The sequence below is a fragment of the Alternaria ventricosa genome (genome assembly GCF_023758065.1).
Source record: "Alternaria ventricosa strain BMP 2768 chromosome Unknown scaffold_8, whole genome shotgun sequence".
NCBI classification, from domain to species: Eukaryota; Fungi; Ascomycota; class Dothideomycetes; order Pleosporales; family Pleosporaceae; genus Alternaria; species Alternaria ventricosa.
In genome coordinates this window covers 1-131,784 of record NW_026055688.1, presented here as the reverse complement: position 1 = coordinate 131,784, position 131,784 = coordinate 1, and the positions used below count along the sequence as shown (strand labels likewise).

Below are 131,784 nucleotides of genomic sequence, written 5' to 3'. Positions count from 1 at the left end.
TTATAGAAGAAAGTTTCTAAAAATAGCAACTTTATATTTTAAGAATTTTAGACTTTAAAGTAGTATATCTTAGCTTAAACTAAAGATTAGAAGCTAAAAGTTTAAATTTAGACTATATAAAGTATAAGTATTAATATTAGTAAGAGATTACGTAATTAAAATAAAGTTTTATATTTAGCTTTTTTTTAAATTTCTTAATAACTATTTAAGTATATTTTCTAAAATTCTATAGAAATTACTAAAAATAGATATAAATATAGAGAATAACTTAAAAAAATAAAATTAGTAGTTTTAAGCTTAGTTAAAAAGATATAGCTAGTTAAAGTAGAGCTTTTTTCTTACCTCTTTTTTAAAGCTAGTTAACTAGCGCTAGAGGCTTACTAAGTATAAACGCTAGTAGGCTTAATTAGAGAGGAACTTTCTAGCTTTCTATATTACTAAAAATCTTAGTTTTAGCTAGTCTAGTTACCTAGATATAAAGCTTTCAAAAAGATAACATTTTTAATGTCTTTTTTTTTTGTTACCCTACTATATAGAAGAAATACTATAATAGATATAATTACTAAATCTAATAATAAAAGAATAAGTAGTGTATATATAAACTTAAGAACTAAAGTACTAACTAGAATATAACTTAGTTATATATATAAAATAAAGAAAATCAAGATAATAAGAATAAATATATTAAAAATCTAAGTAATAGAAGTTCTAATAGGCCTAGTATATAGCTCTATACTAGAAAAGTATCTTTTAAAACTACTAATAATAGCCTCTAGTATAGTATAAATATAGTAGTTTATAATAGCCTCTATAATAGCTTCTAAAATAATAGATTTTAAAAAACAAATAAAATAATATAGTTAAAGAAACAATTCTTAGAATAGTAATAGTAAAGAGCTTAATTAAGCTTTAGTAAAGTAGTGAAGTAATATAACTAGTAAATTTACTTAACTTAAAACTTAATAATATAAAAATAACTTATAAGAAAGGTATAAGTTAGAATATTTTAAGAAGCTTATTTAGTGTATCTATTTTCTAGATTTAGATATAAGGTACTATTTACTTTAATAATACTTTAAGTTTTTTATTTACTATAAGCTATAAAACAAAAATAAAAATAGAGAATTTATATTTTAAAGTATAATTTTACTTACTAAATATTCTAGTATTTTATTACTTTATAATTTATAGCTTTATTAGTTATAAGCTTTTAAGAATAATATATTTATTTCTAATTCTATATACTATAAGTTAATATAAGTATTTATAAAATAGTTACTTTACTACTTTAAGTTTTAAAAGCTTTAACTACTACACTAGAAGTAGTAGTACTAGAAACTTAAGCTCTAGTCTACTAAACGCCTATATTCTTAAATAAAGAATTTTCTATTCTTTAAAAATTCGTTATTTATTATACTAGTAATAGACATTATATTTTCTTAACTAGATCATATTATAAATTATTAGTTTACTAATAAACTTATATAGTGTTATTAAACTATACTATAAGTAGTACTAGAATTTCCTTTTATATAAATTGCTATTTTCACTTTTTAAAGTCTATTAGTTTCTACTAGTTAGAATATATTTTTCTTCTATATTACTTTAGTTATAATATCTATAATTAAAACTTTATTTAATCTCTTTAATTAATATAAAATAGTATTAAAATTATCAATTTTATTATAAAGCTTTTAGCTACATTCTTTAAACTAGTAGTATTAAAATAGTACACCAATCGCTTTTATAGCTCTTAAAATAAATAAGTTAGCTTTATATAAATAAAAATAGTAATAAAAAAATGTATAGCTAATAACTATAGCTAGTAACTATAGCTTATTACTAAAGCTTATAACTAAAGCTTATAACTATAGCGCGTAACTATAGCTATAGCTTAAGCCTTATAAAGCTACTATTAAAAGTATAGTAGTAGAATAGTAAATAAAATATCTTTTTATATATAAACTTTTACCTAACTTATATATAAAACTTTTTATATACACTAGTATATATAAAATAGTTAAATCTTTATTAAAAAGAGAGCTTTTAACCTAGACTCTTTAGTCTAAGTTAAAATAATCTACTTACCTACACCTACTTAATATAGCTCTAGAACTCTTAAGCCTACTATAACTATATAGCGTTTTAGGCGCTTACTACTTTAAGTAGAACTACTTAGCTAGTACTTTTATAATATACTTATACTTATATACTTATTAATATACTTATTTATACTTATATACTTATCTTATACACTATCTTATATACTATATAATACTTAATTATTTATATATACTATATATATTAAGTTCTTAAAGAGACTGCTAAGAATAAAGTCCTTTACACTAAGAATCTTATCTTTAATATAGTGTATAAGCTACTTATAAATATTAAAGCTAGATTTTAGGTAAAGAAAGTAAAGCTTTATCTTCTTTAAGACCTATTTATAGGCTTTAATATCTTTAATATAAGTATTAAGGTTAATCTTTTTTAACTTATATTTTAAGATAACTAATAAAAGTACTATCTTAAAGAGAGAGTAGATAAAGAGGTATATTAGAAGATAGTCTTATATATTAGTATAATTATTATTATTCTTATTATTATTCTTATTATTGTTCTTATTATTATAGGCTAGTATTTTAATAGATATATATAAAAGTAGATCTAGAAAATATAGAAGATATAGAGAATAAAGAAAAGAAGAAAAAAGAAGAAGCTAAACATAGACCTTTTTACTTTTTAACTATAGTTAAGAGTCTAGTATATATATACGTATAAGACTCTTTTATAAGACTTTTCTACCTACTTAAAATACTTATTACGTATTAGATTTAGAGTTATAAACTACTATATATTACTACTTTACTTACTTATAGCTTTATTCTAGAAATAGCTTTAAATACTTTAAGTTCTTAAACGTTTATTACTATTTCTTTATAGTTATAGTCTCTTTTACTTTCTACTTTTATATAAAGCTTTTAGAAAGTATTAAAATATATATACAACTTCTAAATACCATCTTAAAAGTATATAAAACGTAATACTTATATTTTCTCTTTCTTTATAGAATCTTAGCTAAATTCTAGCTTTGTACTTTTATACTTTTATATAAAGGTTAAGAGTATTAAAATTTATAGATCAGTTTTAATTTCTAGAACTTTTAAAAGAATATATACTACTACCTACTCTAAAATAAAGTATGTAGAAAATATACCTATATTATAATTATATACTATGTTACTTTACTACGTTATGTTTATATCTCTGCACTAGTATATTTAATAAAGAAATACTATATATATTATATTATACTATATATATATATACTAATATACTGAATATAGCTTTATATTTAGCTACTTTTCTAGAAATACTCTTACTATTACTACTTACTACTTTACTATATATATATAAATACTTATACTAATATAATACTTATATATTATACGCGATTTATAGGCGCTTATAAAATATATAAGTATAGCTTTAACTTATCCTACGCCTTAATAGCGTTTATTTACATTCTTTACTTACTAGTTTTTTTTTCTTTAGAGCTATACTACTATTTTTTAAATTAAGAGTACTTAGTACTTTTTTTACTCGCTTTTTTAGCTACTCCAGCTACTTACTTATAAAGCTATTATAATATATTACTTTTACTTTGTAAAGAATAGAGAGGTAATAGAAACTATTCTCTAATAATAGAATATAGCTTTGTTAAAACAAAGTAGTTAAATACTATAATAAATAGTATAACTAATAAAGATTGCAATAAAGTAATTGCAAAGTAAATAATAGGTAAAAAGTAATAATATTGTTACTAGGTAAAGAATAACTATAGAGAATTGCTATTTCTTTTATAGAAAATAGCTACTAGAATAATTGCGTAAATATCCGCCTATTTCTGCCTAGAGATAAGGATTTATAATTAAATCTGCTTAATTCCTAGATTTATAATCTAAGTCTGCTAACTTCTTCTTATCTCCTAGATTTATAATCTAGACTAGTACTAATTATATTAGTCTATGCGTTGTACTGCATAGACTAATAATTAGTTTATTACTAGATCTTTTAGCAATTACAGAAAGAGAGATAAGAAAGATAAGAGTTATTATATTACGTAATAACTCTAATAATAGCTAGGCTAAGATAGATAAAGGTATTTTAGAATCTCCTAGTGTAGCAGATTAAAACTAGCTACTAAAATCTTAATTACGTAAGTAATTAGATTTACTAGGAATTTTTCTAATTTGTTAAGAAATAATAATAAGTGCAATCTTAACAAAGCTTAATAATAAAAAGATAATAATAACTAAGTTATTATAATCTTTACATACTTACTATTAGTTTTTATCTATTACTACTTTTTCTTTATATTTATATACTTTATACTTGAAAACTTTTAAGAAACTATCTAAATAACTTTAAAACTTAGATATTAAATAAGTTTTTTACTTTTTTTTTATAATTTCTACTTTTACTTTCTTTTACTTCTTAATAGTTTTTAAATTTAGATTTATAACATTTACTACTTATATAAGTTTATATATAAGTTTTTTTTTACTAGTTTTTTTTTATACTTAATTAATACTTATTTATATATATATATACTTATAATAATTACTACTCTTCTTAGGTAGGCTTACTAGGATTAGCTATATACTTTAGCTTACTTATATATTTCTTACTTCTAATAAAATATATTAAATAAGACTTTATCTTATACTAAATAAACTTATTTTAAAGTACACTTTTTACTACTATACTTTTGTAACTATACTTCTATAACTATACTTTTATAACTATACTTCTATAACTATAGTTTTATAACTATACTCTTATAACTATACTTATATAACTATACTTCTTTTAGCTCTTTTTCTCTTAGCTCTTTAGCTACTATAGTTTAATATAAAACTTAGATTAATTTAGAATACTTACTATATTTTAGCTACTTAACTTATACTTACTTACTATATTTACACTTTTATTCTATCTATAGCTACTATAATTACACGTACTACCTCTTCTTTTTAAAAAGAAACCTTTTTAATTAATACTAATATTTAACTTTTTTAATATCTAAAATAAAGTACTAGCTAATATTATACTAGTCTTTAAGACTAGTATTCTTTATTCTTTACTAAGTATATAAAATACAGCTATATACTAGACTAAATAAGTTATACTACTTTTAAATACTATAGTAAAGTATAAAAAGTAGGCTATATACTATTAAAAAATCTATAAGCTTTTTATTAAGGTTTTTTAAAAAAAAGTATAACTATAGTAATTACTACTATAAAGTTTAGTATTTTTTTCTATTTTTTATAATTAAGTATTATTCTTAGTATAACTATTCTAAAGACTTAAAAAGAAAAGAACTTAAGTTAATAAAGTAGTAGAAAAAAAACTTTTTAGATACTATAAATTCTAAACTTAAAAAATAGCTAAGTAAGCTCTAGAAGTTTATTACTACTTTATAAGAAAACTAGTTGTAGTGTATTTTACTAAGTAATTAGAATTAAATATAGTTAGTATTATAAAACTTTATAACCTACTTATATTACTTAGTTAGCTTATAAACTATAGTAATAGCTTATAATAGCTTATAATATATACTTATAATTAATTTAATACCTAATATAATAGATAATATAATATATAATCTAAGAATAATATTAAACTAATATAGAAATAAGAAGTAATCTAGATATAGCGCGTGTGTACGCGTATAATACTAGAGAGATAAGCTAGATAATACTAGATCTACTAGGCTACTATATAAGTACTATATAAAGTATTACTAAATTATTATAATACTACTACTACTACTATAGGCTATAGAAGTACTATATAAAGTATAGTAGATTTATTATAATATTACTACTACTATATTATTAGAATTAGTAAATAGAAAAAGTAATTAGCTAAAACTTTAAATAATATTTTTACTTTCTAAGTTAACTATATACCTACTTACCTGCGTATTTATAAATGTAAGTATAGTAAAGCGCTATAAGCGCGTAATATATATATATCTATAGTAATAGAGCTATAGTAGATATAGATTACTATATATAAGATAGTAGTACTCTTAAGCTTAATAGAGAGATAATTTTATAGTAAGAAGATATTAAAACTATTAAAAAGTGTAAAAAGACTCTAAGCTAGTCTTTTTTTAGACTACTTAAAAGGTTTTAATATTAGACTAAGATATATTACTATTAGTAATAGAGTTATTACTAGCTTATATTATAAACTAACTCTATATGTATATACTTAACTTTTATTCTACTATAACTAAGAATAACTAAGAATTATATAATATATTGTACTAAGTATACTAAACTTACAATTTTTTTATTTTTTATTTTTTAGAGTCTTAAGCTTTTACTTGTTAGAGTATATTACTATTCTATTATAAATTCTATATTTTAAGTAATAATAAGTACTTTACTCTATACTAATAACCTAGAATAAAGTAATTAAAAAAAATCTAGTTTTTTAGTGTATAGAAGATAGTGTAATTTAAACTTATACTCTTAGAACCTACTAAACTTACTATATTTATTCTTGATTAACTTTAGTTTTATCTCTATTCTTAGCTAGTAATATAGATAGAATAACTACTACTAAATAAATCTTACGCAAGAGAACTATAGTATTTTTATATAGTATTAAGTTAAGTATTAGTACTTAGTAAAAGTAAATATACTATTTAGATACTATCTCTAGTATTCTATTTCTATTCTTTTTTAAACTTTAAACTCTAGTAGAAGTTTTGTATTACTAGTATATAGCCTACTCTAGGTATAAAAATAGTAAAAGCTTTCTAGTTTTAAGCCTTACTATATATATTAAATTTTTTTTCTAATTAGCTTACTAATTTAAAACACTTCTACTTATCTTTTAGAAAAGGTTATATAACTTACTAGTAAGCTTGTTAGAAATTAAAATAGAGACATAAATAAATAAAAGCTTTACTCTAATTAGATAACTTTCTATAATTATAAAAGTATTAAAAAAACTGTTATAGATATTTTTTAAAAACTCTTTATAACGTTAAAATAAGAAATATAATATAATATAAAGTGTAATATTATATCTACTATTTAATTTATATTATTTATTTTTATATTTCTATAATAGCTTTTTAATAGCCTTTTGAATAAACTCTCTTTAAGTAGAAGTAACGTAGCTTAAAAAGCGCTGTAATAGTAATATAGTTATATAAACATAATAAATATAGTAGTAATAAAGTAACTTAGTAACTTCTAAGTAAAGTAATAAAGTAATATTTCTTATAAAAGATTTAATATATTTTAAGATTTCTAAAAGTAACTTAAAAAATAAAAGAAGAGTAATCTTACTAAAAGAAACTCTAGTGTAAATATTCTTACTATAAATATAAAGAAATATATTTTCTAACTAGCTATAAGCTAATAGGCGCGTAGAACTATATATTTATTCTCTTAGAAAGTAGTAAAAGCTTTTTTTAAGAGTACCTTAGTGTTAAAATAGCTTTATAGCTAGCTTAACAAAAAAGCTTTAACTACTTTAAAAGAAGTAGTATTATAAATAAAAGTTTTAGTATACTCTAGACTAAATCTCTAAAAGTAAATTAAATCTTAAATTCTATAGTCTTTACTATACTAGTAATAGATATTACTTTTCTTAAACTAGCTTATAGGCTATAGATGTTTTTTTTTACTTAATTACTACTATTTTAGTAATAAAGTAGGTCTAAAAGCTGTTATGTATAAACCTTACTTTATTATTCTTCTTTTACTCTCTCTAGGCCTTAGAGATAGAGCCTACTACGTTATATCTTATAATATTATACTCTGTTATAGATTATAAATAAATAAACTTCTAAGCTATTAAAACTAAGCCTAAACTTAAACGCCTCTTACTACTTACTTATAGTTCTCTTTCTTATACTTTTATAATAAATAGTAATACTAGATTAACTTTTTATTACTACTAATACTACCTAAAGCCTATAATAACTTAGTAGTTACTACTATACTATATTTAGTCTATTAAGCGCTACTACTACTACCTTTATTATAGTTACTATTACTTAACAGCTTAGAAAGATTCTAGAATTAGTAGTAGTAGTAATATCTCTATAGTGCTTAGTAAAGAGCCTCTAGTTTTAATACGTTATACTAGTCTTAAAGATTTCTATACTTATCTATACTAGTTATATTTTATTATAAGCTTATTAAAAAAGCTAGCGCTATCTATACTACTAAAGTTATTATATTATTTACTACTCTATTATATTATATTATATATATATAGATTACTATTATTTATTATAGATAAGTAATAAAGTTTAAGACTAGTTAGATTTATTTATTAAAGTCTTTATGTATAACTTTATTAATATAGGCTAGCTACTTATAAGAGAAATATATAGTAAACTTACTACTTAAAACTTTAGCTAAATTCTTAAAACGCTTATTCTACTTAAGAGTAATATATTATTTTTTTTTATTTTTTTTAGTACTAGCTAATATATAAATACTACTTAGTATAAAAGCGTCTATTATAAACATATTATTATTATAAAGCTAGTAGATAAGCTTACTCTTAATAAGCTTATTACTAAAGTACAGAGAATAAATATAAGCTTATACTTATAATACGTAGATACTTATATAAATACTTATAAGCTTCTTTAGGTACTACTCTATTTTATTATAAGTATACTAATATATAGCTATATTAGCCTTAACGCTAGTAGATATTAGTAATAACTTATAGTATAGGCGCTTATTTTCCATAATATAGTTAGTAGTAATAAAAAATATATTAAGAATCTTAGAGAGTTAATTATAAAGTTTATAAAATATTAAAAGAAAAGAGTATAAGTATAAGAAAAAGATAAACTATAGAGAATCTTTTTTTTTAAAAAGTTCTATTTATTAATAATACTATAGTTAAAAGTATAGTTCTACTTTAATAGAGGCGTACCTATATTATAAGTATATTTATATTAGGCTAGAACTTTACTTAACTAACTAAGTATAGCTACTAAGTAGATACCTTAGGCTAGGTATCTACCTTAGGCTAGGTATATACCTTAGGTATTAGTTCTTAGAACTTAGTTTTACTAGAGCTTTTAGCTCTCTTTTTAGCTAACGTATTACGTAGTATTATAACTTATTATAGACTAGCCTTAAAGTATAGCTATAATAAGTATTAGTAAAGATATTATATTTCTTAGAGAGAGAGCTTATAGTAAGCCTTACTCTATATACTATACTAAGGCTTAGATAAAGCCTAAGCCTATTATATAATTCTAGTATTAAGCTTCTAGCTACTACTCTTCTAACCTAGATCTACTTCTCTATATACTAGCCTATATACTTTACTACTATTAAGGCTTATAGAACGTATAAGATTAGTACTATTTATTTTTATTTTCTTTTTCTTGCGTAAAGCTATAGAACTTAGAACTTTATAGCTTACTCTTAATAGCTAAAAGATATTAAAAGATATATATACTACTACCTACTATAATTAAAGGTGTTCAAGAAATATACTTATATTGTCATTATATACTATATTACTTAACTACGTTATGCGTGTGTTTAAGTATAAGTACTTTATTAATGTAATTCTTCTTTTACTATATAATTTATAGAACAAAGTAATTTAATTAGTAACTCTTTTAGTATTATTACTACTAAGAATAGCTTTTTCTAGAAATATTATTAAGCTAGTAGTAGTAATAATAATACTATTTAGAGACTTACTATATTTCTTACGTCTACTTTTTTTTTATTTTAATCTATTCTTATAAGATTAATAAAGTAATCTTCTATTATAATATTACTAGCTCTAGATTATGCCTTAGTTTTAATATAACTTTATAATTTAGTTTTAAAGATTAATATTCTATTATTAAGGTTAGAGAGTAGTTATTATTATTTAATTTAAAATACGTAATTACTTAGCTTTAAAGTATATAGCTAGAGATTTTATTTTAACTTCTTTTATAGTATAATAATTATAAAATGCTTAATAATCTCTTTAGCTTTAGTAGTTATAAGCCTAGTTACTTAATTATAGAACTAATTCTTGCTATATATTAAACCTTACTAATAAAGACATTAATGAACTTTACTTTACTTAATTTATTTTTATATTTTATTATAAAAACGTTTACGTAATTACTTAATTACTATCTACTTTTTAGTTATTTTTTGCATCTTTACTTTAATTTTACACTTTAACTTTATAGATATAAGTAATTATTATATAGCTATTATAGCTATAAGTATACTTTTTAAGAAGTAATCTAACTAGTATACTTAGTTTATACTTTTAAAGTAATACTATAATAAGAAAAGTATCTAAACATAAATTAATTTTAATCTTTTGAATATTAAATTAATAAATACTTATAAGCTTAAGTTTCTTAATACTTGTATTTTAGAACTTGTAAAGCTAGTAAATCTTTTAGTAAAACTAATAAAGAAGTAATGTAATAATTATTTAAAAGCTAGATATAAGTATTAAGCTTTTTTATAATATTATAACTATAAGTATAAAAATAGCTTTACTTTTATAGCTTACTAGAACTAGAACTTTATATAGTAGCTAAAAAAGAGTAAAAGAATTAATAATATTAAGAACTAAACTATATATACTCTTATATTTAGGTACTTATAACTTACTACTATAAGTAATAATAAAAGAATAGTCTACTTTTTTCTTAAAGTTTTTTAATACTATACTTATACTTACTAACTAAACTATATAGTATAAAGTTTATATAAAGTATTAGACAAATTATAAAAAAGCTTAGTAAGCTTTTTTTAAGAAGTAGTTTACTAACTAGTTAATACTTTACTAAGAAGTAAGAATTTTTAAGCTCTTAAAAGTTAAAAAGCCTCTTTAAATTACTAACTTTCTTACTATAATAAAATTATTTAATTATAAGTAAGCTTACTAGTAGTAATATAATTAGTTATATACTATAGCTAAAAAGAAAAAAATATTAAGTCTTAGTAATCTTAGTAAAGTATTTAGCGTTATTTTCTGATAAATATTAATTATACTTAAAAAAGTAAAACTAGTATAAATTTTAATATTATTAGAAGTAAATTTTTTAGTTCTACTAAGTTATATAGAAACTAGTAAAGCTAACTACTTAAATTCTACTTTTATAAACTTAATATAAATTATAAGTAAAAGATAATTTTATACTTCTAATTTTAGACTATAACTACTAAATCTAAGCTACTAAGTAGTATATCTACTTAGCTCTTTCTTTGAAATAAATTAAAATTTAAAAGCGCTACTAGAAAAAAAAGAGAGTAGCTTATATAGAAAAGATAAGTTATAAAGCTAAAAAGTAAGTACTTTAGCTACTAAGTATTTTAGTAATATAGGTTTTATAATTATTTACTCTAAAAAGCTAATTACTAAGTTTAAGTCTTCTATTCTTAGTATAAACTTTAAGCTTAATAAACTTTTAGCTAGTAGAATTCTTAATAGTAAAGCTATAGTGTACTTACTTAATAATAAATCTTTAATTAAGCTTAATTTTTTTATAGAAACTTATAAAAAAATTCTAAAAGCTAGTAGTTAAATTCTTTTAGTAATTAGTACTAGTAATTATATATTTTATTTTATTTAAGGTGCTTTAAAAAACCTAAAAAAAACGTATTGTATACTTAATAGTATTAAGATTATTCTTAGATTCTATACTATTATTCTACTAAGAAAGCTTTTTAAAAATAGTAGTATATAGTATATAAGCTATAATTATATAACAAGAATAAGTATAATAAGATTATTCATTACTCTTCTAATATTAAGCACATATTTAGCCTCTTATTTATTATATGTAATATTTTTTTTTAAGATTCTATTATAATAAATACTATTACTTACTTATAAGTTTTATAGTTCTATGCTAGTATTACTAACTTTTTAGTTTAAACATTAAGCTAGTTGTGTAAGTAATATCTTAAAGCTTTCTATAAAGCTACTTAAAAGATAGAAATTACTAGTATCTATTATAGTAAATATAATAATTACGCTACAACCTGCATAAATTAAGTAATGTTTTATTAGCTTTATAGCTTATTTTTATAATCTTTCTTTTTAATATTATAAAATTTATTTAGCTTCTTAATAAGCTATATACTTAATAAATAAGCTTTAATTGGAAAGAAAAACAATTTAAGTAAGCTATATAATTATAACTTAAAAATAAGTTACTAAAGTTTATAATAAAAATTCTAAACAGCTTTATAGTAGTAGTTAAGTACTACTATTAAGAAACAATTGACAGCATTTCTTAAGATAATAATAATATAATACTATATCAAAGAGAGTACTTAAAATAAAGGAAATAAGCTAAAAAGAAAAAAATAATAATTATAATACCTCTACTATATACTTATAAGCTAAATAGCTTAGTAAAAAGAGTTAGCTAAAATCTAATAACTAAGTTAATTCAAATATATATAAGCGCTAATCTTATAATTAAGCTTTTCTTAGTAGAACAATATCTATAAACGTTACTACTATATTCTTATAGTTATCTTTGTATATCTATACTTAGAGATATAAGGTATTAAAAGTTATATTAGTATTAGTAATGCTAACTTTGTAGAAAACTAAGCTTATTAGTAGTACTAAGTAACTATTACCTACGCTAAGTACTAAAGAGTTAGAAGTACTTACCTAAGTAGTAGGTATAAAAAGAAAAGCGTTTAATATCTTTAAGGTAATATTAGTATTAGTATTAAGTTTAATAGTTATACCTAAGTATTTAGCTAGGTATTTAGCTTAGTATTTAGCTAGAGATTTAGTTTTTTTAAAGATATAAGAAGTTCTTTAAGATAGAAAGTTATTAGATAAAATAAAAATGTAAATAAAGTCTTCTCTATATACAAAGTTTATATAACTCTCTTTAGGCTACTATTCTTTATACTATAGTTTACCTATGCAAATATTATTTATATTTTATAGTAGTATAGTACTATAATTTAATATTACTCTAGACCTAGAGTTTACCTACGCTACTTAGATTTCTATCTATCTACTTCTATAGCTAAGAGAAAGACTTCTACTCTTTCTACTAAGATCTCTACTAAGAGCTCTTTCTTAGAAAGCTTCTACGTTAACCTTTAAGAATATTTTAATATTTCTATAGCTCTATAGATTCCTTATTACTACCTCTAAGTCTACTCTTAAGCCTACTTCTAAGTCTACTAGAGAAGCTTCTATAGTATTACTATTACTCTCTATAGGTATATTATTACTATTTATATCTATAGTAAATATTATAAAGAAAGTTTTATTAATTATTATAGCTATATATAGTAAGTATAATATATCTAGAAAATATACCTATATTAAGATTACTATATAGAGTTACTAACTACGTTTTGTAACTCTGCTCTATACTAATACTTTACTATAATATAATTTAGCTTTAGCTAGTAATTATAAATAAAGTATCTTAACTTAATAAATTAAGTTTATAGTAGCTTTATAGTTACTAATTCTTTAATTAAGTATTATAAAAATAGTTCTAGAAGCACTTTTAGTATTTTTAGCTACCTAAGATTAAGTACTAAACTACTAATTTCAACTAAGATTTAAGTAAAATCTAAACTTATAGCTATTATATATATCTACGTAATAGTAATTTTATAGCTAAAAAGTACTGTAAAAACTTTAAAGTTAAGCTTTCTAGCTATATTAAGTATTATTAGCTATTAAGCTTTTAATATATATTATCTATTAGTACTAGTAAGTAATTAAGTAATTATAAACTACAATATTATTTTAAATAAGTAAAGATATTATTTTAATAAGTATTAAAGAAAGCTAACTAAAGATTAAGTAATTTAGTATATTAAAATATATAATAAACGTAAGCTTATTAAATTCTAAACAGAAATCTTGTATTTTATCTATTAATTAAATAGTAAGTATAGTAAAGTAATTAACTACCAAGTAAGATTACTAAAGTAATATAAGCTATAATTAATATAATAAAGTTAGTTTACTTATATATTATAATTTGAGCTTTAATAATTTAATATAGATAGAATATTAAGCTAGTATATTATTAAAAATCTTTAATAATTAGTAGCTTTTTACTAAGCTTACTACTTAAGAACTTATACCTAAGCTAAAAGTTTTAAAAATAGATAATTAAAGTAATTAAAAAGTTTTTAATAGTTAAAAAATAGTATATATACTTAAAAAAGCTAACTTATTAAAGAGTAAATTCAAAGGGCTATTTTTATCTAAATTAAATAATTTAACTTTATTTATAACATTTACTATATAGACTTTAGTTCTATAAAATAAAAGATAAGAAATCGACTTAACTAGAGTAAGCGCTAAGAAAAAAGAAAGAAAAAACTTACTAAATTAGCAGCTTTCTCTTAGATATAACTTTAATATTAGCTAATAGCTAAGTTCTTTAAAAGTTGCTATAGTAAAGAAGTTATAAGTTTAAAGCTTAAGTATACTTTTTCTATATATATCTATTAAATATTTAAATACTTTAAAAGTAAAATTTAATAGCCTACTTAGGTTAGTAATTAGCTAAAGAGTAATAGCGTAGGTTATATAGATATAGTAATTATAAGCTTAGTTTCTAAGTACGCTAAAATTAACCTTTATAAACTTTATTTTCCTAGTTTTTAAAAAAACTAAAATAATTAAGCTATCTATAAAACTATAAATTCTATTATTATAGCTACTACGCTTAGTAAGTATAAGCTAAAAGCTACTTACTAAATCTATTATAATCTTTAGTAGCTGCTTAGAGTATAGAAATAACTAATCTTAAATTTAAGATATACGCTGTTTAAAAATACTTTTAAATAAGAGATTAAACAGCTAAGTAATAAAAAGACTAAAATAGATATCTATAAGTTCTAAGCTTATATTTAAAGAAAAAGTTATTTAAGTAAGATAGTATATATCTATAATATATTAAGCTATAAGGTATCTCCTATTAGTAGTAATTACCTCTATCTACCTTCTACTATTCTAATAAAAGCTGTTGTTTAGCTTTATTTTTATAGCTATATAGTATAGGTTATTTATCTTAGAGTTTTTTAAAAGACTTAGAAAGTTAAATAAACTACGCTTATAGCTAGTAAGGTTTACTAGAGTAGTACGTTTTATTACGCCTTTAAGTAGTAATATCTTAGTATATATAAGAACTAGAGCTTTAATAGTAAGTATAGAAAAGAAGTTTAGTATAGAAAGCTTTTTATATTTAGTAAAGATCTTAGTAAATCTTTTTAAAGTGTACAAAAGTTAAACAAAATATAGAATAAAGAGAAGTATTTATTATATATAAAGTTTAATGTAATTTCTTCTAGGCTACTATTCTTTAAACTATAAAATTAACCTTAATAATAGTATTATAACTATAGTTATTTTCTTAGCTCTTTAGCTAATAGAAAAGCTTCTATTTAATACTATACTACTTTCTAACTTTTAGTTTTTCTACTAATAAAAGCTACTTATTATTACTATTAGTATCTACTTAGCTTTTAAAGCTGATTTAGATATATATTTTTAGAATTTAAATATTTCTATAGCTCTATAGCTTTATAGCGTATTTATTACTACTTTTCAGTTTCTTAAAAAAGCGTGTTTTATAATTACTTTTTATAAGTATATTATAATTATTTTTAAAGTACTATTTTTATAGTAAATATTATAAGAAGAGTTAAATTAATTATTATAGCTCTTTATAGTAAGTATAAAGTATTTAAAAATTATACCTATGTTAAGATTACTATATAGAGTTACTAACTATGTTTTATTACTTTACTTAATATTAACACCTTAGCTTAATAAGTTATAAGCTTGAAATTAGCTACTTTTATTAAAATAAATATAAACTTATAAGTATAATTCAAATAGCTATCTTCTTAAATGTAAAGCTAAAAATATAGTTTATAGTAATTTTTAAAAAAGAAACTTAATTAATCTTACTTATATAGTAATACTTACTCTAAAGTTTTCTTATACTATAGTAGTACTTACTTCTTAAAGTTATATAGTAAATTTATTATTTTAAAATAGAGAAGTATTTTTCTATATAAAAATTATAGTAGAATATTAAGCAGTTTATTATATACTAAATAGCTTCTAAATAATAAAACTATATATATAGCTTAACTATACGCTTAATAAATTTTAGAACTCTTAATTATAATAGTATAAGAAGTTGTTTAAAATACTGAGAGCTATTCGTATAATAGCTTTTTAAGAAAACCTATTTCTCTCTTTTATTAGAAAGTATAAAATTTGTATTCTTTTCTACGTTTAAAATATTTTATTACCTTGTTATAAGAATATAAAGTAATAAGTAATAGCTTTATAAGCTAAGATTTCTAGTAAGTATAAAATCTAGAATTAGAGAAATATAAAGTAGGTTTTTGGTACTTGTATAATTTAAAACGAATATTAAAAGATATATATTTTTATAATTTATATATATAGAAATAAAATACTAAAAAAGATTAAGCTTAAAGATAGATTTTTTAATCTAATACCTCTACTATAAAAGAAGCGAATTAAAATATTCAAAAAGTAATTCAACTTAAAATTAAAAAATACTAAAAAATAGTTAGCTTTATACTTTATATAGTAACTATACTCTAATAAAAAATAATAAATACTACTTTAAAGCTTTTATACTCTTTTATAACCTTCAGTTATAAGTATAACAAAGCTATAAAGTAAGTAATTATTTATCTTTACTATACTTATAATAATATAGTCTAGTATAGTAACTATAATAGGCATTATTTAATAATTACTAAGAATATATTTATTACTAATAATGTAAAAACTTACTAATTATTTTTTAAATATATTACTATCTTTTAAAAGTGTAATTTTATAAAAAGCTATAAAGTAAAGTATAGTTAGTATCTTTACTATAGAAGTAAAGCTACTTATTATTAAATATACTACTAAAAAAGCTATAGTACTAAGATAGTTTCTTAGACAAGCTAGCTATTAATTTTAAAAACTCTAGATAGTTTAGTATAATAACTAGTAGACTTTTAATCTAGTAATTGGAAAATATAAAGTAGATTAATACTTAGCTTTAATAAATTAAAATTTAGAATACATAGCTATATCAAAGATATAATTAAGAATTATTTCAAATAAAGTACTTTAAAACTATAATTATACTCTTAAATAGAGTAACTAGATTACTTACTTAGTAATAATTTTAAAGGTTAAAATAGCTACTTGACTTATAAAATCTATAATATTTTATTTTTAAGAAGTAAATAGAGAAAATAATACTTTATCTAGAATGCTATAATAAATATTAATTATTACTTAGCTGAATTTTAATTACTTTAAATAGCGCTTAGTTATAAAAAAGTAGTTACTAAATTAATACAAGTATAAAAAAACGAGCTAAATTACTAAAATTTTTAACTAGATTGAATCTTTATAGCTATTTAACTTATCTAGCTACTAACTAACTAATTAGAACTATAGTTAAAATCTCTCTAGTTATAAATTTAAAAAGTACCTTTATTAATCTAGCTATTATTATAGTTATTAACTTAAGCTTATAGATAAGTAGTTTTAGTAGTATAAGCGTATATATAAGCTTTAAGTACTAAGCGCTTATACTTAATATATATTAGCCTACTCTTATACTTAGACTTAGATTCTACTATAGTTCATAGCATTAGCTAGCTACTACTTATAATACTAAATATTAAGCTATTAAATTAGTAACTATAAAGCGAAGAATTATAATACTAAAACTAGAAGTTATTTTCTCTAGGCCTTAGAGATAGAGCCTACTGCGTTATATCTTATAACATTATACTATATTACAAATAATAAATAAATAAACTTTTAAGATATTAAAACTAAGTCTAAACTTAAACGCCTTTTACTACTTACTTATACTTCTCTTTTCTATATATTTATAATAAAAACTTATAATCTATATTAACTTATTTATTACTACTAATAATATATAGATAATACCTAGTAGTAGTACTACTATATTGCACGTAGTCTCTCTTAAAAGTAAGTACTACTACTACTTCTATTATAGTTGTAATTACCTAAAGGCTTAAGAAAATTCTAGAATTAGTAGTAATATATCTATAGTGCTACAAAAAAGCTATATATTCTCTATAGCCTAATACGCTACTTAAATACTCTAGAAAGATCTTAAAAACACTAATAGGCTATTAGGCTAGTTATATATTCTACTATAAGCTTATTAATAAGCTATTAGTATTACTTTATTATCTAAATTATCTATCTTGCTTATATTATTAGCTTTATTATAGGTTTATAGTTATTATTATTATTATTAATTACTAGCCTATATAGAAGCTACTATAGATATAGCTTAAAGTATAGTAGTAGGTAGTATAATAGTAGAGAGTGTAAGAGACCTCTTAGCTTTAAATTTAAATAGCTTTTCTACTATAGTTAAAATATATAGTAACTAATTCCTATATTAATAGATAAGTACTTTATAGTTTATAAAGTTCTTTAAATAATTAGTTTATCTAGAACTTCTACTAGTAGTAATAAAGTCTAGCTAGCGTATATACTATACACTAGTATACTTCTTTATAAAACTACTTATTAGTATAATAAAAATAGAGCTTAGGTAGTAGACGTTAACGCTCTTAGATATATTAGATATATAGTATTATACTATATTATCTATATTAAACCTAGAGAATAACTTAGTATAATAGTATACTTTAAGTATTATCTCTTTAAACTAGTAGACCTTTATAAGATTGTTTATAAGGTTAAACTTACTTATTCTATACTTAGTAATAACTATAGTAGTCTTAGTTATAATAGATAAATAATAGCTTATATACGTCTTAGAAATAATAAAAGCTCTTATAGTTAATATTACTATATTAATAAGTAGGTAGAAGATATAAAAGATATAGAAGATATAAAAGCTATAAAGAATAAAGAAGATAAGAGAAAAGAGAAAGAGAAAAGGTAGATATTTTTACTTTTTTATAACTATAGCTAAAGAGTCTAGTGTAATTATATGTATAAGACTCTTCTACTATCTTAAATTAGCTATTACGTAATAAATTTAGAGTTATTCTTAGCAGAATTAAAAGCTATAAACTACTATACTTTACTATCTTTTTACTCTATAGCTTTATTTTAGAAATAGCTTTAAATACTTTAAGTTCTTAGACATTTATTACTATTTCTCTATAGTTATAGCTCTCTTTACCTTCTACTTCTATATAGAGCTTCTAGAGAGTAATAAGATATATATAGAACTTCTAAATATCTTTTTAGAGATATATAGAATATATACTTTATTATACTTTTTTCTTTATAGTTTCTAGGTTACATTCTAGCTCTTTACCTTTATACTTTTATCTAAGGTTTAAGAGTATTAAACTTTATAGCTTAGTTTTAATTTCTAGAACTTTTAAAAGAATATATATTCTACTACTTACTATAAAATAAGGTATTTAGGAAATACACCTATATTATAATTATATAATATGTTACTTAACCGCGTTATACCTGCATTTCTGCACAAGCACACTTAATAAAGTAAAACTAGAAGTTATACTATAAAAGCTAGCAGTTAGGCTACTAGAACTAATAATAACTATAGTAATTACACTACTGATTTTATAACTACTTATTTTTAAACTATAAAGCTTATACCTAAGATACTAGTAGTAGCGACTACTAAAGCTAGCTTAAATAATTTTTCTTAAGTAAAGTATTAATAAATTAAACTTTATATATAGATAACTTTAAGTAAAAGCTATAAGTAGTATTATTATCTAGCTATTTCTTATATAAATTTTTTTTATACTTTTACTTATTATTAAAAGCTTTATATTAGCGCTGTATTAGTTAAGATTATAAAAGTTATAAAGAGAGTAGCTTTTAAGCTTAATTTACTTAAAAGCTTTAAAGCTCTAGCTAATAATTTAGATAGAGTCTTAAAAAAGCTTTTAGCTACTTATTTTTTTTAATCTATAAATATCTTAATAAAGCTTTTTAAGATATTAGTAAGCTTTATTTAAGCTCTAGCTCTATTATTAAGTTAGTAAAAAATTTTAGAAGCTATAAAAAATATTATAAATATATAATAGTACTCTAGTACTACTTTATATTTATAAAACGCTAGTATAATTTAAATTAAGTACTTAGTATTAATAAAAGTAGTAAGATTAGAAGAACTAACCTCTATATAAGCGTCTAAAGTAATTAAATTCTTAAATAAGATTTAAAAGTTAGTAATAAATATAATACCTATAGTAAAAAAATTAAAAAGCTTTATAGTTAAGTGTTACTCTAACTTATTTCTACTTATAACTAGTTTACTTTAAATACTAGTTTTAATAAGCTTAAAGCTTAAAATTCTTAAGTAAGTAACTATAATATACAAAACTATAATATATAGTTTAAGATTTGTACTTTTATTAATTTTAAACGCTTTACTTCTGAATATAATTAAAATACTAGAGGCCTAGACTCTAAGCCTAAAAAGTATTAATATTAAGAAAAATACTAGATTTTAGATTACATTTAATAGATGTATAAATATCTTTATTATTAAAGTTACTAAACTTAAAGCGCTTATAACTTATATAAGAAGCTTAAAAGTCTAATTCTAAGTTCTAATGCTATTTATCTTAATCTTACATAAATTTATAGTATAATCTTTAACAAAGTCTTAAGTTACTAGTATATTAATTCTTTAAGTATTCTATAGAGAGATAAATATATAATTAGCTTTTTTAATTATAACTAAAAAAGTAAATATTTATTAAAAGCCTTAAGAAGATTATTATATAGATAAAGCTAAGCGCTAGTACGCTATACGCTATTATACTAAGTACTATTATTCTAAGTGCTAGTGCGTATATTATAATTTTCACTTTTAAAACTATTATATAAAATACTATTATATTAAAAGCTAAAGCGCTAATACTTGTAGCTATTATTCTAGTAAAAACTTAAGTTCTAAAACTTAACTATAATAGTTAGCTATTAATTTAAATATAAAAGCAAGAACTTTCTTTAGTAATAAGAAGAATAAATTAATAAGTAAAGTAGTATATTAATTAAAGTAGCGACTTAAGTGTAAAGTAAAAAAGTGCTAAAGCTAAAAAGTTAAGAATTTTAAGTAATTAAAAAACTTAAATAAGTAGCTTATTAGCTTTTAAGATTAAGTATTGTAATAATATTAAAAGCATATAATTATAGTAGAGAAAAGACAAATCTAAAGACTTATAATTATTAATAAAGTCTTTTCTTTTAGCCTAAGCGCGTACTTATTTAAGTAGCTAATATAGCGTATTATAGCTATAAATTATACTATAAACGTTACTAAAAAAAGTACTAAAAGACTAAATTTTATAACTAAAGTTTTCTCTTACTAGTTAAGTACTTAGATTTTTATAGCTATTAGCTTAATGCTAGACTACTATAAAGTAATTTTTAATCTAATTAATGTAATTCTTAAGTAACCAGCTATATTTAAATAAGTAAGATCTTACTACTATTAAAACTAAGTATAATTAAACGCCTACTTAAGCTATAATTTACTACTACTCTCTAGATTTAAAGCTTAGGCTTTACTAAAGTATACTAATTATAGTAAATTTAATAAGATTATTTTAGTAAAAGAGATTAGTACTTTCACTACTTTAAAAAGTAGATAAAAGTTAGAAAGTAGTTATAAATACGTAATTACTTAACCTTTAAGTGTATAGCTAAAGGTTTTTTTTTAAACTTTCTTTTATACTATAACAATTCTAATATACTTAATTATCTCTAAATACTAGTTATCTCTCTAGCTCTAATATTTATTAATAATATAGAAAAAAAAATAAGCAGCTACTAAGCTAATAGAAGTTTCTAAATTTAATAGATTAAGTCTACCTAGATAGAATACTAAGTAATACTTATAATTAAAATTCTATAGAATAGAGAAATAAATATTATAAAAAGTATCTATTATGTAGTAATAAATTTAGAGAGGAAAATCTTATTCTAAAAGAAAACTCTAATATATTATTAGTAGTAGTAGACTTTTCCAAAAACATACTAAGTAACTAATAAGTTAGATTTAATAGTATCTTAATTTTTTAAGTTAGTTCTATACTTCTTATAACTAAAGATTCTAGAGTTAAATACAAGCTATAATTACTAGTCTTTACTTAAAAACTAAATATAAAATTTAGGTATTCTAGACTAGAATAAGATATTTATCTAGCTAGGTAAGAATAACTATAAACTAAGCTAGGCTTAGTAAATATAGTTAAATAACTTATACTACTTGTTTATTCTTAATACTCTTTAACAAAAGAACTATTGTCTTAATTCTTAGATAAGTTAACTTCTATAGGTAGAGATATAGATTAAGACTTTTTACATAGATTATTATGTTAATATCTACTATAGCTTTATTACTATAGTTTTAGGTGTATAGAAGTACTAGCATTTACTTATTAAGGTAGAGTGTTAATATAGAGTAGAGTAACAAAACGTAGTTAGTAACTCTATATAGTAATCTTAATATAAGAATATTTTCTAATTACTTTATACTTACTATATATAGCTATAAGTATAAATAAATTTTGTACTCTAATATCTACTATAAATGTAGATAATTATAATATAGTTATAGAGAGTAATAGTAATACTATAAGAGCTTCTATAGTAGACTTGAAAGAAGACTTAAAAGTAGATAAAAAAAGCTAATAAGTAAGCTATAAACTATAAAAATATAAAAATATAAAAATATCTCTAATCTAAGAATTAATAGAAAGCTCTTAGTACTTAAGTAGAGATCTTAGTAAAAAGAGTAGAAGTTAGAGTAGAAGTTAGAGCGTAGTAATAATATAATCTTTCTCTTAGCGATAGAAGTAGATAAGTAGAAGTCTAAGTAGACGTAAGTAAACTCTAGGTCTAGAGTAATGTAAAATTATAGTACTATACTATAAAATACAAATAATATTTATATAAGTAGACTATAGTATAGAGAATAGTAGCTTAGAAAAGAATATAAAAAACTTTATATATAAAGAATACTTCTCTTCTTTTTTTTTACTCTTAATCTATCTTTAAAAACTTTTTATAACGCTAAAAAATTTATATAATAAAGTATTACTCTAAAGAAACTTAATACTAGTACTAATATTACTTTAAAGATATCTATCTACATAATAAATAATATTCTAGATAGTAGTTTTAATAACTTTTCTAAGAAGCGTTTTATTATTAAGAATACAATAGCTTTTACTATACTTATTATAGTAGTAAGTAAATATAAGAATAGATTAAGTACTATTCTAGTAGAGACTATCTTTTTTCTTAAGGATATAATTGCATTTACTATTAAAAATATATAAAAGAAGTTAGGTATTAAGTTTAATCTAGAAGTAAAAGTAATACTAAAAATACTTAATAGTGGCTTTAATAAATTAGTTATTTTTCTTATAATAAATTAGCTATTTATAAAGTAAGAACTAGACTTTTTATATACTAAATAAAAGTATATAAATATATAGTATATATAGCTTTAGTAGGTAGAAAGTAAGCTATTTAAAGTACTATTAGTAGCTTTAATAGTACAAAAATATAACTTTATCAAAAATACATTAAATAGCGTATATAATAAGTAAAAAGTAAAGATCTTTTATTATTTCTATTAACTATATAATTAGTAAGCTAAGGTATAGATGCTATATTCTAAAGAAGACTATAGTAAGTAGATATAGTTTACTATTATAACTAACTTAAGTATTGTTATAAAGTTTAGACTATAGTAACAAAAGCTTAGAAGTTATTAGTATAGACAAAGAATAGGTAGATAAGTAATAGTAAATATAGATAGTAGTTATAGTAGTTATATAATATAGCTACTAATATAGCTAAGCTTATAGGTAATTATGTGTAAAATATAGATTACTAGAAATTATAGAAATATTATATAAGTGTCTTAAGTTATGTTAGAGGCTTTACACTAGTAATAGACTTACTTAGTTTTCTTTTTATATTCTATTATTATATAAAGCTAGTACTAGTACTAATTAATAGTTTAGATAGCTATTAGTAATATATAATAAATATAAAGTAGTTAGCCTATTATAATTATGTACAAAGTAAGTATTCTACTAGTAGTAAAAATAGTATAAGTGTAAGTATTATAAGTTACAAATCTAGACTTATTTTAGAGATTTTTAAGTTTACTATTAGATCTAATATAGTAATACGTTATCGCGTAATAATGTAATTGCGTAATGACTTAATTAAAATAACTTAGCTATAGGCTCTATCTCTTAGGCCTAAGAGAGCTAGTATCTACTTATTACTTAGTACTTAGCACTTAGTATTTTAGATTATAACTTATTATATTATTATGTTATTAATATAACTTTATTAATAATAATTGTAATAATAATAATAATAATAATAATAATAATAATAATAATAATCATAATAATAATAATAATAATAATAATAATAATAATAATAATAATAATAATAATAATAATAATAATAATAATAATAATAATAATAAGAATGAAAATAGTAATAATAACAACAATAATAATAATAAGTATAGTAGAAGTAGTATTATATTAGCTTTGCTACGCTTTACGCACTCCTTAAATATATTTTATAGGCTAGTATATTTTATATTCGTTATATTATTTCTCTAGTATCTTACGCGTATACTTATACTCTATCTAATTTACTTTTGATCTCTATACTATTTTAGTTATAATTCTTATATTTATTATATAATTTTTAATAGTCTATTATAAGCTATTACTATAGCTTTTAAGCTAACTAAGTAATACTAGTAACTTATAAAGTTTCGTTACACTAGCTATATTAGACTCTAAGTCTTTAGTAAAGCTTACTTTTACTAATAATTTTATAAAGTAATTATAAACTTCTAAAGCTTACTTAGCTATTACTTAAGTTTAGAGTCTAGATTACGTAAAATGTTATTTATCTACTACTTTCTAAACTTTAGTTTAATTTCTTTAGTTTTTAAAATAGTTATACTACGTACAAAGCTACTTATTAAGTTATTAACTATTACTTTAAGTATATTCCTAAAAACTAATAAAAATAGAAAAGAATACTAAACTTTATAGTAGTAATAATTATATTTATATAGTTTATAAAAGAATCTTAATCAAAAGCTTATATATTTTAAAGTAGCGTAAAGACCTTTCTTTATACTATACTATAGTATTATAAAGTAATATAACTTATTTAGTTTACAGTATAGCTCTTCTTCTAATACTTAGTAACAATTCTTGAATACTACTTCTAGAGACTAGCGTAATAGTAGCTTGTATTATACTATATATAGTAGAAGAGTTAGATATCTATTAATACTAGTATTTATTAAAAAAAAAAATCGCTAATAAAAGTCTTACTATCTAATAAGTATTAGCGTATATCAAAGAATTAATATAAAAGTTAAAGAAGAATATTTATATATAAAGTAATATTCTATATACTATTTTACTACTATATCTTTTATAGTAGCTTTATATATAAAGCTTAAACTATAACTATAGTTAAATACTATAGTTACAAGCTATACTTACTAGCTATAGCTAGTAGGTACAATTTTTTATTACTATTATTACTTCTATAACGCTAACTTACTAAACTTAAGAGCTATAAAAGTTGTCTATATACTATATTAATACTACTAGTTTAAAGAATTTAGCTATAAGATGTATAATATTAAAGATATAAAATATATAAGTACTACTTTATCCTTAATCCAAGAGATAGAGTAAAGTTTTTATTATAGCTAGAAAGACAGAATTAATATTAAATAAGAATATACTTTTACTATTAAAAGCTAATAAACTTTAAAAAAAAATAAGAAAAAACAAAAAACGTATTAGTTTACTTAAAAGTGCTTATAATGCTTTGTAGCTTCTAAACAAAAAAAAATTATTTTAATTCTTTATAAGTCTTTAAGTTACCTAACTAGTTTTAGACTAAAAGCTAAAAAAAACTAGAACTTAGAAATATTATTAAGTAACTAATAGCTAAAAGTTTTTAATCTTACCTAATAACTAACTAAAGCTAGTTATCCTATTATAAAGACTAAGCGCTACTACGCTAAGCACTAGTAAATATGTTATTATTATTACTACTACTAGAATTAATACTTTTTTTCTAAGCGCTATTATAGTAAAAGTTAAATTACTAATACTTTTAAGTTATAATTAAAGTTAAAAGTAAGTTAATTAAACTAAATAATAATTTTTAGCTATTAACTTAAGTATAAAAGTGAAACTTTACTATAGTCTTAGGAAAAATAACAAAGTAAGTAGAAGTAAAGCTTTAAGTAAACTAAATACTTAGACGTAAAGTAAAAAAGCTTAGTAATAGAAAGTATTAAGTTAAGACATTAAGAATAGATAGATTAAATTATTAGCTTATTAGCTTAAACGCTTAGGTTAGGTATTTTTATAATATATAATATAAAATAATTACTTTAATTAGTATACTAATAATTCTATAGCCTTAAAACTAGTTCTAAAAGTGTAAAGTCTATTACTAGTATACTTAAGAATATATAACTAAGGGTTTTATTTACTCTTAGATGTAAAGTATTTAGTAGACTAAGACTTTAAGTACTACTACTACTATCTTTGAAGTAGTTAAAATTTCTAAATCTAGGCTAGCTATAAAGCTATTCTAATAGTAAATTATTTTATAAGAAGATATAAAATAATAATAGTAATAAGTAGCAAAAATTAGAGAACTTATTATAAGTAGTAAGGTCTTAAGTTCTAGTTTAAGTAGACACTTATCTAAATAGCTAGAGTAGCTTATTAAGCTATTTATTATACTATAAATCTTTCTTAAAAGAAGCTAGCCTCTCTAGACTTAAAAGATAGAGTTTATAGTAAAACCTTTTAAAACTAAGTAATTATAAAATTATACTATTACCTAATAACGCATTACTATATTAAACTTTAAAAGTAAAATTAAAAAATCTCTAATATAAGCTTAGATTTATAACTTATAATATTTATACTTATTCTACTACTACTACTACTACTATTGTAACTAATATAGAAGTTAACATATTTATAATTATAATAAACTAACTACTATATCTTTGTTATATATTAGTAAGAGCTATCTAGACTTTTAACTAGTAGTACTAGTATTAGCTTACTATAATTATATAACACTAAAGAATAACTAGCAATAGTAAGCCTACTACTAGTATAAGATCATACCTAATCTAAGATATCTATATAACGCCTATATAATACCTTTAAAAATACTAGTAACTTATATTTTATAGTTAATTACTTATAATCTTTATAACTCTAACTATTTAATATAACTACTACTTATTATTTACATCTACTATTACTTACTTATATATTCTCTATCTATAATAATAAGTGCTAGCTCTTACTACTACTTTCTATATACTTTACTACTTATCTTTTACTATTTTATACTTTATTATTATAGCTCTATTACTAGAGTTTTAGGTATATAGAAGTAGTAGTATTTACTTATTACCTAATACTTAGTACATAGTATTTAGGTTTATAATTGAATTATACTATTACACTATAGGTATAATTACGTAAATACTAATAATAATAACAACTACTACTTATATTTTTTTTTTTACTAATACTCTTTACTAATCTACTTATCTATATTAAATGCCTTCTATACCTATTTCTTTAGTTAAATATAGTTATCTTCTACTATATATAATTAAAGTATTATAGTATAAGCGCGCGCGTGTAAATTTATATTATTTAGCTATTTTAATCTTAACAAAAAAGGTTTACATAAAAAAGTTCTAGATATTTAAAGAATAATAGCTTTTACTTAAGTATAAAAACTTAGAAAGCTTATAAATAGAGCGCTTTAGTAAGCTATAGTAAACTTAATAAGCTACTTCTACTACTAGTACTTTAGATTAAAGCTATTAGTAAAGCTTTACTTTATAGTATATAATTCTTTTAGCTTTTATAAAAGAAAGCTTTCTTTAGCTCAACTTAATGCTAAGTATTATAAAATCTTAATATACTAAATACTAATAATAATATATACTATAAAATAACGCACTTATTCTAAGTAACTTAAGTTTAGCTAAACTATATTTTAAATGTTTTTATAATAGTAAACGTATTTAAGCTTAAGCGTAAACTAAATAATAGTACTTACTAAAATACTAGTATAAAGTCTATATCTCTAAGCTCTCTTTTGTTAGATGTGTATATTTATTATAGTAGCTATTTTATATATAGTAGCTTTACAGTTTTATTATCTACTAGAAAACACTCTTAGTAGTAATAACTTATCTCTAGAATGTATAGTAGAAAATAAATATCTTTTATAAGAATATTAACTCTTATATATAGAAAAACTCTATATTTAAATTAAGTTACTAATTTCATAACTATAGAAATGTTAAGAGTAATAAACTATAGAAATCTATAAGATATTATTATATTAGCTTATAAAGTTTTCTATAACTATAGTTTTCTTATAGTTGTTTAAGATTTTGTAATTTACTACTTAAGTTAACTACTAATACATATATAAAAAGGTATATCACTACTAAGTAAATAAAATATATATAAAGTCTTATCTAAGTTCTATAAGTTCTCTCTCCTTATATAGCTAATAAAATACGTAAAGTCTCTTATTAGCTAAGAATACTATATAAATATAGTATGTACTACTTAGCTTTTACTTTACTAAGTAAGTATTAAGTTCTAGCTAGTAGAACTTTAGTAAAGTACTAATACTAAAGTAGTAGGTTAAGTAAGTATTTAGCTCTAGTAAGACTCTAGTATTAAAAATATTAAGTTCTAAGAGAATAAGTTTAAACTATACTATCTTCTGTATACTAATAAAAAAAGCATTTTCTTATAACTTTATTATAGATTATAAGTATAAACTAAAGTACTTATTATTAACTAGAAGAATAGAATTTATAATAGAATAGTAATATACTTTAATAAGTAAAAGCTAAAGACTTAATAAAAAGAAAAGATTATATTTATTATAGAGAATATTAGAATTTTCTTACTTCTACTTAGTATAATACGAATTTAGAGTAAGTACTATAAAGTCTACTTTCTTCTAAGTTAGTACTATATTTTTAGCTATATATCTTTTAAGTTTTTTTTTAGCTATCTATACTATTATACTATAAACGTTTATTTTCTTAGTTAATATATCTAACCTTATTATTTAAAATAGCATACTTACTATAAAAATAGTAACTATTAACTTTTCTTTATTATAAAGCTAATCTAATATTATTATTATTTTAGACTTAAAATTAAAACTTAGCTTTATATATATATTCTTAGTAGCATATTATTCTTATTCTCTATCTAGAAGAACTATACTTATAGTAAGTTTATATTTTAGTTCTAGTAATAGTTGTTAATTAACCTACTTTATATAGTGTATTTTTTATTTTATTCTATTGATTAACTTTTAGAGAAAGTGCTACAAGTAGCTATATTAGTAGAAGCTATAGAAGTAGCCTTTATATAAGTAGAAAGGTTAGAGTTAAGAATTGTGTAAAAATATTAGTTTGTATTAAGCTAAGAATTAGTACTTAAGTATTTAGAGTCTAGGAAGATATAAAAAGTTTTTTAGAGATATAAGAAGTTCTTTAAAATACAGAGTTATAAATATTAAGAAAGAAAAAGTATTCTCTACATGTAAAGTTCTAACAGTACTTTTTAAGCTACTATTCTTAATACTATAGTTTACTTATAAAAGGCTTTTTTTACATTTTCTAGTAGTATAGTACTATAATTTAGTACTATTCTAGACTTAAAGTTTACTTACGCTAAGTTACTTAGATATTTACTTATCTACTTTTGTAGCTAAAAGAAAAGCTATATTATACTATACTTTAACTTTTACTTTTACTTTTACTTTCTTTACTAAAATCTTTACTTAGGTGCTAAAAGCTTACTATTTTTAGATCCAAAAAAGTTAAAATTTCTATAGCTTTATAGCTTACTTATTACTACTTCTAAATTTACTTCTAATCTTACTTTGAAGTTTACTAAAAAAGCCTTTATAGTATTATTATTACTTTTTATTAGTATATTATTACTATCTATTTTTATACTAAATATTAGAGAAAAGGTTTTACTAATTCCTATTATTATATATAGTAAGTACAAAAGATTTTAAATATATACCTATCTTAAGATTACTAAATAGAGTTACTAACTATATTTTATTATTCTACTTTATATTAATGCTTTACTATAATAAAAGAAGCTAGAAGCTTAACTTCTACTAGTAAATCTATCTTTTACTAGTTTAATACTTTAAATTCTTATAGCTTCTAGCTATATTCTAGATAATTATATAGTAATTTATAATAAAATTAAAGTAATTTTATACTAATAGACTACGCTTAAATTGATAAGAGCTTAATACTATTAACATAAAGCCTAATTTAATAATAAATTAGTTTACAATATACTACTATAAAGATTAAAATAACTTAGTTATTATTATCTTTTTATTATTAAGCTTTGTTAAGATTGCACTTATTATTATTTCTTAACACATTAGAAAAATTCCTAGTAAATCTAATTGCTTACGTAATTAAGATTGTAGTTACTAGTTTTAATCTACTATACTAGGAGATTCTAAAACACCTCTATTTATCTTAGCCTAACTATTATTAGAGTTATTACGTAAGATAATAACTCTTATCTTTCTTATCTCTCTTTCTACAATTACTAAAAGATCTAGTAATAAACTAATTATTAGTCTATATAATACAACGTATAAACTAATATAATTAGTACTAGTCTAGATTATAAATCTAAAAGATAAAAAGAATTTAGCAGACTTAGATTATAAATCTAGGAATTAAGTAGATTTAATTATAAATTCTTATCTTTAAGCAGAAATAGGCAGATATTTACATAATTATTCTAATAGCTATTTTCTATAAAAGAAATAGTAATCCTCTATAGTTATTCTTTACCTAGCAACAATATTATTACCTATTACCTATTATTTACTTTGCGATTACTTTATTGCAATCTTTATTAGTTATACTATTTATTATAGTATTTAACTACTTTGTTCTAACAAAGCTATATTCTATTATTAGAGAAAAGTTTCTGTTACCTTACTATTTTTTACAACTACTACACTTTAGACTTTAAAACTTAAACTTAACTATAGTATACTAATTATAGTAGATTTTATATAATTACTTATAGTAGAGTAAATTAATACTTTTACTGCTCTAACAAGTAGATTAAAATTAGAAGGTAGTTCTAGTTATTAAACTATAAAAATATAATTACTTAGCTCTTAAGTATATAGCTAGAAATCTTGTTTTAACTCTTTTTGTTAGCACTAATAGAATTTACTTACTTATCTCTTATTATCTATTCTTTCTAATTATCTCTTATCTTCTAAGGTCTAATAATAATACTTTTAATTACTATAGTAATCTTTAACGTATATATATTAATCAATAGCTAATAATTATAATATAGATTTTTAATCTAAATTGTTTCTTTACTAATAACTATATAGATTAGTAATATAGTTCTTACTTAGAATCTTAATATAAAATCTTTAGTCTAAGTTAGTATAACTTACTTATATATATCTACTAAATATAGCTTTTAAGTCTACTAAGACTATATAGCGCCTAGAGAAACTACTATTGTAAGTGTAAAGAATAGAGAGGTAATAGAAACTATTCTCTAATAATAGAATATAGCTTTGTTAGAACAAAGTAGTTAAATACTATAATAAATAGTATAACTAATAAAGATTGCAGTAATTGCAGATAATAGGTAAAAGGTAATAATATTATTGCTAGGTAAAGAATAACTATAGAGAATTACTATTTCTTTTATAGAAAATAGCTATTAGAATAATTATGTAAATATCTGCCTATTTCTGCTTAAAGATAAGAATTTATAATTAAATCTGCTTAATTTCTAGATTTATAATCTAAGTCTGCTAAATTCTTCTTATCTCTTAGATTTATAATCTAGACTAGTACTAATTATATTAGTCTATGCGTTGTACTGCATAGACTAATAATTAGTTTATTACTAGATCTTTTAGTAATTGCAGAAAGAGAGATAAGAAAGATAAGAGTTATTATATTATGTAATAACTCTAATAATAGTTAGGCTAAGATAAATAGAGGTGTTTTAGAATCTTTTAGTATAGTAGATTAAAACTAGTAACTATAATCTTAATTACGTAAGCAATTAGATTTACTAGGAATTTTTCTAATGTGTTAAGAAATAATAATAAGTACAATCTTAACAAAGCTTAATAATAAAAAGATAATAATAACTAAGTTATTATAATCTTTACAAAATCTAATACTAAAAGCTACACTAATATATATATTAAATAAGCTTTTAACTATATTCTCTTTTATAAGTTCTTCTAGTATTAGTAAGTCTAAAGCTAATCTTATTACTAGTTATATTACCTTACTACCTTACTAAAGCTTAATTAAGCCTTCTATTATTACTATATTAATTATTTTTCTCTTAAATATATTACTTTATAAGTTCTTTTAAAATTATTATTTTATAAGCTATTATAAAAGCGATTATAAACTACTATATTTATACTATACTAAAGACTATTAAAAGCGCTCTAAAGAGCTACTTTACTAGTATAAAGCTATATACTAGGCTTATTAATATTTCTATTACTTTTATCTTTAATATTACTATCTTTATTACTTTCATTATCTTTATTATATATATAGTAAGTATAAAACTTTTTATTATTTTCTTTTCTACTTTTACTCTTAAAAAGCTTATTAGTAAGATATATAAGCTTTTTAGTAGTTATAGTTTCTTACTTATTAAAAATAAAAAACTAGAAAAACTATTCTATTAAAAACTATTCTATTAATAATTTTACTAATAAAATAGTACTAGTTATTTACTATATTATTATTTCTAACTAAGTATATAAAGTAAAAAAATGATAAATCTACTTTTTTCTTTAGCTTTATAGAAAGCTATACTTTAGTAAAGAAATATCTTAGCTAAAATACTTTATAAAAGTAATAAAAGCTAAGATAGTAAGAATATAGTATTTATAAGTTACTTTTTATAGTAAGATACTATTTATTAGATAGTAGCTATAATAAACTACTATAACTTTTATTAAAACCTAAACTATAAGCTATAGAATAGTTATTATATTATCGTTATTAGCTAGTTAGAGAATAGATACTATAAAGTATAGTATAGTATTTCTATTACTACTATATTATATAGTTTTTAACTACTATGTAAAGAAAGTATATAAATATATATAGTTATAGTCTATATAAGTATTAGTAGTAATAGTAATATATACTAAATATCTTAAAATCTTAAAATCTTCTAGCTATTCTAAAACAGTAGCTAAGCGTTTTTTAATATCTTTTTACTAAATAGAGTCTATAAAATTAGGTATAAAGTACTAAGCTTTTAAGTATATAGCTAAAGATTATATTTTAACTTTTTTTTATAATAATTATTATATACTTAATTATCCCTAATTGTTAATTGTCTCTAGCTCTAACACAACGCTACGTTATTAGAGTTAGGTTGCGATTGCTTAACCGCGCAAGCGAAGGTGTACTTTCGCGCCTGTAATACCTAGCGTACCTAGGTACTGTTCTGCTTACTACAACTGCGACCTTCGCGAAGCTGCTGTTCGCAGTCTTAACAGCGGTGAGCGATTACTATTCAAAGGACCGATTCCGGGGTTTTGCGTAAGCATCAGCGGCGCTTTTGTTTGTCCGTAATTTCCCATGTACGAAGCTACCAGCGCCATAGATACATGGCCGGTTGATCTCGTTTCTAAGAGCACGCGTCCTGATTTCTTGCTCCTCGCAATCGCGACTATGTTGTCTCTATCGCTCATTTCACTCCTCTGCCCGATCGCACTCGCAGCAAGCTCCGGCTGTGGAACTGGCTTGCCATCTGGGCTCACACCAGGCAAATCCACCAGCAATGTCACACTCTCCTCGAAGTCGGTGATCGGAAACATCACCCAGCGCCAATACATCATACACTTGCCATCCAAGTACAAGGCCTCCAATGATGAAGCGTTGCCTCTTGTGATTGCGTTCCATGGTCAGCAACAGCCTGCAAGAAGCATGGAGACCATTAGCGAGCTGTCCAATCCTGACTTCAACCCAAACACCATCGTGGTGTATCCCGAGGGTATGAATGTCCAGGCTCCTGGCGTAAGTAACTATCAGAGCTAAGATTCGGGGATCTTACAAGACACCAAGGCTGACCAACACGTAGGTGCAATGGCTAGGCGACCCGTTAGCCCCCACATCCTCTGTGATTGATGATCGAATCTTCGTCACCGAACTTCTTGCACATTTGACATCGACTTTATGCATCGATGAGAGCCGCGTGTACGCCGTAGGCCTCTCGAACGGTGGCGGACTGACTGGACTGCTCATGTGTGATGCGCAACTCAACAAGAAGTTCGCTGCATTTGCAACCGTTGCGGGCTCGTTCTATCCGGATTCGAGCTTGACGGAGCCTTTGTTCGAGAAGGACTGCGTTCCGAGCTTACAGGATAGGGTACTCCCTTACATGAATCTGCACGGGCTAAACGATAGTGTGGTCCCCTACGACGGCAGCAGCCCAACACCGCCACCATTCATTCCAGTACTGAGTTGGGTTGAGACCTGGACGAAGCGGGACAATTGTGCGAGCAACCCCTCGACGGAGCAACTGGAAAACGGAAGCGTTTCAGAGAGTCGATGGCAGTGTAACGGTGTTGCTGATGTCGTTGTTCACAGAGCAATTCAGCGGTTTGGTCACGGGTGGCCGAGTCGCAAGAATCAAGGCGAGCCCTTTGAAACACTAAGGAACGGGCCCACATCATGGAATGCCACGCCATACATCTTGGATTGGTTTGCGCGATGGTCTTTGTAATTCTTCAGAGCTACGCTATAGTCCATGATCTCGATCGAGCTCGTATCAATGTCTGACCGTCTTGCTATCAGTTTTCTTGATGCTGTATTACGTTGACTCCTCTTCTTCGTCGTGCACTTTGGATTTCTTGAGCTGCGGGAGTTTAATCGCGAACACAAGTATGTTCACTATGATGAACATGGCGATCGCCGAGATAAAGACTAGTCGCAGACTACGGCTATATGCCTCGATGACTAGGGAAGAGATCAGTCTTGATACTATAAGAGAGCAGCGACTTGGTATCGGGCTTCAAGGCAGGGGAAACGCGTGCCCCGCAGCAAGTAAAACTAACCTTGACTTTTGTGCTCAGCATCAAGGTCGATTATGCTGCGTACCGATTTACGAACGGTTCGAATGATCTGCGGGAAGCTGTTAGCGCTGGTCGATGAGAGCAATGACAGTATAAAGGCAGGCTGTATAGATCCACTACGTCCAAATGACTGCATTTGAAGCAAAGCAGAAGTGAAAGACATGCTGGAGCTGCGTGGCACGGGTGATAAGCTTTCCCTGGTTTTCCATGTCTGCGCCGAAGTCGTTGTGATACCACTGACGGAAACTGAGATGTGACATACCTTCGCCTTATGGTGACCGGTGACCAGTGCTTCGAGATAAGAAGTCAAAGCGTTCTGTAGGATGAGGCTACTCAACGAGACACCCATGACGATACCAAGACTGCGCCATAGAATGAGTGTACTGGTCATGACCGCCTGATCTTTTTGTGTACTTGTCGCAAGTACCGCGAGACTTGTTGCTGGGAAACTTAGCCCTTGGCCGATGCTAGATGGAACCAGGAAGATGGTGGCGAGCCATTTGGGAATACCGTCCCACATCAGGGAAAGGCATGTAGCGCCCAACAGCATCGAAAGTGAGCCAACAACGATAAGCCACTTCATCCGACCAGTGGCAGTCATTATGAAGCCTGCAGATACGCCGCAAATTGTCAAGGCAACGGAAGGGCCGGCAAGGCGGAACCCGGAGACAGAGGCTGTCTCGAGCTCAACCGCTTGGAAGTATAAGGGCGCGTTGAATAGGATGGTGTTCATGCCAACTTGTGCAAAGAAATTGTTGAAGACGAGATTGCCTCGGGGCTTGCTAAACAACATGGGCAGAGGCATGACTGCTCGTGCGGCTCTAGACTCGACATTGACGAGAACGGCGCCTGTCACTAGTGCGATGACCAGTGATGTGATGACAATCCAATGCTTCCATGGGTATATATTGCCTCCAAGATTGAGCCCTAGAATCAGAAACGCGACAGATACCGTCAGCAAGATGGATCCGGTGATGTCAAATCCTTTCAGGCCTTCTCTCAGACCTAGTCCGTAGCGCTTGGCTAAGTTTGGGCCGAGCGAAGAGGGCGTGGTGAAGATGGCGTTTACGAAGAGCATGACGAGGATGGGTATCTGTATGGCAAAGGTCATCCGCCATCCCAGCTTATCGCACAGAAAGCCGCCAAAAGCGGCCCCACAAGCAGATCCGCCTCCGTAGAAGAGGTTGATGTATGCCTGGTAGGTACCTCGTACTTCAATGCTGACTAGGTCATTGGTCATGATGTTACCCATTGATAGAACACCAGCTGCGCCAATACCGCAAAAGGCTCGAGCCGCGATGAAGCTACCAATGGTCTGAGCAAAAGAACACCATGCGGTCGTAGCTGCAAGAACGACGAGACCAGCTAGGTACAGTGGTCGACGACCCAGAGTATCTGAGAGTCGACCCATAAGTGGCTGGAGCGAGGTCGATGTGAGTAAAAAGGCTGTTGATAACCATGAGGCCGAATTTGATGCATGGAAGTACGATGTGATGACTGGATGACTTGATGCCATGAGAGTGGAGTCGAACATTGCAACCTATCGTTACATAATTAGTATGCGCAGCCATGTGTTGGACATATGCAAGTCGACTTACAAGGTAACCAAGTAGAATACCACCAAACACGAACCTAAACTTCCATTCCCCAACACCTTCCAATTTGCCATTCTTTTGAAACTTGGTCAGGCTCTCTGTCTCGTCCGTGATTGGGGGCACACCGCCAGGGTCGACAGATTCGGTAAGTGAGCCGCTTCTCGCTTTCTGCGGTGTTGGAAACTGAGGCGCAGCGCCCTGACCCTGTTGCGCTACTTCTGCGGTGGTGATTGCATCTTCGGTGACGGGGTGGTTTGCCGATATACAGCGAAGTAGCGGTGTTCGCTCGCATGGCGATGACGACATAGTAGCAGAACCGAAACTCCTACAGAACTATGCGCAGCTGTTATTTGAATGTGGAATCCAAAGACGAGTCGGCGTAAGACTGAGTGACGCGAAGATGAAGTTTCCAGGTAGCTGGACCCCTGGAGGCTGATAAGCTTTAGATGCAGGTGGGTACGAGCCGGATTGCGCTAGTGTTTCCGAACTCGCCGTCCCTTTTCCGCTGTCAAAGACGGCGTCATCTTGCACAACTCGCAACATTAACTTCCGGAAAAATGAAGACGCCATTGCGAATAGCTATTCTAGAGTGCGACACTCCACCAGCAGCTATCGTCGATGAGTATGGCCGATACGATCGCATCTTCACTACACTGTTGGAGAGGGCAGCACATGACCTAGGCTTATCGCCAAAGCAAGACTTGGAGTTGAGCGCATTCGATGTGGTCACAGCACAGGAGTATCCGGACTTGCAGAACATAGATGCAGTGTTGATTTCGGGCTCGAGTGAGTGATGGCTTCATTGAACAATATCGCTATTCTGACTCATGGGAAACAGAGCACAACTCATTCGACAATGATCCATGGATCTTGAAGCTTGTCGACTTTACCAAGCAATTGCTAGAGCAAGACCGAATCCGTATTATTGGTGTTTGCTTCGGTCATCAGATTCTGGGTAGGGCGGCCGGCGCCAAAGTCGGACGCAGCGACGATGGGTGGGAAATATCGGTGATGCCTGTACAACTTACCGCAAAGGGAAAGGAAATATTCCAACAAGACACCTTGGTATGTCGCAAGCCGCAATCATCCTGGTATCTCTACTTACATTGACAGGCGATTCATCAAATGCACAAGGATGTAGTCTTCGAGTATCCAGAGGGTGTGGAAAAGCTCGGTGGATCACCGCGTTGTCTAGTACAGGGCATGTACAAGAAGGGAAAGCTCATCTCGGTGCAGGGACATCCTGAGTTCACGGAACCGATTGTGTCGTATCTAGTTAAGATGAGAGCCGAGCAGGGTATCTTTGAAGACGAGCAAGCGAAGGATGCGCTGGAGAGGGTTGGTAAGCACCATGACGGGGTTGTGATTGCCAAGGCGTTCCTGAGGTTTTTGATGGAGGACTGAAGGTGCAGCGGGAAGCACTACTGGTTGAGCGATATAAACTCGCAGCCTGTACTCAAGCACGATAGCGAGATATCGTGGTGTAGGAACCATTCTGCAAAGACTGGCCATTGACCCACTTTCAATATCGACTTGCACTGACTGGTGGGGTTGCATGATGATAACCCCGCAATTGCCCTTTCAATGTGTGAAAATTGGATATGTGAATATATTGACTGAATATTCCCGTTACTTCATCAATAACAAGACCGGCTTCGTGGCGCAATGGTAGCGCGTCAGATTCCAGTTCCTCTGGAGATTCCTGAAGGTTAGGTGTTCAAATCACCTCGAGGTCAATTTTTTGGATGGGAAGGAGCGACCTGGCACCTTCTTTTTTGCCCGACTTTCCATCCCGGGCCTCTTTTTTGCCAAGCCTCACATAGCGGCCCCCTCCGCGACCGTGACAGCTCCAGCGTGCTCCTCAATGCCTTCCGAACACGATACAGGCTCTACACATGCGTAATATTTACTTAATCCTTTTGCTTTGGTCAACCTCATATCTTCGGCGCCGGTATGAGCCTTCCACATCGAGCCACACTGTCGCGATGGCTCCTGCCTTCTGGTCACGAGCACACTCTATCTCCGACACCCAGCTATGGTCCGACATGTTTTGCGTACAGACCCAGCACGAAGGATGGCTCTACGTCATAGTCACCCGCGCGCATGACAGTGCTGATCGCAGTTATTGCCGGCCCCTGCCCGGCGCATCCAAATTGCGCGAGACAACGTTTAGCTGTGAACTTGAAGTAACACCCGGGCGCAGCCAACTAGATCACTGTGCCAGATTGACTCAGCCACCGTCTGCTCGTGGTGCTCGCGGCAGCAGCCACTCCATCACTGACCAAGTGAAAGCAACTGCTGCTTAGAGTGAACAACGATCGCGTGAAGTAATGAAGATGGCGTCATAATGGCCCGTAACTGGTGGCACATTTGTCCCGCCGCGTGAAACGTCGCAGCGGGACGCTGATCCATGCGCCTTCTGGAAGCGGCGCCGACAGCCAGGGTCCAAGTCTCAACCTTTCGCTATCCGCCATCACCACAACTCGTCGCCGCTCCCTACGTCGCTCGTTTCCCTCACATCTCCTATTCGACTCGGCCGCGCCGCTACCCGTCTTCCTACGTACCTCTTGTAATACCCACTGCCGCCATTTGCATGCGCCTTACTCGATAACGCTCTTCGGACCCGGTTACTCCCAATGGGAAAGTGTACGCCATCCCCTCCGCGCAGCCCCATGCCCACCACACAGCTCGGACGCTGACACTGCTTGGCACATAGGGAGATACGGTGTTGTCCTAGATGCTGGGTCCTCTGTAGGTACCCAAGTCCTCGCTGTGTAGCTATCGTAGGGTTGTAGCTGACCATGTTTAGGGGACGCGCGTCCACATCTACCGATGGCTAAACCACGACGCCGCCCGCAAGAAGGCTGGCGATGCGCAACTACACAGTCTGCCGGTAATAGAAACGAAGGAGGACTGGACTAAGAAGATACACCCAGGTATGTGGCCCTGGCACAATTTACTTATCCAGCGGAACTAACACGCGACGGGACAGGCATCTCAACTTTCGGCGAACACCCTCACGATGTCGGCTCCGAACACCTCGACAAGCTCCTCAGCCATGCGCTCAAATACGTACCCCTCGAAGAAGTCCCGAATACACCTCTCTTCCTGCTCGCAACAGCGGGCATGCGCATACTCCCCGAACGCCAACGGAAAGAAGTACTGAAAGAAGTCTGCGAGTTCGCGCGAAGCACCACCCAGTTCCAGCTACCGGATTGCGACGTACATGTTCAGGTCATACCGGGGGAGACAGAAGGCCTCTATGGCTGGATCGCAGCGAACTACCTGCTTGGCGGGTTCGATCGACCCAAAGACCACGACCACGGCAAGGGCCACAACACCTATGGATTTCTGGACATGGGAGGCGCGTCGGCTCAGATCGCCTTTGCACCAAATGCGACCGAAGCGGAGAAGCATGCGAACGACCTGACGCTCATGCGACTGCGCGCGATCGATGGCACACCGCTCGAACACAAGGTGTTTGTGACGACATGGCTGGGATTCGGCGTCAACCAAGCAAGAGAGCGCTACGTCAAGGCATTGCTAGAGTCCAGCGCGGAGAAAGAGCTACCCGATCCTTGCCTACCCGCAGATCTCAAGGTGGAGGTCACAGAAGATGGCAAATTGATCGACTCGGACGACGACGACGATGATGACGACCATCCAAAACCGAAAGCTGCAGCGAAGTTGGTAGGAACAGGACAATTTTCAGAGTGCTTGCATCGGACGTTTCCGCTTTTGGAGAAAGAGAAGGAGTGTACAGACTCGCCATGCCTGATCAACGGACAGCATGTGCCCGCTATCGATTTCAACGTAAACCACTTCGTCGGCGTATCCGAGTACTGGCATACCACGCACGAAATCTTCGAACACGGACACAAGCACAAGGCATACGACCTCAAGACCTATCAGGAGCGCGTGGATGAGTTCTGCAGTCAAGACTGGAAGAGCATAGAAAAGGGCATCAAGAAGAAGAAATGGGGTCACAAAGTAGACGAGGACAAGGCACGCGAGGTGTGTTTCAAGGCGTCTTGGGTCATCAACATGCTGCACGATGGAATCGGCGTTCCCCGAGTTGGCATCGAAGACTTGAACGGCAGCACAAACACCACCAAGGACGTCATCGACAATGCAAAGGCCAAGGGATTCCTCGACCCATTCCAAGCAGTCAACAAGATCAACAAGGTGGAGCTGAGCTGGACACTGGGAAAGATGGTTTTGTACGCTTCCAGCGAGATTCCACCGCCCTCCGAAGAAGCCCTCGCAGTAGGCTTTGGTTCCAACGTACCCGGTATACCAGCAGACTTCCAATATCCCGGAGGCATACCAAGACAGTACGAATCCGACAGTGACTGGCATCGGCTTTTCGTCGAGAACCCGCAGCGCATTCCTGGCTTCTTCATCATGATATTCATCGTCATCTTCATCTTTTGCCTCATTCTTGGAAAGGAGAAAAGGACTGCGGCCAAGCAGTCCATCATCAAGCTCTTCAAGAGCAAACAGGGCAAAGATCCTCTCCACCGCCGCCGAGGGCGCAATTTCCCAGCAAAGCTTTTTGGTCTTGGTGGCTCTTCCTCCAACGCTCAGCAACCCTACGAACGTGTCGACCTGGAAGATGGCGAGGCAGCGAACGAATTCGAACTTGAAGAGACGTATCTAGACTCCTCGGACAACGAACTGTCAGACTCATCCGAGGGTTCCAAGGTCGGAAAGACAAGTGGCTGGGCGACGCCACAAATCAAGACCGAACTTGCCCCAGGTGCCCCGAGTTACTTTGGCGCCACGAGTGCTGGAGACGTGGTCAGAGAAGGGACGGGCCTGGGGCTCGGGCCCCCGAGTGCCTTTGAGTTGAGCCGGACCTATAGCCGGGAGAGAATAAAGAGCCGCGCAAACAGTCCAAAGAGAGGGAGGGGAATGACGAAACTAGATGAGTAACAACTTTGCAATGAGGATGGCATTCGATTTCATGGAGTTATGTTTCTGCGTGGTGCAAGATACCTTTGGTGCAGTACGGATAAGGGAGGAGTCTGGCGTCCCGGCGCTGTTTAATCATATAGAAATGGGTCACGAGTTGCGCAGCTGGTATTTTACCTACCATTGTTAGTTCTATGTTTCTACAAGATAAGAATTTCGATACATTGTCGACTTATTCTTGTTATAATAGGCAATGCTACATTTCTCTTCAAATAATATTTCAAGCTACGTACGTATAATAACAAAAAGAGTCTTCCCAAACCTAGACCATGGACAAGACATGCAAGAAATCCCAAGAAAGATCCAAGACCGATGGTCCCGCGGTAGACGTTCCAGAGCCCGCCCGTTCCTGCGCGAACCATTGATCCTAGGCACAGCCCCGAAACCGGCTAGCACTGCGCCCGCGTCTGACACAGCCTCCCATATCGCCTCCACATCTTACCATCGGGAACGAAATGGTCGTACTCGGAAATATCTTATCGCCACCGCGAAGACATTCCAGCATTACACCGGCTTGAAGCCTTCCGCATGTACCCGTCTTGAGCCGGTTTGGCTGTGAGGCTGTGCAGACTACATGTCTGAAGACGACTTTCGCAATTGTATTGGTAACGAAGTCCCTTACTTCTTAGCTCAAGAACGGGAGTCTGTAAGGTACTTTGGTCTGGAGCTACTTTTCAAGCCGTTGGCCAAAATTCAAAGCGTCTGGATAAGAATGTAGAATAAGGGCGTACAAAAGGTATGACCCGATAACATAATGTGCGCAATATGAGTATAGGGATAGTAGATGCTTATATAGCAGTCGCTATAACAACTGCATGATTTTGGGCATGAATGCATGCGAGTTACATCATGCATCTTGACAGATCCCTCGAAGATACTTTTTCTTACTCCGTGACTGCGTATGTATTCGTGCATGTCTGATGTTGCCTCTGTCTTGAACTAGGCACATAATTGCATTTACAGGTCGATCTATCGAGCTCTAGTAGTGATTGCATGTAAGGGAGAAAGCGCTGTGCATATACGCTATAACTACGAGTCTCCTAAGATCAGGGCACTCCGCTGGAACTCGTGGTGAGCTTTGCTCAACAAACCTGCATTCAAGACCTCTACTTCCGCGAGTTAGGTGTAGAGTGCTCTCTTCGGGCTCAGTGATGAGACAATCTGAAATCACTACACACAATGCCACGCTCTCACACTATAGCTCTAGTATACGTTAACTTCATCTTTTGGAAGTCTGACGAGGGAATAGATGTCATGTAAAAATAGAAGGTCGCTGCCTTGAACCTGCTTTCTTTGAAGTGTGTCGCTGTGTTGGAGGTTTATTCAAGACCTTGAAAGTTGCTAAGAAAATATAATCTCAAGTTATGCAGTTCTTTTTCGTTAGCATAAGGCTACACGACGAATACGCAAATACTGCTGGACTATACTGGTTGTAGATAATGAAACATGATAGTTGCATTGTAACTTCGTGAGTATAGTAGTTGAATCTGACATGCTTTTGGTCTGAGTGTGCGATGGCTTTTTGCTGCATGGCATTTGTATCGACGCACATAACGCGCGAGTTGATCGACGGGATATACCAAGTCAAAAATTGTACGCGCATGCAGAAATAGCTATATTTGCATCGTGAACTTGATGGAACAGTGAGGGAGGTTGAAAAGCGAATATTGCTATGGGCTACATGATTGGTCCATCGATCGAACGGCGGCGCTTACTAGACGCCTGACGACTGTTTGCTCAAAGTCTACTGCAGGTAATCAAGGTTACCCTTTCAATGCATCTTGAAATAGTTCATTGCGGTTGAGTGGAGCATCAGTAATCTCTTGTACTATGGATTCCGTGTGTTCATGGTTTTTCTGGAGCTTTGGGTAAGGGCGGGTCGAGGCGTTCTCGTTGGACCGAAGAGCGCCCTTGAAGATGCCCGCCAATGTTTTTCGCGGAGATGAGGCGTCGATAGCGTGTTCAGGGCCGGAATCTCATATGTACAAGGACATCATACAGATGCAGGTGCAGTGTGCCCTAGGGTAAGCCGCCAAGGTCGCAGAAGCGGTCATCTGAAGCATGTCAAGATCTTGTGTGCAGCAAGCCTCTGACTACTTTAGCTTGGAGTCAGAAGCTTGCTTTGGGCTCAAGCTCTCACCAGTCTTGTCGGCTCTAGAGTAAAACAACTATAGGAAGTTGCCACTCAACGAACACTATGGGGAACATGGGCCGAGTCCCCAGTGACAAAATGTTGAAGACGCGGGACTGTGTCGGACAACGCGCCTGGCGATCCAAGTTGACGATAAGAGCAATCGCAGCGCCAATGACGCAAACAAACTTGAACAAGGTCGGGGCGGGAGATGGGCACGGAACAGCCAAGATGCTCCAGAAGCTTGGCTGGTCTGAAATTGACGCATCCCTTTAGCCATACATATCATGGATTTCAGGTACGCGGGCGGTGAGGGCAGAGACGACACGATTGTGAGCCAACAAAGCCGAGGACGAGTGGAGATGCAGCATCCGCCAGCAGCAATAGTCGAGGCCGAGCGTGCGGCAAACTCAACGGACTATGATTAAAGCGTTGAAGGACCGCCACTCGAAAAACGAAGCTGTGATATTGTTGCGCCTTTAGTGACGATGGCACGGCCAAGAGAATAGGAGAGCGCGATGGCTCGCCAGCCATTGCATCAATCGAATCACTTGGTGATATGACGCTCAGACGTTGGACGGTAGGCATGGCTTGCTTGGCCTTGACCTACTGGCCATACGGAAGGCAACCCGTTTGGGACATGTGCGACGTTGATAGTCGGCGTGTCTAGCTCGCTGCTGCGCGACGGACCACATGGCGGAAAGTTGTTCGAGAGACAGCAAACCGTGGCGACGCACGTAGATGCAGAAGCGACTTGGCCTGGACAGTTGTGAATCGATAATCCTGGGGTGAAACGGAGGCTGCATTCGTTCGAGGGGTTAGGCTAAGGCCGTCCCGCTTAAGTGCCGCATCCACGCTGCTTGCGAAATAGCGCATCCAAAAGCGGCTTAGTGTCTAGGGTTGGCATCGGGGCAGTGCAAGTCTTGGACAATTCGAAGGCACAACAAGGATGCAAGGCCAGGCGGGAGGCTCTTGTTTGTCCTTTATGCCCTCTGCCTGGCGATTCGAGATAGTGGCTTCCATTCTCTTGCACCGAAAATCCAGTCCGACGCGTCGTCTCGCCACCGCATAGTCTCGACGAGTACTCAGGTACACCAGACACGCCCACTGCCATAGCCACCCCGACGGCGAATGAGCATGCGCAGCGCCGGAACACTGCCACCTTCGACGTGATAGGAATCCCCCTTCAGCTTCTCCGTGTCCCTCTCTTTCGCGCAATCGCCCTCTCCGGAGACGCAGTACAATCAGGTAAGCTTCTTCGCTAACGCCCATCGCTCTTGCCGGCTACCACCACACGCGGTCGCAGCTTGGGACGTCGTGGCTGAGCACCTGCTTGTACGTGTAAACGCAAAGGAAAGGAGCTAAACAGTTTGGCAGTACCAGACTCTTACACAGGCACTCGCCCACCGGCACCTGCCTCCACTCTCGACTACGCGCAACCTTGGTGACGACACGCGGCTGTAGCACCGCCCTCTCGCCTCTGCCGCGACACTCATAACCTGCATCTTCTTTGTGCATGAGGACTCCTTGATAACTTAATCACCTCACCGGAATTGCACGCCTGACATTGCTACGCTTACGTCCATCGCTCGTCTGCCTGTCTGCCTGTCTGCACAGCCTACCACCATCAGCCTCACATCGCAGCCTCGAGGGCTCCTAGGCTCCCACCATGGCGACCAACGACGCCAACAACGGTCCTTCAAGACCACGGGCACCGACCATCACCATCGACACATCTGCTACCAACGACCCTACCATGGGCGATTCAGTACCCCTAGGAGACATTCAAGATAATAGCAGGCCAGCAGCATCCTCAAACACCGATGATGTCTCGCCCACGCATTCAAGGCAGCAATCACAGGAGTTGCGTAACGCGCACTCGTTCGAAAGCAGAGAGAGCCGGCCAACGAGTCCGCATAACATCAGCTCGCCGGTGACGGCATGGAACAGTAACGCTGGTCTGCTCAACGTACCCGGTGCGCGATCCCGGGGTAACTCGGTCGACTCGGCCACTGAGAACGGCGAATCTAATAGCACTGGAACCTATGTTGCATCCTCACAAGGCGATACTTTGAAGGGCGACCTAGGCCCAACGGAAATCTTAAACGATAAAGATGCTTTGAAGCCGGACCCGGGCACAGAGGCTGACTTTGAGGTCGAGAACAACAAGTTCGCCTTCTCTCCCGGACAACTTGGAAAGCTCTACAACCCCAAGAGTGTAAGTTTCCGTGCTTGAGCGCAGACGTGCACCATCTAACATAACTACGCAGCTATCAGCATTCCACGCGCTCGGTGGCCTAGACGGCATAGAAAAAGGTCTTCGAACCGACCGAAAGGCTGGTTTGAGTATGGATGAACAGCATCTTGACGGCGTCGTTACATTTGATGAGGCTACAACCCCAAGCAGAACAGAGTCTCCCCAGAAGTCCGCGCCAAACGGGGTTGCCCACACGGACAGCGCGCCCACTGGCGCCAAAGAAAACGCCTTTGCAGACAGGAAGCGCGTCTTCAGCGACAACCGACTTCCCGTGCGTAAACCAAAGAACATCTTCCAGCTAGCATGGATGGCCTACAACGACAAGGTCCTGATCTTGTTGACATGTGCCGCTGTCATTTCCCTGGCTCTTGGATTATACCAGACTTTCGGCGTAAAGCACGAGCCTGGTGAGCCTAAAGTCGAATGGATTGAAGGCGTTGCCATCATTGTGGCCATCGTCATTGTTGTGGTTGTAGGCGCTGCAAACGACTGGCAGAAGGAACGACAATTCGTCAAGCTCAACCGCAAGAAGGAAGACAGAACCATCAAGGTAATTCGTTCAGGCGCAACTCGCGAGATCTCCGTCTACGACATTTTCGTTGGAGATGTCGTCAATCTGGAGCCCGGTGACATGATCCCTGTGGATGGTATTCTCATCACAGGCCACGGCATCAAATGCGACGAATCCTCGGCTACCGGAGAGTCTGATCTGCTCAAAAAGATGTCTGGAGACGAGGCCTTCAAAGCTATCGAAAGGCACGACAACTTGAAGAAGGTTGACCCGTTCATCCTTTCAGGTGCCAAAGTCTCGGAAGGTGTCGGTTCTTTCATGGTCACTGCGACTGGTGTTCATTCCAGCTATGGAAAAACCATGATGTCCCTCCGCGAAGACAGCGAAGTCACCCCACTCCAGAACAAGTTGAACGTTCTTGCAACGTACATCGCCAAACTTGGTGGAGCGGCTGCTCTGTTGCTCTTTGTCGTACTCTTCATTGAGTTCCTCGTCGGCCTCAAGGGAAGCTCTGCTACCCCTGCCGAAAAGGGTCAGAACTTCCTCAACATTCTCATCGTCGCCATTACTGTCATCGTCGTCGCCGTGCCGGAGGGTCTGCCTCTAGCTGTTACCCTTGCCTTGGCTTTCGCCACCACCCGCATGCTGAAAGACAACAACTTAGTTCGCCTGCTCCGATCCTGCGAAACCATGGGCAACGCGACAACCATCTGCTCCGACAAAACAGGCACATTGACACAAAACAAGATGACGGTTGTCGCTGGTTCCCTGGGCACTGCTCTTCGGTTTGGCGACCACAAACTCAAGGCACCATCAGCGGAACCGGTTGATGACGGCAGCAAGGGCAAGGATGTGGTGGAGTCGCCCGTAGAGAACCCGAACGATGTCTCGGCTCCCGAATTCGTTGCGACCCTGAACGCAGATGTCAAGGATGTTCTGTTACAGTCCATCGTTCAGAACACGACTGCCTTCGAGGGCGCGACTGATGGCCCTGATCCTTTCATTGGCTCCAAGACCGAAACTGCTCTACTCGGATTCGCACGCGATTTTCTCGGCATGGGCAACGTTGCTCAGGAGCGCTCCAACGCCAACATTGTTCAGGTCATACCTTTCGATTCCGCTATCAAGTGCTCTGGAGCTGTTCAGAAGCTCAACGACGGCCGCTACCGAATGTACGTCAAGGGTGCTTCCGAAATTCTGCTGGGCATGTGCGACAAGATCGTCACCGACGCGAACAAAGAACTCGTTGAGACCTCTATGACTGGAGACAACCGCGAAACTCTTGAACAAGTCATTACCACCTACGCCTCTCGGTCTCTTCGAACCATCGGTCTCATCTACCGCGACTTTGAGAGCTGGCCGCCCGCTGAGTCCTCCAAGAGCGAGGATGACCCAAGCCAAGCTGTGTTCAAAGACATTTCCAACAAGATGACTTTCCTTGCCGTCGTTGGTATCCAAGATCCTCTTCGAGAGAGCGTCCGCGAAGCTGTCAAAGACTGTCAGCACGCAGGCGTCTACGTACGCATGGTTACTGGTGACAACGTTCTCACCGCTAAGGCCATCGCCGAAGACTGCGGTATCCTCGTTCCTGGTGGAGTCGTTATGGAGGGGCCTACTTTTCGCAAGCTATCCAAGCGAGACATGGACGCCGTCATTCCCAAGCTGTGTGTCCTCGCTCGTTCTAGTCCAGAGGATAAGCGTAGACTCGTCAAACGCCTCAAAGAACTCGGTGAAACTGTTGCTGTTACTGGTGACGGAACCAACGACGCGCCAGCTCTCAAGACTGCTGACGTCGGTTTCTCCATGGGTATCGCTGGTACCGAAGTCGCAAAGGAAGCATCCGCCATCATTCTCATGGACGACAATTTCGCTTCCATTGTCAAGGCACTGCTATGGGGACGTGCGGTCAACGACGCGGTCAAGAAGTTCCTTCAATTCCAGATCACCGTCAACATCACCGCCGTCCTGCTTACCTTCGTTTCGGCCGTATCTAGCAACGACCAAACCTCTGTACTCACTGCTGTTCAATTGCTATGGGTCAACCTCATCATGGACACCTTCGCCGCCCTAGCCCTCGCAACTGATCCTCCTACACGCAGCCTTCTCGACCGAAAACCCGACCCGAAGTCTGCTCCTTTGATTACGTTGAGGATGTGGAAGATGATCATTGGTCAAGCAATCTACCAGTTGGTCGTTACATTCATCCTCTACTTTGCCGGCGAAAAGATCCTTAGTTACGATAGTCCACTAGAGAAGGAACAACTGCCCGCACTAGTCTTCAACACCTTCGTCTGGATGCAGATCTTCAACGCGTTGAATAACCGCCGACTTGACAATCGCTTCAATGTTTTCGAAGGTATCACCCACAACTGGTTCTTCATCGTCATTTTGGCAATCATGATCGGTGGTCAGACCATGATTATCTTCGTTGGTGGTGTTGCCTTCAAGGTTACCAGGCTCAACGGTCCTCAGTGGGGTTACTCAATAGTCTTGGGTTTCCTTTCACTACCCGTAGGTGTAATCGTTCGATTAATACCCGACGCACTTATTCGCAAGTGTATCCCGGACTTCTTCAGGCGTAAACAAACGCCTGAACTTGTCTTATCGGACGATGATTACCACTGGAACCAGGGCTTACTGGAGATCCGCGACGAGCTTGCTTTCCTCCGCAAAGTCCGAGGTGGGCGTCTTAGCGCCATGAAGTTCAAGGTGCAGCATCCCAAGGAGATGTTCACAAAGTCTCGCTCTAGCCATTCGCTGCCTGGCACCCCGAACAACGGTCCTCAAGATGATGGTTCTAATGCACCTCCTACTCCCAACAGCCGCCGTCGCACCAGGTCCCGTTCCAACTCCGCTTTCGGCCCAGCTACTGTTATGGCTGGTATTGTCGCTGGTAGTGTCGCTGGTTGGTCGCCAATTGACCGCGGTCATGGTGACAACGACTCGATCAAGTTCAGCCGTGATGCGACCAAGCAAGACCTTGAGGCTCAGGACGGTATCGAAGTGCATCCTGATACCAAGTCGACTGACCCTATCCTGGCGCCCGATGCCAGCGAATACCGCGGTCCTCCCAGCCAGAACATGGACACCACACCCGAGTTTGTCGTAGGACCGTTCTCCGGCCACTCCGGCGAGCAGGGCAAGTCGACTGGACCTGGTACATGAGGTCTTCTTTCCCCTTACCCTATAATTCGTACACACCGTGTCCTCTAATTTCCTTTTGTCACCAACTTTACATTGTAATGCATGCTTCACGGTGTTCAGGAGTCTTTCACCCGAGTATGAGCCATACTGTACATACCCCTTGCTCTCTCAATGTTTCTTCCTCCTAGCGCTCGGCGGACACTGTCTCGCTCACTGTATTACTGAAACGTATCTTTCTTATTGCTGCTGTAGAGTGCAGCTCTCCGCAACGATTTTGTCTCTTCTTCACTTCTACGAGCGTGGCAGTTCCGGGTTAGCTTCGATCATCAGGCAGCGATACCAATCAATGAAATGAAAAAGATAGAAAACGTGTTGTCCATCCGTGACTGTGATTGAATGTTGAGACTGCTACGTTGCGAGCACGATCACGAATGTGTGTGCAAGAGGTGGGATGGCGCAATGCGCTTGGAGCTTCCTCGGCACATATTCGGAAACATGTAGCCCACGACGTCATCTTAGAAATCGTGAGTGCTGACAATATGACGCTTGATCGGTTCTTGGCTGCTCCCAACATCCAACCTCTTTCCTCGTAGACATTCTACATCATTTACTGCACTGCGCTAAAGCACTTCTCCCCATTGTCTTTTGATCTTGCACTGAACATGGCCCACCATATTCTCCTCATCGGCGGTCACGGCAAAGTTGCCCAAATTCTTACACCGCTCCTGCTAGCCAAATCATGGAACGTGACCAGCATGATACGCACTGCCTCTCAGCAACCGGCCATTGAAAAGCTGGGACAGGATCAGCCCGGAAAACTGAATGTATTGGTCCATAGCGTGGCGGATGTGAAGAGCGAGGCCGACGCGAAGCGCATCTTGGAACGGGTCAACCCGGATTGGGTTGTCTGGAGCGCTGGTAAGTACATTCTAAGGCTGGTGTATCATGGGTCGTCAGCATGTGCTCACAACGTATAGGAGCCGGCGGCAAGGGCGGCGCCGAGATGACCTTCGCAGTCGACCGCGACGCAGCCATAGCATTCACAAAAGCCAGCATCCACGCACCCTCCATCAAGAAATTCCTAACAGTATCTTACTTATCTTCCCGCCGTGGCCGCGCGCCTTGGTGGAACGACGAAGACTGGAAAGCGGCACAGAAAGTCAACACGGAAATCTTGCCGAACTACTTCAAAGCAAAGGTCGCGGCTGATGAGGTCCTCACGGTACTTTCTCAAGACCGAGTGGCTCAGGAAGAGAAGGATGGTGTACCCGCTGATCAGCGGTTCTGTGGTATCAGCCTGAGGCCTGGTACGCTGACTGAGGAGCCGGCTGGAAAGGTGAAGATGGGGAGAATTGGGGCTGGTGGCAAGACGAGTCGTGCGACGGTTGCAGAGAGCGTTGTTGGTGTTTTGGAGACGGATGGCGTGAGGGGTTGGGTCGATGTTATCGATGGTGATGAGGAGATTGTAGAAGCGGTGAAGAGCTACGTTAAGGAAGGGCAGGATGCTCTTGAAGGCGAGGATTTGGCTGAGATGAGGGAGAGGGTTAATAAGTTGTAAGAGAGTTGCTACGGAGTGCTTCACGCCGCGATAGTGGTCTTAGATGAACCTCGTCATCTGTCAAATGTCTTTCTCTATGTGTAAACTTTCCGTTTCACGTGTAAAGATTGGTACTCATGGCATATGGACGAACATACGTTTACTCTATCCTGGTTTGTCAATGGTCCCCTCTCCACTTGCACATCGTGGAGTTTAAAGGCCTTGCACTTTTCTTACGATCGATCCTTCATGACTGATCTCAGCATTTGTAACACCGTTGCCCTCCTGACGATGTACTCCATCAACGCCCGCAAGAAAATAGCACAAGGTCCAAGAATCAAAGCACAACTACATGCATGTTCATTGAATCTACTGCATTGCCTATACTCCAGCTCCAGCACTTCCCTGGCTATCCTGCCGCCTGGGTGCTCTATCCATACCATCAACTATACTGCCTCTCTTCCCCATGTTATACATGCTTCCCTCGCTGCCCTGTCTGCGACCAGCTATGCCACTAGGTCCCCCAAACGTACTACTCAGCGTCCAGCCTCCTGCCGCCGGACTGGCATCCCTAATACTAATTGCTGGTGGCAGCCCCAAGCTTGGTATCTTGTCTTCTCCTACAGGCAAGATTCGTGGAGAAGGAGACGGCGCGTGGCGGAAAGCGTCAGCGTAGAAGTTGGAGAGGAGTGACGCGTTCGAGCAAAAGGCTTCTACTTCATCTTTGACTTGTTCGGGAGAAAGCGATATGTAAGATGCAGATACTGGGGTAGTTGCTGCTGATGATTTCGGATCGTGGAACGTGAGCGCGGTGTGGAGGAGACTTGCGTCTTGGACTGGTCGTGCCAAAGGACTTGCAAAGGGACTACGATGCGGGTTTCCGCGCTCTACCGCGGGCGTCGAGGGTAGACGGCTGCTTTGACTTCCATCTGTCGTGGCTTTTTTGTGTTCGTAAGGATCCACAGGCCGTATCCTGCCGTTGTCTTTGGCACGGTTATGCGCAAGCCTGTTGGCTAGCAGAAGGAAGTTGCCGTCGTCAGTGATCTGAGCGAGCAAGCCTCCACTCTTATGTATGAACTGCGTGTACTTGTAGTCGGGCGTGCCCCAAGAATAAGTGACTTCAACGTCGGGCGGAAAGGCATTCGCAGCTTCCATGTCCAGAACAAAGTTCAGCCTCCGCAATAGGAGCTTGTGATAAGCAAACTTATCGACTTTGGGGTACTGAGGGGAAAAGCTCATTGAGTCCCATACTGCCTCAGGCTGAACCTGGGGAGGCTGCAATGCAAGTTTGACTGCATATGGCGAACGGAAAGGATGATGGTCGACAATATCCGCTACTTCCGCGATGGGTACTTCTACTAGCTTCAAGCCGTACTTCTCCACACTCGTAGCCCAAGTAACGATAGCATCCTCAATGAGCTTCGCTGTGACGTTCATCCAGTCAATGCGGATATGATAACAATTGTCGGGATTGTGCAATCGGTCGTAGTGTAGTGAGATTATCTCAGGCCGGTAGGAACGCTTTCTTGGATCAACATCATAGCGCATGACGCGTGACATGATGACCTTTCGCTTATGCAGTTCACCGCGCGTCGGTGTTTTTTCCCCCTCTTTGAGCGATTCTGAGCTGTTGGACGAAGAATCGGCGGTACCGGGACGGGATTTGATATTCTTCGATATCAGGGGCGACGTCCGAGGCGCCTCCGCAAGTGGAGTGGAAGGAACAGATTTGTCTGCCTTCCGCATACCAAACCACCCTGTTCGAGATTCGGCTCGCGGTGCCCTATACTCTGCTGCAATCTGGAAGAAGAAGTTGCCATCTCGGAATTGATGCCGCCCTTGTACGTGCTGGAACAGACCTTTCTTCATCAGCTCATTACCGAATTCCACCGCCTCGTCTCGGGTTTCGATATCCTTGAAGTTGGAAAGTAGCCAGTTGGTAAGGTCAAAACCCAAGAAACAATTGTAGTGCAACTTCAGATGCCACCGACGATCAAGCATTTGAATTCCTTTTTCGCCCTGGAGATCTTCCGCAAGTTTCTTGAGGTCTATACTGGATGTGTGATACTTTTCCGCATCCGAAAAGATGGAAGTTTGGAATTCGCTGTCGGAATCATTTAGTAGGGAGTGGTCTGGACCGGCCGCGACAACTGCCGAAGGATCGCGCGTGTGATACTCAATCGCAAGCGGATTCGGGTCCTTTTGCTTCAAGACGGATGCTGGCTGGAAGTAGCGCTCTTCTGGAGGAATATAGCGAAACTTTTGCCATAGCTGGGTAAGCTTGCGAATGCCCTCGAGGCGTATCTCTTCGGGTGAGTCTTGCACAGGCAACGGCCTGCGATGCATAGCCGGTATGTCGACTGGTATAAGCACGAATCGAGCTCGCCAAAAGCGCAGGACTTCCGAAAACTCATCGTGATAGCCGGCTAAGAAGGTATCAATGATGTTCCAGTTGTATTCCCTCCGTGGTGGACGCAGCACAATTTCTCGAGGATCATAGGTATCCTCAAAAGCAGTGCGGATGAAAGGCTTATATGGAAAGGGCGTATCAATACCAGCAGATGACTCCAAGGCCGTGGTAGGCTTCCTGTTGTATCTCCTTACCTCGACCTCTCCTCCAGCTACACATACCAGCTGGTGGATATTGTTTCCGACGCTCATGAAAACAGTGTCTCCATCGCTGGACATGTATTCAGGATCGAGGATGCTAGCAAGAGACTTCTCTTGTCGCCCAGAAAACTCAGCTACGGAAGAGCCCACAATGATCTGGAATCCGTGGGAGAGGCGAAAGGCAATCAACTCTTTGATGAGAGACTCTCGGCTCTTTGGTGCTTCCAGTATGTCGTCATCCTCGTTTTGCGTAATCTTGTATGGGCTTTCGTTGTATTGCGTTGCTATCTGTTCAACAGACGGAAACCACTCATGCGTTAAAGGTACTGCAGCAGGTGAACACAAAGACCTCCACTTTACAGTACCTGCCCTCAAGGTCCTAGGGAAGACGTGGTGCCAACGCCGATATTGGTTTTTGGAGCTTATGACGTTTTTCTTCGGGTTGCAAGGATTGACCAGGACTGCCCAAGGAGCGATCGCACTTGTTGGCGACAGAGTACGTGGAGCATCTCTAGCGCCTGCGCTAGAAGACAAGTCCGGCTTTACTCCAACGTGCTCGCCTGCCCCTCGCGCTCCTGCAAGTAAGAATGTAGATCCAGGATCTCTCACAACCGAACCAGGTTGCGAAGGGACGTTGGATCGGTCGGATTGCGCACCCCTGACCGTCTCGATCGAACGGCTTGCGCGGTTGGAAGCCAGTGACTCAGCCGATGTGGGACCTGCTCGCGATGCAGGTTTAATCGCAATCGGCTGTGATGGCTTACCTGTAGAAGAGTTGCGAGTGCTTGCCAGTCTTTCAGCGATAGCACCCTTTTGATTCTTCTCCACAGTCAGCATTGCAGGCTTCACTTTACCCTGACTGATATCGATGGTGGCATCTCCAAGAGTCGGTTTAGCTGGCGTAGCTTTTCCACCAAAGCTCATCTGCCTCAAGAACCAATTTGAAGGTCTACTTTTCAGTTCCGGCTGGGTCGTTGCGGGAGTCCCACCACTAGTCATAGGCAAGAGTCCGGCTCGCCTTGGAGGAGATGACCTCCGACTCGGAGCTGGGGAATTGTTTGGCTTCACGTGCATAGCTCTACGATGATCTTGGGAATCTCCGGAGCCACTTCTCTTATGTGCCGCTGGGCGATCAGTTCCAACGATGCCCTTGGTCATGTTGTTCTGTCGCCGCAATATATCGGCTCGTGGCAATCCGTCGCCTTTGAGATCAGGCATCCGGTATGTACTTCCTCGGGGAGATTGGCTTTCAAGATCCTTAGATCTCTCATGCATGAGCTGCGGAAAACTTGTTTCTGGCGGAGGCCGAGCTGACTGTCCAAGTGACGGGGCAGTACTGCGGAAAGAGGAAGACAGACGCAGACTTCGCGACAGCTCCGGGGATCCACTTGTGATGGCGTCGCTTAGCCTTCGTTTCTGAACCTGTAGCTGGTTCAACGTAGAGTGTCGTTCCATGAGAGGGGAAAAGACCCTGCTATCGTATGCCTCCATCCAGGCCTTCTGGGCAGCTCTTGTCTCATCCAGCTGGTCGTCGGTGTATTCTTTGTCACCCCGCGAAGAATATGAGCCCGCTGCAGCTGCGGAAGGCTTGACTGCTTGCGCGGTTCGCACGCCCTCTTCGTTGGTCTCAAACAATTCGCGCAGATGATGCGGGTACATTGGATCTTCTTCTAGGTAGGGTATCGCAATGTCGCCCAGCTCATTCTCCATGACGCCCATCATTTGCAGCTCATACAAACGACAACGTAGAGAAAAGATACGGCCCTTCTTCCGTGACTTTTTCACGATCTTGTCAGCCTTTCGTGGCTTTGTGAGTTCCAATATCTCTTCGGATGTTCCGGACCAGAAGGAGACGTCCACCCAATACGGCATTGCGAACCTCCATCCGTCTGACGAGTCAAGGGAGTTGTCTGTCGGTATGCGTCGGACGGTGGATGCGCGTGACATTGAGCCGAAATCCGGCTGGCTTTGGCGTGGAGTTTGATCTTCTTCTGTGCGCGACATATTCGAGGCCTCGTGCCGCTCCTTCTCGTGCTCAGCCTTCATATCGGACACTGAGCGAGGTGTTTGGTACTTGAACAAGGGTACAGAATGGAGAGGCATCGGCGACAGACACACGAGGTCAATACCGATACCTGATCCAATAAGAGTATCCGTAGTAAGCTTGAGCATGTTATAGTCGACTTCGAAAACGCCAGTACCTGGAGTAACAACGATGACTGAAATACCCGTTCGAACAAGGTCTCTATCGATGTAGTCCTTCGCGAATTGGGCTGCAGCCAGATTGATGGCTTCCAGGATATTACCTTGGCTTGCGGAAGAGGGTCGACCAGCTATCACAATATCAGTAGCGGTGTCTTCAGAGCTCGGTTCCTCACTCTCAGAAACAGGCTTTACTGGCTTACGGACCAGAGACACTTCTCGGAGGAACATCCTGAACTCTTTTTTGAGCTGATACAGGATGTTGATCCAATCACCGCTGGCCATGTCGCTCACGACCACTCTGTAGTAATCTCTAAACGTGCCGGAATGCGACTCCGAGGACATGTTACTCGTCGTCCCCTCGGGCTGATCTGCCAAGAGCTCTCCGTCATATTGCATCCTCGTAAACAGTATGATGGTGACCAAGTGTCGCGCATTGATCCTCAACCACCTTTTGAACAAGTCTGGAAGAAAGCCACTGACAACCTTGTTGAACATTATCTCGCCAGCGCCTTCGGTATCGAAGTCCCACATCTCTCTAGACATTTGGATGAACAATGTATATCGTGCAGATTCGCTGCGAAAGATGGGCTTCGATTTTGGCGAGAAGTACCCGGAATGGACAGACTGACCATTGATATATATGTGTTTGATCGTGGCCTTGATAGTACCCATGAATAGTAGTCGTTGGCCACGGTAGACGGTACGCTTGCTGAGCTCGGCAATGGCCATGCGCCACATATCTGCGCGTGCCAGGTATTCGTCACGGAACACGATCTCCACGTGGTGAGCTTCGTGACTGTCTTCATCGGCCTCCGTCACTACGACCTGCATCCTGTTGCGGAATCCGAATACCTTCGCTATTCTCTCCGATATAGAAACCTGTTTGGTATTAGTTGAGCGAAAGCTTGCTGTACGAAAATCTTACTTGTAGGTTTAGATATTTTGTCTTAAAGTCTGCAGGAAGCGGCTTCGGGACAAACACATAGGCTTTTTCTGCATCGATTTCGCGACCACCGGGAATGGTCGAGCCATTTTCGTCAATGGTAATCGTTATCGAGTCCCGTCGATGTCTTTTCGGATGGTTATCTAGATTGGAATCCTTGTGTAGCGCATCGGCTTTGAAGTGTGTCGCATCTTGCGACTGACTCTTGGATCCTGTGTGAAAGTCTCGAACAGTGTGGTCTGCATGTATAGCCACAATCTGGAGGAGGGCCCCAGCACTGGTGGGTAGCTCAGGAAACTTCTCTCCATTGAAGATGATCTCATCTCTAGAAAAGTTGTCGTCATGAGTCCAGAGAGTGCACACCTTCTGCACTCGGGCCGAGTGGGGGGTTGAGGCGGGTTTCGACATATTGGTCGTTCCTTCTGCAAAGACGGGGGCTGGCTTCGTGCAGGATCAGTGACATGTTCGGGCTGCTCAGTCGCGTACACGCGGCGATAATCGCGCCATTTCTGTCGTGCACGGATGGTGACGAGTTTATATAACGCGTGTACAAGAGGTTTTCGCGCAATCAGCGGGGCGAAGCACTCTTGGATGGTCGCGTCGCGAATGGGACTCTGTAGGGCAAGGGACCTCGAGGTGCGGATGATGCCAAGACGCTAATGGCAGGCTAACCGTGGAAGTCAATCACGATAGCGCACCCCAATGTCATCGTACTCGCGGCCTCAAGAGACTCGCTTGCGTTAATTCTCCTGTACACTTGCGCAATCTTACGACGAGATGCTAGATAACTGTCGCCACAATTCAAGACACATACTAGCAAGACGTGTGAAACTTGCCGTCGCAACTTGTGGTTTCGAATCAAGTGACATATGCTTTAGGTGCAGCAAGCAGTGTTTAACGAGTAGTCTACTGTCGAGCTTCACGTACCTCAGATGTACCCAGCATTTTGTATTACCTATCGAACTTGGAGCGAGCACTATGCATGGCACATGTACGACTCTTACGATGATGATCCCATGTACACGCACCGCCAACGTCCCAGCATCCTTCGATTTGGTCAAGAGGTGAATTGGGAAAATGCCATTGCGGTACCTGCTAGAAGTCACACACATCTCATGTTCGTGAAATGCAAGCAATGACGTTGGGCTCAATGTCTCATGGGATATAGAGGGACGGTTTTACCAAGGTTGCATGTGGCGAAAAGCATGGAGTGAGCCTGAATGAATATGGAGTCTTATGACCTAAGAATTCAATGCACGCATAGATGCTTAATGGATCGATTTTTTTTTAAATAGCTCTATGGTGACGACGTCATGAATACGCGCATGCAACTCATCTCCTGCGTATTCCCTGATGAAATCTAGTGTTGCGTGACAAGACTGCTCATCTGAATAATAATTGTAGGAGGCGACAAAGAAAACAAAACGAAATTTCGTGGGTAAACAGGCAGTACCAAGGATCATGAGCACCAACTATTGAGATATCGTACCCAGTAGTATCAAAGATGGTCTCAGATACTTAGGTAGTAATATATTGATAAACTCCTGTCGCTAACAATTTTCGTACAAGAGTTCAGAAGGCTCTATAGGCAAGAAGAGGGTAGAAGAAGAAGAAGCCTGCAACGTATCCACGGCGAGACAATGACTGGGACTCGCGAACAATGCAACGAAAATGGATCTGTGCGACACACGCGATGCACTGTTGTGGTAATAAAAGTGTGATGTGCGAGAGCACGCTGAAGCCTTCAGGGTAGATTGCAGTGCAGGGTCCAGCGCGGAAGCCACGAACCCCGCCTGGCGCTAGGTAATGGACCCCACGCGAGTGGCTGGCCAAAAGTTCGTACCCCAAAGACAACGCCTGCGCAACATCGAGGGCAGCGCCATGGCTTTACTCGAGCTGCTGGACCAATTGCCAGCTGGTAAGTCTCTAGGCTCAGCACGTACACCTGTAGCTAATCACACCGCAGAGGTTCTCCTCATATGGCACGAGCATCGGCTCCCCATCCTACTGTCTGCACTAGTAGTAGCGACCATCGCGCGCCTTGTCATATACGCGCGCGACCGCGACCAGAGAGAGAAGCTTTCTGTATCACCCGCTCCTTCCTCGCCGAAGAATACCGTCGAGCTCAAACCCGAATGGCTGCCCGAATACACCACGACGCTCAACCCATCCAAACTCAACGTCGATAACCATGCCGAGGACGACACAAGGGCAGTGGCTGCCGTCGCTGGGACGAAGAAAGGCCCCAAAAGAGTCAAGGGCAGGAAGGCGCCAAAGAAGGTCGTCGCAGCTCCTGCATTCGATCATCAGACGGACAAAATCCAGCCCTTGATCTTCTTCCAATCGCTGTCTGGGACTACGGAACGTTACGCTACGCAGTTCGCGCAAGCCCTGACCGAGTGGACGAGGTACGTTTGGGGCGTGCAAGACATATTTGAGGCGTCGACTGACCTCCTGCTTCACGTTGCAGGGGATGCGATCAATCCAAGTCCTTCTTAGAGCCTCAGACGCTCGACATATCCTACATTGAACACGACGACTACTTCATTAGCCCACCGAAAACTGACGCGAACGTTAAACACTTCTACATCATCCTCGTACCGACGTACAACATTGACACCGTCTTGGACGTCTTTGTCGAGAGCTTGCAGGAAACACACAACGACTTCAGGATCGATACGGCGCCATTGAGCGCTTTGCTGGGATACGCCGTGTTTGGTTTCGGCGATAGAGAAGGATGGCCGACAGAAGAAGAGGGCTTTTGCAGCCAATCAAGAGAGGTGGACAAGTGGATGGCCAGGCTGACTGGCAGAAAGAGAGCATACCCACTTGGTATGGCTGACGTCAAGAGCGATGCTGAGCAGATGCTACAAGATTGGAGGATAGGCGTTCAGGACGCGCTTGTGGAGATCGCCGAAGGACGAGGACTCGGTGACGGTGTCCCGGGTAGCGGAGATCCCATTGAGAGCGACGAAGAGGATCTAGAGGATGGAAACGATCAAAATGCACGCGTCGACGACGTTGAAGACTTAGGCTCGATGGTGAATGCTCCAATACCGGTCGATTTTACCACCTACAAAAATTCTGCAGCCGCCCCTGGACCCGTTAAGGCCACCTCATCCCGTCAGGCTCCTAAGGAGATGGTCCCTACCACCTCTCCGACGTATGCCGCTCTTACCAAGCAAGGGTACAGCATCATCGGCTCTCATTCGGGCGTCAAGATCTGTCGATGGACTAAATCAGCTCTGCGAGGTCGAGGCTCCTGCTACAAGTACTCTTTCTACGGGATCGCCTCTCACTTATGCATGGAAGCCACCCCGTCTCTCTCTTGCTCCAACAAATGCGTCTTTTGCTGGCGACACGGCACCAATCCAGTCGGCACCACGTGGCGTTGGATTACCGATGCCCCAGACCTGATATTCGACGGCATCACAGCAGCACATTACAAGAAGATCAAGATGATGAAGGGAGTTCCCGGGGTCCGGGCCGAACGTTTCAGCGAGGCCATGCGCATTCGTCACTGCGCCCTGAGTTTGGTCGGCGAACCAATCTTCTACCCACACATCAACGAGCTTCTCGGGATCATGCATCAGAACCGGATCTCTACGTTCCTTGTCTGCAATGCTCAGCACCCAGCTCAACTAGCTTCTTTGATCCCAGTAACCCAGCTCTACGTCTCCATTGACGCATCAAACAAAGACAGTCTTCGTAAGATTGATCGACCTCTTCACCGGGATTTCTGGGAGCGCTTCTGTGCCTGTCTAGATATCCTTCGTAATCGGCGATTCGAGCAACGCACTGTCTTCCGCCTAACGCTTGTCAAAGGCTTCAACATGGCCGAGGAGGTGCGTGGATACGCTGACCTCGTCGAACGTGCACTGCCTGGTTTCGTCGAAGTCAAAGGCGTCACATACTGCGGTACCTCAGCTGCTGGGTCTGCAGGTCTCACCATGCAGAACGTTCCCTTTTACGAAGAAGTTGCTGAATTCGTGACGGAACTTGAAAAGGAATTGAACAATCGCGGCCTGACCTATGGCATCGGTGCCGAACATGCACATTCTTGCTGTATCCTACTAGCCGACCGCACGAGATTCAAGAAGAATGGCAAGTGGGCGACGAGAATAGATTTTGAGCGCTTCTTTGACCTCTATGAGGGTAAGGTACAAGGGACGAGGATGGAGGAAGGGCGAGTAGTAGGCTGGAGACCAGAAGACTACGTTGGTGACGAGACGCCAGAGTGGGCGCTCTGGGGGAACGGGGGGTTCGATCCTAGGGATGCAAGAGTGTATAGGAAGGGCAAGGGGCCCAAGGGCGATGATGATGCAGAGAAGAGCGCAGTGGAAGGGAAGGCAGTTGCGGCTGCTTTGGAGTTTTAGTCATCTTCACAAGAACAAACAGAAATTCAATCAGAGATATGTCGAACAAAGGCTCATCATTGTTCTTCTATCTATGCATTGTATTCATCAAGTCGTAACATCCATGTATGCAGTCGTAGTGACGCAGCACTCATATAGCGGCCCACTCAACAGAGAATGCCCTCACGGACTCGTTCTCTTGGGCATCTACCTCGGGGTTCTCACCGCCGATCATGTAGGCCTTCTTTGTTCCAGTACCAAGACGTCCTCCACCAACAACGTCCAGCAAGTCGAACTTCTGGTCCCAGCCCAAGCCAGTGGCGGCGAAGTGGCTGTGGTACCGAAGGGGGTCGCCGGGGTACACGTTGTAGTGACATCCGAAGCGTAGACCGGGCATGTGGTAGTAGCCCTTGGAGTGTAAGTAGCGGAACAGCGGGTAGCTGTCCGGTACAGCGGGTGGAGGGACAGAAGGATCCTTGGCCGGGGTTGGTAGAGGTGGGTATGAAGTTGTTGGTGTGACGAAGTGCTTCTGGGCCGCTACACCTTTCGGCGCGCTGGCCTGGACGGGGACCGCTGGTTCGGGTGCTGGCGAAGGAGGTGCCGCATCGAAGAGCGAGACTTCTTCGATCGAGGCGTCGACCTTGGGTGCCTTGATTTGTACCCATGAGTCTGAGAAACTAGAGCCTTTCATGATGAAGCCGAGACCAGAGCTACCAAGGTCTGAGCTATCAGTGACTGAACTAGCGGGGCTGGAGGTGACTGTGGCCTTGGTAGGCTTCGCTGGCGCTGAGAAGTCTGCGAAGCTTGATCCCTTCATGATGAATCCAAGACCCGAGCTCGCGAGACTGTCGTCATCTCCTTGCAGAGTGTCTTCCGAAGTAGTGCTCGCAGCAACACCACTCTTCTCAACCTCCTCCCTCTTAAGCCCCTTCGCCTCCAACGCCCTCTCTTTCCTCCTCTCCGCGAGCTCAGTCTGTTCCTTGGTAACATCCTCTCCGCGCTTGTCCATCTCCGCCATATACCTCAGCCTGTCCTCGCGGCTCATCTCCGCAAAAGCCTTCTGATGTGCCTGCGCATCATCCACGAGATACGCAGCGCCTTTATCGACGAGTACCCGAGCCTCTTCCGGCATGAGTTCAAGTGGTATGCCCAGAAAAACGTTTTGCTGGCTGAGGTTCGGTATCGTGCCGACGAGGAGACCGCAGATGTTGTGCGTGCGACGGCAGTGCGCAATAACGTCCACATCAAAGAGGAGGTAGCGGCCGGCGACGTGGGATATGGGGAAGGGTTCTTTGATCTGTTTGGGGGCTGGGGCAGCCGCCATAGTATGGTCTAAAGCAGAGACTTCGTTAGCTTTTTGCTTGACACGTAAAATAGCGGTGAAGAAGCGTTTTTGATCTCATTGCGTGAATACTGGGTCCTCATGTCCGCCAGCGGTCTTAGACCGTCGGCAGCTATCAGAGGATTGACAGAGGTATGGTTCTTAATCATTGAAGGGGTGGGAGGGTAGTGATATCAAGAAAGGGGTCTTACCACTCACATAGCCGCGAAGGGTCGCGAGAACTGGAAATGAGAATCGAGAGACGAGGAGCTCAGGCGTGTACCTTTAAAAGACTTTTTAGCTTGAGCCTTACCCACTATTACCCGCATTGGTGGCTGCAAAAAGCTGGTTCCATGGGACATGAGTGGTGCGGTGAAGGGGCTAGACCGGTGATGGCCTAGCGCGGCAGGGCTTACTAACGCGTATGACCGGCCACCCGGCGTCACGAAACGGCTCCCGCAACCCAAGATTCGCGCCCAGCGCAGCCTAATGAAGAGATATTGAACACCGTGGAGCCTACATTGACGCGACGTCTTCTTGTTTGCTTCCCCTTGTTCGATAGGTTGCAGGACTGTTCAGGTTGTTACCTCGTGTCAAGTGATCGCAACGACACGAAAGAACACCAAACATGGCACCGCCATACTTTCCCGCGTCAACCAACGGTCAAGACACCGCGCCGCCAAAATCATACTACGAGCAACAGCGCGAATTGCTCGTCACCGAAATCGCCCAAGTACGTGCACCCACGCAATCCACCACGGAGCGCACCGCAGCCCTCTGAATCCCAGCTTCCTGACCGGTTTATACTAACAAACAGCCAGAGTCTAGAAGTCGTCCTACAAAATATCAACAAGCTGAACCGTTCGCTCGAAGAAGTCACATCCGTCGGAAACGAGTTCGCTCCCGTCGAGTCGCTATGGAGCCACTTTGAGAACGTCATGGCCAAGGACCCGAGCGAGCAACAAGAAGGACCACAAGAGGGCGCAACGGAACATGAAGGTGAGACAGAAGTGACTCAGGAAAGGAAATGAGCGGTGGCAGGGAGGTAACCTTGTCAGCCTAAGATAAAGAACAACGCGCCAGGTGGTGCACGGCCAGCCGTCGAACATACCATGGCGATAGCAAGTATGATGTAATGATACCCCAGAGCGAGTCATTGGCACGGTGCGCGACGCCAGGGGATCGCAGACTTCACGTTGTATTATACCTTTACACAGAAGATACACCGTGTGTATGATACTTGAGACTAAGGTACGCACCATTTCACTCCCCTTGTATTTTGGGGCGAATGCAATCATGAAAGCGGTCAGCGACACGAGTTCTGTCATCGGCTAGTGACGATCAATTTGGAGAAAAACAGGTTTCAGAAATATGTTTGATTTACTTCCCCGGCGCTGGCAAATTTGATCGCCCACTCGCGCCATGCATACATACAGAATACCGAATACAGATACAGGAAAGAAAATGCTGCTACTGTGGACTATGGAATCGCTGCGTCCATTCTCATGCCAAAAGGAAAACCCAAACGCCAGGCGGCCATGTACATGTAAAGACTTCCCTAGGATTAAGAGGAAGCGAACATGCCCGGACAGTGGTGGAGGTGAGCCGTATGTCATTAAACATCTTGATCGTGTCGTCCAGCGTCGTGAATCTCGATATGCTCTCCTCTCGATAGACACAAACAAACTATAGGACCTTGCAGCCGCTGCGCTTCTTCTTCTTACCGCCCCCAGCAGGGAACGATGACGTGTTCCCTCTTGATGAGGTCGCTGTGCCGACGCGGCGCTCTTCTTGCTCCTTGTGCTCCTCGCCGACGGCCATTGTGACGGCCATGTCGAAGATCTCCTCTACACCGTCTTGCTCTTTACTACTGCACTCCATGTAGGCAGCGCCCATCTTCTTTGCAACCGCCCGACCTTGCTCCGATGTGACGGGCGTCAGGCCTTGTGTCTTGAGTAGCTCGATGCAGTTCTTCTTGTTGCGCAAGTCGGACTTGAGGCCCAACAGCATGAGGGGCGTTGTTGGGCAGAAGTGGAGAACCTCTGGGTACCACTGGATACTGTCAGACGATGCCCGAGGCAAATGAATCGAAATATCGTACCTTGTCCATGACGTTTTCTAGTGAGTTGGGGCAGTCAATCGCAAAGCATACGAAGATGACATCTGTCTCTGGGTAGGAGAGCGGCCGCAACCTGTCGTATTCTTCCTGTCCAGCGGTGTCCCACAGCGCAAGTTCGACCATCTTGCCTGTGGGAGGATGAGGAGTGTGAGTGATGTAGTTCTCAAAGACCGTTGGAACATATTTCTGCAGTCGCATTAGAATCACATGACATGTCTTTTTAGCTGGTGGAGCGTACCTCTGGGAAGTTGCCGGAGCTGTAGCTGATCAACAAACATGTCTTTCCGCATCCACCGTCACCGACAACAACGAGCTTCTTGGAGTAGGCTGGTGGTTCAGTGATGGTTGTGTCGCGTGTGTTGGTGGTTCCATAAGAGCTAACGGTGCCATTGCTGTTGCGCTCGCTCGGTGTGCGGGCGTGGTTGCGGACTGGTGTGATTGATGAAACGGCCGCCTTTGTGCTCTGCTTGCGCCGGAGATAGTCGTAGTTCTGGGAAGGTGCGGTGGCCATGTCTGGAAGTGTGCGGGATGGGTAGTCGTGTCTTGTTTCAGACGAGGTTATCAATACGGAGAAGGAAGATGGTGTTGGAGTTGGTGTGGGGAGCGAGTGGTCGAGGCTTAAGAGAGGTGGATGTTGACTGTTAGAGGGCTCGGTCGCATATGGCAACCACGCTACGTCTCCAGCGGCTCGCTAAACTAGCGCCAAGTTGCAACGTGCCTGTCCATGTCTATCGATCGATGGCATGCATCCAAGCCTACAGCCTCGTCTTACTCCACGACGCTATCGCCGCCGCTGGACATGCACGTTCGATTAACTCGCCCACCCCCTTTCTGCGACCGCTGCCATGAGTCCGCGACATGATGCGCCCAAAGACACCGCAGCGACCAAGGAGCCCAAATTGGACGCCGGCAACAAGGGCCACGATCACTATGCCCAACGCCTGCCCAGATGGCGCAATGCCCTGCGCAACCGCCTCATACCCATTGTGCGCTGGGAGACGCCATGGCTCGCCCTGATGCAGGACAAGTTGCGCTCTCCGGCCCTCGACTCGTACTTCGCCTATACCGCCAACCTCGGCACACATACCTTCTTCATGGTGTTCCTGCCCATCCAGTTCTGGTGCGGCTACACTAGCATTGGCCGAGCGTATGTCAGAAGCTGTCTCTCACTATCGTGCGACGTCTGACGTACACAGGACTGTCTTCATGCTTGCAGCCGGTGTGTATGGAACGGGCTTCCTCAAGGACATGCTCTGCTTGCCCAGGCCCTTATCACCCCCACTTGCCCGTATATCCATGTCCGGGTCCGCTGCGCTCGAATACGGCTTCCCCTCGTCGCACTCTGCCAACGCGGTATCGGTCGCCTTCTATGCTATATACACGTTGCGCCAGTCAGCCGAGCAAGACAATTCGAACTGGAATGCGGGCTTACAGGCGCTGTTCTACTTCTACGCGCTCTCCATCATTGCGGGGCGGTTGTATTGCGGCATGCACGGGTTTCTGGATGTCCTTGTCGGAAGTATAATGGGTGCCTTGATCACGGCATTCCAATTGGTCTGCGGGGACTGGATGGACTCGTTCGTCTTCAGTGGCAGTTACATGGACATCTTCATCGCGACTTTGGTCGTGTGCGTTCTGGTCCGCATCCATCCGGAGCCTGCTGACGACTGTCCATGCTACGACGATAGCGTATCCTTCTCCGGCGTGGTCATTGGGATCAATCTTGGTGCGTGGCATTACGCACAGACCGGCTATGCGTTGAAAGATGCATACCCCTCATCTGTTCCATTTGACCTGGAAGAAATGGGTCTACTAAAGGCAACAATCCGCATTCTACTCGGTGTTGTAGTAATCTTCGTCTGGAGAGCGACCATGAAGCCTGCCTTGTTCACTATCCTGCCACCCATTTTCCGTCTTCTAGAGCAGGCCCGTTGGAACATGCCTCGCGCCTTCTTCCTCAACGCGTCCAAGTACAAGTCCATCAAGCCTTTCGCTGATGACGACAACGTCATCCCACCTGCATCAGAGCTGCCACATATGCTGAAGAATCTCGCCCACCCGCGTAAGCGATCTGTATCCGTTGGGCCACAGTCTGCTGCCGATGCTTACGAGACGCTTGCTTACCGGAATCGCCGACGGCGGGAAAGTGTCAACTCGCTAGATGGTGTTGTACCCGAAGACTCCGCTTGGATACCCAACCCCGCAGTTCTTGATACACCCAACATCGAGAAGGGGGAACCGCTACTTGGCGCAGGTCTGCTGCCTACACCCATGGCGTCTAGGGTACACTCGTACGAGCAGATGATGGGCACAGGCGAAGTGCATGTGAACGAGAAAAATACGTCTACTCCTCCAAGGAGCGACACAGACGTCGCTGGCGATGTCCACACGCTCACACAAAGCCCGACTGAGGAGGAGAATGAGAAGCGGGAGATCTTCATGAAGCTTACGACACCGCGAGTGCGCTATGATGTTGAGGTCGTCACGAAGTTAATTGTGTACACGGGTACGTTGTATGTTGTGAGCAGTAAATCAACGACTAATCATAATCAGGTATTGCGTATATCGCTGTTGCGGGTAACCCTATTCTATTCGAGTTCTTAGGTCTGGGTATGGGTCAGCAGTCGTAGTTGGCCCGGGCCACAACTATGTTACGTCTCTTTCGCTGTACATCAGCCGACACGGCTGGGTGGTCTTGGTGAAACCGATGGACGGTCTTAAGGTTTCTTCTTTCTTTAGAAGTCGAGTCTAGCCATGGAATATGGGCCAGTCGTTGCGAAATGCCAAGGAGAATCTCCTGGTAGCCTGGGGCTACCTAGTGGTGATTGAGGAACAATAGGCATTATTTCGTGGTATTCAGGGCGTATATACGCCCGGTGATTCGCTTCTATAGTAATCAGGCTACCTATCCGATCTCCCATGGAATGATTTCGTACATGGATATGTCATGCTGTATTCATCGAGTTATACTCATGACATATCCATGTACGAAATCATTCCATGGGAGATTGGATAGGTACGCCTTATACAAGAAAAAAGCCATATAGGCTTGCAGACTACATTAACCTAAAACCTTGCAAAGTAGGTAACCTAACGTCAACGTAGGCTCTAAGCTGTTTAGTTTTCCCCTAGGTTGGCGTGGGATACTCATTAAATTTGGGGAATTTTGTCAGTGCTACCTACGGCAGCTTACATCATAGAGTCATAAATGCCTAATCATTCATGCATCGACCCTATACTCCTTCAGTCCGGCATACGTGCCACCTTTGACAATCTCCTTCGTTTCGCCCATAGTGCCAAAGCAGCAATGCTCCACTTTGCCCAAAGGTCCTTCCCTAGGATCATCTTCCAGGAGGACGCCAAAGCGTAACTTCGTCTTCGCCAGCTCCTTGGGAAAAGGATCCCCACCCAAACACGCCCCAATGCTCAAATGATCCAGCGTAGGATTACGGGTGGTAGCCATAATGCGAGAAAAGAGCACATCCGAAGCTACTCCGTTCATGTGGAGCGACCATGCGCCGACCAGGATGAAGGCGAACGTGATTGCAATGACAATTGCGTAACCGATCCAGAGGGAGTGCTTGTAATACACGTACACCATCATGGTTCGTGATTTCATGCAAGGCACTTCTTGAGTCTGGACCACGACTAGATTCGGGTCGTTGAGAAGAGTGATGAGTATGTTTTCGAAAAGGTCCTGTATCTCTATTAAGCTGTTAGCACGAATAATAAGATGTCTTAAAACCGCGTTAGCAAAGCATAGCAGGGGAGCTACATACTAGTAATAAGTTAGCAAAATATCTTAAGAGCTATTCGTGGCGGCTACTTTACCCTGTCTTCAGGTTCACCAACGGGTACGAGGTGCTGCTGTTGACTAAACGTGTCTCAGATAGGTCTGAATACGTAATGAGGATCTTTTGCTGTTCGATTTTTCCACGCAGGAAACGTCGGAGGAGTGAACCGAGAGTATGGAAGGACGCTGTTACTTTGTATTCTTCAACGTTATTCTGGGGCTCGATGGGATGGTCGGCGATGACGGGACGCAGGAACTCTCGTTCTAGGCGGGTTGCGGACTGTCTAGGATTGTAGCTCATGTTGAACGTATATCTGGTGTACTGCATGACGCATTTGAATATTCTGGGTTCTGTAGAGACGGACGTAACAAGTCAGTATATCCACGTCAACCAAGAAAAAACACAAACAGGCCTACAGCCTACATCAACATGGAAACCTGCAAGATAGACGACCTGGCGTTAATGTAGGCTCTAGACCTGTTCGGCCTTTTTCTTGTATGAGGTGTATCTCTTACATGTGTTTCGCACAGCTAGAACTTACCATGTACGTTTCCCCATTTGGCCTTGTACTCCGGTTCCGCACCGTGCGAGTAAGGCTCGGAAGTATTGATGGCGTAACCGATCCAGAGGTTTGGTTCGTTTTTGAACACGCCTAAAGACGCTGTATCATTCGCTGGATCTTGATACCCGTAGTCACCTTGATCGACGTCTGCAGCGTATATGAGGCTTCCGTTCGGCGCCAGTTCAGACAATGCGAATGGCGCGTCAGATTCACCAGTATCGTCGACATCCTCGCATTGGTAGCCGGGTCCCACGAAGCTTATTGTGTATGTACAATTCCAGCCTGATCCGCAAAACACGGTAGACGCATTTTCGCGAGGCTGTGGCTTCTGCATGTACACGCTACTGAAGGCCAAGCGGCGCGCGTTCTTGGACGGCTGATCGTAGTAGTCGAAGAAGCTTCCTGTTGCTTGAAGATGATCTTCGTCTCTTCGCTCCTCTTCGGCTGGCTCAGTGGTGTTGTAGAAGTTTAGGCTCCTTTGACAGAACTTGTTCATGTCCCGAAAGTCGTATGTAGCTTCCTGGGTAAAATTTAGGTTAGCTACAGAGCAACTGGCAGTATTGTTGAATGTTCTCAGCTCAGATGTTAGCGAGGCTGGAGACAGGACGGATGCAAGTGGTAGTAACTTGAGTAGGTCAGTATACATTCGTGTTGCAAGACTTCGAAGCTTACCCATGTACAGGCTGCCATAAGTGTCGCAAGCTTGCCGTTCTTGATCATCTCCCAATTGAGGAAAAACTGCGTCGGATCTTCTGTTGCAGAGAAAAGGCCATCAATTCCATTGATCGTCATTGCCTTCCGTCGAAAGGTATACCATATGCGCTGACGGTTGCACATGATGACGGTTCCAACCAGTGTACTTTTCACAAAGAAGGCCAAGGCTGTGCCATATCGCACCATCTTCAACTGCTCGGTGGCGGGCTGCCCATTGAGATGCATGTAAAACAAGTGGTGACCCACTGCTGCCGCAAACCCTGCCATGAACATTGCCACTATGAGAGCCGGTGTTGTCCAGTATATGTGCCATTGGGCCAATTCGCTAGATCTCCTGTCGACGAGAGCTTGAGTGTCCGCATCCGTGATCTTCTTATGATAGAGCGAGTTTAAAGTATACGTAGACTCTCTCGTTGAGCGTATGGAGTGGCCCGAGATATCGTGTTCTCCACGCACCGGCTCATACCGGCTGTCACCGTGTGGCAGGCCCAAGTAGGCTCCCGCCCGCAACCCACTCCTTGTACCCTCATCGTGAGACTGACCCAAGGAGCGTGCGGGAGTAATGTGCGGCTCTACACCATCCGATGATAGCCGTGAAAGATATGAGAGCTCGATAGGATCGGACTCTGTGCGAAAGGGATCGTAGGGTTCAGGGCGTGATTCCGGTGAAACATCCCGTGAGGAATAAGCCGACTGAATCCCTCGAGAAGCCATCGTTATCGCAATGTTGTGAGTCTAGGAGGGCACGATTTCGAGAGCATAGGATGATTGCGACGCGGCCCAAAATCATCAGGAAAACACCATAGTGTTAGCGTTCAGCGGGGTGTTGCACATGTAATACTGTGGGCGTATGCAACACAACAACAAGAGGAGGGCGGCCGGAGGGCTCAATGAGTGCCGGTGCTGTCGCATACAACTATCTCAAGGACGATCGGGATGGAGACAGCATCGTGCCCGGGACTGAGCCCCCACTTCCCCATCATCGCTCCCTCAGGTGTGCTCTATTCTGGGGAACCGAGATGAGGCGTGGGCGGCGCGCAACACAGGAAGGACTGGCTATTGGTAGACCATTGTCGCACTAAGCGCGACTGCAGGTGGCTGGCTGGAAGCTGGAGACACGTGGGAGCTGGCACCTCATACAAGGGAAAAGCCGAACAGGTCTGCAGACTACATTAACATGAGTACATCCAAAGTGGGTGTGTTAACATCAATGTAGACCCCAGGGTGTTCACTTTTTCCTCAGGTTGACGTGGCTAGGTTGGATGTACACCAACGGCCAGGTCGCGCGTGCGGATGTGCTCGCTTTTACAAATTGTAAGTATGACAAAGGAAGCTACGCAAGAGACATCTACCGCATTCGATATTACAGCCTATATCGCCTATCATCTTTCCAAGTGTAGTATGGTGGGGTGCCTCAGAAAGACGACTCTCTTGGTAGAAGGCAGTAGAAGACGGTGCGGGGCATGAGTAGGCGCGAAACCACGCGACATCCTCGCGTTTCTCCATCGGACCCACTCCGCCTACCTGGAGCTTACAAATGCGGTTCCAGCGACCTTTGCCGACATCTGCCATGTTGCGCGCAGCTCCAGGCTCGATTACCGAAAATCCGAGCAATTCCCGGCAAGGCAAGCAGAACATCGGTCAGCTATCCTGACAAACTCGTCTTCCAGACCGGCAGTTCGCCTTTGAAATCATGGCGACAACGCCGCCATTGGGTCTTCCCCGTGCGGCCAGATTGATCGCCAACAGTTCAGGAAGCTAATGATCCATGATAGCCGCAATGTACAGGGGAGCTACAAGCTGTGACGTGAACTCGGGCTAGCTCTTGTTATTCTTGCGTCACTATTCGGACCTTCGACGACCCCACATGCACATGGCAGTACATAAGGAGCAGGCACCGTCATGGCAGAGACGTCATAAAGGTTCAAAGGTCTTCTGCAGCTCCTTCGAATTCCCCATAGCCAACACTCACACACATAATTGACTACAACATGGCACCATCAACGACAAAGGCATGGACCGTCCAAGGCCAGGATGGCTTTGAGTCTCTCAAATTCAATGAGCAGGCCAAGGTACCTGAGATGGGCGACAAGGACGTTCTAGTCAAGGGTGCGTAGAGCTCATCGAACAGCCTCCCGCAATAATACTGACCAATTGACAGTCCACGCCGCATCATTGAACTACCGCGACCTTATCATTCCCAAGGGCAAATACCCCTTCCCGATGAAGGACAACACTGTGCCTGGCTCGGACGGCGCCGGCACTGTAGAATCGGTCGGCAAGCGCGTCACACGCTTCAAGCCTGGAGGTTCGTATTCCTGTACACAGCAGACCGATGCATGCAGTCTTCTAACACCACCCAGACAAGGTAGTCACCCTCTTCAACCAAGGCCACATCGCCGGCTCCCTAGACGCACAATCCCTCGGCACCGGTCTCGGAGGCGCCATCGACGGTACTCTGCGCGAATACGGCGTGTTCGACGAAGCCGGTCTCGTTGCGGCCCCCTCCAACCTGAACATGCTCGAGGCCTCTACTCTTTCCTGCGCCGCCCTCACAGCTTGGAACGCCCTATACGGTTTGGAGTCACGCGCTCTCAAGCCCGGTGACACAGTCCTCACACAAGGTACCGGTGGTGTATCCATCTTTGCTCTGCAATTCGCAAAGGCAGCTGGCGCCCGCGTCATTGCGACAACCAGTTCCGCACAAAAGGCCGATCTCTTGAAGAAGTATGGTGCCGACCACGTCATCAACTACAAGGAGACGACCAACTGGGGTGAGGAAGCCGCGAAGCTTACTCCCAACGGCGCTGGTGTACAGCACGTTGTCGAGGTTGGCGGCCCGACCACGATGGCGCAGTCTCTCAAGGCCATTGCCATCGACGGCGTTATCTCGATTATCGGTTTCATTGGCGGCGGCGGAAAGGAGCAGCCTACGTTCCTCGACTGCCTGAACAACATCTGCACTGTGCGCGGTGTTTTGGTCGGTTCAAGGCTGCAGATGGAGGATATGTGCAAGGCAATTGAGGCAAATGACCTGCACCCCATCGTTGACGAGAAGGTGTTTGAGCTCAAGGATCTCAAGGACGCGTACCAATACATGTGGGACCAGAAGCACTTTGGTAAGCTCACTGTCAAGGTTGCCTCATAGAGCCTGCGATGCAGAGTATATAGTACAGTCTAATTTACTGCAAACACTACGCTATGCTATAACACAATTGTGCCTCTCGCTGCCCGTCCTCCCGGCGAGACCAACTCAAACCCCCGAAGGGGCGAGTCAAGGTCTCAAACCAGGAGGACTAAGGCAAGAGTAAAGAACTAGCTACAAGAAAGGAAACAAATACAAGAGCCTCTCGCTGGATGACCAGACGAGCGTACCACGTGCCCTGCTAAGAAAAGAAATTGAGCCTCTCGCTGTATAAACAGACGAGCGTACCACGTGCTCTGCGAAAAGAAAAACACCCCAAGGCAACTACCAAGGTACAAACAAGAACAATCCGCTCGCTATCAGACCTCTGGACAACTACCAGGGTACCAAAAAAACAAAACTCCAAATATGCACAAGCTCAAGCCTCTGTGGGCGGTGGGGTATCATGGGGTATCCGGGTCGTAATGTAACCGTCGTAAAGAACCTCGTAAGTGACCGTACTCCATGCTGTGCGCCAAAAACAATGCGAAAAGAGGAAATCGCCGACCCATGCAATGCAAACTGAAAACAGAATTCGTGTTCGAATGAAGAAGGGAAGAGTTGTACTCATTCCCATTCGGTAGTGGGATGACCGGTGTTTGAATGAAGAATGGAAGAGTTGTACTCATTCCAGCTCGGTAGTGGGATGACCGGCCAATAGAGTGGCTGCGATACGCTTGCGTGCATCGTCCATGCCGTCGGTAGAAAGGACACGAGTGGGAGCGTCGCCGCGGATGAGGGTCAAAGCGTTCAGGAGAGTGAAGACACCGCAATCGCTGCCGTTCTTCTGTTGCTCACTCCTCTGGCCAGTTTCTTTCTTCCACTCCGAAGGAACCCAGTATTCACCGAGCTCCTGCTCGAGGTATTTGACGAGCTTGTCGATGTAGTTTTGTCCGTCAAGACCCATGGAGTCAAAGTACTCAATAGTGCGTTCCCGAGGATAAACCGCGAGCAGACGCCAATGACCTCTGTCGCAGATAGGATAGAGGATGAGGTCGGCGTCGAGATACTGCTTGCCTTTCAGCTGGAACCTGTTGGTCCAGCGGGAAGTATCGGCAGTCTGGTACCAGAATGACGAAAAGGCGTGAAGTGGCGGTGCAGGACCGTTGCGCTGGTGAGCGAAGCCCATTTCCTTCTTCTTGGCAGCGATGAGAATGGAAAGATATTCGTTGACGATGCTGTCGTTCAACCATGCCCTGGGATCACCGTTGAAGACGCGAGGCAACAGGGTCGCAAAGTCTCGAGCGTATAGCTTGTCGTCAATGACATACTGTTCTGGCTTGCGGCCGAACTTGGTCTTGGCTGCGGCGTCTTGTAGTACAGCTTCTTCCTCGGGAGTGAGCGGAGCAATAAGTGGCTTCTGTGGCGGTGGGGGAGGCGGTGCCAAGGCAAGCTTCCTCTGCATTTCCCGCTGAAGGTCTTCGAGGAGTTCCAGCGAGAACTCGCACTCCAGGAGCGATTCGTCAGGTGCATCGAAAGCATCAACGGAGACACCGCGCCAGCCACCATTTTGCGCAGGGGAGTCAAGAAGGGTTATCTGCGGGCTGCTGTCTGCTGACGAGCGAGAAGATGCTGACGCCTGGCTGTCATTTGATGCGCTGCCATCGTTGTTCTGGGACACGTTGTAGTGATTCCTGATCGGACTGGAAGTAATCGTCTCTAGTGTGGAGTCGAGCATCTCGCTGACTTTTGTGTCGACGTAGAAGGGCTTGCATTTAGCATCCTTTTCCCATCGCACTCCCTTCGCGCGCGGCGGAGACGGCGCATCAACGAGGAATGATAAGTCGTTGGCGTATCCGACTTCAGAGGATTCAGGGACCTCAGGGAGAAAGGACAAGTCGTTGGCGTACTCGAAGTCGGGGACGGCAGCTTCGGTTTCAGTCTTTGGTTGTGATGGAGATGCTGATGACCAAGCATTCGTGGAGTGAGAGGGGTTCTGGTTGAATGACTCGGCGAAGCTGTTCTTAGCTTGCTCGGTATCGGCGAAACCTTCCTCCGTAGACTCGAGCGCGGCATTGAGGCTTGCGATGCGCTTGCGTTCCCTGTACATCTGTGCCTTGACCAGTTGGCGTCGCAGAGGTGTGACCATAGGCAGGTTGGAAGTGCGCTTGCCATTGGGGGCTGGGCTTGCGGATGCTTGCGGTGAGGGCAGTCCTTGTGCCGACGATGACGTAAGACCTGAAGAGGCTTGGACAGTAGAAGCATTGCGTAGCTCAGAGATCCAGGCCGGGTTGGCGTTGTCGTAGGCAGGCGAGTCATAGTGGTATAGTGGGGAGGACAAGAACGGGCTTGGGGGCGAGGCAACCGCAGGCGAGGCAACCTGAGGACTGTTCCAGGATATTGTCATGGGAGAGCCGGTCTGGGGGTTGCGCGGCGGGGTGGAAGTGAAGACATCCTCGAAAGAGAAGTCGACACTGACCTCAAGGTCCTCGTCTTCTTCCAGGCTGACGTTGCCGCCCTCGTCGAGAGATACATCCTTATTGTATGCTCCAGGCACGATCTCCTCGAATTCTTGTGTATGTGCTGATGACGTATATTGAATTGGCGGAACGCGGAATTGGTTGGGGCTTAGCTCTGACGCGCGCGCCTGCCTTTGGTGTTCGCGACGCGCCTGGTTCGCGCGCGCGCGCACTGAAGGCGAAGGTGTCGCGCATTCCTCGTCTGCCAGACCTGCGGAGATGAAGCGCTTCTTGTTGGAGCCGGTAGCGGAGATGATGGGGATCGCCTTGATACTCTCGCGGCGGAGATAACGGTTTGCAAGGCGTGTGGGGAGTGAGAGCAGGTTGGTAACGCTCACGGTCGCAGCCCACTTGCCGAGCGTAGTGAAGAGAGAAGCGCGCGGAGGTATGACTTCCTCGGCGGCAATGATGTGATCTTGTGGCCATCCGCCTGGGATACGCAGATGTGATATTGAGGAAGGTGTGTGTTGCTGCGCCTGCCGTTGTTGTCAGCTCGCGTCGCGTCAGTATAGGCAGCGACGACTACTCACCTGCAGTTGAGGAGCGCCGAAGCCATTGGCAGCGACTAGCATATCCGCAGACGCGCTGGAGAGGTAGGCGCTGTAAGCGCGCTTGTTAGACATTGCTGGTATTGCTTGTCGCGGTGGTGGGTGCGATGGGCAATAGTGACAACAATGGGTGGAAGTGGTGTAGAGTGGAGAAGGGACGAGGGTCGCGGCTGCTGCACAAAGCTGCCCGCAGTAGCGGCCGCGCACAGACCCGCGGCTAACGGTTCGCGCTAAATTGCCTGAGGCTCTTGGTACCCGGCGCGGAGAAACAATCCACCATTACGGCCTGCTTCCAAGGTAGTATGTGCCTGCAGTGCGTGGTCGTGCTTCTCCCCATATTCCTGTCATAGATCCTGCTGCCGCCGTCGATATCGCCTTGCACTCCACACACAGCCTCCGACCCCAACGCCCCCCGGATTGCAAGTCGCTGCCGCCCACCGCCTCTACTCGTGTCTGCTGCACGTCATTGGTCGAGTTTGAAAGGGCAAGAACCCCTCGACAGCTCTACATCACAACAACCGATCGACCCCCCACCTACATCGATCCCGCCGCCCCGCAACCATGGATACCAATATGGAGGACGTCAAGATGCCAGAGCCCATGCAGCTGTCGTCTGCCCCTACGACTGAGCCGACCACAATCCCCACGCTGGACGGCTGGATTGAGAGTCTCATGAGCTGCAAGCAGCTGGCCGAGAGCGACGTGCAGAGACTATGCGACAAGGTATGCGACATCCGCCTGGCGCACAATGTCACCGGGGACGCCTTTTCTGACAAGCATCGTGTTACAGGCCCGCGAGGTACTTCAGGACGAGTCCAATGTACAGCCAGTGGTACGTACCCTTTTTGCCGCGCCTGCGACATCTGCTCACCGTCGCATAGAAATGCCCCGTCACTGTCTGCGGTGATATACACGGCCAGTTCCACGACTTGATGGAGTTGTTCAAGATCGGTGGCCCCAACCCGGACACCAACTACCTCTTCATGGGTGCGTTGCCCGCCTCACCCCTGCCCGCTCATACTGACTGACGTGCACAGGCGACTATGTCGACAGAGGCTACTTCTCCGTCGAGACCGTCACCCTGCTAGTCGCACTCAAGATTCGATACCCCCAGCGCATCACCATTCTCCGTGGCAACCACGAGTCTCGCCAGATCACCCAAGTCTACGGCTTTTACGACGAGTGTCTCCGCAAGTACGGCAATGCCAACGTCTGGAAATACTTCACAGACCTATTCGACTACCTGCCGCTCACCGCCCTGATCGACAACCAGATCTTCTGTCTGCACGGTGGTCTCTCCCCTAGCATCGACACCCTTGACAACATCAGGGCGCTCGACCGCATACAGGAGGTGCCTCACGAAGGACCAATGTGCGATCTGCTCTGGTCCGACCCAGACGACAGGTGCGGCTGGGGAATCTCGCCCCGTGGTGCTGGATACACCTTCGGTCAAGACATCTCAGAGGCCTTCAACCACAACAACGGCTTAACGTTGGTGGCACGTGCTCATCAGCTAGTCATGGAGGGGTACAATTGGTCGCAAGACAGGAATGTCGTTACCATATTCTCGGGTACGTCTTTCATATTTCCGTTGCCGATGATCCCACTGACCCTATGCAGCACCGAACTACTGCTACAGATGCGGTAACCAGGCCGCTATCATGGAGATCGACGAGCATCTAAAGTATACCTTGTAAGTTCCTCCCCCCTCCATATACTATTTTCAATATCTAACATACGTCCCAGCTTGCAATTCGACCCTTGCCCACGCGCTGGCGAGCCCATGGTGTCGCGAAGGACCCCAGATTACTTCCTCTAAGCGGACCCTTCCTCTTGGCTCCCACCGCTATCTCAGCACAGCGTTACATTTGGAAGTCATCACAGAATACACTATGTACGATTGCATTCCTGGTCACCCGAGCCGTCATGAGAAGTGACGGGAGACGCGTGGCAACGACGTGCTCGCTTGAAACGAGGCTCTCATTGTCTACAATGCCCCAAGAAGCCGTACTAGAGACACGTGGGAATGTTGCAATAGGTGGTGATGTAGCTAGTGCGCAGACTGATAATGGTAGAGAGTTGATGCTAGTGTTCCTTACCTCTGTATGTGATCTGGTGAGAACGTGTGTTGTTCGTGATGTACTCCTGCGTATTAGCAGTCATCTTCGATATACGATCTATGTTCTCATCCCATCGCTATACCTTCATTTTGTACGCACCATTAGGTCGTAATAAAATACGTGTTTTATTGAATGATTACCGTGATGCTGTTTTCTTAGAGATGTACATGATTATGTCACGTTGAATTGTTATGTTCAGCATTGCACTCGCATTAATGCAACAGGAAATGTCATTCTCTGATGGTGCGCAGTCTGTACCGCTGGGGAGGCGGCCTTCAACTAGCCATCCTAGCTGAGTCAGCCACCGTCTTGCATCTCGAACTTTTGTCCAGGACCAACATCTCGAGCCACACCACAGCGCCCGCCCATAATGCCTCTCACACTCTTCCGACGCCTTGCGCGACCCTCGATTCTCTCCGCAGTTCCTTTCGCTCCGGCGCGATCAATACGGCCATCACTCGCCGCCTCCGCTTTCCAGAACAGTACCCCGGCCTTCGCAGCCCGCCCAACACCGTCGTCGCGCGCACACAAATGCACATTAATACAAGTCCTGCGACAGGGAAGGATAGCGCGGAAGGCGCGTAAACTGCGATCGCCACAATTGAAAGATAGGCCAGAGCTGAAGGGTGTGTGTCTGAAAGTGGGAACGACGAAGCCAAAGAAGCCCAACTCGGGTGAGCGAAAGATTGCGAGGGTCAGATTGAGTACGGGCAAGGTTATCACGGCGTATATTCCGGGAGAAGGTATGGCAAACATATGGGAATAGTGGGCTACGGGAAGACTGACTAGTACGCAGGTCACAATGTACAGCAGCATTCAGTTGTTATGGTACGAGGCGGACGAGCGCAAGATTGCCCTGGTGTGAAGTACCATTTGGTTCGAGGAGCGCTGGATCTGGTAGGTCTCATGAGCGCAGATATCATGCAAAGACATCGCTAACATTCTGCAGGGTGGTGTTGGTAGCAGAATCACCTCACGGTCCAAGTACGGAACGAAGAAGCCCAAGACGGCATAGATGGATACTGTGGTGGAGTGTATACATATGATTGTACCATACCCTAGCATCATGGGCGTTGAAATATAGCGGACGTGGAAATGCATCATCCAGCTACTAAAGTATGCATGGTTCAAGGACATAGACGCACCGTAGACATTCGTCATGGCATGTTTGACACTTGTGCATTTTGTGAACAACAGTCGTAATCCATCTGAGAAATCGTGGAGTATTGAGTGTGGCGCAGGTCAATATACCTCGGAGGTTTACAGTGTACCTATGCAGCTCCAGCCCGACGGCTCGGAGGTCGCGTCATTCCAAGGTTTCCACGGCCGACTTCCGCACCAAGTCCACAGCGCCCTTACATCTTCACGCAATCTCAAGCCACTTCGCCCAACCGTTGCTGTGAACCACATCTGTCTTCACAGTCGCCATGTATCTGCTTCAATAACTACTGGATTTAATCAACCCTCCGAGTAGTTCTGCTTACCTACTTATCCTCGGCGATCCGCTACCGCCGCAATGGAGACGCCAGGCGCGTCTGCCAACGCGACTTCGTTCTTGCCGTCGCCAGCAGACTTGCTCATGGCATTACCGCGCCTGTTCTCCAAGGCCAGTTCTCTCGGTGACATGATGCGCTCGGGTGGAAGCGTTATCGCAGAACCTACGGCCAACATGACAAACAGCACCATGACGACTACAGGCTCGGGATTTGTACAGGAATCCATCGCTGCAGCGGCTTCTGCGATTTCCACCGAGGGCGAGATGACCGTGTGGCAAGCCTTGAGGAACGTAGCCGCCTGGTTCAGCTACATTACTTCCAAATGGGCCGTCGCAACATTCGCCTTGGTGAGCGTCTGCTCGCACGACTATGACTACTACCCTTTGCTGATATGATGTCGCAGGCAATCGTGCTTAACAGAACACACTTCTACGCCAACAGCCGCGTTCCGCTTTCCTTCGACCGCCTCTACCTTCGTTTCGCCCTATACATTATGCCCTTGATCCTCTTCCTCTATCAGACGCAGAACACTCTACGGGCGATACGCTGCCAAACCTCCCCGGGTTGGTCAGAGATGCAGTACGGAGCGGATGGTAGGCAGCTGGATACGGACTTCGGTGGCGAAGGCGGCTTTCTATGGCAAGTCACGTCAAAGATACTCTTCTGGGAGACTACAGAGAGCTCATGCCGAGCCGCGAATATGCTACCCATCGGCCCAGCGACCACGCGGCCTTCTGGATCGCTAGCGCTTCTGTGGCCGATGTTTGTGACTCTTGGATTTGGCCAGTTCGTCGATACCTTGGCATGCGCCCTGCAAGGAAGACGCCCGATTCAGGAAGTCGGAATGACCATTTTCGAACATTCGCTCGCATTTGCAGAGGCTGAGGCTGTCGTTACGAAGCCGCTAGCGGTCGATTCTGTACGCTTCTTCAAACCGAAGTCTGTCTTCACTCCAGATGGTACATCCTTCACGATTCCGAGGTCGAAGCTCTCCAAGATCGCCAATGTACCGCCGGAAGTGCTGTTGATTTCCCTCATCTCTAGTTTCAGCCACTTCATGAGCAACTTGTTAGCGATCGCCGGAGTGCGCTCTAGATGGCGCCTCGTCACGACAACAATCTGCGGACTCGCCTACATGTCAGCTTTCGCATGGAGCTGTGTTCGTCTAGCAACCATGGTCACTGATCCAGACCACTATGTGGGGATCCTGAGATTTCCTACTGTATGCATCATTGGATTCATCCCACACTTGCTGATACTTGTGGGCATCGCGATATGCGCACTAATCTACCTGCTGGCCTTCATCATCACCGTACTATCTCCACCTGCAGGACATGCCGACAATTTGTCTCTGAGAGAGAGATTTGCATCCGCCTACGGCAATCTACATGCCAACATCCATCTGTCCTCGATTACGCCTCTGACTATTAATTGGCACGAAGACTTCTATACGACTATACTCAAGGTAGGCTACGTCATTCTCACATCCGCCAGTGAAGCTGTGTTTCTCAACGAAGGAACCAAGGTCAACGTGCACCCAATGACCTGGCTCGAAAAGCAGAGACTACAGAAGTTACTCGCTCGGCGGAGAAGAACACGAGAAATGATCACCGACATCCCGTCCGAGCTCAGGAACGACACATTCGCGCAAGGCATCGAGGTAGTTGACGAACTCAACGATGTCAGAACGGATACATCACTGTCGGGTTACGCAAAAGAACGTAAGACGCGAGGAGTACAGGCATCCACTGAACCTGCCATTGGACAGAATGATCCTGCGATTCAACAACGTAGTCGCTACTTGCAGACCTATCAGTTCTTCTTCCGTATATCAAAGTTGATTGTACTTAGTCTTGCAAGGATTACGGACTGGGCCTTGACTAAGATCTCGATCAGCTACCGACCAAGATGGCTGCAACGCGCTGTTGGATTCCACGCTGATCATGTTGATAAAATATATGCTCCGCGATACCCTGATCAAGCGTCGGCAAGAGAGTCATGGCTTACTACAGATGACCGGTCTCGAATTCTCCAAGACCGGAATTTTGACGTTGAGGTCTTCGCGAAGGAGAGGCTCCGCCAGAGTGGGTTCTATTCGGGACCTAATGGGGAAGATTCTGAAGAACGTCTTGACAACTACCTGTACTCCTGGTGGCGCAACGGTAGCCTATGGAATGACGTTGACAACACCAGAGACTATGTTGACTCGCAAGATGATGACACAACTAGTGTAGTGTCATTTGCTACCACAACAGACAACGACGAGTGGTCAGACATGGACGACGGTCAAAGAACACCTACGCGTGCAACATACCAGAGAAGTCGAGAAGCAACACCCATCCCTGACGACGCAATGGATTTCTCGAGACTCTCTCAACTTCTGGATCCGAAATCTAGTGAGGATCGTGAAGAAGCCAAGTTGCTGTCTCGCCACCTCCAGAGCTCCAATATCATGACACGCTCGCAGTACCGCAAAGCTCTTGAGCGCGAAGAGGCAAAGATCCTCACAACATCACGCTATAAGATGAGCGGTGGCGGCGTCAACATGTCACCCGAAGAAGAAGAGCAACTTCTGGAAGATCTCATACTCAGTCGTCGGAGCGCAACAGCCCCGCAAGGCGCAAGTACAGCTGGAAGCTGGGACACGGGTGCAGAAGGTATGGGCTCGGAGGGACCACAATGTGTAGTTTGCCAGATGTCGCCAAGGACAGTACTGGTGTGGCCATGTGGGTGTTTGAGCCTGTGCGATGACTGTCGGGTGGGGTTGGCGTCGAAGAACTATACGGCGTGTGTGTGTTGCAGGACTAATGTGGCTGCATACTCGCGTCTTTTCGTGCCTTGAGAAACTAGGCGTCTGCATAGGGCTGGCGTTGAACATTTGTTTACACGATCCTGTACATGATAGCATCTTATGCAATGAATCGATTGAAAATATGCCTCCCAGAAGTCTACATTACCTTGAGGAAGTTGTCAACTTTCACTTTTGCACCAATGTAGACGGCAGTGCACTTGTTGCTTCGGAACTTATCGGAACGAGGCCGGCTACATTCAGGTACTTAGGCCGTACCTAGGTAGTGGTGACGTTTCCACACGCCATGTGATAGTCGGCCCACTGCTGCAAATTGTTAGTATCATTTGCTCCCCCCACGTTCGTACAGTAGCTCCCTAAGTGGCGATCGTCATATCGATCACCGCCGACTTGGCAACCGCAAACCGAGTCATCAACTGCACCCCCCAAACTCCCTTCCACTCCAACGATACCAACTACCCAAATTTCGCCCACGCCTCTATCCTCTGACTGAGCATTTCCCACGAGCTCGGTCGATTGCCCTCACCCAAGAACCAGACCCAAAATTTTATGCAGCCAGAGCCCATCAACGCATCACAAAACGCTTCGTACCAGCAAACCACTCTCGACACCGCCACCACCTCCCAGCATGGACAGCGCCGCAGCCTTGACTTCCAGGTCTCTCTGCAGCCTCACTCGGGTGAGCTGCGGGGCGAGCCTGGGCCACAACCCCGCGGGTTCGCACGCGATGCGACGCGTTCAGAGGCCGAGAATACAGTCGGGACCGAGGAAACAGATGGACTGAAGCGCGTCGCGTCTCCCTCACCACCCCCGAGGGACAGGATCACCGAATACGAGAATGCGCTGAAGTCTTCACCGCGAAAGCCTGCTGACGGACCCCTCTTCGAGATCGTCAAGAGCAACAAGAAGCCCAGCGATAAGAGCTCTCCTATCGCGAACCTGCCTAATGGTTTGTACAAATGCCTCGAAAACGGGCGGGACGTGAATGCATGAATAAGAGCTGACGATGCGTAGAGGTTCTGATCCATGCTATCGCCCACCTGTCACCAAACGATCTCGCCGCCGTGTCCCTCGTCTCTCGCCGCTTCCATGATGTAGTCACTACCCCACACGCCTGGCAGGTGGCATTCGGTCGCTACTTCCCTGGCCCGCACTCACTCGAAGATGCCGCCTTTCGTTCAGCCCTCGAGGGCAGTGGCTCAGTCGTGCGGTCAGAAAAGAGACGCTTCACCAGGCTCACTGCGCTGGCATCGTGGAGGAGCGAGTACATTCTACGCACAAGACTGTTGCGATCTTTGGTCAGGGGCAAGCCTGTACAGGTACCTGCGACGCCGTCCCGTGCGTCTCAAATGCAGACCATCACCCCAATGATTACCTACGATGCCAAAACGTATACCATTATCAACCACCTGCAGGCCACGTTCGGATCGGGTTTGAACAAGAAGATGCCGCGCTTCATTCATGGTGCAGACGATATCGGCATGGTGACCAGCAGCGATCCGATGACCGGCAAAGTGGATCCTTGGGGACAGAGCGACCCTCACTTCTATGGCCAATTTTCAGAACGCTTTCCGGGTACCGCAGAGTGGGGTCTGGGCTCCGGGGAGGTCGTCGGGCGGCCCAATGTTATGGACATATCGCAGCCATACGGCATGATCTATGGCCAAGGCTGTCCCGAGGGCTCGTGTTATTACCGCTCCCTTGAGGAGATGCGTGGTCGATTCATAGCTGAACCCACCGACTTCGCTATGCCTGAAGTCGGTATACCAAAGCTGGGCATCGACGGTGGTGCTACCTGCAGCGTCTGGATCGCCAAGTCAAACACGATCCCGACGCTTTCGGATGGCTTGATTGGCATGATGATGGGATCTGCAGCTGGCGTCGTCAGTGCCTGTAGCATCGGTACAGATGGTCTTCGCTCGTCCCGTGTACAGCGTGGGGAGCTAACTGCGCGCTGGGTTCTCAGCCCAGGAGTGCCTATTATCGCCATCGCCGTTGACGAACAATACTCAACCAAGCGCTATGCTCAGAACCGCATTTGGGCGGTCGCTCTGAATGCACTCGGCGAGATCTTCTACCTCACTAAATTCCCAACTCGCAGCCAGGCCACGAAAGGCGACATTGAGCACTACTCGGAGTATCTGGGTTGGCTCACTGGCCGCACCGTCTACTGGAACTTGGTGGAGCCCAGCCGGCGTACTGCGAGGCCTGACCCGTACAGCGATGCCGATGTCGACGGTAGTTATTCGCCGCGAACCTCGTGGGATGGCATATGCTTGAGCAAGGATCAGATCATCGCCGAAACAAGGGAGATCCAGGAATATCTTCGCAAGCAGCCAAAACATTTCCGAAAAGCATGCCTTGGATGGGACATGCGACGAACGCTCGAGGTCGACTTTGCTGGAGACGATGGAAATCATGCTGGGGAATCCGTAGTGGTCTTCGAATGCGGGCTTGAAGAGGGAGACGTCGCCGATATCAAACGCTTCACCCGATGTAAGATCGACGAAAAGGACAAGAGTACGAACATCTCGAGTCGCATGTTCGCGCCTCAGCCTGCGCAAGCTACGTCTTTATTCGGCGGCCCTGGCGCGGATCATACAAAACCTCCTCGTGGTCGCAGCTCTTCATATATCTCGGGCACAAGTTCACCAGAACGAGCCGCTCTATTCGAGGAATGGAGGTGCTCGAAGCTGACTTTCGGCGGGTTCAAGAGCACTCAGGTGACTACCACAGCTTTGGACGTCTCTACCTTCGCCACTTTGACCTTGTTTGAGGATCCTGCGCTAGGTTTCTCGACTGCTTCGACTGCATCCTCGCCTTACTCTTCTCCGATGTCTGTTGCAAGCCAGCCGGCCTCTCCCTCTGACATTCCTGGACAGCGCGCAAGGTTCCTCGCCGCTGGTACCAAGTCTGGCGTGGTGCTGCTTTGGGATGTCCGGGCGCCTACGTCGCGCTCGTCGGATTACACAAACGATATTGAGCCTGTTCGTATCATCTATACTGATTCGCCAGAGATATCCTGCGTGGCTGTCACTTCACTCTATCTCGTAGCAGGTGGAAACGACGGCTTGGTACAGGCATGGGATCCACTAGCCTCGAGCATGTCGCCCATTACAACACTTCACTCCCGTCACGCGTCGCGCGCTCGTAGACAGCTCGTGCAGGCCCAGGCTTCCGTTCAAGGAGTCGGCATCAACATGTTTGCTGCTGGTGCCGTATGCCTGGATCCTGATCCGACGGTCTTGCGCGGTGCAGTGTCTCTTGGCAATCAGCTTCGATTCTGGAGTTACAGCTCATCTGCAGCTGATCAGTACAGAAGCAGTAAACGCAGGTTGCGAAGAGCCGAGCGTGGAAGCAACAATACTACAGAGCGCTTTGCCGGTACAGGCAGAGTCAACCTGAAGAACTACATCGCCAACGAACAGTTTGAGTTGGAGCGTGATAGACAAGAGCGTCATAAGCAGGCTGAGCATTTAGCAGGCCGTTTTGGCACAGAGTTACTAAGTGAGGAGGAAGCTCTAGCATACGCTGCAATGCTTTCGCAAGAGGCTGCTGAGGCAGACGAACTACGCCGCATCGAGCGCGAAAGCAGTGCACTTAAGAGTGAGCCTGTAACACCAGAGGCGAGCATCCAAGGCCAACCTTCATCGCCTGATACCAAGGACGACGATGAACTGGATGCCGACATCGCCGAAGCCATTCGTCTTTCTCTCAACGATAGCTCCGGAACTGGCAGCTATGAACTCGCCTCTACGCCTCCTTCTGCGTTCGAGATTCCGATCAAGTACGCCAAGAGCAAGAAGTCTCCGCAATCCCGCTCCCAAAAGGGTACGCCCAGGAAGGGTAAGGCCGCTGCTGGTGCAAGTAACGAGAGCGAAATGTCAGATTTAGAGTTCGCCATGCAACTGAGTCTTGTTGAAGAGCAGAGTCGGAAGGATGCCGAGGATGCGTTTCCACCGCTCAGTCCAGCAGCTGGCAGTAAGGGTAAGGGGAGAATGTGGTAATTTGGTCGGCTGACTGTTCAGCTTGTCTTGGGCGTCTTTGCTATTCACCTTTCTTTTCAGCGGTCTCACGCTTAATACATTTGGCTATCACGTTTGCTCAATTCTCCGTACGGTACACCGATAGTCAGTATTGGCTCGGATGTACCGTTGCACCCTAATCTTTCCGGTCGGGTTTCGGTATCGGGAGGCCGGGAGCTTTTGTACCTTGCTCAAGATGAGAGCATAGTTATAGGCTCTCTCCAGTAGCTTGTTGCTTTCGCTATCTAAATTCACACCTAAATCAATTTTGACATCTTCTCCTGATCGGTACGACTGGACTTATTGGCACTTGACCGATTGTTCATTGCTGGCACTCAATGCGGTTAGCTTGGAGGCCTTACCGCTCAGCCCCCTGGCACTTCCTAGGCTCCAACCAGGTTGTGTAATTGTCTCAGACAACAGCAGGTATAGAGTCATCTCGGATAATTTTGTTTGAAAGAGTTGGGAACGTGCGATATAGTCTTGATCTCGACGCCAACCTGCAGCAGAAAGAGCGTTTGGCGGCTACGTCTCTTCGTGAAGTTTCATGAGCAACACACATCGGCATTCTAAAGACTACGAGGGCAGCTTCTGAGAGGTTCCGGTCCAGCTTTCGATACCCACAGCAACTAGAGGAGAAAGTCGCAAAGCCGTGAAGGCTTACTCCCCGTCAACAGCAGCATGGCAGGTCTCTCCATCACATCAGCCCTACTCTCCCCCATCAACAAGCTCCGCGGGAAATCGAATCCATACCAGAAACAATACACCGCCCCCAAACCCCCAGCCCCAAACACTGAATTCCCCGTCTCAGCCCGTCAAGCAGCCAACCGCAACCCCGTGACCGGAACCCAACAACAGCCCACACACCCAGAACCCCCTCACACCGACCTCCTAGCCGAAGCCCGCCAAGCAGCAGGTCGCAACCCCGTAACCGGCCGCCCACAGCCCGTTGTCAACAGCAAGAAAGGCAAGAAAGGCAAGAAGCAGAAGATGATGTCGTTGGAACAACAGCAACAAGCGGCTGAAGAACAGAAAGCCGCGTTTCTGGCTTGGGCGAAGAAACATCCGCGGGAGGGGGGGAGGCCGTATGAGAGTTATGAGGCTTTTGTGCAGGAGATGGTGGCGAAAAGAACGGGGTGTGTGGAGCAGAGGATGGGGGTGGGATATTATGCGCCGGAGAGGAGGGTGGGGGAGTATTATGCGGGTGGGGTGGGGGAGTAGGGCTGTGGTGTGAGGGTGGGTTTGGGCTGTTTGTGCTGATGGGTTGGGGTGTGTGGTTTCTTTGTTTTAGCGAATGGTTTGTAGGTATCTATGGATAGAGCTGTTTGGGTAGGTGCAGGTGGGGATGTCTGCAGCTTTCGAGCAAACGAGGTTTGGAAGGTGCAAACGGAGGGAGATGGGGCATGTGATGGCGTCTATCAGATCGTGCTTTCCTCGACTTCTCTCTCACCTGTTTCGCACAACAACGTCTTCGATATCTTTTCTCATCTGCTTCCCCATACATCTCCGAGAAACACAGTCAATTAACTCTCGTCACCATGGGTTCAGTAATGCTGCAGCACCTGCCCTCAGCATGGCACGTCGACCAAGCCATCGTACGTGTCCTACACTCATCAATTCCACCAGACCTACTCTGTCAGATGCTACCCTCCACTACGCCCAAACTAACACCCTCCAGCTCAGCGAAGAAGCCCGCATAGTCTGCCTCCGTTTCGGCGCCGACTACACACCCGAATGCATGGAGATGGACGAGATGCTGTACAAAATCGTAGACGCAGTCAAAGACTGGGTCGTCATATATGTGGTCGACAATAAGGTACTTTCCCTTCCTTCCCTCCTTCCCTTCCCTCCCTCCCTCCCCCCATCTCCAACCCAACTAACACCACCACCACCCCCAGCTCGTCCCCGAATTCAACGCCATGTACGAAATCTACGACCCCTGCACCGTCATGTTCTTCTGGCGGAACAAGCATATGCAAGTTGACTTTGGCACGGGCAACAACAACAAGATCAATTTTCCGATTGGCACGAAGCAGGAGTTGGTTGATATATTGGAAGCCGTGTATAGGGGAGCGAGTAAAGGGAAGGGGCTTGTTGTTAGTCCGAGGGATTACTCGACGAAGTGGGCGTACTAGGAGGGGGGATATGGGGGATGGGAGGGGGAGATGAGGGGGGGAAGGAGAAGATGAGAACGAGGAGTGTGGCCCTGAGCTGTCCGAGAGCGATGAAGAAGGAGGGTCGGGTACGTGGATCGAAAAGGCGTGGCAAGTTCTGATCAGCCGGAACAGACAGCAAGGCTAAAGTGTTGTTATGATGTATGATTTTTGTACATTTATTTCCTATTGTAGAGGCAACCAACCTCACGTCTATACCCCAACAGCAAAATCCCAAATACTTGTCTCTAGCTATACACCTCGGGCAATCGCCAGACAAGATTCTCAGACGCCATCCAACGCCATGCCATGCAGTTTATCTCTCAAATATTGCAAATGAAGAGCAAGATCACTCCTCGCTGTGAACAAAGCAGAACAACGCCAGAAAGGTATGCAGCGCCCTAGCAGGAAAATGTTAACAAGCCTCACTAATGCTTTGAAGAAAACAGATGCAACTTCTTCTTCTTCTTCTCTTTGCCTTCTTTCTCTTCTTTGCCAGGCTTCGTGGTACTGCTCTGCGACGGCGAAGGACTGTGTTTTTGCGGGTTGGAATTGAGGTTGATGGCTCCCATGGCTGCTGTAGGGGGTTTCGGGCCAGCGACTCTGGGCCCGGATGGCAGGCCCCCGGGCATGGGGGGCTTTGTACCAGCAGACGGTGGTGCTGGCTTCGGAGGCTCAGGCTTCTCGAACAAATGTGCTGGGGCTATAGGCTGCGGTTGATCGATGGGTAAGCGCAGACTGCGGCGGTTTTGACTGAGATCGCCGACTTGGCGGAGGAAGAGCTGCGGCTTCATCATGTGTGAGGTGACGAGGAAGACGTCTCGCGAAGTTTTGTTCGAGACATCGTAGCAGGCGCGGGCCTCGGAGTAGGTTGCACCACCGGCGACAAACACAATCACGCGTTGACGGGGCTCCGCACTCGCAAGTCGCGATTTAGCCCATGTCGGTTTTGCGGTGCGGAGGGAAGCGGGGGCAGTATTTTCCTGTGCCATGCTCGCGACATCATCAGGTGACATCTTAGTGAAGGGAAAGACGTCCTGGGGTAAGCTGCCGCGGATGTGCTCCTCTAACATGTCCTGGAGAGCCGGGTTGAATCTGGATAGACCGTAGTCCTCGGTATTTGGAGGTGGGGCTGGTTTCGGTGGGAAGAGCGGTGGCTGTGCATCTCTTTTCTCTTTCAGTTGTCTGGCGACTCGCGCGCCAAGGAGGTCAAGGTTACGGATAACGTCGCCGTCGGGAGGTGGCAGTTGTGCGTGGAAGAGGAGCTTCTGGAGGTCGGCTGGTAGTATTCCGTTCTTAAAGATTACGTAGAGCGCGATAAGGCGTAGCCGGTCAGCTGGCGTTATCTCTTCGTCGTCCAACGTGCGCACAATCTGGTCAGTCATGTTCTTGGGCTTGCGGTAGTCTTCGTCAAGACCGGTAGCAAGGCACTGGAAAGGTTAGCGATAGCCGTGACCCAACATTGAAGGGACTCACCTGTTCCACTGAAGCAAGATCTGGGAGTTTGTGCTTCTGGAAGATCTCCATGCACTTCTGCGCCATGGTGAGATGGAGCGAGTAGGCTTCCTTCATCTCCTGGAATTGGGGCAAACCAGCGATCATATCTTTGATTGCATTCAGTCCGTTCATGCCAGCAGCGTTCTGGGCGTCTTGGTTTGTGAAATGGGGGTTGTCGGCGATGAACTTTTGGAAGTCGCTGATCAGCTTGTCGAGGGTGTCCTTCATGTGCCGATGGCGGTTTTCCACCCATATCTTGTCCTTGTCGGATATCTCCATGTCTTTCTCCTCCGCTTCGGGGTCCTCTTCGTTGACAATGGTGCGGTAGGTCACCTTGTCGCTGTCTTGTATAGGCAACAGGTCCATGGCCATTGCTTGGTATGTGAACTCGTGGAGGAAGGGTGCCATGAGGTCCATGGATCGATCGGTGATGTAGAGGGCACCGCGGGGTCGGTTCGATTGCGGGGGGAAGTCTTGGTTGAACTGCGCGTACATGTCGAGCTTGTCTTGGACGAAGCGGGCGAGGTGTGAGCACAAGACACTGGCCTCGTGGGTTGGGGCTCGTGGTCGGTAGTATCGGATGATGGGGTATTCGCCGAGTGCGACACAGATTCCGGTGATCTGGGGCTGTTAGCAGAAGCTTGCCAGGAGAGGTAGACTACCCACTCTTTCGGCAATATCCTCCATGTGGCGCACTACGAGGTTGTTGCACTCGGGGTGGTAGAGGATGGGGAAGCTCCATGGGTCTTTGAAGGTAACGAGGTGCGACTCCTGGGGGTGGAAGTCGAGGTGCACTGTGCGGAAGCTCCGAATCTGCTCGCGCGCCATCTGCGACCGGTCTATGCGCTCCTTAAGGTGTGGTGGTAGCAGCGTTGTCCATATCAGAAAGAAGCCGCGGTATCTGCGCTGGTCAAACTCGGCCATCATGCAGTCGACAATGTGTGGCTTGGGCGTGATGATGTACACGGCGTCCATGTCGCGAATCGTCTGCCGCCGGTCCTCGATGCGCTCGATGTCTGCGAGGTTAGGATCTGGCGTCGTGGTAGCATATGGAGTCGCGTACTTGTGATGTTGAGGTTGAGGATGTCATCTTCCTTGACCACGTTGTTGATGAGCTTCTGGCTGTCCTCGTCCACAATGAGTATCTTCCACTGCGCGGTAGCCGTTAGCGGAGTGCAGGCGCATTGGGAGAGATTCATACGTCGCCGCGCGTGGTCTGCTTGATCGAGTTGAGAATGACTATGTGGCCTATCAGCACGTGTTCCCCAGGAATTTCGAGGTGTGTCTTTACGGTCGCGCTGGATATCGATCATGGAAGCCATGTTGGCGGGGTATCGCAGCGAATGCCGCTGGAAAAGGGCGACGCGGTGGAAGAGGCGGCGGTAACGTGATGCGAAGACGAGGGCGTGTGTGGGCCAGCTCTGTCGGGGCGAGGCACACGTGGTGCTGGGCTGTCGCGGCGGTGGTGAGGAAGGCGCGTCTCAGCTAGAGTTGCGTCGCGAGCTGCGGCGGGCAGGCGCCGCCGGAGGTCCCTACGGTACTACTGTGGTAGATGCTTGGCAACTTTTTATTCGACATTACGTCGTCGACTTGAACATTCCTGTCGTCCTTTGTTTGTACAGGCGCCTGGCGCTTTGGATTCTGTCTTTTCTTCTTTCCTATCCCGCATGATACCCACCATTGGCATGCCTCTGCTGCCTGCGCGACGGAGTTCGCTATGTCTCATCTGCTCTTTCGCCGCCCGCTCTCGATCGCGAACCCAAAACCTCTTGCCCCGAATCCAAGCCGCACATCGTTCCGGCCCAGCTAAGCCCTCGAAGACCGCGCATTTCAATCCTCTCCAGCAGGGTAAACTCTCGAAAGGAGGCGACTCCAGATCTTCCAAGTCGTCAATACCCATAGGCATAGTCCGCGACAAACTAGACACCCTGCACAAGGAATTCGCCACGCCAGAATTTCTCGACCGACTCCAAATAAGCCGCGAAGACTTCGACAAGGAATGGACTACCTTCGAGCGCTCCATCACCCTATGGATCAAGCAGGCCCCGCGTGAGCTGGTCACCTTGGTACAGGAGGCCCAGCGGAGAAAGACTACTCTTGAGAAGAGGCTACGATATCTGTTCTATGCGCAAGCATGTGGCGGCCGCTTCACGACGGCCGAGGCGGAGAACCAGAAGGAGGTGGCAGACCTGCGCTACCCAGCCGAATGGTATCCAGCGACACGAGAGATTACGCGGACAGTGCACATGCACGTTGGGCCGACCAACTCTGGCAAGACGTACCACGCCCTGAAGCGTCTGGAGGAAGTAAACTCGGGCATCTACCTCGGTCCGCTGCGACTCCTCGCCCATGAGGTCTACACGCGCCTGAATGCAAAGGGCAAGCCATGCGCTCTGGTTACGGGTGAAGAGCAGCGCTTGCCTGAGGACACACACGCCAACATGTACAGTTGTACTGTCGAGATGGCCCCGCTCAATACTAGATTTGATGTGGCTGTCATCGACGAGATACAGATGATCAACCACCAAGAGCGGGGCTGGGCATGGACACAGGCTTTCATGGGTCTACAGGCCAAAGAAATCCATCTCTGCGGAGAAGCACGCACAGTACCACTGATGCGCGAGCTTTGCGCTCTTGTTGGCGATAAAGTGCACGTACACGAGTACGAGCGTCTGACGCCACTTCAGATCCAGCCGAAGAGTCTAGGAGGAAACCTCACTCTCCTCGAGAAAGGCGATTGCATCGTTGCTTTCACCGTCCTGGGTATCCATGCACTGCGACGCGAGGTGGAGAAGAAGACCGGCAAGAAGTGCGCTATCGTATACGGAAGCTTGCCACCTGAGACAAGAGCTCAACAAGCCCGCTTATTCAACGACCCGGACAATGACTACGACTTTCTCGTGGCGAGTGATGCCATCGGCATGGGTCTCAATCTGTAAGCAGTGTCTTATGTCAACTTGCAATGGCCGGATGCTAACTAATGTAGTGCTATCAAGCGTGTCATTTTCGAATCTACTATCAAGAGTAATGGCTTGAACTACGTGCCCCTGCAGATCTCAGAGATCAAACAAATCGCTGGTCGTGCCGGGCGCTACAAGACTGCTCATCAAGCAGTCACTACAGACTCCGAACAGGCTTCGATTGTTGACGGCGCCGCCGACCCCGCCATTGGCCTAGACGACAAGCAACCCGATACTGTCGAGGCAAAGGAACCTGAAGAGAAGACTATAGGATGGGTCACTACACTCGACCAAGTCGACCACGGGGCCTTGAAATTGGGCATGAAGCGTGAGCCCGAACACATCAGCACAGCCGGTCTCTTCCCGCCGTCGCTTATCGTTGAGCGATTCGCCAACTACTTCCCCCCGGGAACACCTTTCGGATACGTTATGCTACGTTTACATGAGATCTCGGAATTACACCCTCGATTCCATCTTTGTGCGCTAAAGGACCAGCTGGCGATTGCTGACGCCATTCACATGGTCAAAAACCTCAGCATTCAAGACCGTATCATGTTATGTGCCGCACCCATCAACATGCGCCAGCCGTCCCAGAAAGAGTTTCTGCGCGACCTCGCTGAACGGATTGCTGATGGCAAGTCGGGTAGCCTATTGGATCTTGACACTCTGCCACTCAGCGTCATGGACCGGCCCGCGTCTGTTGAACGCAAGTATCTCCACGATCTGGAGGAACTGCACAAAATGCTGGTATGCTACCTATGGCTGAGTTACCGATTTCCAAATGTCTTCACCACCAGAGCCCTGGCCAACCACACAAAGAAACTTGTTGAGGATCAGATCGAGAAAACGCTGAACGACTTTTCATTCATCGAGCAAGCGAGGAAGCGGATGAAGACGACCAGAAAACAAGCAAGAAGATCGATGGTATCAGAGCCTGAGGAGACCAATGAAGTCGACGGCCCCCAGGTTGCGGCTCTGAAGCGCCACATTTCTGTACCGCCGGGCATGCCAGAGGAAGCGAAGGACATTCTCACCGATCCGCGATTGGCTTCCGACGAGCCGGCGTCCACGGACGATGTAAACGAATATCCTGACGATCTACCAGTCACCAAGCTGGATTCGCTCGCAGCCGAATACCAGGAGCGAACTGCGAAGCTTTCGGACGAAGTCCACGATCTTCTCAAAGGCCGAGCACAGTATGCGGCTAACTCTAGCGAAGCCGTACGTTCCGTGAACTAGACGAGCTTTGTATGAATGTATGTATCAAGGATTGTAAATTTGGGGTAGAGTTGTATATATTCTCACACATACCTGATGTCTGTTGTAATATAGCAGCCAAGACCATGATATAGATTGGCTTGCACACTTACGACGAGACGCTAGAAAGTTAGACATGTACTATACCAACGAACCGAGGCCCGCTTCGTTGGACGGGCGAGCGACAGCACGAAGAAAGTCGACTCTTATGATTTGGACTCCAAATGCAGAGTGTGAACCATCACCCATTATTCTTCTTGAGTCAAAACATATATTCTCCCACACACCCTGAAGTACACAACATAAAAAGCAACTCCTCCTGTCCACATCCACCTGTGCACTCCCCCCGACCCACTCCGCCCCTCCATTCGCCGCAACCACACTCCCACTAACCCACCTACTCTTCCCCCCAACCAGCCACCCCACCACATCCGCCCCATCCTCCGCCATCCCCATCCTCCCTCCCTCCCTCCCCAACCTTAAGCTCACGCATCCTCCGCTCCTCCAACGCCTGCACGCCTTCAGCCGGAAAGGCGCGCAGTCCATGTGTATCCGTCAACCCCACCGACACGGCATTTACCGTTGTGCCAGGGAAGCTGAGTAGTAACTCAATAGCCCAGGACTGTGTTAGTGATGTTAGTGATTCCATGGCGGCGCGTGTTGCGTTTAAAAAACCGGATCCGGGGGTTGGGGAGGGGGAGCGTATGTGGGAGGAGGAGATGGCTACGACGCGGCTGTGTGGCGTGAAAAGGGTTTGTTGGGCGAGTTTTTCTATGAGAAGGATTGGCTAGTGTAAATTCCCTGTTAAAGGATTGGTGATGTCGGCTTAGCTTACGGTACCCAGTCTCGGTCGCGTATTGTGCAATGCGTTTAAAACAAGTATGCTTAGTTTCTGACCCCGGAAGTTGGTAGAATGCACGCGTGATGCGATATGGGGTCATCATGAAAGAAACGAAGAAAGTGTCAAGTAATCCGGTCTCCTTGGATTGGGATAGACGGTACTGTAGAGAAAACTGATGCCTTACGTGACAATGGCAACTTTGCCCTTGAGATCCTGCTCTTGTAGCGCTGGCGCTGGAGGTTGGTATTCTGCCATGTTGAGACTGGTCTACGTAATATATATGTATATATCAAGGTAGGCGTTAAATGCAAGCGTGGAAGAGTTTCGATTCTGAATCTACACTTTGAATAGTATGCAATATTGTGCGACATGTACGCCCTGAAGAGATCCATGGATGTTACCGCAGGTTGAGCTGCGTCATCGTACCAAGGCAAAAGCTGAGGACTTGCTATAACGAGCCCTACGAGGAAGTCCAGTTTCCGTAGTCGTATCTCAAGTGAGCCGCACGTCTCTGTTCGCCTTCTTGCTGTACTAAGGTTGCAGCGTTGGTTTTCAGAATTGGCTGGTCCATCACACTGTCTCTTCAGAGGATAGCCAGGGCAAAATTATGGGATCGAAAGTCCTCAAGCCATCTTTCAAGAATTCCGAATATACAATTGAGGGCGGCATACACTTGAGCTGGCTGGGGATTGGAACATGGTCAGCAAAGTGTGTACATGGGGCTGAGATAGTAAGTGTGGGAGGCGCGCCGCGTGATGTTGTCGCGGATGCGTCATAGCTGGCGCAAGACTCGGCGAGACTCGAGATAGTAGGCGCAACGCCGGCACCAACGAAATCTAAAGGAGATATGGCATTCGAACGCGAGTGCGATGAGTCCAGTGTGAATCAAGTCTGCGCGAATCATGGCACAAAGTATATCCATGGGTGAAGGGATTGCACGACCACGACTCGCATGTATTGAAAGGGGCGCTAAATCTCCCGGGCCTTCCGCAGTGCTTGCGCCTTGCAACAACGAACATCGTCACCCAAACTCTTTCACTCCCATCGTCATCTCCCTATAATAGCCACGATGAATATCCTCGATATCCCACGTCCCACGGTAAGTGAATCTAAACCTCAAAATGGCCAGGACTGACGCGCGCGCAGACGTTCCTCCAGAAGATGTCTCTTCGGACGGGGGCCGAGATTATCACTTACCTCCAAGTCATAAACAAGGCGTCGGGAGTCTACGGCCTCCTTGCGCTTCTTACCGGCGCGAAGATCGATGGCTTCCAGCTGTCCATGTACCTCTACTCGACCGTCGCACTCCTCGCTACCACATTCCTGTACAAGCACATCCGGTTACAAAGTCCGTTTGAGTCGGTATTGCTGGCGCACCTGTATGCGCTCGACTCGGTCATCAACGCGTTATACACAGCCTTCTTCGGCATCGCGTGGTTCTACACGCTCGCCGCGCACCCAGACGAGAATGCCGGACTATCGCCGGGCATGAAGGACAACGCGGGTTTCACCAGCCCCAAGCACAACGTCACACAGGTCGATATTATCGCGGAGCCCACCGATGGCCTGAAATCTGGTCAGAACGCCGTAGCAGTCGGACAAGGCGCAGATGCTGGCGCGGGGCTGGGCAACGCCGTCTTCCAAAGCGGAAGCATTATGAGCATCTCGCTCATCTCTGGCTTCTGGGCTCTTCGCGTCTACTTCGTCTTCATCATGCTGGCTTTCGCGCGCCAGTGCCTACGCCAACACATCGCCGCAAACGCCTCCTCCGCCGCATGGTACAACTCGAACAACATGCAGACGTCCGCCAACGACCTCGCCGAGAATCCTTTCGCAGAAGGCAAAGAAGAGGGAAGCGGCTGGAAGGGGCAACTCGGACGCGTCATGCTCAGCGGTGCGCCCAAGTACTGGCTCGGTGCTGATGCCGGCGAGGGCGAGGACTGGATGCGCAGCCTGGGTGGCAAATTCAAGAAGACCGCACAGCTGGACCAACCTGTTGGTTTCAACGAGCGAGAGCGGAGGCGGAGAGCTGGAACTGGCCCGCCAGTACCTCAGCTTAAGCTGAACCCTGAGCTGCCCAAGTAGACCGCGTCTGAGGCGCATTCTTAGCCCACTGGGCTTTGTGGACGAGGGGAGGGGATGATTTATGACAGCCAGCAGTTGTAATGACATGACCTAGGGTTGCGCATTCTCGAACTAGAAGCGCACGTGTACCATATACATCTATCATTTTGGCGTATATCAGACGGGCGGCATCGCACGATAGCGAAGCACGTCTGATCTACCACTATTTTCCGCGTAGCATAGCGTTTACTATTCGCAAATTAATCTCTTCACCACAAGGAAGAACAACTATTTCATTCTCTCGCCCAACGTACTCCTGCGCTCTGACTCATCTAGCACCAAATCTTACGCGTTCCAAGATTGTAAGGCAGGCGTGGCGGCGCAGTCAGGGCGCTTAGCAGCGTCCACCTGGGTCACCCCACCACACACGTTGCACCTAGCCCCACTTCGGCTAGCCCAAGCACATCAGGTGAATGACGGCTGTCTCACCTACACCGCCGGATACGTCTGCTGGACCCTGACAACGGCAAAGTGGTAGGCATGTGCCTGGACTCGAGGTGCCAAGTACGCTGCGTGCCATTGTCAGGCCCCGTTAGAAACCGCGGCTGGATGACATGTCGTGCATTGGCGGCCGGAGGCCAGGCGCATTGATAAGGGGATGCAGTGGCCGCGCGCGAGACGGCGTCGAGCTTGCTAACGGCTATGTCGGTACCTTTCTTGATGTGTTGTTGACTAGTCCTTGTTATTAAATTTATACGCTGGCCGTGTTGACTTATAGCGTCTATTGCCCCTTTGTGGTACTCTTATATTGGTCTCAGCCTCAGGATTCGGTAACCTCATAACGATCACACGCGTAGTGAAGAGATAGATCAAGACGCAAGCATGAACATCTTTCGTCGATCTATGAGCTTCGGCTCCTCACACTCATCACGTCCTTCGACCATCGACTCGGCATCCGATACCGCAAGCTCTCGGACGAGCATAGATTCTACTTTTGAAGAATACGAGATTACAGATTCCCTGGCTACAATTAAACCATCACCACCTTCGCCGAAGGCTCCAGTACTTACTCTCCCACTCGAGCTGATCCAACAAGTCAACAGCTATCTCGACACTGCCTCCGCAGCAGCCTTCTGTCTATCCGGACGCTACATCTACTACGCTCTCGGCACTGAAGTCCTGTCTCGCCATGTCAAGGGAAGCAAAAACCGATTCGAGAAGAGAAAGATCATCGAAGCGGTAGTAGAGCGCGCCTTTCCCGGCCATTGGTTCTGCGGCTGGTGTGACAAATTCCATGCCTGGGCCGCAGAAGATGGGCCAAAGAACCAGCAATATTCAAGAAAGAGGAGGGATTGTGCCGACTTCAACAGCTACTTGGACGCTGGAGACGGGTACAAACTTCGCTTTCATCACGTTCGACTTGCCATTAACCGCGCATCGCGGGGAGACGAACACGGCATTCCCCTATCTGCGTTTACTTACGAGAAGAAAGATATGGCACGCATTTCCAGAACGCCTGTTCCGACTAAACTCACCGTATCCGCCAGGATAGTCAACGGCCGATTCCTGTTGCACAGTTCTTATGCCATTGTCCTACCCGCCTTTACGACGCGTAATCGCAACCTTCTAAAGACGCTATGGCCTCTCCTCCCACACATCGTCACAGGCCACCGCGATACGCCGAACGGCCACACAGGTATCATGGCCGCCATCGACAACGTCATCCGCCGAGGCTGGAAGTACCAGTTCACACAGAACTGCTCCACTTGTGCGACAGATTGGAGCGTGACGAGCCAAGACTTCTCGCACGCTACAGGCGGACAGGTCAGGTTGGTGGTGCAGAGTTGGCGGGATCTGGGTACGGGCAGGACGCCGTTCGAGACGGGGTGGAGAGCGCATGGCGTCGGAAGCTGTGCTGAGGGGAGTGGGGCTAACACTTGTCTCGTGAGACTTACGAGCCGACCTGCGGGATCTGTTAGACGGGCGTTTGAGGCTGCGGATGTGGACGAGGGAAAGAAAGAAGTTACTCACACTGGGGCTGTGGCGGCTAGCACCGCACCTAAGTCGCGCATCTATCGGTCCTTCATGAGGAGGAATACTTCGGAAGAAGGGCCCGATGAGATCAGACGGTCCAGTGCAAGACCGAGGTATTGGCGGACGAGAGAAGAGAACGAAGCAGTGGCTCGGAAGTACGCTGAAGATACACGAGATGTTGCGAGAGATGTTGCTGAAGAGTTGATTCGGTTAGATGCTCGTCGTGGTAACAGAGCTTTCTAGACGTTCTTTTGGTTTTCCAAGTTTATTTAGCTTTGTTTGCGTACCGGCGATTGCTTTGGTCGCGGGAGCTTGCTGAGTACAACGCGTGGGTTTAGATATACATATATCGGAGTTGGGCAATATACTATATACCAGGCAATATGCCGATACCATGAAAAAATCTTGATCAGAGGAGAAACTGCAGGCGAAGAAGCTCCTAAAGACAGAGAACAGTTCGAAGTGATTGTCTGGTACCTAGGTACTTCGATGTCTCGAGGTGCGGGGAATACGCTAGCCTTCTTGAGGTCTAGGCCTCCAGACCCTTCCTGCCAATTCGGGGGTTGTCCAACCTCCAAACACCATCGCAACCTTTCTCCTTACTGACTTACTAGATACTTCTCACCTGCGATACACGTCGGAATAAGGTACGTAGGTGACAACATACGAATTGCCCAAGTCTCTGAACTTCACGAAGACTCTGGAGCATACCTAGGTACGCGACCAATCTATGCTTCCGGACCCACGTATCTCACTCTCAGTTTCAAGCAGAGTGATGTAGATTCGGTACCAGCAAAGCATGTCCATTGAACTGCGCGTTTCGTGTCCCTGGGCCGTGTTGTGAGGTCACGCTGTCACGATGATTGCGGCTCAATGTGTTATACCCGGTCGCAGTATATGACAGCGCACCTGATTCGCTAAGCCCTGGAAAACTGCCGCCCACCTGGATCACAACCCTCATGGACCTGTGATCGTCGAATACCGGTGCGGAGTTCATATCGAGTGGCCGGAACGTATATTGCATGTTGCTGGAAGATTAGGCTGAACCTCGGATCTCATGCACAACAAACCAACTGGGAAAACAGCATCTACATCTTTTACTGTGCAACGCTACTTGGGGAATTGTCATAACCCACAGTTCAAACAACGCGTTGATGGTCTCTTGTCACAAGCTTTGCTTGTCAACGACCTAGCAGGCGGACAAATTCATGGCGAACCTTGGAATGTTCCGGTCTTGGCGAGCGGGCACCCCTGGACCTCAATCTATTCTGCACTAGCAGTTCGACCGAGAAATCCGGTCGATGCCACTCTGCTAAGACTCAGGGCGACTTGATTAAGCTCTAAGATCCATAGCCAATTGTGTAAGGGGTCTCGTCCCGTCCGCTCCGGAAGCTTCGTTTTGCTTACAGGGTTCGGCGCTTCAACTCGGTACCTGCATTCCACCACGAAAGAACACCTGATGAAACTGCCTCAATGCTTCTGATACATTTCATCGTGGAGAAACATACTCGCTGAACAGACGCTGTAGATACCGCTCGTACGACGGCATGTCAAGCAGCGTCAGTCATGATCATTTACTACAACAATAAAACTAGAGCAGCAGAATGAGGAGGGGCACAATGAAAAACACATGACTGCGTGATTGTGCCGCTCGTAGCGACGTACGTATGTCCGTCTTCTTTCTTCTTATTGGATTTCAGGCCCAAACCATTACCCGGGGAAAAGATCTGAGCCTCATGACCTCTGCTACAGATTAAGTATGCCCCCCAAGTCCGGAAAATCTTTCTAGAAGAATCTCTCGTATATGCCCATGGATCATGGAAAAAGCAATCTATTCTTACCGGGTTTTGAGCTCGCCGAGTGCAATTGCACAACAACGCGATATGGCCCTGAGCTGTACCCAAGGTACAACTCTACTGGAGTATACATCGTCGCCTAATTTTACGCTGCAAAAGGCAGCATGATGAATCCCCCTGGATGGTATGTGCACATGAGGTCACTCGTGACCCAGCCACAGCACTGTGTGCAAATATCAACAACACGGCTACAGGTGCTGATCCACGGCTTTGCCTTCTCACATACGAGGCTGACCCATCACTGTCAAATCAGACGGAAGGCTAAGACTTGGCCACCAGTGAAGCCGACGGTTGATAGTACGTCTCCATATGCTTCTCCATTCGTCACTCCTTCCACTATCTCTTTAAGGCAAAGATCCCGGGCGTGGTGGCGCACAGATCTCCGCAATACCCCAGACTACCCCACGATGCGGCGCAACAGGGCATGCCTCATCTATACTTCATTACTCTGGCACTCCTAGCGTCCTTTTGCGCTCCCGATGTTCCGTTCCTCTCACAACATTGGTGAGAACAGCATGGAGGGACATCAAGGGTGTAGATCTCCTGCACCTTGCAATAATCAACAGTCATATGGGTACTTCTGCAGAGTACTTTGATTAGTAGCCATGAGCTCAGGAATGTTGTATAAGAAGGCCAGCCCATCGCCCAAACACTTTCGACATCCAACAACAGACCTTCACTCAAGAAGCCAAAATGTACAGGACACTCGCCCTCACTTCGCTCTCGCTCTTCGGAGCCGCCCGCGCTCAGCAGGCTGGCACATCGACAGCAGAGACACACCCCAAGTTGACATGGCAGACTTGCACTGGTACCGGTGGAAACAGCTGCACCACCAAGCAGGGTTCCATTACGCTCGATGCCAACTGGCGCTGGTCTCATGTCACCAATGGATACACCAACTGCTACGACGGCAACTCCTGGAACACGACCGCCTGCCCTGATGGCAGCACTTGCACCAAGAACTGCGCTATCGACGGTGCTGACTACTCTGGTACGTTAACATGTCCACGACACAACATGTGAAGCCCTTAGCTAACGATTGTAGGCACCTACGGTATCAAGACCAGCAGCAACTCTTTGAGCCTCCAGTTCGTCACAAAGGGCTCTTACGCTGCCAACATTGGTTCTCGCACCTACCTCATGGAGAGCGACACCAAATACCAGATGTTCAACCTCATCGGCAAGGAGTTCACCTTCGACGTCGACGTCTCCAAGCTCCCCTGCGGTCTGAACGGAGCTCTCTACTTTGTCGAGATGGCCGCCGACGGTGGCATCAACAAGGGCAACAACAAGGCCGGTGCCAAGTACGGAACCGGATACTGCGACTCGCAGTGCCCCCACGACATCAAGTTCATCAACGGCGTAGCCAACGTCGAGGGCTGGAACCCATCCGACGCCGACCCCAACGCCGGCTCCGGCAAGATCGGTGCCTGCTGCCCCGAGATGGACATCTGGGAGGCCAACTCCATCTCCACAGCCTACACTCCCCATCCCTGCAAGGGTACCGGTCTCCAGGAGTGCACCGACGAAGTCAGCTGCGGCGACGGCGACAACCGCTACGGCGGACTCTGCGACAAGGACGGCTGCGACTTCAACAGCTACCGCATGGGCGTCAAGGACTTCTACGGCCCCGGCATGACTCTCGACACCACCAAGAAGATGACCGTCGTCACCCAGTTCATCGGCTCCGGCTCCAGCCTCTCTGAGATCAAGCGCTTCTACATCCAGGGCGGAAAGGTCTTCAGCAACTCCGACTCCGCTATCGAGGGCGTCTCTGGTAACTCCATCACCGAGTCCTTCTGTGAAGCGCAGAAGACTACTTTCGGTGACACAAACTCTTTCAAGACTCTTGGTGGACTTAACGGGATGGGTGCTTCGCTTGCTCGCGGACACGTCCTTGTTATGTCCCTCTGGGATGACCATGCGGTCAACATGCTCTGGCTTGACTCTACCTACCCTACCGATGCTAGCCCTGACAAGCTTGGTGCTGCCCGTGGTACTTGCGCTACCGACTCTGGCAAGCCTGAGGATGTTGAGGCTAACTCGCCTGGCGCTACTGTTGTCTTCTCCAACATCAAGTTCGGTCCTATTGGCTCTACCTTCGCTCAGCCCGCATAAGCGCTCGATGGGGTTGTTGGATAAGATGCTGGAAAGGGGCTGGGGCTCGGTACTGTAAGAGCTCGTGGAATCCTCCTGGCTGTCCTCTCGCTTGGCTTCGCAAATGTATATACTTGTGGTGGATCTAGAAGTGTGCATATAGAGACAAATTGACTGCATTCGTTATGATAGACGCATCTACTGTGAGATTCGTTTGTGTACTTCAATGACTTCCTAATCCTCGTTCGCCAAATCCCTCACTCGCTCTCTGTAGCTCTCAAAGCTCTTGTTGCAATCTTTGATCTTGTCGAGGTAGCCTTTGACCTCGCGGGTGCGGTAAACCGACCAACTCCGAAGTCTTGCATTCTCTGCTCTCAGCTTAGTAACCTCGTCGTTGACTGATGTGATCTGAGACTCCATATCTTTGATGCTTTCTTTCAGGCTCTCTTTCTCTTGTCGCAGTATGCGTATCTCCTTGTTTGTCGCCTTGAGCGCAGCAGCATGTTCGGTGTTCTGATGCTCTGCTGCCTGTCGAAGTTGGGTGATAGTTTGTTCATGCGTACGGGTGCGCTCAGCAAGTTCGTTCCGGAGGTGGTCGTTATCGTCTTGAAGCCGCTTGTAGCCCTGAGCGAAGGAATCCAGACTGGCAATATCCTATGTTTCCATCTTAGAATGATAAATTCGTACGCGTATGGATACGGCGTACGTACAGGTATGAAGCGGTCCTGCGCAATTTCGTCGTGCGGATCATGCATTGCCTCTTCGCGTTTGAGTGCCATGTTGTTGATGACTGATTGAAGATTTTGGCGGTATCGTTCAGTGACAAGAAGTGAGATTGACGGACTGAGTCTCACCAGATAGTGTTGTTGGTGGAATTTGATTAAGCCGAATGAGTTGACGAAGAGGCAAATGCTCCTATCACCGGTGAAGGTGAGGGCATCGCTAAAATCCCGTGCATCTTTGCAGTACACACCAGTGAGAGGGCAATCTGGGAGACACTGTAGTCGGTGACAGTGGAAGCCACCAGCAGACATCTAACGACCCCGCGGCCCAAATATACTACATTTTCATATCAACCCATAAAAGAACCTAGCTCTTGCAGCCTCATTCTCCATATTACGACCCTGTTTCCATTCCCCCCGCTCACGTTTCGCCATCTCAGCCAAAGACATTCCAAGTCCAAGTCCCAGATACTCGTCGTACATGAACGGAAAATCGTACTTTTTGACAATCTTAACGTCTCCATTAGCATCATCAACAGCATACCTTTTTTGCCGCAGCACCCTGTGTATACGGACATTCGGTGAGATTATCTTGGGTGAAATTTCCTCGTCGATGTAGTGCCGCTCGTCCTGTTCGAATTTTGGGTGAACCATGGGCAGAGTGACAGTAACATCAAGGTTGGGATGATTGCTTAGTTGTGTAAGGAGAGAGGAGAGGGTCGAGCGCTCGTTGACCACGGCCCAGAATTGGGGCTCAGTGTGGTCTAGCCACAAGTCCAGCTTCTTCAGAGCTTTGAACCAGCTGAGACTGGGACCCAATCGCTGCCACTGACTTGCTTGCTGAGTCGCCAAGTCTGTATCCGAGGACGTGGAGTCGTTGTTTGAGAGTCGCTCCACTGACTGGAAGAACTTCAACGGAAGCTTGAGCGTAATACTCAGTCGACTGACATTTTCCACCGGCATTTTTGCGAATTGAGAAGGTGATGAGATAGCCATCTCTGATGCTCTTGCCCAATTATCAATCAAGTTCAAGTCTGAGACATGGACAGTTGAAGTATGAGCAAGGAGATCGTACACTTCATTGCGACTAGTGATATAAGCGCATGCCAACCAAATATCTCGATACACTTACACGCTCTTACAAACATAGAGGAGACTGGGATTTTCTGCACCTTCAGACAACGACGTGTGTTCCTCGCACGACCAGTGAAGACCCCAGGCTGACTGTAGACGGCGGGCGTACACGGGTGTGCTGACTTGTTTTCGCCAAGTTGAGTCGGTCCATTGAATAGCGTAATCCCATGGGTGGACATCGAATTGGCTGAAGGCCCGAGCGCGCTGAACACACGCAGATACACAGAAGTTGCCATCGTGGAGGCGTACGTGGACCTCGGTAGGCAGCAGGTATGAGTAGATCTCATGCCGGAGTTCTGTAGGTAGGCATAGCAGTGCGCTCTGGGGTTGCGGCATATCGACGTGAGAGGCTCGAGTAGCGTATCTTAACAGGTTGGAGGTCTGGAGTGATGGATGGCTTGTAGATGCGAAGATTGTGATGAACCCTCCACCTAGGCAGGGACCTCGGGAGCCGGCACAACGATGTCTAACCAGAAGAGGCTAGTGATGATAAGGAAGGAAGGAAGGAAGGAAGGAAGGAGTGTGTTACTCGTTCGTTGAACGTCTATGAGTCATTGAAGGACACCAGCCTCACATGCTGGCGAAAGAGAGAAGGAGTGATTTTTGCGAACCTAAGCAGCCTTCAAGATCTAGCGAACGATCAGTTCTCATATATTCTTACCTACCCACACATAGACCAAGGTCCCGTAAGACCATCAGCATCACACCACAAACCCATGAACATACCATTCACAGCCATCCATAACAAAAAAAAAAGATACAATTGCCTACCCTCGGCTACTCAGCCATCATCGCATAGTTTATCGAGCGTCTAGCCCAACCAGATCCAAGCTCACAAAAGAAAAAGGGTGTCGCATCCCTCGTCCCCCACTAGCATATATACAGTTTCCGTGGTGTTGCTGTAAGACTACTCCCTCATGTCTAGGGTCTTTGTTGACTTGCTGAAGGTGTTTGTCGTTTACTCCTTCTTGACGGTGTCGGGGTCTGCGAGGATGCCCTCGGCTTCGAGTCTTCGGCGTGCTTCTTCTAGGGCCCAGGTTTGGATGCTGGTGGGGTGTTAGCCTTTGTACGATCAATATATCGCTGCAGTGCTCCTCCTGTCGCTCCATTCGTGCTCATTCCCGTTATCCTTTTGTGACCCCTCCCTCCCTCCCTGTCCACCTCTCCCCCCATCCACACCATCCCCATCCCCATCCCCATCCATCCCCCCAACCCAAAATTCACATATACATACCTAGTATCCGGCTTAAAAGCATAAGCCACAACCCCAAACGCACACGCACCCCCAAAACCCCAATACATAGCATTCTCCCACCCCTCCTTCTCATACTGCTCGCCAGGCTTAACGCCAAAGAGCCATCCGGACGGGGGGTCGTAGCTGGGTCCGTGACCCGATCGCTTCGTTTGTGACAGTGAGAAGGCTCGGCGGGGAGCTGCTGTGCGAGCCGAAGCGGTGAGGGCGGTGCGCGAGGCGCGGGTCGCGGCGCGGACGGAGTTCATGGTGGTCTGCAGGCTCGCGGATCGAGGGCTGAGGTAGACGTAGAGTGGTTTGGTTTGGTCCCGGCGTAGGGGCAGCGGGTTGTGATGGGGGCTGATAGGTGCTAGTTGTGTCGTCGTCAAGGTGAGGTTCCGCGTTCCCTGCGATTGCTTGGCGTGGCGGCGGCTAGTGGCGCCGGAGCGAAGGAGCAATAGGACGTCGGACTTCTCTGTCTTTCGCGCTCAAGCCCAAGGGGTCTTTTCGCGAGGGTATCTTAGTCGTGTACATTAGAAAGGGGGAGATAATTAGTAATAGTAGTTTGCTAGGCTGTTTATCTAAAGTAGTTATCTTTATACATACCTATAGTAGCTAAGAAAAACTTACAATAAATGCGCAATAAGTTATTGCGATAGCTTTTAAGGTAGAGATAGCTTATACTGCAGAACCAGAGTCGAAGACGTCGGACTGCTCCAGGGCTTACAGGGAGTAATGTCAAAAATCAAATTGCAACAAACAGAGCATGTTTCATAGAGAGACTACAGAGTTACTGTAATGTAGAAGTGTAACATCTCTCTCAAAATGATGACTATGTAGTGTACCATCAGTACCCAGGTAACTGATCTGTGGTATAAGAGCCCGTAACGCCGATGCTATGCAGATAAACCATTTAAACGCAAAAAAATCAAAGCATGCCTAGGCATAAGCAGGTGTACGCTTCTCCTCCTCAGGATCTTCCATCTCATCATCCGGCTGATGGAAAGACATCCTCGCCATGCTCTGAGACGCCTCATCGACCTGTTCCTCCGTTCTGCCCGCGTCAACAGCCTCCTTCTGCCGTTGCTCCTCGTCTGCAGCTTCCTTCTCCTTGCGCTTCTTCTCTACTGCCTCAAGCTCCGCCAGCCTTGCAGCAGTCCTCTCGGCCTCTTCCTTCTCGCGCTTCTCGCGATCCGCCTTCTCAAGTGCTTCGAACTCGTCGTCGATCTCGCCTTCATCCAGAGGCTGGTCGGTCTCATTGATGATGTTCGTGATTTCTTCCGTGGTCGCCATTTGTTCGTTGACGGCATCGACGACACCCTGAACGCCTTCTGCACCGCCAACCTTCTCATTGAGACCTTTGAGGGCCGCTGCACCAGCCCGCATGGCCTCCACGATCTCGACCTGATCGGCGGCTTGTTGTAGATCGGTGTAGACTTGCTCGAGCTGGAGGGCGACATCGGAACGTTGAGCGAGGGCGTTTTCGGCGAGCTTCTTGGAGCGCAGTGCAGCTTTGGCGCGGACCATTTGCTTCGCAACTACGGCTTCTCGCGCGGCTGCATCAGCCAAAGCAATCTTCTCCATCAATGGCGGTATTTGCGCATTGATATTCGCTAGTGTGTCGCGAAGATTGGCAATAGCGGCGTCTTCTTCTGTGACAGGCAGGGGGACAGCCTCATGTTCTGGCTTGAACTTGATTGTCTGATCGTTGTGAGATATCGCTTGCTTATCTCGGGCGAGGAAGACGAGGAGTATATCGAGGTCGTTCGTCGTGAGCGGTGCAGTTGGATTTAGTATAGTCGCGAAACGCTTCAAGAAGTCTGTCTTCGATAGTACTCGATCAGCCGTAGATACGTGCTCCTTCATCTTCTTGAGTATCTCATCCGCAGCAACTTCGACATTTTTGACGACGACGAAGTTCCCCACCTCCATCTTGGCCGGCGCGCGTACCTGCCCCAGTACCCCAACCTGCCGCAAGCTCCACTGAAGCACCTGCCATGGCGAGGGTATCCACGATGTCTTGTATATGCTCTCTTTTGACGACATGAAGTCCTTCAGAGGTACCATCTCCTTCTTTTGTACTGCTTCATGGAAGACGGCCGGTAGACAGGTAGGCTTGCCATATTGCGGATGTTGCAAGGCTCGCGCGAGCTCGTCGGCAGCTCGTATGTTCAGGAGATCGTGGGTGGTGCCCTGTCTCGGGATGACGCCCGCGCGTGAGGCGTCGACGAGGGCTTTTGTCCATGCAGCGGTGTTCGCATGGTAGCCTTCGGGGTTTATCTCGAGCTGCTGCCGAAAGTCTGCATAGAGCGATGCGAGGCGATGCTGGCTGTGCTAGTCAGCAATGCAGGGTGTCGCCGATATATGGGTGGTCTTACTTCTTGAAGGCATCTTCATGTTGCAGAACGAAATCTAGCAGTTCACTCATGTCGCGCTCTGGCTCGGGTACCCACTGCGCCCTGTTGTGCTGGGAGCGGAAGAGCGAGCGCTTCCGCTTATGACGACTAAGCGTGGGGTCGCTGCTAAAGATGGAGACGTGGGGGCCGCCGCTGGGGACCAGGTCGCGCGAGGGCTTGCGTTTAAGCATGTGCGCAGTCAAAAACAGCCAAGGGAGCAATACGATGACATTGGACGGTATCGATTAGGGTCTAGTGCAGGGCCAGATTCTATACAATTGTCGACTATCGAGCCGTGCGGGCGCGTGCATGTTTGCTCACGCGACGCGTTGTTTCAAGATCCAAACTTGGACTAAGTGCCTGGCCTTCCTTCATGGTGGTTGCGCGCAACCCCTCGGTTCAGGCCATTCCCTGTACTTCAAGCGATACTCCGAACTCTGATCTTGGGAGTTCTCTACAAGCTTACGAGCCGACATGACGCTTAGATCGTCACTCTGTGTGGATGGGATGCTCGAGCCACACAGTCCTTGTCATGAAGCTCACAAAAAGCCGATATCACCACTGTTCCGCCAGAGAGCACGCTGAACGGGCGTGCGGTCGTTGCGCTGCCTGAGGGTCCAGTGCATCCTTGCTTCACTTCCTAACTACATTGATGCCTGAGTCCTTCTTTTCCATAAACTGCCGCATCTCCTCAAGATCGTCCATGTCGTCATCACTATCTTGATCCTTGGGCTTTGTAGGTGGTTTCGCGGCAGGCGGTGCTTGGGGAGGGTTTTGTGGTGGTGGGTCGCGCATCTCTTTGGTCTCGTCCTCCCATGCCTTCCTCTCTTCTTCATCGAGCTCGTCCCGCCTGTCCAGCCACCTCTCCTGCACATCCCGAGCATCCATTGTCGCTCCATTCTCGCGCATAGCCATCTGCCACACAGTGTCGTTCGCGCCCTCTATTCCACCCATCGCGAAGCCACCTGCACGATCGATGGCCCGCAGTAGCGTCATCATGCTCTTCTTATCTTCGACCGCCAGTGTCTCGAACCCTACCAGCGCAAAGTCCTCGACGAGTTCTACGATAGCCTTGTTCAGCGCGGAGAACTTCGAGGTCGGCTCGTCGTCGTCCGGATCCACGTCCTCGTTTGCGCCGGCTGTGGTGGGGCCCGGAATGCCGGACGTCTGTTCGCGGTTGAGGTGCGGCAGTAGGTATTGGAGATCTTGGACTTCGGTGTAGTAGTCAAGATTGAAGGGTAGATTGGGATAGTTGCGGAGGTTATCGATCTTGGTGAGAACGTTCAGGTGGGGCAGGTCCATCTGCAGCATGCTGCGCAGGGCGAGCAGGAGGGAGGAAACGTAAAGCGACGGTCGCGAGAGTATGATAGAGTCGGTCAGGTGTACGACGACGAGCTGGCGCATGTTAGCCTCCAGTTGCAAGCCATGGGCGGTGGGCGAATACTCGATACCCAAGTTTTTGTAGGCGGAAGAAGATGTTGCGCAGCGAGCCGTGGTGTGTGAAGAGCTCGACCTGTCCGGGACAGTCGAAGAGGATGTAGTCATCTAAGCCTGTTAGTAGACTCCCGAAGTGTAGAGTGTTGTCGCAAACCTCCTAGTTCCTTCAGGCTCTCTTCTAGCCAGTCGAAGTTGTGTTCCAGCTCCTCGAGTGCGAACAGAATCCCTCCATTTGGGCCCAGTGTCTCTTGCTCCATGATCTCGTCTATCGTGACCAGGTCGCGGACGTCTACGGCGGGCTGGTACGAGGTGTGGTCGTTGGCGGGGTCGAGGTTGACGACAGAGCACTTGCGCTCGATGGCACCCATAAACTGCTGCATGCCATCGCAGTATGTCGACTTTCCCGAGCCCGGTGGGCCTATGACGAGCTGTGCAAAGGGCATCGTGGTTGGTGTAAGCGTGACGAGGGAGTTGCTGGGGAACTTTTGGAGGGGCGTTAGCGCAGATCCCAAATGTTTGGCTTGCGGACTCCCGCGTCCTCGAGCTTCACTCCAGCGCGCAGCTTCCACCACGCGCAGCAGCACACATCGCCAACATGTCAAGTAAGTTGCTTACATCTCGTCACAGCAACTACATAGATATAGAGACTCAGACTAACCCAGTCAGGCCAATTCGAGCTTGCGCAAAACCCGACGGAGCCCATCTCGTCGGTCAAGTTCGCGACCAACAACCCAACACGCCTGCTCGTCTCCTCCTGGGACCGCCATGTCTACCTCTACGATACGCACGCTGAGCCCGGTGGCAAGCTGCTCCAGAAATTCGAACACCGCGCACCCGTGCTAGATGTCTGCTTCGGACGCGACGACAACGAGGCCTTTTCCTGCGGGCTCGACTGGGAGGTACGGAGGATCGACCTCGAGACGGGCGCGCAGACCATCATGTCTACACACTCCCAGGGTGTTCGCAATGTTCTCTACTCCGCCCCGCACAACCTCCTAATCTCCTCGTCATGGGACTCGACGCTGCACCTCCACGACCTGTCGCAACCCGGCGACTTCTCTGCCATCCGCCTGCCATCCAAGCCCTTCTCCCTCTCCGCCTCGCCCACCAAACTAGTCGTCGCCATGGCCAGCCGCGCAGTCAACATCTACGAGCTGGACAAGCTGGCAGAAGCCGCCAAGACAGGCGGCGGTGAGGAAGTGGGAGTGGAGCCATGGCAGCAGCGGGAGAGCTCTATGAAGTACATGACACGCGCCGTATCTTGTATGCCAAACGACGCAGGATACTCCAGCTCGAGCATCGAGGGGCGTGTAGCAGTCGAGTGGTTCGACCCATCTGAGGAGTCGCAGTCGCGCAAGTACGCGTTCAAGTGCCACCGACAAAATGTTGACGGCCAGGATATCGTCTACCCAGTTCACGCGCTCGCATACCATCCAGTCCACGGCACCTTCGCGACAGGAGGTGGAGACGGCATAGTTGCTTTGTGGGACGCAGTAGCAAAGAGGAGGATACGACAGTACCAGAAGTTCCCTGCTAGCGTCCAGACCATCGACTTCTCCAACGACGGCAAATACGTAGCCATTGGAGTGAGCCCAGGCTTCGAGGACGGCGTCGACGACGTACCTGACGGCGTGACCAAGGTCTTCATCAGGGAACTGAGTGCGACCGAGGCGTCCGGCAAGAAAAAATAGGCACGATGATGTATGTTCACGGCTGTATGGGATTGCAAGATAAATATACCAGTTGATCAATCGAGCTTTAGATGGCGAAAGCCTTCCACTACCGATCCCAAGTTTTCAAGTCAACTGAGGTTGGTCTCCAAAATGTGATGCATGTGCTTCAGCTCAATTAACACGTGTCAAGGACCCCCAATCGCTCCTACACAATCGCCGCGTCTCCTATGTCACCGACTTCAATCGTTCTCCAACCGGCATTGATCGATGCGAAGCGCTTGGCAGATCTCGTCCCTCATACCCTTCCTGATGACACTTCGCTTATTTTCCTCCCAATTCCAGAGTTCAGCTCGATGGACAATTAGCACTTTCAGAACATTCCTGGTGTGCTCGATTAGATGAAGCATGCCCGAAGCGAAATCCCTCACGGAATCATCCTCGCTCAGCTCCGGTCTGTCTATGACAATGTACACTTCCTCTGCCTGGAGATCGATGATCTTGAGTAGGGCTTCCGAGAGATGCTTGGTCTTTTCTTCTGTATCACCGTCCCAGGCAATATGCGACTGGATATCGTACCAGTCCTGGCCTTTCCGGACCACTGCCGGATTCTTCTCTAATAGCTGGAAGATCAACCGCGCTAGTACATTCTGAAATGTGCTTGATCTGGTGCAGATCTCAAAGGCAACTGGTCGGGGTTGAAATAACCGGTCAAGCACGATATCCACAGCGACTGGAGATAGCCAGGACAGTGCCACTTCACCGACGCCTTCTTCATTACAGCCCGAGAGCATGAGAAGACAGGACGAAGTCTCTTGCCAGAACCGCGCCTTACTTTCGGCCATCAAATCTGATTTGCATAGCTTTGAGCGATGTCTGTCGTCATCGAAGCTGGATGCTAGCGCCGTGCGATACTGCTTCAGCGAGAGCACAGCATCCTCGGTTCGATAATTCCCAATGTTCAGCGCATCGCGTAACGAAACGACCCTGGTTCTGTCTTCACGCTCGTAACTATCTGTTGACTCTTAGTATATCGGCACGCATCATCCATGATATACGTACCTTTGAGCTCGTTGGCGAGTTCATCCACCCGTTGCGCTAGGAGGACGTCGCATCTTATCCGGATACGCCGGAAATTGTCTCTCATGTTTTGCTCTAGGACCTCAAAACCAAGTGGATTTCCAAAGTTGATCATTTGTCGTCCTGTCCCGTCGTCAGTGGAAGGAACTCAGCTCTGGATGCTACAATGGCGCTATGTACCCCAAGTCGACCCAAGAAAATAAGTTGTCGCTGCTCGCGCAAGCATGATGATGTCTTTGTAGGCATCGACGAGCATCAAGCCTAGTTTAGGCTCAGGGTAGATCTTCCGGTATACCTCCAGGTCTGGGAGACGATCAGACATCTGTTCCATTGCGGACACGATGGCTTCTTCGTTCTTAATCTTCAGCTTCACAGTCTTGCGCGGGTTAGCCATAATCCGATGCGGCTCTCGTGATGGAGTCTTACCGAGAAGAGCAACGCGAGTGTTGAGCCAGCTACTCCCCCGTATTGAGCGTCGGCTGTCTTGACAATGTCTAGGATGCCAGAGTAGGCATTTAGGAACCTATCGAACTGCATGACGAATCTCTCTGTCTTTGACCAGGCCTTTCGGACGCCATCAGATCGCTTTTGGTCCAGGGCAGTATGCGCTGCCCCAACGTCTTCAGCGTGTTTGTGAACGTATGTGGACAGCACATCGAGTGGCATAGCATTTAGCGACTGCAACAGATCACTGTCTTTCTTCGGATTTGTCAAAGTGGCATCATCTTTTTCCGGCACGGAATTGAGAATGTTTCTCAGCTCTGCTTTGACACCGAGCCCTGTCCGCTTGAGTTTGCTACTCAGATAACTGTTGTGTTCCGCAACGAATTGCGATAAGGGCAAATGCTTCCTGTTGCAGTCAGTCAAGCGTACACCATCCACAGCTTTCCCTCAGGGTACCCACATCCACTCGGAATTTGGGAACCATTGCGACACTGGTCTCCGTTCTTTTTCATCTTGCCTGATATCCATCTTTGAGTTCGCAACTGAGATGCGCCGGCTTTCGGATGAGTTTCCTGCAAGGAAGCGACGGAGCAGGGTATGCAAGGCTCCTTCCTGTTGCTACTACCGCACAGCTGACACTTGCATAGGTTACAACGCAGGTTACCCATCCACATAATTCAACAATACAGGGTTGCGCCCAGCTTTACAATTCCAATACGCAATGCATATCTGGAGGCTGGGGGTGTACGAATCAGCAGTCAGGTTTTGCGCTTTGTCGCACTCAGCCTTGTGCGTGGCGCCTTCCAAGGTATGCTCGTGTCTAGGCTGACACATGTAAGATGACTGCAGCGACAACCCCGCGCTAACCGCTCAACCCTAACCTGGACATTCAAAGGACATGGAACCTCCGTCAGACCAATTGAACGAAGTACCTGTGCTGAGTAATTGGCGATACTGCCCTCCCTTTCGAGTCGCGTCCGATGTACACGACCCTGCATCTGTTGGGTCATCTCGAATTACCAATCATGGCCCCCAATGTCGTGACCACTTCCGGTCAATGCATTTGGGGGCCTCGCGGTTGCCGACGGAAGGTGTCGCATCATGTAGGCAGGCGCGTGGCTGGTGTTCACCAAAGATACACAAAAGAGCTCTCGCCACAATCTTGTCCGCACTGCGCGCGAGTCCGACCGCAACTCTTTTCATCCTTTTCGCAAAATGTCACAGCGGGGTACGCCGGACGACGCTATCGTTGGGGCAGACGAAGGCCTTGTATGACACCTCGCGCTCGTGCGTCTGCAGGTTCTAATGGATACCTAGGACACGGCGAAGACCCTGGAAACAACTCAGGTCCAAGACCAGTACATCAAGCTACTTCTCAAGAAGATAGCCTTGCTTGAGGAACGCCTTTCGGCAAACAACGACGATGATCGTGCGTCACAGGTATGCGTTTGAATCTCATGCTTTTAAGTCTATTCGTTGACCGCGGCGCAGAAAAATGACAGCAAATCGGAGGCACCTGTTGAGAAGAACGATGCCGAGGAGGAAGAGGAACCCCGATACGTCATCATTGTAAACAAGTGGGATCCCGACACTGGCGACTACAAAGATGACGAGATCACGAAAAGTAACGAGAAGAAGGAGATTGGACCCAAACCTCAAAGTCGCAGAGCATTCACATTTCGCAAGTCTACCATGTTTCGACCTCGTTTCAACATAGTTGAGACGGTCCTGTCGGAAGCCCAGATTGAGTCTGAGCCATTGCAGAAGCTCATTGGCAAGGTAACGGCTAGGCTCGGAACAGATGAGATGATCAAAAGCCTCAGCTCTCCTTTTGCGAGTCTAATCTGGACGTGGGCAGAGGCTGAAGAGGAAGCAAAGAAGTTCGTGGAGAATGAGACGCCTGAGGAGAAGCAAGCCCGAGTCGACCTCCGCGAGCTCATGCGAATCATCTCCACATCTTCAGGTATTCTACCTCTCGACCAGTACTTCAAAGAGAGAAACTTCTTCGTGGAAGAGAGCACCATTTCGCACGCAGCTTTGTGGACGCTATTTCCACCTGGTACCCTCATCGTCTCACACCCCTGCCTGGGTGAGCCTCAAATCTTCACCGTCGATTCGTGCGATTCTTTTATTCGAGAAGAACACACTTTTGACTTGGTATGCTTCAGCTTCGACTGGACGGGCACCGAGTTTACCAGAGTACCCTTTGAGATGAAGATCCGCCACTGGGGTTCCAATCGGAAGAGCATTGTGGAATTACCGTTCTACCCGCTCAAATATTATACTAGCCCAGATGAGCAGGACATCTCGTCCGAAGAAGCAATTGCTCGCCTCAAGAAACGGCTCATCGCTCGGGGGGAGAAGTTCGTCAAGCTCTGCGATCCTGGCAAAGGCAAACAAATGTTTACATACTCCGGTGATGCACACTTCCACGCAGGGCGTAGCTTCATCGGTAGTAATGAAGACGAGGGAGGGCGCCGGCGGCACGATGATGATACTACGTCTTCTACCGACACTGGCGTTGGACGAAACAGTGAGGCTCGATACATCCAGAAGAAGAAGGTCAGTAATCGCGTGATTCTGATTAAGATAAATCGCTTTTCTAACTTGGCTATAGGTAGATGGAACCACGATGGTTGATTTCACCTCTTTCTTTGAATACCTGGCTCCCAATACCCCAATTCTAGGGGACCTCCCCCAATTTCGTGGCCAACTGGAGAACCTCTCGCCTGAGAAACGCGCCAACCCGATCTACAGAGATATGTACAAGACCCATTGGGACCGGCATGCCTCTGATATAGCAATGTCGGCAGATCAACTCATGCATTGTCCTCCAAGAGTCCTCGGATACGCGCTGAAGCAGAAGAAGTGGGCGCAGCTGCTGGTGGAAAAGCTTAATCCTCCTAACGACGCCGACGCAAGTGTCTTCCGCGACAAGCTGCAACTCGACGCGGACTCTAAAGAGCTGGTCAAATGGTCTGTGCAAGCACATGAATACGGGAAGGAGGTCGATGCCAAGGGCGAATCCAAGAGCCTGCAAGATTTTGCGCCGGACAAGGGAAAGGGCCTCGTCATCATGCTCTACGGTGAGAAATTCTTTATGCGCGATGATATTCCACAGCCACTGATCAAGTATAGGTCACCCCGGTGTCGGAAAGACGCTAACCGCAGAGAGTGTAGCTCTCATGGCCGGCAAGCCCTTGCTTTCCGTTGGAGTATCTGACATCGGAATCGAAGGCGACAAAGTCGAAGCAAACCTGCAAAAGGTATTCGACCTTGCAGGAAAATGGGAAGCCGTACTCCTCTTCGACGAAGCGGACGTCTTCCTCGAAGCGCGTGGTCGCGGCGAGAATGATTTGAGGCGCAATGCGATGGTCTCAGTACTCTTGCGCGTGCTGGAGTATTACGACGGCATACTGATCCTCACTACCAACCGCATGAGATCTTTCGACATCGCTGTGCAAAGCCGCATTCGTAAGTCTCCTAATCAACACGTGCAAGTCCAATGTTTCTCTTCTTACTGACACACCCGCCCTAGATATCGCAATCAAATACGAGGAACTGATGCAATCCCAACAAATCGCCATTTTCGAATCCTTCCTCGAGCAACTCCACCGCAAGAAGCTCGTTCATAACTACAAGGATCTTATGCAGTGGGTCGAAAAAGATAGTCGCAAGCTCGGATTCAATGGCAGACAGATCAGGAATGTAGTGTCGACAGCTATGGGGATTGCTTTGGTGGATGAGGAGAACGGTGGGAAGCTGAAGAGGGAACATCTCATGCGCGTTGCTGAGCAGACGAAGCAGTTCAAGACGGATTTAATTGCTGAGGAGGAGATGTATAAGAGGTTGCAGAAGGGGATTTCTTGAGGAAATGTCGCAGTGAAGATTTTAGTGCATGCTAGTTGCCCTCCTCCCTGGGCCGTACTCAAATGCGTGTTCAGCGATGGCAAGCTCGATGAACTTTCAGAACGATCAGTTCAGCTCATGATTGGTCATCTGTAACAATGCTGAACCATTCATTCCTCCATGTATCAAGACTATCGCCACTATAATGGTAAGCCCGTTGAGCTACAGTCTTAGTACATCCACCAGTCGGTTCGAAAAACACGATGACAGTCGGCGAAGCGTGATGTATCCACGGGCTAAGCCGCTGCTTCTCAGTGCTCAGTAATGCCCAGTGTGTATTTTGAATCTTCTGGCGAATGATCTCAGCCTGTCTTTGCCATGTAGAGAGAAGCTTGTCAGCATGCCGCTGAAGTGTGCCTAGGAAATGTCCCACACGGATACCATCTTCCTGGGTTACTCTAAAAAATGAACGCAAACGATTGTTATGCAAATGAGGCATGTATACGCCAAGTGTCTTGCAGGCAGGCTCCGTCAGGAACATGTCAGCTATGAGTTCTGCGAAGCGGCCGCCTGGTAGCGATCCTCGAAGTAGGCAAGGCTGGTTAGTACCTGCCTTCAAGGCGATTTTACATCGTCCGAGCTTTAGCTCCATGCGGTTACCAAACAGTTCCATGATGTGAGGATTCATCTTGAACTGGCTGAGGTCTAGCCATAGCGGAACTTTGGCCGCAGGCGTAGACGCTCCAGTCATCCAACCAAACCGTTCGTAAGATCTTCGGACGGCCAGGTAAGCGTCTTCGGATAGTGAGTTGGCTTGAGTAATTTTGGCTGGGTAGCAGACTAGCGCATGCTCGTTTTGAGCTCTTTGCGACTCATCTGAAGTCTGATTCTCGACAATGGCAATCTCATCGTCCGACGGTTGCATCCACGACGGACATATGGCCATATCGATAGGTTCGCCATGGTCAACTGGAGGACATGGAAAGTGAGAGCGGTACTGAGTCGAAAGGATATGTTCGATTGTACACCGCCAAAGACGATTGACGTCCCATGCGGTATGTTGAACCTGAGCCGTCGCTTGCCGGAGAATAAGTTCCAGGAGCTCGGGTATGAGGAGGAGGCGGTGGGTAGGGGTGAGTAGACTTATTGGTGCTGAAACTTCAAGGTGCTTTTTTGCCGTAGGCTCTGTCGCTATAGTTCTCGTTGCTACTGTGTGCTGCGGGACAGAACGAGATGTAAAGACAGCTACGCGCGCGTCGATAGCCCGAAGCGTCTGGCTCCTCCATTGCTCCACACTGGCTTCAAGATGTTCCTCCGGGCGCTGAGGGGGCAGAGGCCATGAAATACGAGGAGGTTCTCGACCCATACGTTCCTCATCAAACGCGCCGACGTACAAAGCTGCATACCGGACCGAGTCGTAGTCTATGGAGGAAAGGTCTTCATCCGGGAAGTACTTCGCAATTAACAGGTCGTGGGGATGGTAAGACATGGCGAGATGAATATGAGTGGTAGGGACACGTAATGTCCCGAGTCAAATTCCGTGCAGATGGATTGCTATCGCATCGCCCGTGCAGTTCTGGGTGCAGGCTACAGCAGCTTTGACGGTTCCGCGAAGTGTCCGACGCGACGCGCTAAGTGGGGCTGGAGCTGGGGCTGGGGCTATCGATTACGAGCAGTCGGCGGTACTTGCCAATGACGCAGCCTCGGCGCTTCACGGTTGTCTACGTTGCATTCCAAGTGACTGCGCTCAAACGCTTACGCCGCACAGCAGCTGATACACATACATTAGAACCTGCTCTCACCTCTAGTCATATTCACAACCTCTCATTTCAACAGTCTCGCTAGCTCATATCCACCGCGATCATGTCCACCCGCGGGCAGTTCAACACAAAGAACCCGACTATCAAGCGCATATGTACGCGAGCATTGGCTGTGACCGGCGACAAGTAGCTGACACGTGTCGCAGTAAAGGAAGCGTCGGAACTGTCGGTATCGCCCTCCTCAGACTACCACGCCGAACCTCTAGAAACCAACCTCTTCGAATGGCACTTCACAATCCGCGGCCCGCCCGAGCCATCGCCGTACGCTGGCGGTATCTACCACGGCCGCATAGTCCTCCCATCGACGTATCCTCTCCGCCCGCCATCTTTCCGCTTCCTCACGCCCACTGGCCGCTTCGAAGTCAACCGCGAAATCTGTCTGAGCATATCGGGTCATCATGAAGAAACATGGCAACCGGCTTGGGGCGTGCGCACAGCTCTCGTCGCGATAAGGAGCTTCATGGACACTGATGCTAAGGGCCAGCTAGGCGGCATCGAATGCAGCAGGGAAGCGCGCGAGCGCATGGCCAAGGACAGCGGCGCGTGGAAATGTGCCGGATGTGCCAAGAGCAATGCTGACATCATGCAAGAGCGTGAGGAGCTCGTCAAGGAGGTCGAGGAGAAGGAAGGTAAGAGGAAAGACGATCAAGTCCCCGAAGAGCTGAGACTTGCCTATCGCGACGAGCTGGGTAAGGAAGGCCAGGACGACAAGCCGGTGGACAAGGGCAAGCAAAGGGCAGTAGAGAGTCCTGATGAAATCGCGTCGCCTGCCACCCCATCAGAACCTACCGCTACAGTACCAGTCACAACCCAAACGCGACCCACTCCTGCTGTACCTGCGCCTAGACCGACAAGAACGAGACCCGCACCTCCGCTCCAACAGGTCGCCCAACGTAGTCCGGACCTGGCTTGGATCGATACTTGCATTTACGGAGTAGTGGCCGCGTTATTGTTCATGGTGCTCAAAAGGTTTGTATGAGCAAGGTATCTTAGATTCACAGTCCTGCCAGCACGTTCATGGTAAGACGGGCGCAGTGAGGTTAGCACGGGTGTATCGGGGCGTATTGATTACTTGGTTTACACATATCATGCTTGGGCCAGCAAAGAGTTTGGTGGAGTTCGAGCTGCTTCGTCTACGTCGTTCATGTATCCTTACCGACAACTGAGAAGTTCCATTGTTTGTTACAAGTCTACCCTGGTGAGCAGTGTTCAGTTCTGTTGACATTTCATCTCTACGTCCTACTCCTGGTATACCAATATGGAGCCCCTTCTGCCGACTTTAGTCACGATCACAAGCTCGGATACGGTCCATACAGCTGCTATAAATCGGATATCCTGACACCAAGTTAGATGCTCCCAGTTTGCGTAACAGCTGGTAACGCAATGTGTCTTACTTGGACGAAGGACTGGAGTGACCGCGAATGTCAGGAAGTGCACCTCGCGGGTATCCCACGCAACGAAAGCCAAAGGCGGGTGAGTTCACAGACCAGTGCTTCCATTTGGAGTTGTTCGTGAGCAGACATATCCTCATTCGAGAAGTGGCTGTCTGTTGGTGCACTTTTCACTTCACTAACGCGCCAGGACTCGACTACGCGCACCAGAATTCTCAAGTTATTGCACTTTCACTTTCACTTTCGCTACGACGCCCCGCATTTGCCCGGCGCCGTGGACCCGAAATCACGCATGCTTGGCGTTGTTTACAACTGGAGTTTAGAAGCTGAACTTAACAAAATTGCCCGCACTGACAGTGGGAGCTACTACTCGACTAACAGCAGCAACACACCCTTTAGTCCCAGCCTCCCCGTCATAGCGACGATCACCTTAAAACTCACCTACTCAACACTTGGGCAACACTAAACATGGTCGGTTTCAAAAGCTTCTTGTCTGGGAAGTTATCTCGCCGCAGCCACGATGGCGACCGCGCCAAATCAGAGCCCAAAAGCAGTACGAGCAACGACGCCGGTGTCAGCGCTGGCATAAGCAGCAATAGCATTGCTCAAGATCCGGACGACAAGCGCAAGGAATCCACACGTCTTATCGCTGGTTTCCAAAAAGTCTTCGGCAATCATCGCGGTCGTGGCCATGTCTCTCCCATGCCTTCTGCGCCGGCTACACCTAAGTCCACTCCCAAAAGACTCTATCGATTCCAGTCGCCTAAGCAAAAAAAGGTCAGTGCTATGGGTACAATCTGAGAGTAGATGTACTAACCTCCAAGAAGCATGCATCTCCCACTCCATCACCACTTTCGACTGCAGATAACACAAGATCCGGGTCCGAGACTACTACACTATCCCATATAGTCCCCTCAAGCACCCCACCTACAAGCCCGTTGACGCTACTTGGCGACGCGCATTCCGCGATATCAGTCCCCAATGAAAGTCATACCAACGTTGCACACGTCACACCACTTGCGAAGTTCTCGATCAACAACGCCAGGACTACCATCGAGACCCCAGCGGAAACTGGTCTCAGATCCGACAACGAAAAGTGTACCGACGATAGCCCTGTACTTCGGACGGCCTCCCACCCCGCCACCGTTGACGAAACCAACATCAGTTCTGATGCTCGTACTGATAAACTCAAGGCGGTCATAGAAGGCATGCGTGCGGCAGAACAGCTGCTGAATCAGCGCCATGCTACCATCAAACCGCAGGCGAATACAAGCAAGCGCGTACAGCCTCTAGATACCGTCGGCAGGAATGTGGGATCCAGAGACAGTCATGGCATAGCTCGTCTGCCGAACAGTCTTTCTGCGCTTAACCACCGCCAAACCCATCTAAGAACCGCAAATCAGGCCATCGAAGCCGCAAGAAGGCGCCAGGCTGTCAGATATCTCGCCTTCTACGCAGCAGATGGCTGCCCGACTAACATTGACATCGTCGATCGTATCAATGCCCACTTTCATCTTCAAACCCGCCACATCGATGGTGAGATACCCGACGCTACCTTCGATGTCAACGGCGTACCCGTCCGCGCTAGCCAGATGCCAAAAGGTTCTGTTGAGCGTAACTGGATCATACGCTACAACGCTGTAGTACACAATGCCGAGCTTGTCGAACGCCGACTTATGAACAGCGAAGACCACGAGATGATTGTCGCTCAGCTTTTCCCCGAGGAGCGCGGCCACATCCTGAAGCCAGAGCATTTCGAGATCTTCATGACTGGTCTTGGTGAAGAGGGTATCTTAACAAAAGCGCAGGCGAAGTCCATCGCCACTGTCGCCGTCAGCAAAGAAGAGTTCGACAAAGGCATACACTACGTCGAAGCTACCGGCAACAAGCACACTCACCGTCGCAACCCCACCGCAGCCGCCATGTTCGACATCCCCCAACAAGCCAGCCGAAGTACCGCATCCTTCTCATCTCGTCCAGCCAACGGACAGAACCAACACGAGCTATACTACTATCTCCGCATCCTAGTCGAAGCCGCAGTTTACAGCCAAAAGTTCTGGAAAGGCTACTTCTTCCCCAACGCATGGAACAAGCTCAAGAACTTCTACGACGCTCACAAGCTTTCGCAGGAGGGCTGGCTTCTACCTTCTCATCTGACAGAGTATAAGCGCGACTGGACACACCGTGAGGTGCGGCTTCTGCAGCGCGGCCAGCTCATCTGCGAATTGCTCAAACAGTACGAAGCGGGCGAAGTAACAGACTTCGGTATCATCCGCGCTACTCGCGCGACGTTCGTTGGTATCCCAGCACAACCGTCATGGTGTCCCGAAGACCTCGAATCCTTCCTCTACCACCGCATCGCCGACTCCGGTCTCTCCATCACCAAGATCCCAGAGATACTCGTACTGCATCCAGAGCACGACATGGTCTTCGCTAATTACCGTCTTCGACAGCATGTCATCACTGGGCTTCGAGAGCGCGCTGATCAGTTTGAGAAAGAGGAGGCGGCGCGACTAAAGGAGATCGACAGGAGTTATATGACGTTTGAGGAGGTGAAGAAGAAGGAGATGACGAGATGGGAGAGGGTGAAGGTGGGGTTGAAGAAGGCGTTTGGGAAGAAGGAGGTTGTTGTTCCTTTTGATCCGTTTGCGCTGGAGCATGGGTTGGGAGAGCTGAGGGAGGGGACGGTGTGAGTGTGCTTTTCTACTTGCGTTGCAGTATATTCTCGCTGTTTTCATATGGGTGTTTGAGGTCAGCTAGCGCTTTCATTGTGGCAAAGAAAAAGGGTTTTTAGAGGTGTACAGTCGGCGTTATGGTACCGTGTACTGTATTGAGGGGCCCTTCTCGAGGAGTTTACATGATGTCGAGACTCGTCTCATGTTACTTGTTAGTCATGTAAAGTAGAGTAAAGATGCCCAAATCGTTTCATATGCTGAAAGTCACTGTAGTGAAAGCTAGGCACATACACGTAAAGCGAAGCTCAGGATTTCCATTTGTCTCTGCCCAGTCTGGTCTTACCTCAACGAAAACACATGGGTCGTTTTCTGTAACCTTGAAGCCTGAGTTCAGCGATAAGCATATGATGCGTGCACTTGTTCTCATTTCCGCTCGTAGCAACCGATGCATTGTCTATACGATAACTACTGATTTCCGCTACCTGTATTTGTGCATCTGGCAATGTGCGGTTGCGCATGGCGTCGATCTATGGAATGGCCCATGTGGCTGTAAAGCACGTTTCCTAAGGCGTCGTTGAGCTGCTGACGGCGGCCTTCGATCTCCTGCGAAATTGCTACTGAGTCTGATAACCGCTTGCTCAAGGCCCACTATCATTTTCCTTCTCACTCCACTGATCAAATGCGTTGCGCCACTCCTTGCTCTGTCGGTTCATTCGTTCCTCACCTTCCGTCAGACCATATATGACTTCTGCCACACAAAGCGTGTGCGATGCAGGCTTTGGTCCGTCGAAAAACACCACTATCTTCGGTCTGACCTCGCAAAAGTCGCCCCATTGATCTCGTGCGTCGGATTGTGTGAGAGAAAAGTCGGTCCAATCTTCGTCTTCTAACATTTCGCGGTGCACCGTAACGTCCGCAATCCAAGAATTGACGGCTGCGGGCGACTGTTGTTCTATTGCGTCAACAAGCTGGCCAATGGTTACCCCGTCTTCTGCTTCGACAAACGCTAGATGGCAGATCGGTCTGTGGTGAAACTGCGCTCCTGATATAGGGACATATATCCCAAGACTCTTGCAGGGAGGTTGCGTTGCGTACATTGGCCGGACGAGAGTACTTAAAGAATCTAGTGTAAGAAATGGAGACCGGCTTGTATAAGCCGGACCAGACAACAGCTTGATCTCAAGCCTCCCGTCAACTTCTTGGGCTCTATCGCCAAAACAATGGCTCAGATATGGGTTGATCTTGATCTGACTAAGGTCAAGCCAACGATTGTCTGACGCATCAAGTGGTAGGTGAGAAATCCAAGGGACTTGTCCACGGTCAGAGTTCCACATAGCTCGAGCAGAAACACAAGTTTCGCTTGAGAGACATTGAGCCTGGGTCATTCGAGCTGTGGGGACGAATGGTATCATTGAACTGTAACCCGGAACTGAACGCTCGCGAATATCCAGCTCCAACTCTGTTATTTCTGCTTTAGTCGGCTGAATCCATTCTAGGTCCGGTGGAATCTTTTCGTTGTACTCGATGGGATCACACGGGTAAGCTTTGCGGTACTGTAATCCCAGAACAACCGCGACGGCAGCTCGCAGCGTGGTTGAAACTGCGCAAAGAGTAAGCATCGATTTGGGATCCAATAGACCAATGATCATCTCCAAGAGCTCGGCGACATGCAGTGCGTGATGAGCTTTGCTCATGCCTTGTCGTTTAGATCGCGAACACTTCGGGGTGACAGGAGCAGCTTGGGTTTCATCATGACGAGGATGATTGGTCTTCGCTATTTTGCATTGAGAGATGAGTTGGTCCATCATGCGCAGTCGCGGTTGTCGCCATTCTTCAATGCCGGCCTCTAATTCGGATCGGGGCCGTGGGGGTGGCTGTGGCCATGGTACTTGAGGCGGGACTCGATTTATGCCATTCTCGATATCAGCCTCTGCTTCCCGAGCTTCTATGAGCATGTGAAATCGGGTTGATTTGTCATCCAGGAGTTCCAAGGTTGTGCATTCTGGAAACCATTTCGTGATTAGAACATCATCGGGATGCAGACCTTCATCGTTGTTGTCGTACCTTTGCTGTTCGCCTTCGTTGGGCATATCTGGGGTGGTCATGTTGCCGAAATCAGGGGTCGGGATAGGCTTCGTGAATTTTGAATGAGGAGTTATGAAGTTGCAGGGGACGATGGATTTTATGTGCTGCGACTTCTCAAGGCAGCCGGGGCACGGGCCTCATCACGTGATCAGCGCCTGCCTACATCGGCAGCACTAGACCCAACAGTACCAAAACATCACTCCAGGCATCAGATTCCCGTGATCGAGCTCGATGCCATGTCTACCTATAAAGGTCGGCACATCTCTCTGCCTTCTACGCGACGCCCTGCCAAAGCCATATCGCCATGGCTTCCACCACCCCCGATCCAGAATGCGCGCAATACCATCCGTACGACCCGCTAATCGCGAAACACTTTCCAGACCAAGATCTTAGTTTACTGCACGCAAACAAACCTCAGTTGGGTAGCCTGTATCTCCTGGCCCTTAAACTCGATCACAACGGAGTACATCCTCAAACGACATGGCCAGAGAAACCGCACCCATCTTTGATGCCTGGAGTGGAAGAATGGAGGCGAACGATGCTGTACACGATCGATACGCGTTTGCAATTATATTCAAACCATACTCCTTCCATGCGCGCCCCAACGTCTGGCACAGCTCGTGAGCTCCAGCCAGGCAGTTTCTCTTTCTCTGCTCGGCGTGTATTCGACATTCCTGAATTACTGGAGATGATACTTCGGTATGCAACCACAGACTCACAATACGCAGCTTGGAACGTTGATGTGTCCTGGCGTCAGACAATTCGCTACATTCTCGCGTCTCGATACCACAGCCATCATCCTTGCCCTCCGGTGAACCATGGGCAACGCATCGACAGGGAACTCTCCTGGCTACAGCCCACTGAGCAGGAGATTATCGACATCGAGCACGCGATCCTGTCGCTACCTCAAGGCCCCGCTACTACTACTAGTACGCCTATTCCAGGCCTCAGACCATACTTTCCTGCCAAAATCTTCCAAGCGCGCAACATACCTCAGCTATATTACGACAAAATCCGAAATTGGTATGGATTCATGTGGCTCAGGCGCTCAGGAACGTTGCCACAGTTTGGTAGTCCGTGTTGGCTTGATCTGAGCCAGTTCAACTTCAATCCGTACTTTCTGGAGCTGTTTCCAGGGCGAGTGCGGCTACACCTCGGCAGATGCGAAATCACACTAGGTCCATGTTCGTCCGAGCGGCGCGTTTACAAAAGACCTCTGCCACAGACAGCTTTTGATGAGTTAATCAGCTCTATGTTTCTTACCGAACCGCCGTGCAAAGCTTTGGGTATCTATCTACCAGGCCGACGCGCACCAGCTCTTAGATTGGTTGCTAAAGTTCGCGATGCTGAGGGGATCCGGGTTGGTCAAGTCTTACGTACGCTCAAGCAAAAGGCGGATGATGCACTTTCTTGCTGGAAACACGGGGTGAAAGGCTTACGACGGACTATTGAGAGACGAGATTGGACGGCGCTCACTAGTTGGCATGACAAGCACCATGCAACTAACTTCGAGGCGTATCCTAAGTTCATGATTTTCCTCGAATCAGACGAGGACGCAAGTACTCCTATCGCTGAACGAACTTTCGGCCTTGGCGATGAAACTGAACAAGCATGTCAAGAAGAATGGTATGGAGAGTTGGACGAGCACGAATCTGGATAGTGGTTCATGATGACTACTCGCTAGGGCCTCATTATTTGGACAACAACAAAACATCCGTGGACCGGGGATGCGATTATGAATTCGCCATATCTTTAATCCTATTGTATCTGTACGCGGCTCGTCATTTGTCAAGAACTAGTTACGCCTGCCCGAAGTTTACACACACGTGTATCCCCATCGACGGCGACATGGACTTCCGTACGCTCGCTTGACACTGGAATCAACCGCGAACACCTCCCGGCACTACCCTAATTCTCAAGCTATAGACGAATACAGTATACATTTCCAGCAAACATCTCGCGCCTATTAGGACGCAGTTAGGTGAATTTACACGTGCGCATCAAGCTCTCATACTGCTCACCAAAAAAGGGCCATGGCCCTTTCGCGCACAACATCCAATCACACCATTCCTACTCAGCTGAGCATGCAGCCAAGACGCAGCCTGATCACCCTCGCCCTTTTCACTGTCTTGCTTAAAGCGGCACGAGGCTTTGCTGGCTGCAAGTATGTATTACCGCTGGATCCTGCTTGCGTTTCCCACCAAAATTCCACGCTTCGCCTACCACCACCGCCTCAGCCTTCCTCCGCTGCTTTACGACTGCCAACGCATCAACTCGAGTGGCTTGCATCGCCTCAACGCTTTCGGTTAGGCACGCTGCAGCCGACGTCTGCCTTGCCAATCATGGACGATTTCCCGGATCTTGGGTGAGCTTTTTTTTTTTACACTTTGCTAACAAAAAGGGCGGTGGTAGAGAAGTTTTGCTGCCTCAGCAGGCGGCACCTGCATTTGATCAGTCTGCACCCAACCTGGCAACTACGCAACCGTACGATTCACTCTTATTGCCTTGGTCCCCATCACTCGACGCTTTTCACTTCATCCCGGATCACTGCTATCATGGCATGCTATGCAGTGACCGCATGTTGAGCGAGTCTCGTTCAGACTGGTTCAATCTCCAGACGTCCACCCAACAATTAGATGGCCACGGCGTCTCCGACTCCAATGCTGCGCGTTGGTGTACTGCGAGCCAGACAAACACGGTCGCTTCTCAAACAAGCCACGATGAGAGGTCAGTATTATCTGAACCCACAGACAGAGTCAGTTTTAACGCTATTCGAGTAGTTTCGTTGATACTGGAGCGAGATATCTTGATCCAGTAACCGAGAGTACCAATGTTATGTCTGCTCATTCCACGCCACAGCAGTCGCCATACAATTCCATCGGCCGAAAATGCATCATACTTTCCTGTGAGTTCCGTTACACCTCACAGTGGCAATACAAGGAACATATGCGGGCCGTGCATCAGGATGTCTTTACATGCGAAGAATGCATGTATGTGGGCAAGAGCCAGTACGAGGTTGGACTGCACGCTTCGACTACAGGCCATGCTTCGTTCATCTGCAAGCATGACGACTGCGAAAAGAAGTTCGCCCGACTGGACACATACCAGAGGCATCAGCGGACCCATCGAGAGGACGCTAAGCGTTTCCCATGCAAGTATTGCAAGAAGTATCGAGGAAAGAGCGCCTTCAAACGCAAAGATCATCTCACTCAACACGTTAGGAATTATCATCACATCGGCGAAGACAAACAGTGCGGACACTTACTTGACCGCAAGTGGTGTCCAAAGAAAGAGTGTACTGAGTCAAAACCTGCTACCGTATTCATCCGGGACCTAGGTGTCTTCACGTCCTCTAAGGAATGGGTCAAGCACATGCGTACTGTGCACGACGAATCCGAATTTTCCTGCCCACAGCCTGGCTGCGACCGCGTCAATGGAAAAGGCTACTTCCGTGAAGCCGACCTACGAGCTCATCTTCGGAAGGTTCATGGCACGGATGGCTCTTTCGACCGGAGTATTCGACACAAATTATGGGCTCGATTTTAGTTACCTATCCACGGCATCGATCGGACGCATATTAAGATATGCACTATGGCTCCTCACTATGGAACCATAACACGGGTTTCCTTTTATCGTTTCCTTCCCTGGCATATCACAACCCCCAAAAACACTTGAAAAGAAGAGGAGGCAAGCACACGACCGTTATCCTCAGAAAAGCCCAAAAAATATGTAACGACGCTCACGCATTCCCCTTATCTCCTTCCAACCACACCCAAACAGCAACAAGCAACATCATCCATGTACCTCTCTTATCTCCTTTCACCACACAACGGCAACCAGCAACATCATCCATGTATCTCCATATCTCCTTACATAAACCGAATAAAACCAGTATTTCCTTAGCAACATGTGCCACTATGCGCAAGATGACTATCATGTGTCAATATTCCACTGTGACCATCACCACCACCTCTTGCGCGGAAATGTGCATTGAGGACGTGCTAGCCCTCTACCGTCAATAGCTCTGCACTCTTCTCTTCACCACATCACACTGCATTATTTACCTCAAGCCACTCACACAACATCAAGACCACAAGCAATACAAGAAGCAGAAGTCATATACGTCTAAAGACTACTACTACAAAGGGGTATCTCACGCCATTCTCCATACAAGCACCGACTACTCACATAGTCCCAGATAAACCTCCAGACAAAAAGCTAGATGAGAAGAACACGCCCAAACGGCAGACTAATCCTAGCCCGCTGAAGACGAACGAAAGTCCTGATAATGCCATAGCCCATAAAAACCATTAACGCTAATCATGCGAACCCTAAAAAAAAAGCCCGCCGAGTATATCCCAAAGGACGAAAAGAAGACCGATCGTGACACCGAGCGCATGTCGTCCATGTCTCACTGCACCTTAAACAACGTAACCAAAGCCAAACAACCAACCGCAACCAACGTCCCCGTGACCTCCGGCCTCCTGAGAAATGTCTTGAACGGATCACTTGTCTTCATCACATGCCCTATAACAGTGACATTCGCATCGTTCAGACGCTCTTCTTTGCTCGGACTCGGAATCTTGGGTTCGGAGTGAACCATCGGTGTCGTTTCCATGGGTGACAAGTCTGTGCCAACCTTCTCATCCAGCTCATCCACGAGCGACGCGCAAAGCCGAAAAATGTTCTTCGCTTCCTCGATAATATGGACGCGCTCGTCGGGCGTGAAAAGCGTTTCCGCGGCGAGGAGTTGGGTTTTGAAATCGGCTTTAATGTCTTCGCCGTCGTGGGGGCCGAGGAAATGCCAGAAGGATAAGCCGCGTTCTACTAAACCCGTATCTTCGCCGTCTTGCTCCTCTGGCCAGAAACCTGGCGGTGCTTTCAAGAGCATACTTCGTATCCAGCGGCCCCCGGAAAAGACGGCCATGTAGAAACACCACGCATAACTGACGAGCGTCCAAGGCTTCTCGTTCACGCTCTTGCGGATGTGTGTGCAGAAGTCTGCGACCTTGTCGCCGGGGTATTTCGCCAGTAGGACTTCGAGATCCGTGGGGTGGACTCCTAGCAGGTATTCCAGATCCCGCTTTAACCGACTCGAGCGTATCAACCCCCTCGGCCGTAGCGCTTTCAGAAAAGCAGCGAGTTGAGGAGAAGGCGGTGTCGGCGCACCGAGTGTTGACGTGAAGAGCGAGGGCGAGTCGTACGGGTTCACGAGGAGATACGACAACAGTGGCGAGAAGGGCGGGGACGCGGGTTCAGACTCGACTGCTGCGGGGTGTGTGGAGGCGGTATGTGAGGCATGCGCATGATCGCGCAGGAGATCCGCCCACAGAGACTCGAAGGTGAGGAAGATGTGGGCGAAATGCAGCAGGCCCGTTGCGTAGAGTGTGGCGTCTGTCGTGTAAGGCGGGAGCGCAAGCGGCAGGCGCGAGGTTATGAGGCGGTTAAGGTTTGTGTGGAGGGAACTGGACGTGTATTATTAGCATCGTGGGCTGCCTCCAGAGTGATACGGCACCAGCATCATACCGTGTAGCAGCGTTGATCTCGCCCGAGAGCGAGTCTGGTAACCGCGGCGCGGCGTCTCGGGCGTCGTCCCGCAGCGCATGTTGCTGCCTCTCCAGCATCGTGTGGGCTTCGTAAAGTCGAGTGCAGCGTAGTATATCGTGGCAATATAGAATAGTCGGGCGTCGTAATGTCGATCGATCTTCGTCAATTCGTCGAAAAACGTCAGAAACAGCGTGAAAGGCACAACCTTAAAACCCGGTAAACATGCGTAGACTTCTTTCACCAGCACGCGCTCGACCCACGAGGAAGGTGCAGCAAGCAGCCAGGGAAGGGCAGCAGAGGGCTAGACTCTCTCGTGCCTGACGCTCGTGTTAAACCCACGCGGAGATGGATCCGCCCACGCCCCCTCACACGCCGTGCTTTGCCTGTATCTCTGATCGCAGGGCCAGGGCGGACAAAAAGCACGCCTTTAGTGGGGGCCCTGAGTGGCTTGCCCGTCGCGCATTGCGGCTCTCGCTGTGTGGCAGACGGCGGGATTCGAGGCCATGGTGGCGTTCCACTGGTTCAATGATGCAATCCGTCCGGCTGGCGCGTGGCCGTTATGCAGGGATGCGCCCGCTTCATGACCGACTTCCGTCGCTGGTCAAGATGCCGATGTTCTGCGAACGCTGTTTCTCGAAACGAGGGATGGAAAAGTGAGTTGCGAAGAGTGGATTAAAGAGGATCGCTGCTGATGGTTATGGGTCAGATGGAGATCATGGGGGGGGGGGGGGGGGTTGGGG

At 44.6% G+C, this 131,784-nt stretch overlaps 34 protein-coding genes and 1 non-coding gene across 35 annotated transcripts; 23 read left to right on the top strand and 12 right to left on the bottom strand.

Moving 5' to 3' along the window:
- Positions 1–33,988: 33,988 nt before the first annotated feature.
- On the top strand, positions 33,989–35,042 carry J4E93_005268 (uncharacterized protein; the record flags this gene model as incomplete). The annotated part of the gene is made up of 2 exons (XM_049343189.1): positions 33,989–34,333; positions 34,398–35,042. 2 exons carry the CDS (start codon positions 33,989–33,991, stop codon positions 35,040–35,042), a joined length of 990 nt encoding a protein of 329 aa, XP_049199282.1.
- Positions 35,043–37,543: 2,501 nt separating this feature from the next.
- On the top strand, positions 37,544–38,390 carry J4E93_005267 (uncharacterized protein; the record flags this gene model as incomplete). The annotated part of the gene is made up of 3 exons (XM_049343188.1): positions 37,544–37,772; positions 37,825–38,051; positions 38,100–38,390. The coding sequence occupies 3 exons, from the start codon at positions 37,544–37,546 to the stop codon at positions 38,388–38,390; spliced, it is 747 nt and encodes a 248-aa protein (XP_049199281.1).
- A 247-nt stretch (positions 38,391–38,637) lies between these two features.
- J4E93_005266 lies at positions 38,638–38,722 on the top strand. The gene has a single exon. It is a non-coding gene; the product is annotated as a tRNA-Trp (tRNA).
- A 900-nt stretch (positions 38,723–39,622) lies between these two features.
- Positions 39,623–41,921, top strand: J4E93_005265 (uncharacterized protein; the record flags this gene model as incomplete). The annotated part of the gene is made up of 4 exons (XM_049343187.1): positions 39,623–39,632; positions 39,703–39,737; positions 39,796–39,922; positions 39,979–41,921. 4 exons carry the CDS (start codon positions 39,623–39,625, stop codon positions 41,919–41,921), a joined length of 2,115 nt encoding a protein of 704 aa, XP_049199280.1.
- A 3,839-nt stretch (positions 41,922–45,760) lies between these two features.
- On the top strand, positions 45,761–50,024 carry J4E93_005264 (uncharacterized protein; the record flags this gene model as incomplete). The annotated part of the gene is made up of 2 exons (XM_049343186.1): positions 45,761–46,309; positions 46,362–50,024. 2 exons carry the CDS (start codon positions 45,761–45,763, stop codon positions 50,022–50,024), a joined length of 4,212 nt encoding a protein of 1,403 aa, XP_049199279.1.
- A 641-nt stretch (positions 50,025–50,665) lies between these two features.
- Positions 50,666–51,561, top strand: J4E93_005263 (uncharacterized protein; the record flags this gene model as incomplete). Its single annotated transcript, XM_049343185.1, has 2 exons — positions 50,666–50,921; positions 50,981–51,561. The coding sequence occupies 2 exons, from the start codon at positions 50,666–50,668 to the stop codon at positions 51,559–51,561; spliced, it is 837 nt and encodes a 278-aa protein (XP_049199278.1).
- Positions 51,562–51,921: 360 nt separating this feature from the next.
- Positions 51,922–57,706, bottom strand: J4E93_005262 (uncharacterized protein; the record flags this gene model as incomplete). Its single annotated transcript, XM_049343184.1, has 2 exons — positions 51,922–57,234; positions 57,281–57,706. 2 exons carry the CDS (start codon positions 57,704–57,706, stop codon positions 51,922–51,924), a joined length of 5,739 nt encoding a protein of 1,912 aa, XP_049199277.1.
- A 1,398-nt stretch (positions 57,707–59,104) lies between these two features.
- Positions 59,105–61,674, top strand: J4E93_005261 (uncharacterized protein; the record flags this gene model as incomplete). The annotated part of the gene is made up of 3 exons (XM_049343183.1): positions 59,105–59,216; positions 59,265–59,706; positions 59,769–61,674. The coding sequence occupies 3 exons, from the start codon at positions 59,105–59,107 to the stop codon at positions 61,672–61,674; spliced, it is 2,460 nt and encodes an 819-aa protein (XP_049199276.1).
- A 130-nt stretch (positions 61,675–61,804) lies between these two features.
- Positions 61,805–62,977, bottom strand: J4E93_005260 (uncharacterized protein; the record flags this gene model as incomplete). The annotated part of the gene is made up of 1 exon (XM_049343182.1): positions 61,805–62,977. One exon carries the CDS (start codon positions 62,975–62,977, stop codon positions 61,805–61,807), a length of 1,173 nt encoding a protein of 390 aa, XP_049199275.1.
- A 625-nt stretch (positions 62,978–63,602) lies between these two features.
- Positions 63,603–64,005, top strand: J4E93_005259 (uncharacterized protein; the record flags this gene model as incomplete). Its single annotated transcript, XM_049343181.1, has 2 exons — positions 63,603–63,707; positions 63,796–64,005. 2 exons carry the CDS (start codon positions 63,603–63,605, stop codon positions 64,003–64,005), a joined length of 315 nt encoding a protein of 104 aa, XP_049199274.1.
- Positions 64,006–64,660: 655 nt separating this feature from the next.
- On the bottom strand, positions 64,661–65,604 carry J4E93_005258 (uncharacterized protein; the record flags this gene model as incomplete). The annotated part of the gene is made up of 3 exons (XM_049343180.1): positions 64,661–65,026; positions 65,076–65,279; positions 65,332–65,604. 3 exons carry the CDS (start codon positions 65,602–65,604, stop codon positions 64,661–64,663), a joined length of 843 nt encoding a protein of 280 aa, XP_049199273.1.
- Positions 65,605–65,938: 334 nt separating this feature from the next.
- Positions 65,939–67,723, top strand: J4E93_005257 (uncharacterized protein; the record flags this gene model as incomplete). The annotated part of the gene is made up of 3 exons (XM_049343179.1): positions 65,939–66,240; positions 66,290–67,599; positions 67,647–67,723. The coding sequence occupies 3 exons, from the start codon at positions 65,939–65,941 to the stop codon at positions 67,721–67,723; spliced, it is 1,689 nt and encodes a 562-aa protein (XP_049199272.1).
- Positions 67,724–68,313: 590 nt separating this feature from the next.
- Positions 68,314–70,241, bottom strand: J4E93_005256 (uncharacterized protein; the record flags this gene model as incomplete). Its single annotated transcript, XM_049343178.1, has 4 exons — positions 68,314–68,806; positions 68,925–69,150; positions 69,429–70,074; positions 70,122–70,241. 4 exons carry the CDS (start codon positions 70,239–70,241, stop codon positions 68,314–68,316), a joined length of 1,485 nt encoding a protein of 494 aa, XP_049199271.1.
- A 1,913-nt stretch (positions 70,242–72,154) lies between these two features.
- J4E93_005255 (uncharacterized protein) lies at positions 72,155–73,311 on the top strand (the record flags this gene model as incomplete). The annotated part of the gene is made up of 3 exons (XM_049343177.1): positions 72,155–72,272; positions 72,325–72,471; positions 72,527–73,311. The coding sequence occupies 3 exons, from the start codon at positions 72,155–72,157 to the stop codon at positions 73,309–73,311; spliced, it is 1,050 nt and encodes a 349-aa protein (XP_049199270.1).
- A 661-nt stretch (positions 73,312–73,972) lies between these two features.
- J4E93_005254 (uncharacterized protein) lies at positions 73,973–76,429 on the bottom strand (the record flags this gene model as incomplete). Its single annotated transcript, XM_049343176.1, has 2 exons — positions 73,973–76,282; positions 76,337–76,429. The coding sequence occupies 2 exons, from the start codon at positions 76,427–76,429 to the stop codon at positions 73,973–73,975; spliced, it is 2,403 nt and encodes an 800-aa protein (XP_049199269.1).
- Positions 76,430–76,915: 486 nt separating this feature from the next.
- On the top strand, positions 76,916–78,173 carry PPH1 (Serine/threonine-protein phosphatase PP2A catalytic subunit; the record flags this gene model as incomplete). Its single annotated transcript, XM_049343175.1, has 6 exons — positions 76,916–77,077; positions 77,145–77,186; positions 77,236–77,341; positions 77,392–77,925; positions 77,975–78,047; positions 78,101–78,173. 6 exons carry the CDS (start codon positions 76,916–76,918, stop codon positions 78,171–78,173), a joined length of 990 nt encoding a protein of 329 aa, XP_049199268.1.
- A 671-nt stretch (positions 78,174–78,844) lies between these two features.
- J4E93_005252 (uncharacterized protein) lies at positions 78,845–79,489 on the top strand (the record flags this gene model as incomplete). The annotated part of the gene is made up of 3 exons (XM_049343174.1): positions 78,845–79,217; positions 79,271–79,371; positions 79,424–79,489. The coding sequence occupies 3 exons, from the start codon at positions 78,845–78,847 to the stop codon at positions 79,487–79,489; spliced, it is 540 nt and encodes a 179-aa protein (XP_049199267.1).
- Positions 79,490–79,990: 501 nt separating this feature from the next.
- On the top strand, positions 79,991–86,786 carry J4E93_005251 (uncharacterized protein; the record flags this gene model as incomplete). The annotated part of the gene is made up of 4 exons (XM_049343173.1): positions 79,991–80,317; positions 80,374–82,656; positions 83,287–83,728; positions 83,794–86,786. 4 exons carry the CDS (start codon positions 79,991–79,993, stop codon positions 86,784–86,786), a joined length of 6,045 nt encoding a protein of 2,014 aa, XP_049199266.1.
- Positions 86,787–87,485: 699 nt separating this feature from the next.
- On the top strand, positions 87,486–88,025 carry J4E93_005250 (uncharacterized protein; the record flags this gene model as incomplete). The annotated part of the gene is made up of 1 exon (XM_049343172.1): positions 87,486–88,025. One exon carries the CDS (start codon positions 87,486–87,488, stop codon positions 88,023–88,025), a length of 540 nt encoding a protein of 179 aa, XP_049199265.1.
- A 317-nt stretch (positions 88,026–88,342) lies between these two features.
- Positions 88,343–88,939, top strand: TXNL4A_1 (Thioredoxin-like 4A; the record flags this gene model as incomplete). Its single annotated transcript, XM_049343171.1, has 3 exons — positions 88,343–88,399; positions 88,483–88,620; positions 88,703–88,939. The coding sequence occupies 3 exons, from the start codon at positions 88,343–88,345 to the stop codon at positions 88,937–88,939; spliced, it is 432 nt and encodes a 143-aa protein (XP_049199264.1).
- A 446-nt stretch (positions 88,940–89,385) lies between these two features.
- J4E93_005248 (uncharacterized protein) lies at positions 89,386–91,776 on the bottom strand (the record flags this gene model as incomplete). The annotated part of the gene is made up of 6 exons (XM_049343170.1): positions 89,386–90,387; positions 90,434–91,075; positions 91,121–91,470; positions 91,518–91,605; positions 91,656–91,693; positions 91,746–91,776. The coding sequence occupies 6 exons, from the start codon at positions 91,774–91,776 to the stop codon at positions 89,386–89,388; spliced, it is 2,151 nt and encodes a 716-aa protein (XP_049199263.1).
- Positions 91,777–92,139: 363 nt separating this feature from the next.
- J4E93_005247 (uncharacterized protein) lies at positions 92,140–94,653 on the top strand (the record flags this gene model as incomplete). Its single annotated transcript, XM_049343169.1, has 2 exons — positions 92,140–93,389; positions 93,441–94,653. The coding sequence occupies 2 exons, from the start codon at positions 92,140–92,142 to the stop codon at positions 94,651–94,653; spliced, it is 2,463 nt and encodes an 820-aa protein (XP_049199262.1).
- A 1,928-nt stretch (positions 94,654–96,581) lies between these two features.
- Positions 96,582–97,597, top strand: J4E93_005246 (uncharacterized protein; the record flags this gene model as incomplete). The annotated part of the gene is made up of 2 exons (XM_049343168.1): positions 96,582–96,611; positions 96,659–97,597. The coding sequence occupies 2 exons, from the start codon at positions 96,582–96,584 to the stop codon at positions 97,595–97,597; spliced, it is 969 nt and encodes a 322-aa protein (XP_049199261.1).
- Positions 97,598–98,458: 861 nt separating this feature from the next.
- On the top strand, positions 98,459–99,853 carry J4E93_005245 (uncharacterized protein; the record flags this gene model as incomplete). The annotated part of the gene is made up of 1 exon (XM_049343167.1): positions 98,459–99,853. One exon carries the CDS (start codon positions 98,459–98,461, stop codon positions 99,851–99,853), a length of 1,395 nt encoding a protein of 464 aa, XP_049199260.1.
- A 2,306-nt stretch (positions 99,854–102,159) lies between these two features.
- On the top strand, positions 102,160–103,584 carry CEL1_1 (Esterase/lipase/thioesterase; the record flags this gene model as incomplete). The annotated part of the gene is made up of 2 exons (XM_049343166.1): positions 102,160–102,457; positions 102,512–103,584. 2 exons carry the CDS (start codon positions 102,160–102,162, stop codon positions 103,582–103,584), a joined length of 1,371 nt encoding a protein of 456 aa, XP_049199259.1.
- A 213-nt stretch (positions 103,585–103,797) lies between these two features.
- On the bottom strand, positions 103,798–105,248 carry J4E93_005243 (uncharacterized protein; the record flags this gene model as incomplete). The annotated part of the gene is made up of 2 exons (XM_049343165.1): positions 103,798–104,206; positions 104,653–105,248. The coding sequence occupies 2 exons, from the start codon at positions 105,246–105,248 to the stop codon at positions 103,798–103,800; spliced, it is 1,005 nt and encodes a 334-aa protein (XP_049199258.1).
- Positions 105,249–106,377: 1,129 nt separating this feature from the next.
- Positions 106,378–106,919, bottom strand: J4E93_005242 (uncharacterized protein; the record flags this gene model as incomplete). The annotated part of the gene is made up of 2 exons (XM_049343164.1): positions 106,378–106,465; positions 106,654–106,919. The coding sequence occupies 2 exons, from the start codon at positions 106,917–106,919 to the stop codon at positions 106,378–106,380; spliced, it is 354 nt and encodes a 117-aa protein (XP_049199257.1).
- Positions 106,920–107,589: 670 nt separating this feature from the next.
- J4E93_005241 (uncharacterized protein) lies at positions 107,590–109,237 on the bottom strand (the record flags this gene model as incomplete). Its single annotated transcript, XM_049343163.1, has 2 exons — positions 107,590–108,979; positions 109,029–109,237. 2 exons carry the CDS (start codon positions 109,235–109,237, stop codon positions 107,590–107,592), a joined length of 1,599 nt encoding a protein of 532 aa, XP_049199256.1.
- A 442-nt stretch (positions 109,238–109,679) lies between these two features.
- On the bottom strand, positions 109,680–110,926 carry J4E93_005240 (uncharacterized protein; the record flags this gene model as incomplete). The annotated part of the gene is made up of 3 exons (XM_049343162.1): positions 109,680–110,441; positions 110,491–110,591; positions 110,638–110,926. 3 exons carry the CDS (start codon positions 110,924–110,926, stop codon positions 109,680–109,682), a joined length of 1,152 nt encoding a protein of 383 aa, XP_049199255.1.
- Positions 110,927–111,078: 152 nt separating this feature from the next.
- On the top strand, positions 111,079–112,174 carry J4E93_005239 (uncharacterized protein; the record flags this gene model as incomplete). Its single annotated transcript, XM_049343161.1, has 2 exons — positions 111,079–111,085; positions 111,150–112,174. 2 exons carry the CDS (start codon positions 111,079–111,081, stop codon positions 112,172–112,174), a joined length of 1,032 nt encoding a protein of 343 aa, XP_049199254.1.
- A 221-nt stretch (positions 112,175–112,395) lies between these two features.
- J4E93_005238 (uncharacterized protein) lies at positions 112,396–114,205 on the bottom strand (the record flags this gene model as incomplete). The annotated part of the gene is made up of 5 exons (XM_049343160.1): positions 112,396–113,168; positions 113,216–113,356; positions 113,414–113,609; positions 113,660–114,083; positions 114,138–114,205. The coding sequence occupies 5 exons, from the start codon at positions 114,203–114,205 to the stop codon at positions 112,396–112,398; spliced, it is 1,602 nt and encodes a 533-aa protein (XP_049199253.1).
- A 687-nt stretch (positions 114,206–114,892) lies between these two features.
- Positions 114,893–117,547, top strand: J4E93_005237 (uncharacterized protein; the record flags this gene model as incomplete). Its single annotated transcript, XM_049343159.1, has 6 exons — positions 114,893–114,946; positions 114,995–115,117; positions 115,169–116,239; positions 116,295–116,763; positions 116,816–117,151; positions 117,216–117,547. 6 exons carry the CDS (start codon positions 114,893–114,895, stop codon positions 117,545–117,547), a joined length of 2,385 nt encoding a protein of 794 aa, XP_049199252.1.
- Positions 117,548–119,389: 1,842 nt separating this feature from the next.
- On the top strand, positions 119,390–120,325 carry J4E93_005236 (uncharacterized protein; the record flags this gene model as incomplete). The annotated part of the gene is made up of 2 exons (XM_049343158.1): positions 119,390–119,441; positions 119,493–120,325. 2 exons carry the CDS (start codon positions 119,390–119,392, stop codon positions 120,323–120,325), a joined length of 885 nt encoding a protein of 294 aa, XP_049199251.1.
- Positions 120,326–121,205: 880 nt separating this feature from the next.
- On the top strand, positions 121,206–123,430 carry J4E93_005235 (uncharacterized protein; the record flags this gene model as incomplete). Its single annotated transcript, XM_049343157.1, has 2 exons — positions 121,206–121,527; positions 121,647–123,430. The coding sequence occupies 2 exons, from the start codon at positions 121,206–121,208 to the stop codon at positions 123,428–123,430; spliced, it is 2,106 nt and encodes a 701-aa protein (XP_049199250.1).
- A 6,478-nt stretch (positions 123,431–129,908) lies between these two features.
- Positions 129,909–131,121, bottom strand: J4E93_005234 (uncharacterized protein; the record flags this gene model as incomplete). Its single annotated transcript, XM_049343156.1, has 2 exons — positions 129,909–130,962; positions 131,024–131,121. The coding sequence occupies 2 exons, from the start codon at positions 131,119–131,121 to the stop codon at positions 129,909–129,911; spliced, it is 1,152 nt and encodes a 383-aa protein (XP_049199249.1).
- Positions 131,122–131,784: the final 663 nt, after the last annotated feature.